The sequence below is a fragment of the Chanodichthys erythropterus genome, chromosome 8 (genome assembly GCF_024489055.1).
Source record: "Chanodichthys erythropterus isolate Z2021 chromosome 8, ASM2448905v1, whole genome shotgun sequence".
NCBI classification, from domain to species: Eukaryota; Metazoa; Chordata; class Actinopteri; order Cypriniformes; family Xenocyprididae; genus Chanodichthys; species Chanodichthys erythropterus.
The window spans coordinates 15,484,335-15,628,513 of NC_090228.1; the positions used below are offsets into that span (position 1 = coordinate 15,484,335).

General features: G+C 36.8%; 6 protein-coding genes across 12 annotated transcripts; 2 read left to right on the top strand and 4 right to left on the bottom strand.

Moving 5' to 3' along the window:
- Positions 1-15,047: 15,047 nt before the first annotated feature.
- Positions 15,048-32,673, bottom strand: cradd (CASP2 and RIPK1 domain containing adaptor with death domain). Its single transcript, XM_067392015.1, has 2 exons — positions 32,031-32,673; positions 15,048-16,129 (listed from the first exon to the last, which is right to left on the bottom strand). The coding sequence occupies exons 1-2, from the start codon at positions 32,338-32,340 to the stop codon at positions 15,834-15,836; spliced, it is 606 nt and encodes a 201-aa protein (XP_067248116.1). The 5' UTR covers positions 32,341-32,673; the 3' UTR covers positions 15,048-15,833.
- Positions 16,020-49,618, bottom strand: socs2 (suppressor of cytokine signaling 2). 4 transcript variants are annotated; one of them, XR_010895710.1, is made up of 4 exons: positions 49,005-49,618; positions 44,278-44,534; positions 41,340-42,923; positions 16,020-16,129 (listed from the first exon to the last, which is right to left on the bottom strand). XR_010895710.1 is itself a non-coding variant. In XM_067392016.1 (3 exons), exons 2-3 carry the CDS (start codon positions 44,402-44,404, stop codon positions 42,457-42,459), a joined length of 594 nt encoding a protein of 197 aa, XP_067248117.1. In that variant the 5' UTR covers positions 44,405-44,534; positions 49,005-49,618; the 3' UTR covers positions 39,259-42,456. The 4 variants fall into 4 exon arrangements, 3 of the variants coding, with proteins under 3 accessions (XP_067248119.1, XP_067248117.1, XP_067248118.1); XM_067392016.1 differs by lacking the exon at positions 16,020-16,129 and having other exon boundaries at positions 39,259-42,923; XM_067392017.1 differs by lacking the exons at positions 16,020-16,129; positions 49,005-49,618 and adding an exon at positions 48,462-48,946 and having other exon boundaries at positions 39,259-42,923.
- On the top strand, positions 16,034-60,268 carry ncaph2 (non-SMC condensin II complex, subunit H2). 4 transcript variants are annotated; one of them, XM_067392012.1, is made up of 21 exons: positions 16,034-16,167; positions 52,644-52,938; positions 53,585-54,409; positions 54,521-54,650; positions 54,741-54,842; positions 55,194-55,255; positions 55,341-55,416; positions 55,513-55,578; positions 55,794-55,873; positions 56,077-56,243; positions 56,743-56,861; positions 56,962-57,036; positions 57,180-57,249; positions 57,378-57,479; positions 57,564-57,608; positions 57,702-57,772; positions 58,278-58,374; positions 58,540-58,679; positions 58,774-58,875; positions 59,015-59,164; positions 59,638-60,267. In XM_067392012.1, exons 4-21 carry the CDS (start codon positions 54,537-54,539, stop codon positions 59,779-59,781), a joined length of 1,782 nt encoding a protein of 593 aa, XP_067248113.1. In that variant the 5' UTR covers positions 16,034-16,167; positions 52,644-52,938; positions 53,585-54,409; positions 54,521-54,536; the 3' UTR covers positions 59,782-60,267. The 4 variants fall into 4 exon arrangements, with proteins under 4 accessions (XP_067248113.1, XP_067248115.1, XP_067248112.1 ...); XM_067392014.1 differs by lacking the exon at positions 53,585-54,409 and having other exon boundaries at positions 56,746-56,861; positions 59,638-60,268; XM_067392011.1 differs by lacking the exon at positions 53,585-54,409.
- A 343-nt stretch (positions 60,269-60,611) lies between these two features.
- sco2 (synthesis of cytochrome C oxidase 2) lies at positions 60,612-62,209 on the bottom strand. Its single transcript, XM_067391067.1, has 2 exons — positions 62,119-62,209; positions 60,612-61,516 (listed from the first exon to the last, which is right to left on the bottom strand). Exon 2 carries the CDS (start codon positions 61,506-61,508, stop codon positions 60,660-60,662), a length of 849 nt encoding a protein of 282 aa, XP_067247168.1. The 5' UTR covers positions 61,509-61,516; positions 62,119-62,209; the 3' UTR covers positions 60,612-60,659.
- An 8,634-nt stretch (positions 62,210-70,843) lies between these two features.
- Positions 70,844-101,589, top strand: cfap54 (cilia and flagella associated protein 54). Its single transcript, XM_067391068.1, has 69 exons — positions 70,844-70,992; positions 71,120-71,225; positions 71,348-71,491; positions 71,586-71,754; positions 71,841-71,899; positions 72,628-72,771; positions 72,889-73,002; positions 73,110-73,211; positions 73,298-73,490; positions 73,736-73,831; positions 73,912-74,024; positions 74,100-74,226; positions 74,488-74,573; positions 74,656-74,793; positions 74,962-75,109; positions 76,638-76,699; positions 76,882-77,007; positions 77,116-77,263; positions 77,349-77,426; positions 77,496-77,617; positions 77,711-77,893; positions 78,014-78,106; positions 78,199-78,384; positions 79,326-79,468; positions 79,984-80,131; positions 80,263-80,418; positions 80,623-80,745; positions 80,963-81,091; positions 81,205-81,331; positions 82,702-82,794; positions 82,889-83,015; positions 83,108-83,204; positions 83,315-83,400; positions 83,646-83,831; positions 83,998-84,182; positions 85,775-85,953; positions 86,043-86,255; positions 86,410-86,603; positions 86,749-86,884; positions 87,043-87,148; positions 87,952-88,107; positions 89,487-89,690; positions 89,786-89,873; positions 90,393-90,563; positions 90,637-90,703; positions 90,809-90,994; positions 91,107-91,193; positions 91,311-91,433; positions 91,854-91,907; positions 92,008-92,158; positions 92,243-92,361; positions 92,598-92,749; positions 93,561-93,690; positions 95,401-95,563; positions 95,645-95,805; positions 95,900-96,046; positions 96,254-96,371; positions 97,101-97,265; positions 97,347-97,458; positions 97,836-97,956; positions 98,100-98,159; positions 98,246-98,372; positions 98,490-98,648; positions 98,896-99,065; positions 99,148-99,240; positions 100,068-100,174; positions 100,311-100,449; positions 100,556-100,642; positions 101,363-101,589. Exons 1-69 carry the CDS (start codon positions 70,844-70,846, stop codon positions 101,480-101,482), a joined length of 9,051 nt encoding a protein of 3,016 aa, XP_067247169.1. The 3' UTR covers positions 101,483-101,589.
- A 61-nt stretch (positions 101,590-101,650) lies between these two features.
- rint1 (RAD50 interactor 1) lies at positions 101,651-108,512 on the bottom strand. The gene is made up of 13 exons (XM_067391069.1): positions 108,284-108,512; positions 106,798-107,039; positions 106,518-106,691; positions 106,307-106,447; positions 105,611-105,767; positions 105,353-105,463; positions 104,199-104,424; positions 103,980-104,117; positions 103,700-103,899; positions 102,742-102,959; positions 102,381-102,561; positions 102,155-102,273; positions 101,651-102,080 (listed from the first exon to the last, which is right to left on the bottom strand). The coding sequence occupies exons 1-13, from the start codon at positions 108,506-108,508 to the stop codon at positions 101,870-101,872; spliced, it is 2,343 nt and encodes a 780-aa protein (XP_067247170.1). The 5' UTR covers positions 108,509-108,512; the 3' UTR covers positions 101,651-101,869.
- Positions 108,513-144,179: the final 35,667 nt, after the last annotated feature.

Consider the following 144,179-nt stretch of genomic DNA (forward strand, 5'->3'; position numbering starts at 1 on the left):
AACACAGATTTACACAGATTTGTGAACAATATTTGAGATAAATAGGCCTTTTGTGTACATATACAACTTAGACCTTTGAGTTCAGCTCATGAAAAATGCAGGCAAAAACAAAAGTGTTGCATTTATAATTTTGTTCAGTGTATATATATATATATATATATATATATATATATATATATATATATATATATATATATATATATATATATATATATATATCCAAATTTTTTTTTTAATAACTTTTAGACATGGATTTGTCAAGTCGTCATTCAGAGTTTGTCTAGATGAATTTTTTGTTTCTTTGTCTTGACAAGCTTAGTTTCAAATTCAAATAGAAATTCACACCCTGTTTGCTACTGTTATAGCTCTATTAGCTATAGTTACATAATGTTTTCTTATAAACTCTACAATCTTACTCTCTCATTTCAGCGGTTCCCAGCCCTGGTCCTGGAGCACACCTAACAGCTCACATTCTCTTTAAGGCTGGCCACATACTTGAAGATTTTAAGACCGATTTTGGTCCAGATTTACAACCCCCAATGATCTGGGGTGTGTGGCCCGATTTAAGGCTTCTCGCAACCGACTTTTTGTTCAAAAAATTGTGTGGTGTCATTATGATAATTTTATTGCTCCTGATTGCATCAGAGACCACACAATCCCAAATTATAAAACATGTCTGATATTTACAGTTTGAGATATATATGACTCTTGATCTGACATGATACCCGCGATAGCCAATGAGAGCGAGCAAGCTTCACCAATCGTGCTTCTATAGCTGAAACTTGGCAGCCACAAACATGCCATGAACGTAGAGTATTGAGAAAGAAGGTCATCCATATTATTTTATTCTCACGCCAGGAGAACCAGCTGACGAGTCACGTTTGATATCATGAGTTTTAGTGAGAACTCTTCTCACTATGAAAATGTTACTACAATCGATAGGGGTATGGTCTCACAGTCCAGCCGAATCTTCTAGTTTGTGCATTCAGAGGATTATAATGCTACACTCTAAAAAATGCTGGGTTAAAAACAACCCAAGTTGGGTTGAAAATGGACAAACCCAGCGGTTGGGTTAAATGTTTGCCCAACCTGCTGGGTAGTTTTACTTAAACCAACTATTATTTAAAAATTGCTATATGGCTAGCTTAAAATGAACCCAAAATAGTTGGGAAATTAAAAACCAGATGCAATTAGAGACAACAATAATAGACAAAAGTTGAATGTTTATTAATAAGCTTTAATATTAATAATATGTAATAGTTTAATAGTTTATTAATATACATTTATTAATAAAGCAATTTAATAAATGTTTATTGTTTAATAATTATTCATTGAACATTAATAAATATTCATTTCCAACATACTTTGGGTTAATTTTAATTAAGCAATACAGTAATTTTTAAACAATAATTGAGTTAAATAAAACTACCCAGCAGGTTGGGCAAACATTTAACCCTACCGCTGGGTTAAAACAACCCAATTGCTGGGTTTGTCCATTTTCAACCCAACTTGGGTTGTTTTTAACCCAGCATTTTTTAGAGTGTAAAAATTGGTTGAAACTAGCCTTATGTCTGTGGTCTCCCACAGTTTTAAAATTGGTTAAGATTTGAAAATCCCCTAGTGTTTGGCCAGCCTAATCTGAAAAAAACATTTCAGGCAGAGATGGTCTTATTACTGGGAGATACGAGGGTCCATGGGTCTACCATTGGAAAAAGCGTAACGACTAACTTGGATCACGTGTGCCTTGATAACCAATCAAATTACATTACACATCAATAATTTGATGATCAGAGTTTTAGAGTTGTGTGGCAATCAATCACTGTTTGCGGATACCATAGAAATGACAAGAAATAAGAAGTGCTGTAAACTGAATCATACATGTCATGCAATTGTCTGTGACTTCTCTTATAAAAGAGGATTTTTTCCAGTGTAAACTCTAAAAATAGATCAATCCAAAACTAATGTTTAAGAGCGAACATGTTGAAGATTAGCCAATGGGCTGTTGATTCATTAAATGATAAGCTATTTCCACACAAAAGCGGTTTATTCAGCATAGTGGAGCCTCTCTTCCATTGACATCCATAAAAAAAAAAATAAATAACTGCCTCTGGTGTACCTTGTGTACCACAGCGTTAGCAGGCGTTAAGCTTTTTTTTTTTTGCTAACCTTGCAGGCCTTCAAGTGGCTTTGCTTGAAGTCTCTACTAAGGAGCTGATGAGTTGAATCAGGTGTGCTTGATTAGCAAGACATGCAAAATGTGCAGAGTTGGGGGTACTTCAAGACTGGGGGGTCAGACTTTACAATTTTCAAATAAGTTATATTATTTATGTTATATTATATAACCCTACTGAACGTGCCATATCTTTAGCATTCAAATACCTGGATCAGCAAAATTGGAACTGCTATAGCGCATGATTTACTGGGTTGGATTACAGTACCCGACAACCATAAGACAACCACAATTGCAGGCCCCTCTAGAGAGACAAAGAAACAGGCAGGATAGGGAGAGACACCTCTCAGCTATGTCATTTGGGGGCAAGCTATGGTGCCAAACACACACATTCACACAAAATGTTGCGGTTTTGGGATACGGTCTCATGGGAATACACACCGTTCCCAACACACAAACACCCAGAGCTCACAGTGGCCACATTGACCCCTAGCGTAAATGTTAAGTGTCTCTCTCACATATACACACACACAAAACACACGCAAAGGATATGAACGCTGAGACCCCACCCGCTTATTACTGTGCAAGCAAAAACAACCACAGCTTAAGAATAACAGGACGTGAATTGAAGGGAGGAATCAGAAACTGTGAACACAACTGTAAGGAAACAAGGGAGGTACAGCAGTCTGGATCAACATGGAAAAAACGTTTACTGAAATGAAATGTGAAAAAATCAAGCAGCAGGATGAGGGAAAAAATATTTACAATGCAGCTGCCAAAATAATCTTTGTGTTTATGTTGGTTTCATATATTTTGGAAAATATTAATCAAAATTTTCTATGAAAATATCAAGAGTGTGACAAAGTGAAAATAATATTAATAATATATATATATATATATATACGTTTCATACGAGTCATGGATGTCATGATGTTTTGGATGTTATAGCCTACTACCCCTGGCCATGTCTTACAAATGCCGGATTATCTGATATTATAAAGACTTAAGGGGTCATCAGGGGTCCTCTTGGTGATGTAATTTCCTGTTTCATGATTTATAGTCACATAAGAACAAAACATCTTCTTGGATTTTGGTTGAACCACTCTGTCTATTCCAAAAATGTATAATATTTGAAAAACAAATGGCTTCACTGCTTACTCTTTAAAAGACATTATAAAATGAATAATAATTTTGCCAAAATTTCACTATTTAATAAATAAATTTCAGCCTTGTAATTGGGCTTTTTTTATTCTTTACAACAACCTTTATTTATACCACATTTTAGTCTTATTTGTTTAATAATTTTGCAAAAACATTAGTAATCAATAATTTTATTACTTAAAACTCATCATTGAGTCAAATGTAAATATTTACATTTTTCCTGTGAAAAAAATTCTTTATGCCTCAAAATAGCCTGAATGTAACAACACCCTTGCTTCATTTAATATATGCGGATCTATGAATATGCTAATTAGCCCTGTCTCCACTCACTCGCACAAGCTCAGAGATCAACTTGGTCAACTTACTGAGGTAAACGCTGCACAATGGTATCGCTTTTTACAATGTCGGACACACATAATTAATATGATTAGCCTTTTGCTTGAATACACTATCAAACAGCTGCTAATAATGTGTTGCAAATGTTACAAACCATGTTTCCGTTCATCACCAGACAAAATCAGTAAAAAATCAGTGTCCAGAAACGCTTTGAACAACTCAGTGGAGAAAGGCATATATTTCATCAACATCGTAAAATACCCGCTATATTGCTAAATCTACCCAATTTTTCATATCAACCAGGATAACCTTCTCTTGAAGCTCCCCTGCTTCAGAGCAGTCACTGTTAATGATATGCTAAAGCCCGCCGGCATGTTGACGTAATTGGTTACAGGATAGTTTGTGACATCACAAACACCAGCGATCTCATGAAACTGTTATTGGATCACTGCAGTTTTAAAGAGAAAATACTCAGCAATGGCGTTGACTTATGCACTTGCACATGGTTTATCTTAAAGGTGCCCTAGATTCAAAAATTGAATTTACCTCTGCATAGTTAAATAACAAGAGTTCAGTACATGGAAAAGACATACAGTGAGTCTCAAACTCCATTGCTTCCTCCTTCTTATATAAATGTCATTTGTTTAAAAGACGTCAGAAGAACAGGTGAATCTCAACATAACACAGACTGTTACATAACAGTCGGGGTGTACGCCCCCAATATTTGCATATGCCAGCCCATGTTCCCAACATTATGAAAGGCATTGCACAAGGGCAGGAAGTATTAAAATCTGGATGTGCAAAGCTAAATCAACAGACTAGGTAAGCAAGCAAGGACAATAGCAAAAAATGGCAGATGGAGCAATAATAACTGACATGATTCATGATAACATGATATTTTTAGTGATATTTGTAAATTGTCTTTCTAAATTTTTCGTTAGCATGTTGCTAATGTACTGTTAAATGTGGTTAAAGTTACCATTGTTTCTTACTGTATTCACGGAGACAAGAGCCGTTGTTATTTTCATTATTAAACACTTGCAGTCTGTATAATTCATAAACACAACTTCATTCTTTATAAATCTCTCCAACAGTGTAGCATTAGCCGTTAGCCGCAGAGCATAGCCTCAAACTCATTCAGAATCAAATGTAAACATCAAAATAAACACTGTACTTACGCGATTAGACATGCTGCATGACGAACATTTTGAGGGTTATATTAGCTGTTTTAATTTTTTTTATGTTGTTTAAGGCAAGCGCGAGCTCTTGGGGCGTGGAGCACCAGATTTAAAGGGCCACACACCCTGAATCGGCTCATTTCTAATTATGCCCCAAAATAGGCAGTTAAAAAAATGAATTAAAAAAAAATCTATGGGGTATTTTGAGCTGAAACTTCACTGACACATTCAGGGGACACCTTAGACTTATATTACATCTTTTAAAAAAAAGTTATAGGGCACCTTTAAAGCATATTAAAAACACCACAAAGACATTTAAACAACACTTGATTTTCACAACAGGGGTCTTTAAATAAACTTTTTAAAATACATTTTCAGCTGCGTAATTAGGCTTTTTTATTATTTATGACAACTTTTGAATGGTTATATCAGACAGCTTTATTTCTTTATTCATTGGTTTATTCAATGTACGCAATATTTGAATTTTATTAAATGTTTTATGTATTTTTAAATAAATGCATAGATAATTATATGTAAACTATATGTACACGTAATATATGAATAGTAATGCTTACACTATGGAGAGATTAATAACGTTCTTACAAAATACATAATTTTGCATAGCATTGTGTTTACTGTAGTATATAAGTAGCACGGTATGCATTTCTGAGCAACATTTCCATGTGTTTTATTCTCGAAACAATGCCTACAGCGCTCATGGCTTATGTACAAATCTCAAGAGGATTATTTTCCTTGTTTAACATCTCGCACATGGCATAACAGCTGATTGCATAATGCATTCAAGTCCCAGCAATTGTTTATCGCTTTATTTAGCATGCAGTGTATATGTACTGTATGTTAGAGACGTTCTGGTTTGTAGTATATAGGCCTGCTTTGTAATGACTGCTTTTGAAAGCCATTTCTTTTGGCTCTGATAAGGATTATCTATTTTTGTAAGTCAAGTCAAATCACAAAATAGATTACAACTAACCCTGCAAGAGAAACATAGCATTTTTCCTATTTTTTAAATACAAACATACACACATCCACTGTCTCCCCACATCTTCTAATCAGATTGCCTCCACACAGTCTCACACAGACACACAATCCCCCTTTACCAGAGCTTTATATGTCATTGAAACTGACATCTGTGTGCAAACACTGTGTGGCCTGAAACGTTACACTGCCAAACGCAGGGGTGAGCTCATTTCCACGGTAATGCACAGAGTCAGATGACTGGGGTATGCCAGGCTAAATCTAAAGCTCAGACACAATTCTTTGTTCTTGCATTTATTCACTGCAGCTGTTAGTCTGGCTTTAAGGCTATAGGACGTAATTGAGCAGCATAATGTTGGACAAGCTGGGGGCCAGAAAAGAATGTAGCACTGACAAACTTTCTGTTGTTCTGTACATTAAAAAAAATACAGTGGCAGTATCAGATATTAATTCCAGAGCTTTTTAATACAGTACAATGACAGGATATTTGATATATTTACTTCATACTATAAATTACTACAAAAGAATACCTACAAGGTACACTTACTTCTTAAACTTACCTTTAATAAGCATCACAATAAACTGAAAATTGCAGTACTTGTAATAATTTACTGCATTTTATTGAATCGACTCTTAAAGTCACCATGAAATGGAAGTGTTATAGTCTTTTCTTTCCTATTGTTACATATATCCAAGTGAAATGGCTTCTTGAACAAGAAAAAAAAAAGTTTGAGAAGCAGTTTCAAAGCACTTCCAATTCATGCTGACTTTAACTGATCATTGGGTAGTTTATAATAAGCAAAAAGTATATTTATTCTGCAGTCAAAGATATTCAACACAAATTTCAGATGAGGTAACATTGCATGTCTAACATTATCCATATGCTATTTTATGTTGCAGGCTACTCTTTAAAAGATTTTTGGCTTGGCAGGAGAGGCAATGTCACATTATTTATCTTCTCAACAAGCATGCATGCACAACAAATAGCAATATAATGTTTTAATAGGCTATTTCTTTTGGAGATGTTTTCAGGGCTCATCGCTAAGGATTTTTTCTACTGGCCCGGTTGGGCCAGTGGTTCAAATTTTTACTTGCCCCACCAAAATTTTCAATGGCCCCACAACAAAAAAATAATAAAAGTAAAAGACAAGAAAATGGGCCTATAAATCATTGTCTTTGTTACATTTAACCTCAATAAATAGGGTTATGACACCAAAAGCTACTAGATTAACTTAAATATTGTTAGACAAATAAACATTTGTAATAAATAAAATATTAACAAATAATCAAATTACGAGTAATAGCACACATAAATACAACAGAACAAACAATTAAATAAATATTGTTTTTCAAGTTTTTCATGTAGGTTTAAACAGGAGATTTTCAGGTACAGAAATTGTAATCTAATGTATAACTATATAACTATAGAATAGATTAAGATTATCAGTCAAGAGCAGTTACAGATGCATAAAAATGTTTTTAATGTTGAAAATATAAAACGTTAAATACTGTTATTTGAAATTATAAAAAAAAAAGGAAGACACTTTAAAGGTGAAATTAAACCCGCCAGTAGGTGGCAGCGAATCACTGTTAATGAGCGAATCAGATTCAACTGACTCATTCAAGCGGCTGATTCATTCACGAAGTGTTGCTCAGAGACGCAAAACAATTCTGTGGACTCTGGAACTATTTTCGTTGGCGAAATAGACTCGATATTAAAAAGTCACTTGATATTAAGTTCTTGTTCATTAAACTGTACGCTGAATGAAATCAATATCACATTTGTAATCATGCTAATATTTGGAGAAAAACGGCGCTCTTTGTGTAATATTGGTTAACTATTTTAAATTATATAAATATGAAATATGTACTGGGGTATTTTTGCCCCTTATCTTGAATTCTGGGGGCATTATAAAGGCATTTTAGTAGAGTCGACTAAATCATGCAGTGTGCACTCTAAAAATGCATGCGCACTAGTCTAACCTACTAGACTACGTCACGTAGTGTATGCGTGCACTCTGGTGTGTTTTTGTTTGCTTTTTGTAAAGGGAGGGACATACTCGATACTCGATTTCAGATCGTTAAATCAACAATTACGATATCATAGAAGATATATAACGCACACCCAACAGCACTGGCCCGATTAGGCAAGTGACCGTTCAGTCTACTGTCCCGAGCATCGTTCACACTGGCCCCGGGCCATCAGGCAGTCCTTATTGTCGAGCCCTGTTTTTATTTGAATGTATCTCACAAAAATGTGACTACTTTGTCAAAAGGACAGCTTTTAGCTTAGCTTTACTTATTCTCCAAAATAGGCTGTGTCCGAAAGCTTAGGCAGCTGACTTGTTGCTTTGCCGCTTTATTAGGCAATGACATCGCAGGCAGTTTTTGCTCACAAAGGCACCTCAAGAAACTGATTTAGGTTAGACTTCATAGGCGGTGTATCGGTTTAATGATCTACAACAAAATAAAGCAAGCTTCGGTGATAACTAAGAGAATATTCAATTACTTCAATACTAGTTTCTCTCAAGAAATAACATCAAAAGTGGAAAAAGTTACTCAACAACTGCAAACTTTCAGATTCCAATTTTTTTTTGTTTTTAGTCACGCATGTTTGTGCAGTATCAGGCAGCGAAGGATACAAAAATTAATCAGTTGAAGGTTATCTTGACAGGAAGTGAAGCTAACACTGGATTTGGATATACCTTGATCCCGTCTTTGAATGAATCCTCTGAAGGCAGCATTTTTCAGCTTTCGGACACAGACATAGTATCCTATATGTGGTTTTGCTATCCATTTTTTGAGTAGCAACATTTTTCAGACATTTCATGACCTTAAAAAAGTTCCAACATCCCAGCAATGACAGAAAAATTCACTTACATTCAGAAGAGTCCTGCTCCACCCAATCAACTTCTATTGAGATGAACAGAAATTATAACAGGTAGCCTTCTCCAGATAATTCCTCCAGATAAACCTGGGAAAAAATGCAAGGTGATTGGAACCAGTATTCTCTTAAAACAATTTAGTGGCATTTCTGAAAATTAAACATCAGCTAAACAGAACATTTTGCATTGATCCCAATAAGACAGTCTAAGCAAGACTTCTTCAGGAGGTCACCTGAGGATGCTATAGACTGTGATCCAGACAACAGATGAGAGACTGTAACCTTTATCACTAGTCTTTATGATTCATTCATGAATAGAACCATTAAGCCATACAAACACAGGATCAGGAAACGATAAGAGAGGTATCCGGATTTTAAGGTGTGGAGCTGTGATGGTTTGTTCAGATAAAGTCTCCCTTGTGAATTTACTGTACACAGTTGACTAGAGATGGATGATGCACAGGTTTAACTGCTCTTCCCGACCCCTTAATTTTACTATTGTACATTTATCTACATATAATTGACTGCTGAGCTCAAGTCTCTGACCTCTGGCACCTTCACTAGGAAGTGCTCAGACTGCTTCCTTTACAGCCTTCAGCACTTCCACATATTCAATTTCAAACATTCAAGTCGAAATTTATGTATTAATGTTTATTGAAACAGGATGTTTGGGTAAGGCACATGGAAGCTCCTTTTTTTAGGTAACCAATAGGCTTTAGTTTATTTGTATTTTCATTTCCAACCTGAGGCAATTGGTATTAGGGGGAGGGACGTTCTCATTCTGAATAGTATTTGATTGGACAAAGGTTTACTCAGTTGTACTTTATATATCACAACTGCAACTTTGTTTCTTTTAACTGGAACTCACAGCGACTTTACATTTTGAAAAATGCGACTTGTTTCACTTAACTGCAACTTCACAGTATATCCTACAAAGGGACTTTTATATCTCGCAAATGCAACTTTGTTTTTAGTAATACTGACTTCATATCTCACGATTGGGACAATCACAATTGTGACTTTGTTTCTCGTAATTGACCCTTCGCTGAGAGTTTGACTGACAGGCGATCTAACCAATCACATCAACGCCAAACCCACCGTTTTGTCCAACAAAGCAGTCAGGGGAGAACAAAACCTGCCCAATTGCTCCTCAAAACTAGCCCAATCGCATTTCAAGGGGGTCCCACGGTATAAATCAAGTTCCGAGGGGTAAAATTTGCATTTTTGGAGGGGCTCCCCTAGTAAAATTTGCATTCCAGGGACTAAACATCACGTTATTTTGGGTCGATTCAACCCGCGGACATGAAAAACCACATGCGGCAACAGTGTACAAGTGTAAAACCGCAGACTTGCCAACACTGCTGCATGAGAACACGACGTCATGTGTGGCATGAGAGCGGCATGGCTTGTCAGACGTAGTAACAGTAACAAAAGGGGGCGGGTCTTTGCAAACGGTCAATTGCGACTTTACAGCTTATGTGCCTTTTTGTGACTTTAAATTTCACAAATACAACTTTGTATCTTATAAATGTGAATTTAATCTCACAATTGTGACAATATATCACAATTAAGAGGTTGTTTCACGTCAAATTTGCAACTGCAGTTCTCATAAAGTGACTTTACATCTCACATCTTTGACTATGTATCACAATTGCAACTTTGTTTTTCATAACTGTGACTCTGTGGACTTTCAGACTGAAGGCAGAAGGTCTGGACTCTATCGCAGCTTTCATTGGCCAAGGTCAGCCCAAAGAGGACTTTTGACTGACATGTAACGCAACCAATCACAGTTCGTTTTGTTCAGCGTCATGTTTAAAGGTGTGAAATATAAAGTCGATGTCCCTACAAAAACTTACTATATAGTAGAGAAGTAGCTATTTGATTTCGGACGCAGCTTCAGGTTTTCATGAGATGGCACATTCGCCATTTCCTTACATGGAGCTACAATTTTGAGCTATCTTAAGGAAAACACCAGTGACAAGTAGAAATGATCAGTGTGCCAATTATCACGATGCCACAGCTTGCTAACATTTATTCGCATCTGAATGCATGAGAAAAATATTTGCATTTCATGTCATAACATAACTCAAGAACAGCATCAGAAAAACGCCATTCCTATGTCAGCCTTCCTGTACAGATATTCATTTACTGAAACCAAAAGAGGAGCAGATACTCAGACCAACCCATCAAGAGCCCACAGGGTATATATGCCACACCATACAAAACCTGTCTCCATGGTAACAAGAGCCGAGGAGCCCGCCACAGCATTTACAGCAACCCTCAAGTATATATTTCCTCTAGAGTTCAGGAGAAAGCGGGTGACCACCCCTATAATTCAATGAAGTAGCATACGACACATCATTTGTTGAAGAGCTCCTTTTAACGTTTTGCCTTCGGCCTCTTAAATCTAGCTCAAACATGCTGTAAGCCCATGGAGGCATTTTTATCTGTGGAGGAGATGCTTTTACGGGCACTCATGCGTTTTTTTGGCACCACACATGAATTTTCTGAGCCACTGGACCGCACACACATCATTTTATGAGTATGAATTCAACCGTCCCAACTGAAGGCTGCGATTACAATACCCTGCACATTTCTGAGAAACACCAGAACAAAAAAGTACACTAAGCTGAATTTCAAACGCTTCCCTGGAATTAGGGAACTCAGAGGACTGAGGGCCCGTGAGCGCGCGCACGCCTGTCAGATAGTTGTGTTTGTGCATGTTTAGTGAAAATAACGGCCAGTTATTGAGAAAAACACAACATTTGGGGTCGTAGTGGATGTTTATGGATGTTCCTCATTGGAAAAAGATGAATATTCATCATAGCCACAAAAAGGTCTTCTGTGATTTCATAAACATGACATTATTGGATCACCTCAGGGACAATGGGGTTGTTGATGGCCATTTATATTTAACCAGGGAAGTCAATAATACATCAATGTAAACTTTCACGCTCAAATTCTAGGAAAGCATTCAAAGTCTCATAACATGGCCGTAACACCTGGGAGACAAAGCAGAAAACAAAGGGAGAGGGAGCGGATGAGCGCGTAAACAGCAGAGAAACTTACACGCGCAAATGTTTACGAATGATGGCACACACAAACACTTTCTGATTAATAAGTGAGAGATTAGGAAATGACCTATGTCATATTACAGACACCTGCTCTGTAAATATTGATTACGCTTTGAGCAAACAGCACTTGAATAAAAACAGCAAGTGACAGATGGAAAGAAAAACAACGCAGACCAGATCTTGTAGAGTTTTAGATTGTTGCATTTCAAACATTGTTACATCAAATGCTATATTTTATATAAAATGTTTTTAAACTTTAATATTGTCTAGCCCTATGGCCTAATTATTAGGTATGCAGTTTTTATGGCCTCTTATTACCCGACTAACGTTACATGATTTAGTAGTTTTGTAAATTAATTTGTCGCACTACAAAAATATATGTGGAACTGAATAAAAATGGGTTTTAAAAATATGAAAAAGAAATGGTAGCAATTAATGTTATGCTATGTAACGTTAGGCTAGCTGTGCATTAGCCTAAGTAAGTTAAGGGATAATCCAAGGCTACCTGTGCATTTAACGATTTTAATGCACGACATGGAGGCATTAAAATCGTGTAATGTACAACTAGCCGTGGATTATCCCGCTTATATGGTTATTTGCCAGCACTGACAACTTAAAGCTGTTATTATATAATATCTGGCCGGAAATGGTAAAAATGGCGGTTATTCTCGTCAGTTATGGCTTGTTAGAGCCATGGCTTGTTCTTCCTGCTTTGAATCAGACAGAGATAAAGTAGTGTGTAAGGTAACATTTACTTGAATAAATTAATTAATTATAGCATTTATTTGAATTCATTATCGGTCGAGAGAGAGATGTGTGTGAATTACCTTTGTCTGTTCAGTGTTTCTCTATTAACAACGAAGCTCTGAGTTTAACTACTTCAAAACCAGCGATGTTATATCTTCGTTGCTAAGAAATATAATATAGCGATTAAGTAACAAAGCTATTTTATTAAAGTCGCGGGGCAGTTGATAAGTTTCTGTGCTCCAGAATGTTCTGCGTATATCTGATCTCCGTCGACGCAAGTACAGCGCGAGTGACCTATGTGTGTGTGCTTCAATGAAAGCAGTGCATTAAAGGCATAGTTCACCCAAAAATGAAAATGATCTCATAATTTACTCACCCTCAAGCCATTCATAGGTGTATATGACTTTCTTCTTTCAGACGAACACAATCGGAGATATATTTAATATTCTTGTTCTCCAAAGATTTATAATGATAGCGAACAGGGGTGGGGCCTGTTTTGAAGCCAAAAATAAATGCATCCATCCACCATAACTAATCCATAAGGCTCCAGGGGGTTAAAGGGTTAGTTCACCCAAAAATGAAAAATAATGTCATTAATTACTCTCCCTCATGTCGTAAAAAAAAACATGCACAGACAAATCCAAATTAAACCCTGCGGCTCGTGACGACACATTGATGTCCTAAGAAATGAAACGATCGGTTTGTGCGAGAAACTCAACAGTATTTATATCATTTTTTATCTATAAAACACCACTATGTCCAACTACCCTCCACATCCAGTTAGTAAGGTCTGATCACGCTCTGATTTTTGACCTCACTAACCGGATGCTGAAAGCAGTTGGACATAGTGGTGTATTAGAGGTAAAAAATAATATAAATACTGTTTGGTTTCTCGCACAAACCAATCGTTTCGTGTCTTAGGACATCAATGTGTTATCACGAGCCGCAGAGTTTAATTTGGATTTGTCTGTGCATGTTTTTTTTACTCTTATAGACGAAGTTCCCATTGACATGCATGGTTTTTTTACTCTTATAGATGGTGTTACCGTTTCAATGCATTATACGACTGACAGACCACAATGGTTGGAGTTAAAAATCATCATTTGTGATCTACTGAAGAAACAAAGTCACATACATCTTGGATGCCCTGGAGGTAAGCAGATAAACATAAAATTTTGGGGTGAACTATCCCTTTAAATCCGATGGCTCAGTGAGGCCTGCATAGCCATCAATGACATTTCCTCTCTCAAGATCCATAAAGGTACTAAAAACATATTTAAAACAGTTCATGTGAGTACAGTGGTTCAATATTATAAAGCGATAAGAATATTTTTTGTGCACCAAAAAAAAAAAAAAAATGAAGCAGTGTTTTGAAATCGGCCATCACTAGATATTGTTAAAAAGTCATTATTTTGTTTTTTTGGCGCACAAAAATATTCTCATCGCTTTATAATATTAAGGTAGAACCACTGTACTCACATTAAATATGTTTTTAATACCTTTATGGATCTTGAAAGAGGAAGTACCATTGCTGCCTATGCAGGCCTTGCTGAGCCATCGGATTTAATCAAAAATATCTTAATTTGTGTTCCGAAGATTAACAAAGGTCTTATGAGTGTGGAATGACATGAGGGTGAGTAATTAATGACAGAATTTTAATTTTTGGGTGAACTAACCCTTAAATAAAGGCCTTCTGAAGTGAGGCGATGGGTTTTTATAAGAAAAAATATCCATATTTGAAACTTTATAATCTCAAATAACTAGCTTTCACCAGACGACCGCACGCATACTGCGCAAGCCAACTTGCACTAAATGAGTAACCCTTCATGCGATGTATAACGCAATATGTAGGAGTAGCGTAAGCTTAGATTAAACAAATAGGGCTGGGCAACAAACTGAAGTTCCTCTTCTCTTATATTGAAATCCTCTGACATTTCCTCTTTAAATTTCTCATTTTAGACATCCAATTCGTGACCGGTGTTTTGTTTTGCTCTATCCTCTGCACTTCCGCATTTGTCATTGACCAGGGTCAAAGTTCATTGTTCCACCGCAAATCGATGCGTACAGCTACCTGCCGGAAGCTGTTATTTTACTTTATAAAGTTTTAAATATGGATATTTTTCTTAAAAAAAACCCATCGTTTCATTTCAGAAGGCCTTCTTCTGAAAGAAGATAGTCATATGCACCTAAGATGGCTTGATGCTGAGTAAATCATGGGATAATTTTCATTATTGTGTGAACCATCACTTGAATGTAGAACGCTGATTAAACTGTCTTGGTACCACCTGTGCATTACACTGTATAATATAAATTATAGATTAGAAAAATAGATTTAAAATTATATATATATATATATATATATATATATATATATATATATATATATATATATATATATATATATATATATATATCTTGAGAGGTATATATTATATATATACAAAAAGTCAACATAAACTACAATCTTTTATGCATTATGCATTTATTATTTCTACATCCAGTTTACATATATTTATTTATATTGAACCTTTTTAAAGGTTATTTCAGTTGTTCCTTTTATCATAATATATATTGTTAAATTGTTGGAGATGAATCAATGTTTAACTTATGAAAGTGTTTATCTGTTGCAATTGCATAAAGAACCAAAACAAAAAAACAGACATTCCCCTTCTTAAAAAAAAACACCAAAACATTCACCCCCACTTCCATGTGGGTGTTTAAAGTGTTATTACTGGGTGGAAGCAGTGGGCAGAGCAACCTGTTTCTGAATGAGAAACGAGAAGTACGTCATATGTACCAGCAAGCAGCTGGTAAATAGTTTGTACTAAAGATTGCATAAAGTTGCATAAACTCATCTCACCTCATCAAGGACAGATGTTATCTGGGACAGGAAACACTGTTTACCAAAACATTATAAAACAGTGTTTTTCTCATGAATAAATGTATGAAATTATTGTACAACTGCCGCAAAATGTTGACTTCTAGGTTGCCAGCAAAGCAAGACAATATTTGCATCCAAAAATACAATTCAAAAATTTCTGTACCATTTTGGAAGCATATTTTTAAAAGATGATAACTTTAATATTAATAGGCATACATATAAAAACAGTATGACATGATCAATTTCATAATTTTTGTAGAGACTGTCATATTAGATGTATGATGGATTTTCAGTGTATTCCTTAGCAAAATATAAATGTCACGCAAGGACACTGTCTCTCTATCTTCCTTTAGTGTCCACAGCTCAAGAGCAGTATGGTGAAGTCCAGGAAACAGGATTCATGATGTTACACAAACACCTGTTGGAGGACAGATGGCGGGATGTCTGCGGCCTGCAGGCTGTGGAGCAGCCGCCGCACTGTGGCTTCTCTTCCGTTCCTCTGCGTCCACATCACCAGCCCCGCGAGCACCTGACTCTGAACCGCGAGGGGGTTGTCCGCACAGCATCGGTACAGATCCGCAGAGGACAGGCCCAGGTCCAGCAGCACAGATTTCCACTCCGAACCCAGACGAGCAGCCAGTTGGTTCAGATGCAGCATGGTTGGAACAGTCGGAAGGATGTGGTCAGGTACACCACACTGAACTGAAAACAAAGAAACAACCTATGATTTTCGAAATACAGTAAGTCACACACTGGCACATCTCACTGCGTACATTACTGACATAATAACAGCACAAAAACAAATAATGTAAGGAAAATGTGCATTTGTTTGCATTTAGAAACGGTTTCTATTTTTTTGTAAGTGACTGATTTTCGTGAAGTTTGGTTCTGTTAATGGTTCTTTGACCTCTTGCCCTTTTTGGTTGCATGCAACAACTAACACAAGGCAATGACCAGTGTAATCCAATTCACAAACAAATGAACTGATTCTTTTTAAAGATTCAGTGAAAAAGACTGACAAATTAGTCTCAAACTTACTGTATGTTTGAGACTTAAGTGTAATTACTGACCTTTTGCTCATATGGCATGTTAAAGATCTGAAAAATAATTTTTAAAAATTAAAAAAAAAAAAAACATATTAAAATATTAAATATATTCAAATATTCAATTATAAAGTATAATTAATAAATATAAAATGTATTATTTGTTCATTTTTTTTATATGAAATTATATATATTATACAGTTTAACATTTCTTATACTTTTATATATATTTCTTATATATTTTAAACATTTTTTACAATAATTATTATTAATATTAATATGGCATTATTACGGACGAGGATTAGGGCCAAGCAATAATAAAAAAATAAAACCTAAAGTTGTTAAAGTTGTTAAATTTTGAGAAAAAAGTCGAGATAAAATGTTGAGAATAAAGTCACTAAATTACGAGAAAAAAGTCGTTAAATTACGAGAACCAATTCATTAAATTTCAAGAAAAAAGTTGAGATAAAATGTTGAGAAAAAACTACAATTAAATTACGAATTTGTTCTCATAATTTAACGACTTTTTTCTCATAATTTAATGAGTTTATTCTCAACATTTTATCTCGACTTTTCTCAAAATTGAACGACTTTTTTCCTCATAATTTAACGAATTTGTTCTTATAATTTAACGACTTTATTCTCAACATTTTATCTCGACTTTTTTTCTCGAAATTTAACGAGTTTTTTCTCGTAATTTAACGAGTTTAATCTCAACATTTTATCTTGACTTCTAACGAGATTTTTCTCGTAATTTAATGAGTTTATTCTCAACATTTTATCTCGACTTTTTTCTCGAAATTTAACAAATTTGTTCTTATAATTTAACGACTTTATTCTCAACATTTTATCTCGACTTTTTTCTCGAAATTTAACGAGTTTTTTCTCGTAATTTAACGAGTTAATTCTCAACATTTTATCTCGACTTTTTTCTCAAAATTTAACAAATTTGTTCTTATAATTTAATGGCTTTATTCTCAACATTTTATCTCGACTTTTTTCTCGAAATTTAACGAGTTTTTTCTCGTAATTTAACGAGTTTATTCTCAACATTTTCTCGACTTTTAACAAGTTTTTTCTTGTAATTTAACGAGTTTATTCTCAACATTTTATCTCGACTTTTTTCTCGAAATTTAACGAGTTTTTTCTCGTAATTTAACGAGTTTATTCTCAACATTTTATCGCAACTTTTTTCTCAAAATTTAACAACTTTAATCTCAAGATGGTTTTATTTTTTTATTATTGCTTGGCCCTAATCCTCTTCCGTACATTATAATTTAAAAATATCAATAATATATTAATATATTATTATATTAACTTTTTTCTTAGTTAAAACCAGTTACTTTTTGCATGTTTAATTCTCACCTCAGGGTGAGAAAACAGAAAATTTATATAATGAGAGCATATTTATTCAAATAACTCACACTGGAATTGTACCATAACCCTGAGTGGAACAGCTTATACTTCTGAATAAAACATGATATTGACAATAATCCAGCAGTGGTAAGTCTCAAAATCTATATGAAGCATCATTAAGCCAAAGCCGATTAATTTACATACAAGACATAAAAAGCATAGAAATATTGAAAGACAAGGACTAGGAAAACATGTTTAACCCATCAAAATCAATTTTAAGGTGGCAACATCAACATCCAATCTTTTCTTTCCATCCCTGCGCAATAAGGACACATTGTTTTTGTGCGAAGAGAATAGAGATGTGTTGTATTTGAACATTGGGGATGAATGGAGCAAAGGTCGGTTTGAGAGTTTGTTTTGAGTGTTCCCAAATTCTTCACAAAATCAAGGACGCCCATTGATTTCTGCCGTCAAATGACAGGAGTGGCCGCACCATGAGAATAACAACTCTCTATATCTAGGACAGGACATCCACATCTTTAGTATCTTCTGAGTGGAATCTAACACTTATACGATGGGCATTTCATCATTTTCTTCTATAATTTGTGTTTGCTTTGTTTGTCTCTCAGAATAATTTAAGGATCTAGATTGTTCAGAAAACATTATTTTTGCAATTCCTCTTTGTGACACTAACAGGAGCAAAAATGGTAAACTTCAGCTTTAAATTGAGGAGAAAACATTCACTGCAGGGCATATATCCAAGTGCAGTAATTCTGTCATGGATTTGGACACTTTGCGGTAGTTCTTCACGGTTTTAAAGCTTCTAGACCCCAGAGACAAAGAAGATTAGTGTGTTGAGGTGCCCCGACAATCAGCGATAAACACCACAAAGAGGATTTCATGCAGAGAGTGCTGGTTTAGCAAACGGGGGGTGAGCTGGGAAAGATCCATAAAATGTCTGTGGCAATACTTTATCTGATTAATGGCACATGGGGGTGGAGGTATAGAAAAGAAGGAAAAAATGAGGCCGCCAGACAAGAAGAAAGTGTAGAAAAGACATTGGGAGTTAACGTATAAATAGGCAGACAAAAGATATCAATATCATATTTTTTTTATTAAAATATAAATGTTTTACAATATTTTAAGATATTAACATTCATTTTTATTTAAATATATTCAAAATGTTTTAAAATTTTTTTTTTATATAATTACATTCATTTTTAATTGAATATATTCTAAAATATAATAAAAATAATACAAAAATTAAGTGCACCTTGTATATGTATGAGTAGTAAATTTATAATGATACTGATTTTACTTTCACAAAACATGCTTCATTTTGACAGTAATCACAGAAAATAATAATAACAGTTCGGTAAGTGAATCGGATGTTGATTTATAATCTACTAAGACAGATCTAATTGGTTAATTCAGAGAAGGATTTTTTTAATGGTTTCATTAAAAGACTTGAAAGATCTGTTTGTTCCTGAATCGTGGTCACATTTTGTTTATGTGTGCAGATTTGCCACGGTATACAATATGCTATTCACAGGCATATTTATCACCCTTGTTTATTTTATTCTGCTGGCAAAAACGTATGATAATATAGTGAGTTATCAAGAAAAAAAGTAGCATTTGAGTGGCCATGCATGGGACTAACAACATGGCAGTGCAAATGGATGTGGAAAAACTTAATGCATTTTTATTTTGCTTTATTTTGAGCGTCAGCCTCTGCAACTCACACTAAACATGATTTTAAAAGTGCAAAACAGTAAAAGTAATAAGTCACTCATATTTGCATGGAAAATGTATAGCACAAAATTAAAGCTGATTAAAACAAAGAAGAAGAAAGAACAATGGTAAACTAAACAGGTCATTTTTTTTCATTAAAATTAATAAATAATATCAATATCAAATGATTCAATTATTGTGAAAGAAAGAAAGAAAGAAAGAAAGAAAGAAAGAAAGAAAGAAAGAAAGAAAGAAAGAAAGAAAGAAAGAAAGAAAGAAAGAAAGAAAGAAAGAAAGAAAGAAAGAAAGAAAGGCTGCTCTGCAAAGAACATTGCCTGGGTTTTGGCGAAATGCTTAACTTTTCTGAGAATTGCTTCTTTTTTATAGGATGAAGCATTCCAGCTTCAATTTCCAAGCGTACATGTGGACGCTTAACTCCCGGCTGCTGGAGGGTATAGACTCTACACTTTATTGCCTTGATCTGAGGGGACAGTTACAGTATCTTTAGGCTGAAGAGAGCTTATGGAGACACACGTAGCTCTGATGTACAGTATATATAGCCTATCCATCAAGCTTTTGTTTTAAAAAGTGTCAGTGAGTGCGTGTTTAACAGCTGCGAGTGTTTACAAAATTAATCAAACATCCCTGTGAGAGAATGCTGTCAATTTAAAGGATTAGGAATCTTTTTTTTTTTTTTTTTTTTTTTTTAATGCATAAAAAACAGACTAGAGCTAGTATAAATGTGTGTGTGTGTGAGTGTGTTTGTTTGAATTTCCTAAAACAGGTCTCTCTCTCCCTCTCTCTCTAGGAAAAGTAAATTCGTTAATTTTGGGCAGTGTGATAGTAAACCGCCCACACATGGTGTCTAGGGAACAGCAAGCTGTGCCTTATCTCTGGAAAATTCCACGAAATCTCACAAAAAAGCCCTGCTTTTCAACAAGCTTGACGTCAAAGGACAAAATTTGTTTATCTTGAGTTAAAAAGAGAGCTTATAAATCTGTACAATTTACAATTTAAACTATTTATTAGTTTATATTGTCATATATTTTTAACATCTAACCTAACATAAACCTGCAGGATACCATCACAATGTGACAGTAATGTTCCTGTTTCCTCTTGAAGAGAGATGGGGACAGTAGAGGAGGGTTCACTGAGGACATATAGGCCACGTTTATTTTTATTTATTTTTTATATTGATGGTATTGATGCCGAATTCCGATATTTTGACTATATCAGGGTTTTTTTTTGTTTGTTTTTGAAGACCAGCTTACATCTTTTAAAGGATTAGTTCACTTTCAAATAAACTTTTCCTGATAATTTACTCACCCCCATGTCATCCAAGATGTTCATGTCTTTCTTTATTCATTCGAAAAGAAATAAAGGTTTTTGATGAAAACATTCCAGGATTATTCTCCTTATAGTGGACTTTAATGAACTCCAAACGGTTGAAGGTCAAAATTACAGTTTCAGTGCAGTTTCAAACGGCTTTAAATGTGCCTTAGAATCAAAATTTGAATTTATCTTGGCATAGTTGAATAACAAGAGTTCAGTACATGGAAAAGACATACAGTGAGTCTCAAACTCCATTGCTTCCTCCTTCTTATATAAATCTCATTTGTTTAAAAGACTTCCGGAAAACATGCGGATCTCAACATAACACCGACTGTTATGTAACAGTCGGGATCATTAATATGTATGACCCCAATATTTGCATATATGCCAGCCCATGTTCAAGGCATTACACAAGGAAAGGCAGTATTAACGTCTGGATCTGTGCACAGACAAGGTAAGCCAGCAAGAACAACAGCGAAAAGTGGCAGATGGAGAGATAATAACTGACATGATCCATGATAGCATGATATTTTTAGTGATATTTGTAAATTGTCTTTCTAAATGTTTCGTTAGCATGTTGCTAATGTACTGTTAAATGTGGTTAAAGTTACCATCGTTTCTTACTGTATTCACGGAGACAAGAGCCGTCGCTATTTTTATTTTTAAACACTTGCAGTCTATATAATTCATAAACACAACTTCATTCTTTATAAATCTCTCCAACAGTGTGTAATGTTAGCTTTAGCCACGGAGCATAGCCTCAAACTCATACAGAATCAAACGTAAACATCCAAATAAATACTATACTCACATGATCCGACGCATACATGCAGCATGCATGACGAACATCTTGTAAAGATCCATTTGAGAGTTATATTAGCTGTGTGAACTTTGTAAATGCGCTGTAATATAGTCGAGAGCTCCTGTGGCAGGGAGCAGGCGAATTAAAGGGGCGGCGCGCTGCCAAAATCACTGAAGATTTTGGCAGTTTTTTAACTGCCAAAATAGGCAGTTAAAAAAATTAATTAAAAAAATCTATGGGGTATTTTGAGCTGAAACTTCACAGACACATTCAGGGGATACCTTAGACTTATAGTACATTTTGTGAAAAAGCATTCTTGGGCACCTTTAAATGATACCAGACGAGGAATAAGAGGAATTTTTATTCTTCAGAAAGCTTACGCCATATGTCCTACGACCAGTGTTGGGGAGTAGTTAACTACATGTAGCGGCGCTACTAGTTTAACTACATTTTTCAGTAGCTTGTATGTAGTTAAGCTACTTTTCAGCTACTTTTTCCAGTAGTTAACTACATTTTCCAGCAAGTAGCGGTGTAGCGGGACCAAAAGCTACAAGCTACATTCCATTTTGCGTTCTGACGAGCCTAATTCATTCATAAAGCAGCACAGCGTCTTCAGATCACGAACTAAAACCGTGTATTAGCGCCATTTATTGTTATATAACGCATTTTGCGGCTTTATCAGTTCAGTTCAACAGCAGTTCATTGAGAAGAGATCGCCTGATGATTATGTAAAGGACAGGAGTGGGTTCACACTGCACAAATCGATTAGTAAAGGTTACGCTTAATCTATAAACATAATTAAATCACTGTCTGTGTTGAAGACTTCAAGCACATACAGGTGAATGATAGCCTTTTTAAATTGATTGTTCTGCTTTATTGCAGTCTATATCAAATGTATGCGAACTATTTTATTACAGTGGTGACCCGCCATAGTCTAATCTGTCCCGCCAAACTAGTTTTATAATGAACATAAGATCACTAAGTGGAGTTTTGATTCATTGCATTGGCGAAGCATTCGTCAATTGAACAGAAAAAAACAACATAGCTTAGTGCGTTGAACTAATAAAATCGGTTGCTCGGGTATAAGAATGTTCACGCGAGAAGCGCATGATTCACGTAGTGAGACATTTAAGATGTTAAATCATTTTACAAATAATTGGAATAGAATTTAAAAAATATTGATACAAAAATTCTAATATTTTTCTAGACTGCATTTTCATTGCTTATTATTTTTATTATTGCATATTTTTGTCCTGTGTTATGGTTATGGTAGCAATTTTGAGCATGAATCCTGCATTTCTATGTAGAAAGAGTGCAATTTGTTGTCGGTTATCTCATAGGATGAAAAACAAAACATAATACATTCAGAATTATATTATATATATAAAGTGTGCAAAGAGAGTCAGTGTGAGATATAGGAGTATTGACATTTGAGTATATACATTTAAGTATTTTATCTTTTGATATAGTTTACAAAATAAAACAGTATGCTTTGAAATCATAATTGTAGTGCATTGCTTTGTTTTAAACCCCAAACATCTTACTTAAACATTCTTCATTAACAGTTATCCAGTTATTTGTAATAAGCAATGTCATTAAAAAAAAAAAAAAGAAAAAAAAAAAAAAAAAGAAGTTTCAATGTAGCTAGCTACTTTTTGATAGTAACTTGTAGTGTAGCTAACTACTTTTTCAAAAGGGTAGCTTGGCTGTAGTTTAACTACTTTAATTTATGAGTAGCTTGTAGATTGTCAAACTACAGTTTCAGAGTAGCTTCCCCAACACTGCCTACGACTTCCCTATTCAACTTACGGAACGCCAGTTTTGTTTTTTGGAAGTTGAATAGGGAAGGTGTAGGACATACGGCGTAAGCTTTTTGAAGAATACGGAAAGCGGAAGCACGTGCAAGGTGATCATTTGTGTTTATAAAGCATATACAGTTGTATTTTTTTTTTTTAAATGACCGATCGTTCCGCTAGTTAAGACCCTTATTCCTCGTCTGGTATCGTTTAAAGCCCTTTGAAGCTGCACTGAAACTGTAATTTTGACCTTCAACCGTCTGGAGGCCATTGAAGTCCACTATAAGGAGAATAATCCTGGAATGTTTTCATCAAAAACCTTAATTTCTTTTCGACTGAAGAAAGAAAGACATGAACATCTTGAATGACATGATGGGGGTGAGTAAATTATCAGGAAAATTTTATTTGAAAGTTAACTAATACTTTAAGAGTGACCCATATCCGATATCTGCATTCCGTTACTTATGATCACAATTCTGCTTCTCAAGGAAGGAATTACAGTTAGATAACTGGATGTGCTCTGTGCAGACTAAAAGATAAGATTACACCTCTTTCCGATAGAAATTTCCAGTCTAAAATATGTGGCCTATGTGTACACTCAAAGAAAAATTAATACTTAAAGCGGAACTCGGTAAGATTTGCGAAGCTCCACCTACAGGTTCCTTCAGTGAATCACACTGTCGTAAATACTCCAAGCGCAGCTCTGGACTAAAGCGCTCACCAGCGCAGTAGTTTTGCAAATACAGTACAAGAAAGAGGAGGTGGGTAATTTGCAAATACAGTACACTCGATGGAGGTGGGTAATTTTCGAAATTGTCTTTTAAAAGTCATAATATATACATTGTTTTTGAATTACCGTAAAGCATTTTGTCACTCTCGCGTGAACATGAACATGAGGCGTCGATGCAGCTCAACTTGCAAGTGCTGTATTCTGGCGTTGACGTGCCAGAGGGGGTTTGTGCACGACTCAAACACACCACTACAAGTCAATTAACCATCGTAAGGACTTAGAAAACTATATATGAAGGTAAAAAAAGTTACTTAGTTCTGCTTTAAGTTAAAATGTGGAATGGATACTAAATACCAAACAACTATCAGACCAGAGCTAAATGTATTTCACTTTTTTTTTTTTTTCATTTTTGACAAAATAAAAATGCTGCAGAAAATAAAATGTATAATATTTTTTGGTGGGGTCAGTGAAAAGACTGGAAGGGTTACAAATCTGAAGTGACTGGGCCAGCACAAAAGTACATTGTGGTTGGTTATTCTTCAGATGACTGACACAATCAGTTGAAGTTATTAATCCAGCTCCATATAAATAAAGACAGGCTCAAAGTCTCTCTGTAAAAGATTTGCTCTTCAACTCAAGACAGATGGTTTCATGTTATGAAGTGGCTGAAAATGTTTTAACGGCGGACCATAAATCTAAGAACTATTAATTGTCCCTAATAGACCCCATCTGTAAGCCTTGGCTTTGGGTATATGAACAGTGAGATAAAGTGTCGCTCTTGTGTGGCTAAACTGGCTGTGTAAATCTGAGTATAGAGGCCAGCTGGAATGGCCTAGCACTGCAGCCAGCTTCCACATTCTGACAGGAAGACTCTCCACAAGCCAATGTTCCTGGAAATCAGACTGTATTAGAGATGGGTGGAGGGAGCGGAGGAGGAGAATCGATGTGATGTTCCAACAAAAACAAGTGAACAGCATTGTGCTGGCTTGTTTCAAAAGCAAATTATTAAAAGTGCCTTTCTCCATCCGTCCACCCGTGGACATCGGGGGCAGGTCGCACGAGGAGAAGAGTCCGGTTTAGTCGACACTAATGCGACAGTTACTAGGAATACAACAGTGGTATCTTGCATGCTATTATTGATTAACTTGCATAAATGCTTTCACCATTAACAGACTTCAAAAGTTTTCGGTTAAGCATGCGTTCCTAATATTATGACCCGTTCATAAAATCTAAGTCTGCACGGTTTTCATCTCCTCCTCATGATCAAGGTCTCATACAAGCCAGTTTGGACAGGAAAACGTACACAATGACTCTATAACTATGAACAATGAATTACACTAACAAGCCGTCACCGAGAATTCTGAATATGCTAACTTAAAAGGGACCTATTATGCCCCTTTTGACAAGATGTAATATAAGTCTCTGGTGTCCCCAGAATGTATCTGTGAAGTTTCAAGTCAAAACACCCCACAGATCATTTATTATAGTTTGTCAAATTTGCCCCTATTTGGATGTGAGCAAAAACACGTTGTTTTGTGTGTGTCCCTTTAAAGGTGCTAAATAGGATGTTTTGTTTTATATATTTTTGCAATATTACTTGAAACTGTCTTTACTAACTGATAAAAGACTATTTATTAGGTGCACTGAAAGTAATAATATTAATATACATCATCTGTGCACGAGATAGGGCCTTAAAAACATCAGCCAATCATTTGTGTGATCATCGCATAAACGATTGGCCCTCTGGCTTGTCAATCACTGCCATGACGTTCCTTGTAAGAGACGAGCGCGGCTGCGCGCTCCAGTAACTTTCCACACTCCACAGGCGCCGCATGCAATGTGTTTGTCCGGAGACAGGAGTAACAACTGCAGATTATGAGTTACCTGCGGTGAGTCCGACATAATGAATCCAAAAAACACGACACAGCGAATGCTGGTGGTAAACACTCTTGTTCCAATACTCGTGCATGAGTTTTGGGAGGCGTTCCCTTGAAATGAGCTGTGAAGGAGGGGGGTTGTTCTTACGCATGCGCTCATTTCAAAAACTCAGTAACAGTCTTTGGATTCTCAGTCGACGAAAAGATCCTATTTAGCACCATTAAATGCAAATGAGCTGCTGCTCCCGCCAGCTTTCCAGAAGAGGGCGGAGCTTTAACAGCTTGCGCAATGGTTGCTCAATAGAGTACCTCAGGGATGACGTGTTTTTATAGGCAAAACCTGGAAGCGAGTTAGCATTTTAGGATTTCCGGTTCCATCGCCCTGAAGTCTATGGGTTTTTTGAATGGGTTTTTTGCTAAATTGCCTGAAATAAGGTCTGTGGTTAACAAAGCCTCTAAATATTTTCATGTTTTGATCTATGAAATAAAACACACCAGTTATAACCAGTTTGTGATTTTTTAAACCTTTATTGTGTCTTAAAAACGGCGGTTGCTAACAAATTTGCTAAAAGGGACTACTTCCTTTGGCGGGGACTTTAGACGTAATCATGACAAACAGGACATTTGGACAGCATTTCTCATGTAAAAGTGGGTAAGTATTCATACACAGCGCAGATCATAATCAGCGAGCATGTTTTCAAAAAAAGTTGTTTTTTTTTTGTTTTTTTTTTAAGTTTGAGGAAGCTAGGTGGTGGTGACGACGTTGATCCGCAACCATGGTGTGCTGTAGTCCGTTTATAGCCTACTGATACCATTTTATATCTGACAACTTTATTTAGGCTTCAAAAAATGTTGTAAATGTCATAACCCTTTGTTAAACACAGAGCTTATTTTTTGCGATTTTCCAAAAGTCTATGGGAAAAATTAATAGGCTTTCGATCGAGGGAACCTGTGTGCCACTAACTTCCGGGTTGGCCTACAAAAACACGTTATCCCTGAGGTAGTCTCTAACAACAAAGCTGGAGAATCTCACGCAGCCAAAATGACGATTGTCAGTAACGGTGTTCAGCCTTACATTGTTCAAACCGGATTCGGACACTGATTGAGGGACTCAGGAAGAAGTTACAACTTTTAGAATGAAGCTGGACGTTTCTGAATGGTTAGTGGATACGTTTATGTAGTTGCTGTGCAGTTGATTCAACTCATCGACTAGCATGTGCCGTCATGTTAATCTTTTTGTGCAAATCCAGTGTTGAATTGACCCTCGTTCGTGAAGCAGTCCGGCGTAAAATGATGGCATGGCAACAACACTCTTCTACAACAACTCTTCCTCTTCTCTAAAGCAGTACAACATGGCCTCGACCCCTTTTTTTTGCATGTTCCCAGGGACAGGGTTCCCTCTTTTGCAACTCACTTTTAAATTGCTAACTCAAAAGTGAAAGTAAAATGTGCATGGCCGCACAGGCATTCATAACGGTGCAGAGCAGAGTGAGCGTTTTCAAAGTTGAGCTTCCATAGGAATGCACTGAAAATGGTCCGCGCCAGTAGACACAACATTATGAATGCCTGTGTGGCCGTGTGTATTTTAATTTTGCTTTTAAATTAGCGCCAATTCAGTTGCGGCAATTGGCTGCACAACAACTAGAAAAACACAACTCCAAAAAATCTTCCGCCATAATCATGTCAGTCAGCTCCACAGTCTCGTAATGAATGCAATCTGACTCCTGCTTCTGTGCTGCGACTCAATTTCATTGTCCGTTTTGTAACTGAACTAAATTATTTTTATTACTATAAAAAAATCAAAATGGCGGTGGGGAGTGGTGCTACAGTGGGCAAGTGACGTAACCGGTGTTGCCGCTGAACACTGGTAACACCGTCAACACTAGCCGCGTTTCCACTGCCGGGTCAAAGGCGGGCGTGCTAGTGCGTGCCAGGGCCGTTCGCGTTTACACTGTCACTTCCGGGGCTTGATCGTGCCTCTTTGGTGCTTCCTCGGTGCCAAAGGCACGGGTTTTCCGGCCCGCCGAAAACCTTGGTCCAAAGCGGGCCAGCTGGGGCTTGAGGCACAGTTGAGGTGAAAGGCGGAGCTAATCGAAGTCAGTTGATGGTTTACACACTGAAATGGGTTGGGTTGTGTGACGTTTGATCAAGGGAGGTGTGTTTAAGGGCGGTTTTTAGATCAGCGCTGTGAAGCTAGCGGACTGACAGTGGAAACTAGGGCTGACTGATATATCGAATGCTTTTGTCACGCGCATTTCGTCAGTAAAGCCGATTCCTTGATTACCGCTAAATCACCATCACCTGCTTTCAAATGGAGCGTTTTTAATAGACAGAGCCGTAGATCACTGATAAGCTACGCAATATCGCGTTCATTATCGAAGGCGATTCATCTGCGTTATGAACGCGATATTGCGTGGCTTATCAGTGATCTATCGTTCTGTCTATTAAATGCCGCTCCATTTGAAAGCAGGTGATGGCGATTTAGCGGTAATCAGGGAACCGGCTTTACTGACGAAATGCGCGTGACAATCGCATGCGATATATCGCCCAGCCCTAGTGGAAACGCAACTTGATTTTGGCCTCGGTGCCTAAGGTCTGTGGCCATAGGCCCAGCCTGGCACGCTGTTAGCCCTGGCTCGCACTGGCCCAACAGTGGAAAAGCGGCTACTGACTATCTCAGCAAGCTTAAAACCCAGGAACAAGCTTGTTGTAGTCCCTACCAGCCATTTGTTGTAGTCCTTAAAAAGCAATTACTGTAAGAAAATATCGCCCTTTGCATTGAACTTTGAGCATTGTAACTTTGCAGATGTTGTTTACGCTCAAACAGAAACATTATACAGTAACTAAAGTTAAAAAAGTGAAATCATAATCAAGGACCCCTTTAAGCTATAATGGACCTATAAAGTTGTCTAAAGGCCTGCCACAGAACAGTCTGCCTTGTAAACAACTTAAAATTCAGAACCTTACGGCTTCAGGTACGATAATTACCAGAACCCGTAAGTGAAGGCTTAAGCAACAATTTGCATAGTTTTCTTTAAAGCGAGCATCTCATAAATAAACATGCAAATACGCATGACCCGCAGGTGTGCAAATGGACTTGACAAATGAGGATATCATGTCCCCACTTGACTGATCTCCATTCAAAAGTAGGTAATAAGATGATAAGGACTGTGCATGTGTCTCCTTTATTAAAGTGTCCGTGACACTGCAGATTCAGCGCCCGTCATAACGATAGAGGATAAAAGCAAGTTGAATGAAAAACCCATGCCGTTCCCATGCCAACGGAATGACATCATTGCTGTCAAGATCCAAATTCATAGCGACATGAATATTAATAATTTGAGCAGCGGACGAAAATAAAAGCAGAAAAGCAAGAACAAAGCACCACAACTGTTTGTGTCCCTGAACGGCCTCCGACAGTTGAACTAAGAAAAGCTTTAAATTAAAGCGAGTACTTAAGTGTGAAGAATGTTTGCTCAGAGTAGCGCTTGTCCTCGATTTCCTAGAAATTTGCAAGCACACCTCTTTTTTTCCCCGTTTCTTTTATGCTTTCTTCCTAACCCCACCCCATCCCCCAATATATTACCATCTGAACCACAGAAAGTCAATAAAATCTTCAGCTCAGTAACTGGAGACGGGAGAGAGAGGGAGAGCAGCCAACAAACGGCTTTGATTATATTTTTCCTAGAAAGGAGGATGCTCAGCGAGAGTGCTGGGCCGCAGCGCTAGTGCCAGGAATTAATGCAGCTTTCATGGAAAACCAGGGCAGTGCACCAATCCGGCCTGGCCTTGAGAGACTCAAAACACAACTTCAGCTTTTTTTTTCTTTTTTTATACCTCGCTCTCCCTCTGTTTTTCTTTGTACGTCTTGTTTTTTTAGGAGGGAAGGGGTTGGGTTTTTTTTCTGGGGTTTGGTTGACTGTATGACTAAAAATGGGAGATGCGGAGTGTGAATGTGGGGTTGATACTTGGTGTTCTGTTCTCTCGTGGGAAAACAACAGAAAGCACATAATAAGCCATCTTTCAGCAAAACAGCAGCTGAAATATATATAGAGCACAGTGAGAGCTTTTGTTTACCCAAACATCTGTTCAGCTGAAACAAGATGGGTGGATGCAAATAGTGCATTTCACAGACTGTATATATGCATTGGCTTTCGAATCGTATGGACATTTTCTATGCTTTATGCATTTGTTATAGGTTCTTTGCTATAATTAGTAACAGTAACAGAGTGTTTGGTGTTAGGGATTAGAGGAAAGGCAGTTACACCACATGTTATTTAACCCTCTGGTCAGATACGGCAAATGTAACGGCTTGACCTACAGCTTCTCAATTAAAAGATGAATGGGTTCATTATGAGACAGAGAGTGAAATCAGGTGAAACAGGGAGGGAATATGAGGGAACAGAAACATAATAGCTGACAAAAAATGCTTTACATGTAGTGCAACTGGCCAAATGGGCTGAGTGCCTTGAAACAGCTTAGAATAATGTTATAAAATGCATGTTTTTTTTTTACTTTTTTTGAAATAGATTTTTACTATATATTTTATTTGCATTTTCATATTAGTAAAATAATAATACAGTTATAATGCATAATTAAATTACAATCTATAGAATACATATATATATATATATATATATATATATATATATATATATATATATATATATATATATATACTTTTAAATTGTAACATTTTTAGATACAAGTTTAGCATTTGCAGGATGATGATGCATCAATCAATATGTTATTATAGGAAATACATAGAAACATTTGGTAATTTAGTTGATATAGCACAACATGTCAAATAATAAAAGAGGAGCAGTACATTTTTTAAAGTGTGATTAATGTAAAATACTAAATTACTGTATTTAAAATGTTATTTTGACAAATTAATAATTGAATAACAAATGACAGACAAAGCAGAATCTCAGTAAAAAGAGATTCATCTGAGAAGTAAAATTAATCTGATTTATGTACAGGCATATTTACTTAATTGAAGAAATGTCATAATAGAAACACCATGAAATCAAATTGAATGATTTCGCTCAATTAACCTACATTTTAATGAAAGCAAAGATGTCTGAAATGAGACATTGCATTAAATATACATTTAATTCATTGAAATACTGAATAATAACACCATTAATTGTAATAAGAATTAAAAATAATAACACAAGTAACAACATGCCAATTGTACCAATTCCTTTGGGGTCGTCTTACCCCCAGGGGTCTAATTTTATCTTTTTACTTCAAAATAAAAAATATAACTTTTACTCCACAGATCTAAAAACATGAATGTGTCCACAAATCCCTCATTAACAAATAGGCACAAAAAACTACAAAATACAATGTCATAGATCACTATTTTCCAGAGACACAAAATTAGAGCAATTAACCTCAAAAATGTTTCGACTGACTAAATCTCACAAATGTTTATATTTAGATGAAATGATAAAATTAAAAATAGTATGTAATATGTAAGTGAGGATAGTAACTGTGACATATTACACCAAAAAATTCTTCATACAGTGGACTACCAGTAAAACTGATAAAAATTATTCAGACACTTTGACTTGACCATATTTTTTAAGTGTTTTTAAATTTTTTTTTTTTTCTGACACAGTTTAACTCTGAGATCTTGTCATTTTATTACCATTTTTTAAACTATAGTGAATAAACTGTATTAATGAATTAAATGTTCAAGGTGTCTGAATAAATTTTGGTTTGACTGTATACACACAAAAAAAATCTATTCTATTCAATATTATTCATGTATTACAGAATATAGCAGTGCTTTCACACACATGTGAGACATGTCACACGCGCGCTATTAATTTACACTTTATTTAAAAAATAATTTTTTGTCTCTGTGACAGGAAGTTGTTCCGACAGGTTTAGCTCAAATGATACTCATACACACACAGAGGACTCACCTGTGTACGGCGGAGGAGGACACTCGGTGTCTTCCGCACACAGTCGCAGTAATTTGTCTTTGATCCAGGGAAAATCTTTCTCTAATGACTGTGTAAAGTGACGGAAGGCGCTCGAGCCGCGAGTGGGGAGAATATCCAGCAGCTTTAACGTTTTTTTTCTATTAGACGACTCAGACTCAATCTCCTCTAAATGACTCTCCGTTAAAATCTCCTCCTGGTATAAATACTGTATGATCATGTCGTCCACTAAAAGCTCCTCGGCCAAAAAAAGCCGCTGAGATCGGAGCAGTTTTTTGTGTTTTGGGTCCATATTTGAACCCGATGACCGAGTTAAAATACTCTCCACAAAAACTGAAGATATAAGGCTACAGTACAGCAGCCAGGCAAATAGAGACGAATCCTCGTTAACATATCAGTAGTTGTTGCTAAATGCATATAAAGTATATTTGTGTATATATATCACAGCTTTGCGCTGTAGCGTAAAATGTTTTCTGCATTACACATGACTTTTCCGCGAATGTCGCATTTATTTCTACCGGCTGGAAACGAAGTGCAGGAGGAACTAATGTTAGGCGTATTTCTTGTTCCCACATTTGTGTAAACAAATCGGGTAACATAATACAGCTGTTTTCAACCTTTTCAAACAATAGACACAGACTCTGCCAACCAGACCTTCAATATAAATATAGATTTCGAAGGTAATACAACCCTGCTGAAAAATCCAGCTAAAACCAGCCTAAACTGGTTGGCTGGTCTTAGCTGGTTTAAACTGGAAGTAGCTGGTTTTAACTGGTCTCCCAGCCTGGGTTAGCTGGACTTAGCTGGTTTAAACTGGAAGGAGCTGGTTTAGCTGGTCTCCCAGCCTGGGTTAGCTGATCTTAGCTGGTTTAAACTGGAAGTAGCTGGTTTCAACTGGTCTCCCAGCCTGGGTTAGCTGGACTTAGCTGGTTTAAACTGGAAGGAGCTGGTTTAGCTGGTCTCCCAGCCTGGGTTAGCTGGTCTTAGCTGGTTTAAACTGGAAGCAGATGATTTAGCTGGTCTCCCAGCCTGGGTTAGCTGGTCTTAGCTGGTTTAAACTGGAAGGAGCTGGTTTAGCTGGTCTCCCAGCCTGGGTTAGCTGGTCTTAGCTAGTTTAAACTGGAAATAGCTGGTTTTAGCTGGTCTCCCAGCCTGAGTTAGCTGGTCTTAGCTGGTTTAAACTGGAAGGAGCTGGTTTTAGCTGGTCTCCCAGCCTGGGTTAACTGGTCTTAGCTGGTTTAAACTGGAAATAGCTGGTTTTAGCTGGTCTCCCAGCCTGGGTTAACTGGTCTTAGCTGATTTAAACTGGAAGTAGCTGGTTTTGGCTGGTCTCCCAGCCTGGGTTAGCTGGTCTTAGCTGGTTTAAACTGGAAATAGCTGGTTTTAGCTGGTCTCCCAGCCTGGGTTAGCTGGTCTTAGCTGGTTTAAACTGGAAGTAGCTGGTTTTAGCTGGTCTCCCAGCCTGGGTTAACTGGTCTTAGCTGGTTTAAACTGGAAATAGCTGGTTTTAGCTGGTCTCCCAGCCTGAGTTAGCTGGTCTTAGCTGGTTTAAACTGGAAGGAGCTGGTTTTAGCTGGTCTCCCAGCCTGGGTTAGCTGGTCTTAGCTGGTTTAAACTGGAAGTAGCTGGTTTTAGCTGGTCTCCCAGCCTGGGTTAACTGGTCTTAGCTGGTTTAAACTGGAAGTAGCTGATTTTAGCTGGTCTCCCAGCCTGGGTTAGCTGGTGTTCAGTTGGTTTAAACTGGAAGTAGCTGGTTTTAGCTGGTCTCCCAGCCTGGGTTAGCTGGTCTTAGCTGGTTTAAACTGGAAATAGCTGGTTTTAGCTGGTCTCCCGTCCTGGGTTAGCTGGTCTTAGCTGGTTTAAACTGGAAATAGCTGGTTTAAGCTGGTCTCCCAGCCTGGGTTAACTGGTCTTAGCTGGTTTAAACTGGAAGGAGCTGGTTTTAGCTGGTCTCCCAGCCTGGGTTAGCTGGTCTTAGCTTGTTTAAACTGGAAGTAGCTGGTTTTAGCTGGTCTCCCAGCCTGGGTTAACTGGTCTTAGCTGGTTTAAACTGGAAGGAGCTGGTTTTAGCTGGTCTCCCAGCCTGGGTTAGCTGGTCTTAGCTGGTTTAAACTGGAAGTAGCTGGTTTTAGCTGGTCTCCCAGCCTGGGTTAGCTGGTCTTAGCTGGTTTAAACTGGAAGTAGCTGGTTTTAGCTGGTCTCCCAGCCTGGGTTAACTGGTCTTAGCTGGTTTAAACTGGAAGGAGCTGGTTTTAGCTGGTCTCCCAGCCTGAGTTAGCTGGTCTTAGCTGGTTTAAACTGGAAGGAGCTGGTTTTAGCTGGTCTCCCAGCCTGGGTTAGCTGGTCTTAGCTGGTTTAAACTGGAAGTAGCTGGTTTTAGCTGGTCTCCCAGCCTGGGTTAACTGGTCTTAGCTGGTTTAAACTGGAAGTAGCTGATTTTAGCTGGTCTCCCAGCCTGGGTTAGCTGGTGTTCAGTTGGTTTAAACTGGAAGTAGCTGGTTTTAGCTGGTCTCCCAGCCTGGGTTAGCTGGTCTTAGCTGGTTTAAACTGGAAATAGCTGGTTTTAGCTGGTCTCCCGTCCTGGGTTAGCTGGTCTTAGCTGGTTTAAACTGGAAATAGCTGGTTTAAGCTGGTCTCCCAGCCTGGGTTAACTGGTCTTAGCTGGTTTAAACTGGAAGGAGCTGGTTTTAGCTGGTCAACCAGCCTGGGTTAGCTGGTCTTAGCTGGTTTAAACTGGAAGTAGCTGGTTTTAGCTGGTCTCCCAGCCTGGGTTAACTGGTCTTAGCTGGTTTAAACTGGAAGTAGCTGGTTTTAGCTGGTCTCCCAGCCTGGGTTAGCTGGTGTTCAGTTGGTTTTAGCTAGTCTCCCAGTCTCCTAACTAACCAAAACCCCTCTAAATCCAGCTATGACCAGGCTGGGAGACCAGCTAAAACCAGCCTGACCATCTTAGGCTGGTTTTAGCTGGATTTTTCAGCAAGCATTAAAACATAAACAAACATTATTAATGCACCACATTTATAATTTAGGCCTATTTTATTTTATTGAAAAAAATGTGTGTGTATATATATATATATATATGTATATATATTGTGGCGACCAGGGTGGGCGAGAGCCGTGAGGGAACGGCGCGAGTGTTAATGAGCTTCACCTGTGAGGCGCACCGGCCTTGAGTCCTTCACTGTAGTCGCTCCTCCTTTTATGCTCCCGGAGCTCCTCCGTGAGGGACTCGAGGCCGGTGCGCCTCGCAGGTGAAGCTCATTAACACTCGCGCCACCGGCCTCGCGCCGTTCCCTCATGGCTCTCGCCCACCCTGGTCGCCACAATATATATATATATATACTTTCTACTTTTTACTTTCACAGACAATCCATTGAAAATCCCAGCCTGAATAAATAGAGACCTTATATAAAGAATGTAAGTTTTATTTATTTAGCCTAAAGCCAAGTTAACACAATTTTATTGTCATAAAAATAACTCTTATAAAAACATTGCATATTAAGCTGCCTGTAAATGACATTGGTTAGGAAAGTTTTGTTGTGTAGATTTTTTTCTTGTCCTCGTGACCTTTTGTTGAAACCACTTTTTTGAAACGCTAAGCCTTTGTTTTGCCCATAAAGTGGCTTTAGTCTTTCAAACACTGGATCTGATTTTTCAGAGCAACAATTCTTCCAGGAAGAGAGGATTATTTGAATATCATGGCATTTGTGAGCTGCAAGAAGCTGGATGTAGGCTATCTATGAAAATCCCCCTTGGTATTATTTGCATGTCCAATCCTGAGAGTCCACCATCGTTGCCTTTTGCAACACGTCCTCACGCAAATAATGCCCTTTATTTTCATTTCAATTACATTTATGGTATGGCTTCTTATACAACAGTACATAAGGCCTGCCTTACCATCAAGCACTAAGCCTTTTAAAATCTGTTAGCAAGGATTTTCTCTTCAGAGAATCCATTATTTTTGAGGCTTATGGACTTCAAGCTAAATTGGAAGTATCTACAGTGTCGATTAAGGACATGGATATTTGTGGAAAAATGTCCTGTATAGTCATTGAATGTTTCAAACATATTAAATTTTTTGTTCAGTCTAGTTTAGAATCGATCTGATGAATCTAATCTAATGTTTTATTATTGCACGTCTATAATTTTTTTCATAAATATTGCCCTTAGCTCTGAATAATGTCCCATATGTTGTGCTTCAGCTCGTCACCTGTCTCAAATTTGAATGAACAGTTTAGATATTATCATGATACCATAATGATACAAAAGGTTTCACATGCTTTTGCATTGCTTTGCATTAGGCTATGTTTTTATCAGATGTACAGTACAACATGCCATGAAGACTTTGAGCTGAAGTAGTCCATTGAATTGTTTTCTGTGCATGTGTGAGAGTTCAATAGCACTTGCCCCAGAAGTGACCTTTTAAATCCTGTTTACTTGACCGCTTGAGCTGTAAAGACGTTCACCAAGCCATGCAGTGTCAGGTCCGGTCATGTAACAAGATATGAACTTCAGAATATTCTAGGTCAGTTCAGGTCCTCTTTCAACCACTGACAAGTTTTAGGTCAACATATACTGTAAAGTCTAAATTTTCCCTGTCGCTACATATTTTTTGGAAGATTTCTTCTGGAATTGCATCCAAACTACCTTTAATTTCATGTTGTGTCTTAAGAACATAAACTAATTATAAATATTAAAAACATATTCATCAAATAGAAATATTAAATGTATCATTGCCATTTAATTGGCTATACGTGTAAATAAATACATTTGAATTAAGTTAATCAGTGTACACAAATAGTGGTTACAAACAAAAAAGTCTTATAGTTATACTTTAAAAATATTGACATGATAATCAACACTTTGTCAAAATATCATAAAAATAAATTAAAGCTATAATTAAAGCTACATTTTCACTTTGTAATTATTGAAATTAAATCAGTAACATTAACATCAAAAGGGATGTCACCCTTTTTTCAAATTATTAAAAAAAAAATGTTTTGTAAATATATTGCACAGATGTGCTTGAAATATATTGTTTTATTTGTGATAACAGAATAAAACATGCCAAATTGTGAGGAAATAATTTATGGCCAGGCAGTCATATAAAGAAATGGTGAATTAGAGAAGCAACAAAATATTAAAAAAATATTATTTTGTAGTCAATGTATGCTTCTTTTTTTTTCTTTTTTTTATAAAACCTGTAGATGTAGATTAATGACTGATTTTTATAAATGACATGTCACCCTGTTTTTGCCAAATAATTTTGTCATATAAAGTTTAGCCAAGTTTAGTGTTTTGTTCTTCCCTCATATTTAAAATGTATAAAAATATAAAATAGTTCCTCATATTTTGATGGTTTAATCAAACTTGTGGGGTCATTTAAAAAAAAAAAAAAAAAAAATCCCCAAACCAATCCCATCCTGACATTACCTTTTGCCTCTACTGTGATTAATGTACCATGTTTAGAAATACATTTTTGAAAGAAAATACTGTAAATATGTATATATGGTCCCAGAATTAATGGGAATATTTATCTCATACAAAAAGTGTAAGGTTTTCTGATATTTTGTAAATGGGTCAATGACGTGACGGGTAATTTTTGTCCAAAGATATGACATCCAAAGTATGTAAGGTAGTACAACTAGTTCACTTTTATTAAATTCAAAAGGTTTTTAAATTAAATATTTTACTACATATAAAGGTATTTTAATTTTGAAATGTCAAAAGGCCATTTGGTTTAACCGTCCAAAGGCCAATACAGCCTTTTCATTTGTGATTAAAATATCTTAAAATGTGTATATATATATATATATATATATATATATCTATCTATATATATATATATATATTTATTCTAGCATGATTTCATAATCTCATATATCAACATAGTGCAAAATGGTATTAAAATTATATGTAGAAGTGGTTTGTTTTGTTATGAGAAAGAATGTCCAGAAAAATGTTATTTGGAGTAACCAATATAAAGGGACCATCTTGGATCAAGTTATGAGTTCAATATCATTTGACAGGATGTGACATCATTCAGACACCTGCAAAGGACCACATGGTTGTGAAGCAAAGTAATTAATGCTCTTTTAACTATATGAAAAATTCATGTTTTCACTTGCTCATATGCATGTATAGCGGTTTTATAGCGGTACAACCGCTATAAAACATGGGAAATGTTGTAATATTTAAAAAACTTGTACTAAATATACAATTTTTGATTGTCCTTTAGCTATCTAGATATCAGCCTGTTAGCATTGTTTGAAAATATCATATTGTTAAAATTGAAAAAAGTGTAATTTGGTAAAACCGAAATTTTGGTTAAACCGAATGACTTTTTTGGTGACAAATTTTGTCCGTCTTGTAAAAAATGACAAAAACAGTGTTGATTGATTATAAAAAACACAATCTCATTGTTAACAATTAATAAAAATTCTAAACGAATTATATCTCCATTTTTACACTTTTAAAAACCTTATTCGTCAATGATCCATTTACAATTTGAAGTTAACTCAACTTAAAACATTAGAGGTGTCTTTATTCCCTTGAGCACACCAGTGGTTTCTAAAGACTCAGATATGGTTTTCAGGTTATTCAACACATGAATGAATTCATGCTTTGGGGGGACGTGAAAATAAGAACGAGAACTTGGATAGGATTACGTTGATCTTCTTACACTCTGAAGCAAACAGTTAAATGTGTTTGTGACTGCAGAAACTGTGACGGTGCACTTGTGGGGTCAATTACATCCAATTTCCATGTAAAATCCAATGAAGTTTAGACTACCTGGAAAACAGTGATATCTTCACGTTATCTTTGACTAAACAACTCTTTTATGTTGTGACAAGGAGAACTCCAGCATTTAGCAGCTCTTTCTTGGGAATGGTGTCAATATTTAACAGAGAAACAGTCACTTTCTTGCGCTGATCAAGTAGCCAGTTGCCTCTCGAGGAAACGTCTGTGAATACGCAGCCTTTGTACACACAGTTTATTCAAAAAATCCCAGGAAAATATGGAGTGACTCAAATATGGATGTTACTCAGAATTTCCATGCTTTGGTGCAAGCTAAGAAAAAAATAGCATGGAGGGGACAAGAAAAGCTGTGAAAATGGAAAATGGACTGTGCAAATTGGGACTTAAACTTTCCAAATCAGGTGGCAAAACACCTTCGCAGACAAACACGTGAAAGTGCTCACAACAAAAATACTTATACATGAAATGTTAAGAAGTGCTAGCATGCATGAAATGTCATGTAAAAATAAACTGTTGGATTAACGAATCAGTGGTAAAAAAAAAGAGTGAATCTTCCCATTTCCTTAACAACTAAACAAACAATTTCCAAACAAACACCAGACACTGGACTTGGATTGTCTGTATGTTTTCAGTACATTAGAAACCAGAAGTCAATTTAGGATGTGGGTTTTCTGAATGCTTGAGAGGTTGCCAGGATGTGGGTGTGTGACCTTGATGACGAGTGTTATTATCAGTTCTGCACATGATTGGCTCATTCAGGGGCAGAAATAAAGGAGTGAATTTGTAGAGGAAAACAAACAAACATGGTGTTTATTTGAGGATGATTTTCTTCACTTTTTTGCACTGAAACAATATTATTACATCTCACAAGCATGTTCATTTCAGATAATACCAAAAAAGACAGTCACAGAGCAGGAATTAAAGCTATGATTGCTTTTATTTCTCACTTTTTGGGAGACAATCCATTCACTCCTGATGCAGCACAAAGCTGTAAAATGATATCAGTGGAATTTTGAAGTGGCAAAGAGATCATATCAGACTTATGCATGATTCCCATCCTAGATATACCATGTCCTCAAGGAAGACGACAAATAAAAATGACATAAGTATATTGGATCTGAAAGACGTTGGCAGAATGACCTTTCATGTTGATCTGAGGTTAGTTTCCTAATGATTTAGGTGGGTAAAATTGTCATGTACCTTGGTAGATTGATTTAATTTTCAGTCATATTAAATAAGGAATTTCTTAGTTTTAAAAAAAGGCAAAATCAAGCCACCAATCAGTAATCGTTTTCAGAGCAATGCTTTTTGGGATAATACTATCAGAATGGCTCCATACTAAGTATGGAGAAAAAATGCAGGAATTTAGCACTCGAGCACAATAGGACATTCAGCGCCCCATTCTTCAAGGAATAGAATTATGTATGTTTAGTTCTACCAAAATAGAAAGGCCAGATTAGTGTGGAACTTGAAAGGAAAATCAGATTTTTCTTACAATCTCTCCATAAATAGCAGTGAGGAGAAAAGAAAAAGCTTCTGACCTAGTGCATCTTTTTTTGGTCTGTGTCAAAAATTACGCTTAAGTATAGAATCAAATATTCTCCAAATACGACCAATCAGCATGCAGGTTTATTAAGACGCCCTCCTGAGGTAGGGTTTACACAGGCCAATACATGTTGACCATATGCAACAACAGCAGAAACAAACCATGCTGCTAAATTACCTCTTGGTTCAGAATGTGCAACAAAATACTAAGCCGGTGGTATATTTCATTCGTAAAAGTACACACCCTTAAAGCCTGGCGAATGGCAAGAACCTCTGTCTGCAAGTTTTTATATATATACACTACCTTTCAAAGGCTTGGGGTCAATCAGGTTTTTGGAAGAAGTCTCACATGTTCACCATGCAAGGCTGCATTTATTTGATCAAAAATACAGTAAAAACAGTGATATTGTGAAATATTATCACAATTTTAAATAACTGATTTAATATATTTTAAAATGTATTTTAAAATGTAGTGATAGCACTCCAGATACCCTTCAAAAATCATGTTCTATGCTGATTTGCTGAATACAATTGCTGCTTAATATTATTCTGGAAACTGCCATCCATTTTTTTCAGGATTTTTTGATGAGCAGAAATTCATCTTTTGTAACATTATAAAGGTCTTTACTGACACTTTTGATCAATTAAGTTTTATAATGTTTTATTGTTTAAAATTGAGGGCTATTTTTTTAAATGTACTTTTTCAGTAGGTATTACATTATCATGATGACACATCAGGATATACAGTATATCAAATCACAAGGTACTTGCCAATTCCCAGCAGTTCCTTGGGTAACCATGACATCAAATGATCATCTATGACTACAGTACAAAAATATAACATGGATAATGAGCAAATAAAACATACTCAAAAAGCATTCAGTTTCAAACTCCCATGTCTCAAACACAGGATGCAAAACATCTCAGACACCTGCCGCAATAAAGGAATAGTTCACCCAAAAAATGAAAATTCTGTAATCATCTACTCACCCTCATGCTGTTCCAAAATCAAATGGCTTTCTTTCTTCTGTGGAACACAAAAAAAAGTTAACTCAAATGTCAGTTAACATCCCAGTGAGGTTTGCGTCAGTTGATGTTCTTGTCACCTGTAGTTGATGTGGTCTGTGTATGCGTGCTTTTGATCAAAAAAAAAAACCTTCAATATCAGAACACTTAGAATATTCCGGTTGAGTTGTACGGGTTCTTTTCACACTAAGTTCTTTAAATGGTTCCATGAAGAACCTTTAACACATTCATGGAAATATAGTGGAAAAATGTTCTTCACACTATTGTTCTTCTCCGGCATCACTGCAAACCTTTTGGAACGTTTATTTTTTTAAGAGTGTACCTTAAGTTCTTGATAGTTTTGAGCTTGATAGGTTTGGACCCCATTGACTTTAATATATGGACAAAAACAGCTGCAACATTCCTCATTTGTGTTCCGCAGAAGAAAGATAACCAAATTTGGAACAACATAAGGGTTGAGCTATTCATTTTTTGGTGAACCGGTCCTTTAAAAGAGACGCACGGCCACACCTTGAGGCGTTCTGTACATCTGATGGGCATATAACTGGTAGGAACCCACAGATTTTGATGTAGGTCAGTGTGCCTCACACATACTGCTCACTCGCTCTTTAAAAATTGACGGTAGAATATCTACAGCTCAAAAACTTGTTAAGTGCTCAATAAAGGACACTTAACATTGTTATGATATTCTTCGTATTATCAGGATAGTTCTCTGAGAAATTAAAATTCGGTCATTGTTGACTCACACTCGTGACATTCCAAACCTGTAAGACTTTCTTTCTTCTGCGGAACATGGAAGATATTATGTCTCTGTTGAAACAATGAAAGTCAATTTGTCCAATTATATGGACAAAAACAGAATATCTTCTTTTGTGTTCCACAAGTCAAAGAGGTTTGGAACAACATGTGGGTGAGTAATTAATGACAGATTTTTGGGTGAACTATCCCTTTAAAGTAGTCCTTGGGCACAAGGAGAAGGATCCCAGGCAAATGATCCTAAACGGGACATTAGCACCCCATTATCACTGGGTCTATGATCCATAGAACCTCAGCACTTATGGTCATTGTCGTCCACGCTGTTCTATACATTATAGGTGTAGTCTGTCAGGTAATCCTTCAGCCGGTTAGGCAAAGGAAGTTCTTGCACACGCCGTGTGGTTTTATTGATGGCAATACGACACAGGTGCTGCAGAGACGGTGTGGCTGTGTACACCGGAGTCGTGAGCAGCAGCTGCACAGAGCCGTTGGACGGGGCGAGAGGGGTAGTCCTGCCCTTACAAGACGTCCGGGACAGCTGCACGTAATGCTCCACAAGATGGACGACGCTGTCGAACTGCTTGAGTTTGGGCTTGACCAGCACCACGGAGTCCAGCTTGAACTTGCCATCCTTGTATTCGATACGCAGGTTGGTTGGTCCCGCAGATGTCATGGCGGAGATGGTGAAGAGGTAGTCCCTCTGAGAGCTGTCCCGGACCAGAAACGTGCCCTCCGACGTGTCCTGCAGGATCTCCTTGGCTTCATTGGCTGTCAGGCTGCCCCAATACCAGCCTGCTTCCAAGAAAAGAAGACACACAGATGGTCATACGTATCCTCTTCCACAGTATTTGTTTCAGTCGTTTGCTTGTGTAATATGAGACCCATAACGTTTCCCTCAAAGGACACGCTCACAAAACCATGACTTACTGAGCTAATTAGCATCTGATAATGCAGAAAAAACCAAGCACTTCCGAAATGAGCTGTTAAATGAACGTTAATTGAAAACATTATGGCGACTGCGGAACAGCAAGTCTAAACAACACGGCAAAAATGTCAACAAAAGTGACGTGTCTTTCCTGAAATACTAGACCATCTGACTGGGAGTATTTGACATTTTTAAAAGACAGATGCTTGACAGATGTTCCCAAAAGCTACTCAAATTGTTTTTCTCAGCAGCAAACAAACATAAAAATGGATCGCTTTGCAGCATCTTAATTACTGTATGTTGCTTTTCTCTTATATACAGTGCCGTGCTGGGCTAAATTCGCTTGTGCGCTTGAAACCAGAAAGGGACGCAAGCAATTGAGGACAAATGTTCCAGCCAGGCCAGGAAACATAACAAAAGATGATAATGTCAATCTTTTGTTGCACAAAAGCCAACAGAAAATGTAAACAGTAAAGTCTTTTGTCAGGAAATTCCTACATGCATCCACTAACATACTTCATATCAGAAAAGGGGGGCTTGTGGGAAAAATGCCTTCTGAATTCAGTATGTGGGAGCAAAAAAAAATTTATTTGTAACATCTGATATAGTTTGTAATACTACTGTTCTACTTGGTGTTAAATTAATTTTACTTAGACTTCATATGTAATATCCCAATCCTGTTTGGATTAATGAATTTATGAAATTCAAGTATTGACTTAAACGGATAAAAAAACTCATAAATGTAAAAATAAATTGCCCCCAGAAATCCAAAGAGGGTAAAAAAAAAATCATTACTGGATTTACATTTTTTGTTGACATTCACCTCTCTTATATAACAACTCCAAAAAACACACCAGATGCAAATTATATCACAAAAAAATGTATAAATTAATAACAGTGCTCAATCAACATTTTAAACCACATGACATTCAAAAAATGAAATCATAGCTGCTCTGAATACATCAACAAACTCATGCCAAGAGCTTAGTGTCAGTTTATGAGATTAAAGTACACTTAAAACGTTTAAAACATTTTATTGAAATTGTATATATAGAGAGGGTTACTTTTTTGAAATCGCCTATTATCAATTTAACACCACATTTAACGCATTTAAAATAATGATTATTTTTTTATGTATATAAATCACTGCCTGTGGCTGTGTATCCAACATTAATCCAGTCACAAATGAATAGAACATGGAAAGGAGCAGTAAACGTTTACCGGTGTTTTTAAGGTCTCTCATGGCACTGGCAATGCGACTCTGTTCGGACTCCGTGACTTGTGTTTCAGTTTGCGATCTCCTTTCATTCTCGATGCTTTCCGTGGAGTCGGATGAGTGACAGGTCATTGGAGAACCGCGTTCTGCATCCAGTCAAAGTCTATAATTATCCCTCAAACTGACGACTGACTCTTACAATCAACCAAAACATGTGAGAAGTCTTCCAAAGCGTCCGTGGATTTTGTTTGGCTGCGCCGATCTGAAAATACAAACATGTTTCAGACGACATTATTAGGCTATATATACGAAGAGTGTTGTTGTCACAATCTTCCACCTGTTTTTAACACTTTATGTGGTGAATTTATTGTGGTATTCAAATTTACTTGTCATTATGTCATCCCACATCAACCTCACTTCATTTTAAACATTTAAAGGGGCCATGAACCTTTTTTTTTATCGTTTTATAATGTTTCCTGAGGTGCACTTATAATATTAGCATGATTTTTACATCAAAATTGTCAGCATTTAGAAATAAAAGTCAATTTTCTACTCTGATTTTAGCCCTCTGATGTTGGAATGGGCGTGTCTGCTTTGAGACATCCACTGCTATGATTGCTATAACAATTTTACTACATTTTTATTTATTTATGTATTACAGCTGTCAAGATAACCAATCGTGAAAAGTGTCGATTATAGCTTTAAATTCAGATCTTCAGATTGATGAGCGTTTGCCAATGACTGTTGAGCGCATCTCGTCATTTCAACTCGATCTCTGCACTCTCGCAAATCCTTTCATCGTTACTAAGAGTGCAAACATGATGTAAATAAGACATTCATTGTGCAGTGTAGACAGCGTTTTGGTGAGGGTCCAGAATTCAGTCACTGATAAACTCGCGCTGTGTGATTGACAGCTCCAGTGATTATAAAGGGAGCGTTCTTTGATCGCTTTCTGTGGTTTATGTAGTAACTGATTACATGTAATTTGAATTACGTAATCAGATTCCAAACATCTGTAATTAGATTATATTACATTTTAAAATACTCTTATGTTTTTATTATATGATGATTACATGTTATTCTCACAATGGCGTTAAATTATTCAGTTCATTGATTCTACTTTGTTATAGCTATTTTAATCTTCATTACTGCTTATATACGTTCAGAAAATATTCCAGGTTTGTGAAATTGCACATATAGACCAGCCACTATGAGCCTATCACTAAAAACTGAGACCCACACAGCAATTGATCAGAAATCATTTCACTTTTGAGAAGTGTTTTCTCAACATTACAACATTGCATATCTAATCAACTCCAGACGAACACAATTATTATTTGAATTGTAACTCAGTGAGTCATTTAACCACATATTACTGTCTCTGAAAGGCATTTGCCTTTCAAACACATTAAAATGTACAAATTCATGTAATTTCATATTTACATGTAATGCAGGGATTCCAAACTTTTTTGTCAGCTGGACCTCTTTGCCCTAATATATAAAGTAACCCCTTTGAATTTAAGTTAATAAGTTAATAATAAGGTCAATAATAAAATTAAGTCAATAATAAGTTCACAGTTCTCTGATGTCAGTTAATCATCATGAAGTTTATATATATATATATATATATATATATATATATATATATATATATATATATATATATATTAGTAAATATTTTTGTTTGTTTTATTTTTTATGATTTATTTATTTACCACAATAGCTTTTCATTGAACCCCTGCAGTTTCATCATGAACGCCAGTCTGTGAAACCCTGATGTAATGTAATATTAAATGCACTTCATGTTGTTGATGACAATTTCTTTTTTTATTTTTATATCAATATGGTTAAAAAATTATCCTTTTCAAATCAATGTGATAAATGAGTTGAGTAATCTAAAAAGTAATCAAAAAGTAGTCCAATACATGAATACATGACCAAAAATTTGTAATCTAGATTACATTATTACAATTTTTGTCATGTAATCATCTGGAATCAGTAACTCACTACAGTCTGTAAGTAATCTACCCAGCACTGCCTATATAATTTATCACAATCTAAATAACAGATTATTTTCAAGCTACTAAGAGAAACAATGTAAAGTTTAGTCAATGGCTTGATTTAATAAACGATTTTGAGACAAAGAACATCTGACTGTACATGAATCATAACATAACTCTAAAAAATGTTTGGTTAAAAACAACCCAAGTTGGGTTGAAAATGGACAAACCCAGCAATTGGGTTGTTTTAACCCAGTGGTTGGGTTAAATGTTTGCCCAACCTGCTGGGTAGTTTTATTTCACCCAACTACTGCTTAAAAATGACTATATGGCTGGATTAAAATGAATCCAAAATAGGTGAGAAATTAAAAATCAGACACATAATTACTAGAGGCAACAATAATAATCAAAAGGTGTACATTTATTAATAAGCAATTTAATAAATGTTTATTGTTTATTATTCATTATCTTATTAATAAATGCTCATTTATTAAACATATTAATAAATGTTCATTTCCAGCATATTTTGGGTTCATTTTAAGCAAGCAATACAGTCATTTTTATACAACAGTTGAGTTAAATAAAACTACCCAGCACGTTGGGCAAACATTTAACCCAACCACTGGGTTAAAACAACCCAATTGCTGGGTTTGTCCATTTTCAACCCAACTTGGGTTGTTTTTAACCCAGCATTTTCAGGCTATTGTAGGCTATTAGAAATGACTGATCACAGATTAGGCATGTTGGCATAGGCATGTTGTGACATTACTGTTGGTTTCGGCACAGGCTTTGCAAACAGACTCTTGCTGCAAGATATGGACCAAACATTAATATCCATATCTTATACTCTAAAAATGCTGGGTTAAAAACAACCCAAGTTGGGGTGAAAATGGACAAACCCAGCGATTGGGTTGTTTTAGCCCAGCGGTTGGGTTAAATGTTTGCCCAGCCTCCTGGGTAGTTTTATTTAACTCAACTATTGTTTAAAAATTACTGCATTGCTTGCTTATAATTAACTCAAACTATGTTTAATAATGAACATTAATAAATTTAATGAATAATAATTAAATAATAAACATATATTAAATTGCTTATTAATAAATGTTCACCTTTTGATTATTATTGTTGCCTCTAATAATGTCTGATTTTTAATTCCAACTTATTTTGGGTTCATTTTAAGCCAGCCATATAATAATTTTTAAACAATACTTGGGTTAAATAAAACAACCCAATTACTGGATTTGTCCATATTCAACCCATCTTGGGTTGTTTTTAACCCAGCATTATATAGTAAAAGTCTGTTTGCAAAGTGCCGAAATTGCGACTGATTTACCAAAGAATCCACAGTGAAATGTAAAGAACAATAAAAAATGCTGGGTTGTTTCAACCCAAGTTTGGGTCAAAAATGGACAAACCCAACCATTGGGTTAAATTTTTAAATGCATTTTTTAACCCAACGGTTGGGTTTGTCCATATTTGACCCAAATTTGGGTTAAAACAACCCAGCATTTTTTAGAGTGTACTGACATTCACATATAGCTGAAAATAAATAACCACTTTCCTAGCATTAGGATCCTTTGGAAGGTATGTTATTTTTAGTCCGGTGATCCTGTAGCTCTCTTCTCATCTCACTAACGTGCCAGTGGGCGCAGCCAAAGATGCGATTGAGAGGATTTGGCATTGATTTTCTTCTGCAGAGGCGATCTTTCGTCGCACTATTATGTCATAATGTGATAAAATCCGAAACAGTCGTCTTCAGAGCCTGGTTTCAATAAAAGCTGTTTATTGACTAACAATGATGTTTTGAGTTCTGAAACTTACAGTATGTTTTTACAATGACCTCTTACATGTCAAAAGATAGATTTCTCAATTCATGACCCCTTGTATTCAACCTAGTCCACTTGGTTCAGCTAAACACAGTACAGACAGTGTGTGTGTTAGTCACTCTCCATTATGGTAAGTGTAGCAACACTGTCCTATTTTGTTCATATTTGTGTGTCCAGCAGAATGGAAAATGTTACAACCCTTCCCGTCTATTTAGACATGATATTTATATAGTTTTAACACATAGATGAAAAGCTTGTGAGAGTGTTATTAGAGTAAAAAATTATAAAACCAGCCATTCAGCCATTTAACATGCATCGCAAAATAAGTTATAAGAAAGATATGAAATCACTCTTTCTTCTTACCTCCAAATTGTCCTGTAAATCCTTTATATTACAGTCCTACAGCTTCTACTGTCACCTCAGGAGGGTGGTGCTCACATATGATAGTGATTTCACCCCTGTAGCTCATTTCTAATTGGTTATTTGAAAAACACTCATCAAGTGATAAATGAAAGTTGCCATTTCGTTTAAATCTCAATTGAATAATCCAAAGGTCAGCCTTATTATTTTTAACTGGATAAAATAACGAAATGTCAATGGTCATGAGCTTCATAAACGTCCGTCTTCTGTGTGAATGTTTCATTGCGCACGTGCATGAGGAATAAAAACAAAGGCTTGCCTTTAAGAGACGGCAAATACGCAGAACTGACTTTACTAGGAAACTGCATTGACAGCTCCTGCTGATAAATGATAGTGTGACAAATAAGATAAACGACTGTATTTTACACAAAACCTGTAAACGAAGATACTTCTACATGATGTGGCTGCTATCTGAGACATAATGAATCAAAAGAGACAATTTTGACCAAAAACAGTTGACAGTCGGAGAAAGCGCACATCACTTACCTTTTGTCTAAGTGAAAGCGATAAGCAATTAAGTCCAGCGCGTTTCGCGTTACAGACGTTGAATGGCACCATGATTTAGACCCATCATTTATTAATGGGAAACACTGATCTGTTCACTGTCAAGCGACCAGCGCGTCCTGATGCTCAGCAGGTCGAGACTCGTTTTTCCTTGTATTTGCATTGATTCTTTCGGTAGCGACACTCCAAAAAAAAAACAAAAAAAAAAAAAAAAAGCGACACTGTCTGTCTCGCTCTGTCTACAAGCGCACCGCACGCGCCGTGCGTCCAAACGCGTTCACAGCGCGCGCCAAGCGAACAGGACACATATAATTACTTTCTCCAGCAGTTTAGCGATATTCCAACGAATATTTTTTTCCTGCTTTGTGTGTGTGTTTGTGTGTGTGTGTGTGCGCTCGTCGTTAACGACTTAATCCTCATTTAAAAAGACTCGTGTACAAAAGACTAATTTCCAGGAACTTTCCAGGAATTGTATCACGTGGTCAAAAGCGCGAGCGCTCTCTTAAGGTCGTGCCAAATAGCTATTTTGTTGTTTTTTTGTTTGTTTGTTTGTTTGTTTGTTTGTTTGTTTGTTTTGTTAAGAATATGCCAGACAGAGATTTTTTTATCACAATATACGCTACATGTAGATATCATTTTATTATTATTATTTGCTTTTTGATGTAAAGAATATGTTACTACCATACTTAGCAATTCGTAAGATAATTTCTTTATTCAAAAGCCTATCAGCAATGAAATGACAATTAGAAGTACTTAGGCTAGGCATGTTGTGACATTACTGTTGGTTTCGGCACAGGCTTTGCAAACCGACTCTTGCTGCAAGATATGGACCAAACATTAATATCCATATCTTACACTCTAAAAATGCTGGGTTAAAAACAACCCAAGTTGGGCTGAAAATCCAGCGAATGGGTTGTTTTAGCCCAGCAGTTGGGTTAAATGTTTGCCCAACCTCCTGGGTAGTTTTATTTAACTCAACTGTTGTTTAAAAATTACTGCATTGCTTGCTTAAAATGAACCCAAAATATGTTGGTAATTAACATTTTTTTAAATATTTTTAATAATGAACATTATTAAGAAGTTTAATGAATAATAATTAAACAATAAACATTAATTAAATTGCTTATTAATAAATGTTCACCTTTTGCTAAACTGCTGGAGAGAGTAATTATATGTGTCCTGTTTTTGATGTAAAGAATATTTTTTCCATTACTACCATACTTAACCATTTGTAAGCTTAATTTCTGTATTCAAAAGCCTATCAGCAACAAAATGACAATTAAACACACTGATGTACACCCCAAATCTATTTTTATTCTTTATTCTTTCTTTCCATATGCTACATTACATTTCTGCAATAAATCATGTTTATTTATTTATAAAACATCTGTAATGGGCATATTTTGGGGGGGGATTCACTAAAAAGGAATTTACAGTTTGCTTTTCGAGATCTGTGAGCCAGTGACAAGTGCCACCTTAAAGCAAGAATTTATTGCCTATGCGCAATAAAACAAAATATAAGAAGCTGTAATTTAACCTGTGTGAAAAGCAAAAATCACAATAAACCACCTAAAGTACAGTTTAAAATGCATTAGGACTACCTTAAAAATGTCTATAAATAAAATTGGCAGAACCTTCCCACATGTGTAGCAGGCATTACAATCCCTGTGTGAAGACAACAGTGGATTACAGCAGTCAGAGGTGACTGTAGGTCTGATGCCTCAGATGACCTTGCAGAAAGGCTACTTCTTTCATGAAGACCGTTTGTTTGCTTGTTAATTGTAAACATTTAAGAGGATTATTAATTGTAAAATTAAGAGGATCTGTGAGGAAGATCTTGGCAGACCAATCTCAGATGCTACATGCAGAATGTGTTCTTGCTTATTCAATTTAAAGGGTTAATTCACCTAAAAATTAAAATAACGTCATTTATTACTCACGCTCATGCCGTTCCACACCCGTAAGACCTTCGTTCATCTTCAGAACACAAATTGAGATATTTTTATTGAAATCCAATGGCTCAGTGGGATGACAATTCCTCTCTCAAGATCCATAAAGGTACTAAAAACATATTTAAATCAGTTCATGTGAGTACAGTGGTTCAACATTAATATTATAAAGCGACGAAAAAACAAAATAACGACTAATTTAGTGATGGCCGATTTCAAAACAATGCTTCAGGAAGCATCGGAGCGTGTCGAATCAGCGGTTCAGAGCGCCAGTCACGTGATTTCAGCCATTGGCAGTTTGACACATGATCTGAATCATGATTCGATACACTGATTCATTATGCTCTGAAGCTTCCTGAAGCAGTGTTTTGAAATCGGCCATCACTAAGTAAGTCGTTATTTTTTTATTTTTTTTTTGGCCGCACCAAAAATATTCTCACCGCTTTATAATATTAATATTGAACCACCGTACTCACATGAACTAATTTAAATATGTTTTTAGTACCTTTATGGATCTTGAGAGAGGAAATGTCATCCCTATGGAGGACTCACGGAGATGATATCAAAAATATCTTAATTTGTGTTCCGAAGATTAACGAAGGTCTTACAGGTGTGGAACGGCACCAGGGTGAGTAATAAATGACAGAATTTTCATTTTTGGGTGAACTAACCCTTTAAAGGAATTTAAAGTAGTGCATATGTCAAAAGTTAAATTAGCTCAGATACCTTGGAATATTCATAACAGATGTCAATGTTACATGTATTTAAGCCTCTATGCATTATTTGGAGTTTCCTCAGAAGAGTCATGGTTATCGCCACCAGTGGGTAAAGTCCTTGTTTTTTCTTCCTTGTTAGCACACAGATCAATACTACTAAAGTGGAAGGAGGCTGCTCCACCCACTTACATCAGTGGATCAGAAATATAATGTCTTGTCTCCACCTTGAGATGATCAGATACTTAAGAGGCTCTGAATAACATTCGTGACCCTGGCTGGACCACAAAAGCAGTCATAAGTCACACATTTGTGGCAATAGCCAACAATACATTGTATGGGTCAAAATTATCAAATGGGTCAAAATTATTTTTAGTGAGTGGATATGCATTGCTAACGACTTTATATGGACAACTTTAAAGGCGATTTTCTCAATAATTATTTTTTTGCAACCTCAGCTTTCAGATTTTCAAATAGTTGTTTCTCAGCCAAATATTGTCCTATCTAACAAACCATACATCAATGGAAAGCTTATTATATTTATTAATTTAAAACATTGACCCTTTTGACTGTTTTTGTGGTCCAGGGCCCATTATCTTGATTGTTCTAAATAATGTCATATTATTGACTGAAAAATCCCTTCCTATAAATGGAAGTCAAATCAGTGTATATTGTATTGTGTTTATTAATTGAGTTAGTTAGTTAATGTCCATGTATGTAGATGTGTCTATATATGCCTATACATACAATTTTGCAATTATCTTATGAAAATTACAGACCAGCATGGATGTAATCCCGGGAAATAGTTGGTGAGGGCTGTGCTGAATGTGATTTGTATTGTAAAATAAAAAACTTTGAGAATAAAATGAATGAAATTGCTATGAAACATTATGATTCAATAATTCCAAAATTATGTACTGTAATTTTTCACTTTTTTTTCTTTGGTTATACATCTCTAGGTTTAAAGATTTGAAAATTCTGGCTGCCTTATAGCCTCCTCTTCTGGTCATCGAAGGAAGCCTAGAGGAGACAGACGCTTCGCCTCCAGGCCGGCAGGGGGCAGAGCGCTTCAGGAGCCATCCGGTTTGACGTCACGCACGCGGCAAAAACAAACATGACGTACGCGCGGCTTTTCTCAAAAGTGTAGATTTTATTTTTTTGCATACTTTAGTGGCACAAACGCTATTATTTTCAGAAATACACAAACAAGAGGATATTTCAGTTTAGCAGTCGTTGAATATTCGCATACTAAAGGTGAGCATTTTGATATTTAAGGTTATGGTTTCGCTTATGGTTACTAATGTTTCAACGGTTCAAAATTAAATATAACTTACAGTTTAACAGTGATTCTGAGCGGTTATAATCAACTTCAAGTGTAATATTAATGTTAATAATATCATTTATAACTTGATCTATTTATTGTGCATGTATATAGTTATTAGACAGCTAGCAAATCTCCTGTTCATGAGTCTTTCCACGAAACTGGTACGATTTGAGTTCATCTGACCTTTTTCAGTGTATTTTATCTATTGGGTCACCGTTTTTAAACGCTTTTTGTATTAATTGAAATGTCTCCTTTAATAATGTTTAAAACATGACATACATTTTATATTCATATTAGAAATTATTTAGTTTTTTTTTTTTTAGTTGACACCTCCTATTTTGTCCCTCAAGGCCTTCTATGAAAGTGTACTTGGGATATGAATAATAAAATGAGAAAAAAGTCCATTCATTTTCCCATTCCTATAAATATCCATCCGTGCTTTTTTGCTGGTAATGTTTTTTCATGATTATTCATTAAAATCACATTATTTAGTTCCGTTCCTCAGTAAACTCGTTACACAAATCATTCTCCCCCTATAAAAATAATGAACCAATACCTATGTGACATCTTTAATAGGAAGTGACATCATAGAAGTCTTCTGAACAACATTGTGAGCAGACACGGGCAAGTTACCACTTTCTTTAATAATTATAACTAAATTACATCAATTAAAGACAGAAAACTATTACTTCTGAAAATTATCTTTGTAATTTCAACATTATTCATGATTTCTTAATATCATGCATGTCATGCGCTCTCCATTAATTCACTAGATTTAGAGCAGTGGCCAATTTGGGCAAAAAAATCACACCTACATTTTTATTATTATTTTTTGCTGTGTTTATGAAAAAGTAATTTAAAGTTAGTTGAATTCTGTCTGAAATGTTCATAAGAATACTGATTTTAGTTCAGATTCTGAAGTTAAGCCTTTGATCAAAAATGATGAGGTTACTTTCACAAAAAGTGCCCATTTCTGGCTTTAGTATAGCAAAAGTGTGAGATTTTATGTAACTTTTATATTTGCAATTACTGAATTAGTGTGAGGGTCATCTGATTAATAGGAAAATGTTGATTTTATCACAAATGCATTTTATAGTAATACTCAGAGAGCTTCCATAGTGTCCATAACTTAAAACAATGACCAATAATAATAGGGATTTGATGCCTGAGATGGGACAATATGTTTTTTCTGGAAGTTAAATATGTCATTAATGTTGTGGGGTGTTCACAAGTAATACATTTTGGTAAAAAGTCTAAAAATGTGTAAGTCCAAATCGTACCGGTTTCGTGGAATGATTCTTATACTTTACTGTGTTTCATATGTAAAGTGTTTTTGTCTGTAACTGTACAGTACAGAACCATAGTGAAACAGAGCTTTGCTAATCAAAGACAACATGCCATGTATGTTACTTTTCAAAATGTAATAACTTTAAATCATTCTTAATATTTTTGGTGGATGGAAATTATTTCTTATTATGAATGATAAAAAAGATGAATTATAATGATTTGCAGGTAATTTTGGAAGTACATGGTCATGGATTCTGCAGAGACGAGATATGCTCATCTGCTGCAACCCCTGCGGGACCTCACCAAGAACTGGGACATTGACCTGGCCAGCCAGCTCGGAGAGTATCTCGAGGAGGTGAGAAAACACGCTGAGATCAAGCATCACCTTAATGGTTTAAATGTACCTTTTCTTCCCAGACTCTCATTTTCTTGCTGTTGTTGACAGCTGGACCAGATGACCATTTCATTCGATGGTGGGAAAACCATGATGAACTTTGCAGAGGCTGCACTTTTAATTCAAGGATCAACATGCATCTATGGCAGAAAGGTAAATGTGTGAAATATAGTGATTAATTTTACTGAAATATAAGTTTAGTGATTTTCAATAAAATAAGTAATATTAAACAAGACATCTAGCATCATACATCTTAATAGTTCAAAGAAATGTTTTAGGTATTATCACTTATTATTTATTTAGTTAGATTTAATGATTACAATATATGGGAAATTTGGCAGTTTTGTATGTTGATTGGCATCAACTTTAATTTTAGTTAATGCGTTAAGTAATGGAACCTTACTGTAAAGTGTAACCAAAATAAGATTTTTTTATTTTTTTATTTTTTTTATCAAATTAACACAAAGATTCTTTTTTCTTTACAAAATTATTCTGAATATCTAGGTGGAGCTCCTTCACACTCTGGTGTTTCAAACATTGGACTACATCTCTAACAAAAACAAGAAGTAGGTGTTATTGTCTTGGACCTTAAATTTCTGTTTATTCTGTTAAATGGGTTTGTTGACATGCTATTTGTGCTTATCTCAACAGACGTGATAAACAAGGTTCTTCTTCAGATGGAAACCAAGAAAAAGCCCCTTCAGGCAATGAAGGTGACGATTGTGAGGTGTGTAAATGAGCGTTAACACTTGTTACCTTAAACAAAATGTAACATATTTATCAATCTGTAAGTGAATGAGGGTTTTTTTTATTTTTTATGCAGTTTGATGAGATTGAACAGGATGAGAATGGCAACTCTCAGAATATAACAATGAAAGATCCAACAGAGGTGAGTTGGGTTTCACCCCAGAAAGTTTGTTTTTTGTTTTTACAGTTTAATGTGTAAATTAGATATCCACATTATTCTTAGTTTGCGTCTCTTTACTGGGTAAGATTGAAATATAATAATATATGTTTTTGATATTAAGTAATTTTACTAAATATGTAAATGTTCTGCAGATGTCCTGGTTTTTCTGGGTCTAATTCTTCCTTATTCTTCTTTAGCCAGTGAAGATTATCCGTCTCCCTCCTGAATCTCTCATACCTGCAGAATCGCATGAGAAGCAGAAATACCCCCTTCTCAGGTAAAGACACTCTGACTCACACAGACAAATAAAAAGTTTGCACACAAGTTCCATCTGTAATATGACTGGTCATTCAGCCCAGTAGTACCAATTCAGGGAAATATCTGTATTTATATATGTCTGGTTCAGTTGGAGAAAAGGAAGTTTATACGTAAACAAAGTAAAACGCTTTGCCAAAATGTTTGTTAATCGTTATTCTCTAGTCTTAAAGGGGAGCTTCTTGGCAGCTGTAAGGATTTCCGAATTAATAATTTCACCATGGATGAAGCTGGATTAATGCGTCTGGGCTCTTCCCATGCTCACTTCCTCAAGGAGGTTGCAGAAATCCAGCACAACTTCTCTGTACATGCACCTGTGCCCTTACAGACAGGTGAGGACACAGACTTCTTGCGTGTGGCAATCTGTACCAATGTGGGTTTTTTTTTTTTAATGGAAAAATATAACAAATTTCAAAAATATTAAGCAGCACAACTGTTGTCAACATTGATAATAATAAGAAATGTTTCTTGAGCAGCAAATCAGCATGATTTCTGAAGGATCATGTGACACTGAAGACTGGAGTAATGATGCTGAAAATTCAGCTTTGACATCATAGGAATAGATTACATTTAAAATATATTAAAATAGAAAGCAGTTATTTTAAATTGCAATAATATTTCACAATATTACTGGTTTTACTGTATTTATATAAAATAAATCAGCCTTACAGGGTGAGCATATGAGACTTCTTTCAAAAACATTTTAAAAGATCTTACTGACCCCAAACTTATGAATGATAGTTTACCTAAACCTTATTCCTAGTTCAAGACTAACAAATTACCAGACTGGTCTATTTTGTTTTTATCTAATTCTTGTCATCTGGTGTTCAGAAGGTGTTGCTGAGGTTGATGGTGGTTACGATGAAGAGGACGGTGGTGCTGAGGTTCTTCCTCCACTGGAAGATCATGGGATGGAGGTGGAGTCCGTGGAGTGGGTGGAAAGGCATCAGGTATTCGAACACTTTGTGATTTAAATGTTGACATTAGTAATGTTTCGCTTTTGTGAAACTGTCTGTTCAATGTAAAGTTTTCCCCTTTTATTTGTTTTAGGCTCCCAGTGAGGGGAGGATGCTGAGACCGAGACCTGCAGAACAGCCAATTTCAGAGGAATCTAAGCAGCCCAAGGTATAGAGTGGTGCACTGACATAAAATGCCCTCTTTTCTTCACACTTAAACTTAATCCAGTAACCATGTTCACATGTTAAATTATCCTTTCATGATGTTGCATAATCATAGCCTCACAATACAATTGCATGTGCATTTTCCAGGAAATTGAGGACCCTTGGAAATGGCATGACCCATATGCTGTTTTTGGGGAGGACAAACCTCTCAAAACAGGTGTGTCCTCCATCTGATGTCCTTTAGGACATGTATATTGACATTTCCTCTTAAAATAACTCGGTTAATTAATCTTTTTCAATGTGACTTTTTGCTGTTGGAGTTATATTTTCATCTTTGCTCTCTAGGCAAGTGTTATAAAGTGCCAGCAGGTCTTGAAGAGTCTGGAAAAAGGAAGAGGAAGAGTCCTTCAAAACTGCAGGACTTTGGCAGCTGGTACTCTAAAGCCTGTAAGTTATTTTTATCAGGTTGTTGAAAATGAACAAACTTTATATTTTTCTTGTGAATCTAAGAGAGGTTATTTTCTTTTGCAGTTGAGACTGCAGATCGCAAGCTTAAGAATGGACCTACTTTTCCTGGTAATAATCTGAGGCGTTGTGCTATATAAATAAAGTTTTACATATTGTTTTAATATATACGAATAATAACGTTTTTTTTTTTTTTTATTGCAGACCTTAATTACATGTTTGTGAGTAAAATGGATCAGCGTCTGAAAGTACAGAAGCAGATTCTCAGGAAAAGGGTAAGTATAATTTTGAGTTTGTGTGTGTGTTTTTTTTTTTTTTCCAGATTTTTTTTTAATGAAATTAATTTTTATTCAGCAAGAATGCATCAAATTTAAAAATGTGACCATAAAGACATTTATAATGTTACAAAAGATTACTATTTCAAATAAATGCTGTTCTTATGATCTTTCTTTTCATCAAAGAATCCTGAAGAAAAATATATCACGGTTTCTGCAAAAATATTAACCAGCAGAACTGTTTTCAACATTGATAAGAATATTAATGTTTCTTGAGCACCAAATCAGCATTTTAGATTGACTTCTGAAGGGTCATGTGACACTAGAGTAATGGCTGCTGAAAATTCAATAAATAAATTACACTTTAAAATGTATTAGAATAGATAATAGCTCATTTAAATAATATTTCACAATATTATGTTTTTTACTGTATTTTATATATCAAATAAATTAAGACTCATTAAAAAAATAATGTGTCATGTAACCCAAGGTATTTTCTATTCAGGGTGTTTTCGTCTCCGATGAGGAGTTAAAGAAAACTTACTTGGAACCAGAGAATCTTGAGGACCAGGTCGAGATGGTCCGACATCCAGATGTAGAGGGTGAGATGCACACACTAACATGGATTCGCTCAAAATCATCCAAGATTTTCCTAGATTCTAGATTTTTATTCCCTTTCACTGTTAATTAATTGAAATGGATCTTAAAACTATTGTTTAAAATGCACCAAACATAAACATTTCTGGTATTCCTTCAATTTTATTCAGGCGAGGACTTTTCAGATCAGGAACATGACAACTTGGTTGATGAAATAGAACCTGCAGATCGCCTTGGAGAACAGGAGCAGATTTTCCAAGACTTGCATATGAGCCGGATGAGTTATGAAGATCTGGTCAAGAAGAGTGTGGTATGAAAGCTAAGCTTACGATTGATTTCCATTAGAATAATATTCAATAAATGGGACCATGGTAGTTTATTCATTCTGATTTCTCTCTATGTAGGATCTGTTTCTGGTGAACTCTCAGAAATATGCACAGGAGACGGCGTTATCTCGAAGAGTCAAGGAATGGGAGGATGGAATCAACCCTCATCTTGCTGCCCAGGTAATGTGGCATGATGTAACAGATTATAATATTTCCAATTAAATTCACTGCATAAAGAATAAATATAGGGAATTACTGGTTGCAGTTTAACTCCATTACGTATCTAAAATTTTGGTGCATTTTTTATTTTTTTGTACAGGAGACCTGTCCTGCTTTCGATATTCATGAGTATGGAGGCAGAATTGTCCAGGCACTCTCTAGCGTGGGGGTGAAAAAATCGTTTGCCTTTGTTGTCAAAGGCAAGGAGAACACAGAAGCCTGCAGATACATGCTGGCCGCGCTACAGCTGGTGGGTACACAGAGAAGTGACTGCTGGTACTACTAACCCAAGTCTGAGTTTAGTTATGCATTACCAGGTTATCTGTGCCATCTTGAACAACTTTAATTTCTTAGATTAACATTTTTGCAGGGACTTGAGTCATTTATATGGAGCCCACGATTTACTGATGTTGGCACGTTTTACTAATTCCTTCCCTTGTTTTAAGTAAATTGTGTGCAAAATATAGTAATTTGTTCCCTTGATTCACTAAATCATGGCCACGTTGTAATAATTTGTTCCTTTGTTTTAGTTAAATCAAAACATGAGGACCTAGTAGTTCAACCTAGCCACGATTTCCTAAAAATTGTTTGAACGAATGCTTAATCCGTAGCCAAGATTTACTATGGCATAAATATTTTTGTCCGTATGTAATGTGCAGGGCTCTGTTCATCTTTTAAAACAAAAATTGCAGTTTATGACCTGACGCTACTTTTCCGTTACAGGCCAATGATTACACAGTGGAGATTGACAAGGAGGAGGGACTTGAAGACAGCGTAGATACAATGGAGCTCACATTACTGACTACACAGAGGGCTCATGAACGTCTCAAAACCTACAACGCACCTTCTGCTACAGATATTCCCTGACCTTTTACCTCTTTTTATTGCTTATCATCTCTTACATTTGGCCTCAAACAGAAGCTGTTTATCACAGAAAACATCCAAGAGATAAACACCACAGAAAGACTTTCTATGCTTTTCTGTTCTGTTTTTAGTCGGGTAATTCAAACATGTATTCTGATATTGAGCACTGCACTTACATTTGAATTTGGTCTGTAAACACGCATGGATGAATTTGAGTCCTGAGATGAAGAAATAACAGGTGTTTTGATAAACTGCAATGCAAATGAGACCTGCTTTTCATTTTAAAAAGCCTAAATGTCTAAAATTATGATAAAAGTCTGTTCAAATGCATTTTTGGACACTTTTCAAACTGCATGTCTGTACAGTATCTAAACCATTTTTATATAATTATCGAAGAATTACACATAAAAAATAAATAGTGCTACAAAGAAGTCATTTTTGTGTTTGATGTAAGTAAATATCAGATGTCACTAGCATTTAGTAGCAATGAGAAGTATGAAATCTGTGTTATAGTTTGGATAAATAACAGTCCTCAGTTAGTGCTATTATATGTAGTTTTAATTGACTGCACAACCTGCTAAAGAAAACAAATTTACCCTACAAATCTGTACTATTATAGTATTTATGAATGTTTTGAATTGGCTTTTAATTTTAATATTTTCCAGTTTTCATTTTAATTTTAGTTAAACTTATTTCAGTTAGTTGCAAATGTTTCTCATTTTTAAAGTTTCCATGGAATATTTGATTTCAATTACAAAAAAATATTTTTAATAGTTTTATTTTTACTTAACACTGTTAATTATGCAAATAAGGTACTAGGATGCGGTTGATCATCCTTGTGAAATAGAGCTTTATTGTGCAAACACGTATTTCTCCTCAGATTAATCTGGAAATAATTTAACATAATGTTTCATGTGATTGCGTATACTCTCAGCAATCTGGGTGTCATTTTTCATTCTATTGTAGTAGTCCAGGAAGAGTCCGTCTGGGTTAACCAGGTAGATGATGATGGTGTGGTCCACAATATAATCCCCATCCTCATCTTTAGGACCAGCGCTGGCATAAACCCTATAATCCCGTCCTGCCTGCTTCACTTCTTCCGCAGTACCTGTCAATCCAACCAGCCGTGGATGGAAATCTTTCACGTATTTGGCCATAGCAGCCACGTCATCTCTCTCAGGGTCAACAGTGACAAAAAGTGGCTGGACAGGGGGTAGGCTAGGGTCTTTATCCAGAATACGCACCACGTCGGTCATTTTATCCAGTTCGTCAGGGCAGATATCTGGGCAGTGGGTGAAGCCAAAGTACAAGAGCACCCAATGGCCCAGGAAGTCACGTTTGGTCCTGCGCTGTCCTGTGTGATCCAACAGATGGAAGTCTCCCTGTCCGACAGCCACTTTCCTCAACTGCTCCAGTCTCTGCATCCGGATCCTCTGTTGTTTCTCATGGTACACATACCACCATGTACCAATAATACCACCTCCGAAAAGCAGCGACACCACCAAACGTGTACGCAGTTTGATCCCTGGCGACGAGTTTGGAGTTTTAGAGGAGCCTTGAGAGTAAAAAGCTCTTTGTTCTCCAAATAAATGTGGTAGAGGAAAACATCGAGCTGATGTTCTAAAGTGGGACTGATGTGAAAGGTTAGTTGTTTCTCTCGTTGTTGACTCCAGGATGCTCCATGACTTCACATGCCATTTGAGTCCTCTGAGGCAGCCGAATCTCAACATCCTCAGAACTGATGGAGACAAAGAGAAAAGAGTGGAGTGAGCTGAGCAATGGAGTACAAATGTGCTTGACAATCTTCAATTTTAATCAAGGTTCTGAATCCTGGAGATCTGCCTTCATACAGACCGACATGCTTTAATTTTTAATAAAAAAGACCTTGATTATCTGGTTCATCAGGTTCAAACAGGACTAAAACACCCCTGGCCTGTACCTGTGTATATGAGATTGTACAAAACTTTTATAACATTTTTTTTCTTATTTTTCTAATACTGTTAATTGCAGTTTATCTGGATTGTTTTGATTGTGTTTCACTGAAAACTAATAAATCGACATATATATATATATATATATATATATATATATATATATATATATATATATATATATATATATATATATATATATATATATAATTAAAACTGACGGTGAAATACCCGTATTCCATAACGTACTGTAAACACTAGCCTTCTGTGATATGTCAATGATAATGTTAGCAAGCTAGCTCTACGGAAAATAATTAGACTTTAAACCACTATGTTTGGTCGGCGCAAATACAGGACTCGTGTTATATAAGCAAAATAACAGTCAAAATACGTTTAAATGTTACTAAACCTTCGGTTACGGTCGTCTGTCCTCACTACAAGATCCCCATGTGACATGTACATTGTACAACATTCAAGCGGCGTGTGACTTGCGTTTCGAGGTCGCAGATTCATTTACAGCATAAACCGTTGATCGTGTAGATTAGCTGTGATTTGAAAAAAAAATATTATTTTAAATAATTATATATATATATATATATATATATATATATATATATATATATATATATATATATATATATATATATATAAAATGTTCTTATGTAATATAAAAAATATTGGTAGATTCGTCATTAAAAGTGTTTCTGAAAAGCCACTAGATGGCAGGTTGACAAAGATGAATAGTCGAGTGGAAATGTGTAAAATTGAAAAGGTTTATTCATTTATCATGGTTTAGAAACTGTAGAGCATATACACTGTTTTACATCCAACACACAAGAAAAACAAGCAAAACAGGAATACATATTTTTCCTTGTGAATCTAAAAGTTATTTTCTTTTACAGATGAGACTACGGATCATTTTACCCCACAGGCAACAGTGTATAGTTGTCCTTTTCCTTTCCCAAGTATTTTTCTAGATGTTATCCATGTTTTATGTCTCAATGACATGCAAGAAAACAACCTAATAAAGGATTTCAAGGACAAACAAAAAAAGGTATTCACTTCCTTCCTGTCACATGAGGCTGTCAACTTCCTACCCCTACTTCCAGGAAGCATGGCGAAGGCAAACCCTCCCATAGAAACATAATTTCATGTTACTAATAAATATATTTTGCTGACATATATATATATATATATATCTACATAATCATGAAGGTCTCTATAAACATCCAAACAAAACAAGTCTTACAAGAGATCTATAGTTTTTTGTATACTCAGTCAAAAGTCCAAGCGGCAGCTATAGTTGCCGTTGGGAAAATGACTAGTAGGCTACATATATCATGGGGAAATGGGGTATACTGTGGATAGATTAATAAATCATGGTTATTATCGGTCTTGTTTAGTGCTTTTTGCTTTCATAATATCCCACCTAAAACATACACTCTAATAATGTGTTATTAAAGTTGGGTTAAGTGTTTGCCCAGTGTGCTGGGCAGTTTTATTAAACTCAACTATTGTTTAAAAATTATTATATGGCTGACTTAAAATTAACCCAAAATATGTTGGAAATTAAAAATTAGACATAATTACTAGTGGCAACAATAATAATCAAAAGGTGAACATTTATTAATAAGCAATTTAATATATGTCTGTTTAATTATTATTCATTTAACTTATTAATAAATGCTAATTTATTAAACATAGTAATAAATGTTAATTTCCAACATACTTTGGGTTAATTTTAAGCAAGCAATGCAGTAATTTTTAAACAATTGTTGAGTTAAATAAAACTACACAGCACATTGGGCAAACATTTAACCCAACTGCTGGGTTTGTCCATTTTCAACCCAACTTAAAGTAACTTGACCCTTTAACTGACATCTCTATAAATAGAATAAAATGAATAAATCTGTCAAAAGGAAATGAGAGAGCAATCTTTCCACAGCTCTACTGTCCCACCCCCATGTCCCATGTAATTTTTTCTTCATTCTATTTATTTTCCTTTAACTTCTTGATACACTCTGCCCTGTTGGGGCAACTTAATAGCTGCACTTTGTTCAACTACTTTAAGACAGGATTTGTTGTTTGTTCATATTCAAGAGATTATAAGATAGATGCAGCCTTTTTGGGTTCATATTGAATGTTCTTTGACTTTTATACATAATGAATCTGTTTATGATTAAAGATTGATCTGTTGAAAGCAGTTATTTTGAGTTAGATGCCAAATGTTCTCCTCGTAGTTAAATTTTACATTGAGGGGTGCATACAACACATTTGCTTAACAAGCAACTATAGCTGCTGCACATTCAAATAAGATTTTCAAGAAGAAAAAAAAAAAAAAACTGGGGAAAATAAATGCAGAACATCTTCTCATATGACAATATTAACACGACTATATGCATGAAACCATTCAGAAAAAATTTGGGCACAAATGGGGTAAGACTGGACCTACTTATACTGGTAATACTATGAGACCTTTCTTGTAATTTCATTGTCTGAAAGTACAGAAGCAGATTCTCAGGAGAGCTCTACATGAGAGGGCCTTCGGCATATGATGTGAAAGGTTAGTTGTTTCTCGCAGGATGCTCCAAGACATCACATGCCATTTGAGTCCTCTTTAGTCTCAACATCCTCAGAACAACTGATGGAGACAAAGAGAAATGAGTGGAGTGAGCTGAGCACATGAGTAAAAATGTGCTTGACAATCTATTTTAATCAAGGTTCTGAATCCTGGAGATCTGCATCCTACGCTTTCATTTTTCAAGTGAAAACCCTGCTGAAAAAAAACAGCATATGCTGGTAAGGTAGATTTTAGAGCTAGTATGCTAGTTTGAGCTGGTTTATGCTGGTCCATGCTGGGGTGCGTTTCCCACAGCGAACTATGGTTCCAAGTTCCATCGTTACCAATAGAGTTCAATGGCACTTACGACCACAGTTGGCTAACAATGCTTTTGGGAACGCACCCCTGGTCCATGCTGGTCCTATGCTGGTCCATGCTGGGGTGTGATTGCCATAGCGAAATATGGTCGCAAGTTCCATCATTACCAATAGAGTTCAACGGGACTTACGACCATTGTTATCTAACAATGCTTTTGGGAATGCACCCCTGGTCCAATGCTGGTCCAATGCTAGTCCAATGTTGGTCCAATGCTGGTCCTATGCTGGTCCAATGCTGGTCGTATGCTGGTCCATGCTGGGGTGCGTTTCCCAAAGCGAACTATGGTCACAAGTTCCATCATTACCAATAGAGTTCAATGGGACTTATGACCATTGTTATCTAACGATGCTTTTGGGAATGCACCCCTGGTCCGATGCTGGTCTATGCTGGTCCAAAGCTGGTCCTATGCTGGTCCATGCTGGGGTGAGTTTCCCAAAGCTAACTATGGTCGCAAGTTCCATCATTACCAATAGAGTTCAGTGGGACTTATGACCATTGTTGGCTAATGATGCTTTCAGGAAATGCACCCCTGGTCCAATGCTGGTCCATGCTGGTCCTAAGCTGGTCCAGGACCAGCTCAAACCAGCATACCAGCTTCAAAACCTACCTTAACCAGCATATGCTGTTTTTTTCAGCAGAGAAGACCTTGATTACCTGGTTCATCAGCTGTTTATTCAGGGTTTGAGCTAAACTCTGAAGGCAAATCTCCAGAAACAGGACTATAACACCCCTATTACCAGTATGTATCATGAATATAAAAAGAGTGTGCAAAACCTCATAACAATCTCTTTATTCACTGGAATAATTATCTATCGGTGCAATAATGCTGGAATAATGCTTAGTTATCTATCTTTGCAAGAACCAATAAATAAACAAATACATAATTATACCCATCTTCTGTTGGTCCTTCGCATGCTTCCAAAGCAGATCCTTCTAGTAATGTAGGTTGCGCGCTGGAGGCGCAGCGGATCGACCTACGCAGCCCCATACGCAGCAGAGTGCGATGCACTGTGTATTGAGACACTTTCTTCACATTACCATCATTAAAATTTTGCGTGACTTGTGCCACAGTAGGCTTTCTGTTGTCTCGGATCAGATGGGTTAGTCTTAGTTGCCCTCTTAAATCGATGAGCCTCGGACGCCCAACACCCTGTCGCCGGTTTGTGGGTTGTCCCTCCTCGGACCACTGTTGGTAAATTTTCACCACTGCTGACCGGGAGCAATCCACAAGCTTTGCCGTTTCAGAAAGACTCTGACCCAGTCGCCTTGCCATAACAATTTGTCCCTTGTCAAAGTCGCTCAGATCTTTATTCTTGCCCATTTCTCCTGCATCCAACGCGTTGATTATAATAACAATGACCAGCTGCGATTTTTTAACCACTATCTTGGTCGGTGCAAATACAGGACTCGTGTTATATTAGCAAAATCAAATTTAAAGTGCGTTTAAATGTTAATAACCCGGCGTTGCCAGTCGTCTATCCTCACAAGATACAAAACTTGAGCTCTTTTTCTTTCTTTGTGTGTTATGGTAGTTGGCATCCAAAATGTTGCATTACTGCCACCTGCTGTCATTTGTTTAACTTAGCACTTGTATTAGATTCGTCCTTCCTTAGGAAATCAAACAAATATCCTTTCTTGGTCATTATTCTCACATTTTACTATAATTTTTACATTATACTCTCCTGTATCCATTTCCTGTAGCTATGCGATGTTATCTACATTCAAGAGGCGCAAGTCTTGTGTTTCGAGCTCGCAGATTCATTGACAGCATGAACTGTTGATCGTGTAAAATTGCAGCAATTTGAAAAATATTATTTAAAAATAATATATAAATATTGTTCATGTTATATTACTAAGTATTAATATTTGTCATTAAATGCGTCGCCGAAAAGCCACTAGGTTGATAAAGATGAATAGTTGAGTGGAAATGTTGGAAAGGTTTATTCATTTTTTTATGGTATAGAAATTGTATCGCATATAACATAGTTTTACATCCAACACACAAGGAAAGCAAACAAAATGGATCTAGAAACTGTGTTTATGTTCATCACAGAAAATGCGTCTCAATGTCAATTATATATAAATTGCACTTTAATGATTTGAGTCAGACTTGTACAGATTTGGTTTTGTGTATTTATGTTTTATATTATTTTATTGATGTGTAAGTATAATTAATGTACTTTGTGAACTCACAGGTCCATAAAACTGGTATAAATCTCGCCTTCCTCCCTCTTATTTCGAAGAGCGCCTGTTGCAAACTGCAGCTTTCCTCCTTGACACCAAGGTAAGGACACTGAATTTTTACCTCTTGTTTTTTACGCCACAGGTACTTCAAAATGTATTTTGCTAATGAGTCATTCCATGAAACCGGTATGATTTGGACTTACACATTTTTATATATATATTTTTTTTTTACCAAAATGTATTACTTTTCTGAACACCCCACAACATTAATGTCATATTTAACTTCCAGAAAAACATATTGTCCCATCTCAGGCATCAAATCCCTATTATTATTGGTCATTGTTTTAAGTTATGGACACTATGGAAGCTCTCTGAGTATTATTATAAAATGCATTTGTGATAAAATCAACATTTTCCAATTAATCAGATGACCCTCACACTAATTCAGTAATTGCAAATATAAAAGTTACATAAACTCTCACACTTTTGCTATACTAAAGCCATAAATGGGCACTTTTTGTGAAAGTAACCTCATCATTTTTTATCAAAGGCTTAACTTCAGTATTCTTATGAACATTTCAGACAGAATTCAATTAAATTACTTTTTCATAAACACAGCAAAAAATAATAATAAAAATGTAGGTGTGATTTTTTTGCCCAAATTGGCCACTGCTCTAAATCTAGTGAATTAATGGAGAGCGCATGACATGCATGATATTAAGAAATCATGAATAATGTTGAAATTACAAAGATAATTTTCAGAAGTAATAGTTTTCTGTCTTTAATTGATGTAATTTAGTTATAATTATTAAAGAAAGTGGTAACTTGCCCGTGTCTGCTCACAATGTTGTTCAGAAGACTTCTATGATGTCACTTCCTATTAAAGATGTCACATAGGTATCGGTTCATTATTTTTATAGGGGGAGAATGATTTGTGTAACGAGTTTACTGAGGAACGGAACTAAATAATGTGATTTTAATGAATAATCATGAAAAAACATTACCAGCAAAAAAGCACAGATGGATATTTATGGGAATGGGAAAATGAATGGTCTTTTTTCTCATTTTATTATTCATATCCCAAGTACACTTTCATAGAAGGCCTTGAGGGACAAAATAGGTGGTGCCAACTGAAAAAAACTAAATAATTTCTAATATAAAGATAAAATGTATGTCATGTCTTTAAACATTATTAAAGGAGACATTTCAATTAATACAAAAAGCTTTTAAAAATATATGTTGGTGATAAAATACACTGAAAAAGGCCAGAGGGACTCAAATCGTACCCGTTTCGTGGAATGACTCTAATGCATTTCGTTTTCATTTAATTATTGATATCATGTTTCCTTTATATAAATATTCTTTATCATTTCTTATAAGCTATACAGGCTTGCTCTCTGGCAGGGGTACAGACTCTATCTGCAGCAGTTTTGTACACAAAACCTGGAAAGCATACGAGATGTGGAGCAGTGCTTCTTCTCAGAAGGCTTTGATTCAAAGAGAGCCCGACTTACGGTTAGAGAAGTACATTTACTCGCTTTTAGTTTCTTTAATAAATTGTGTGGCTTGATTCATAATGAATGACCTTTGATCTCTGTGTGTCTTTTAGTTTCGTGCTCTTCAGGGAAAATGCCAGTATTTTGAGAGAAGGAAAAGTGCACTGCCAGATCAGAGAGGGGTTCAAACGTTGCTGAGCATCCTTGGATTAATGAAAGTACAGAAGCAGATTCTCAGGAAAAAAAGTAAGTACAATTTTGCATTTGTGGGGGCAGTAAGATTGTTTTATTATTATTCAGCATCAAATTGATGTGACAGTAAAAACTTTTAAAATGTAACAAAAGATTGCCATTTCAATCCTCCATGACAGGATTCTCCATAACATCACTTGTCTTTTGAGTCCTCTCCTCATCCTCACAACTGTTAGAGACAAAGAGAAAAGAGTGGAGTGAGCTGAGCACTTAATTGCAAATGTGCTTGACAACCTACAATTTTAATCAAGGTTCTGAATCCTGCAGATCTGCATCCTACGCTTACATTTTCAAATGAAAAGACCTTGATTACCTGCTTCATCAGCTGTTTATTCAGGGTTTGAGCTAAACTCTGCAGGCAAATCTCCAGAAAAAGGACTGTAACACCCCTATACCAGTATGTATCATCAATATAACAACATAATAGTGTGCAAAACGTCATCACAATCTGTTTATTCACTGGAATAATGCTTAGTTATCTATCTGTGCAGGAACCCATAAATAAACAAATACATAATGATACCTATCTTTTGTTGGTCCTTCGCATTCTTCCAAAGCAGATCCTTCTAGTAATGTAGGTTCCGAGGAGGAGGCGCCGCGGATCGACCTACGCAGCCCCCTGTTTTGTGACACTTTCTTCACATTACCATCATTGACATTTTGTGTGACTTGTGCCACAGTAGTCTTTCTGTTGTCTCGGATCAGATGGGTTAGTCTTAGTTTTCCTCGTGCATTAATGAGTCTTGGGCGAGCGCGCTGTGGCAGGTTTGTGGTTTGTTCCTCCTCGGACCACTGTTGGTAAATTTTCACCACTGCTGACCGGGAGCAGTCCATAAGCTTTGCCGCTTCTGAGACACTCTGACCCAGTCGCCTTGCCATATAAATTTGGCCCTTGTCAAAGTCGCTCAGATCTTTATTCTTGCCCATTTCTCCTGCTTCCAACGCAATGACAAGCTGCGACTATCTTGGTCGGTGCAAACTCGTGTTATATTAGCAAAATTACATTAAAAAACGTTTAAATTTTAATAACCCAGGGTTGACAGTCGTCTGTCTTCACTGAAAGATACGAATTTGAGCTCTTCTTCCTTTGTTTTACGGTTGTTAGCATCAAAAATGTTGCATTACTGCCACCTGCTGTCGTTTGTTTTTGTTAGCACTTGTTAACCTTCCAGTCCCCCTTAGGAAATTAAACAAATATTTTCTTTCTTGGTCATTATTGCCACATTCTAATATACTTTTTACATTATACCTTCCTGTAGCTTTTTCCTTTAGCTGATTCTTCATCAAACTTGAGCTCCGCATGCGATATGTTATGTACATTTTCCATTCAAGAGGCGCAAGTCTTGTGTTTCGAGCTCGCAGATTCATTGACAGCATAAACTGTCGATCCTGTAGATTTGAAAAATATTCTTTTTAATAATATATAACTATTATACATGTTATATTACTTAGTAAAAATAATTAATATTTGTTATTAGAGTTAGAGTATACTTTATTGTCCTTATCGGGAAATTTGTTTTGGACTTAAAGCTGCAATAATACACAATCATATACACACAACACACAATAAACAATAAAGAAAAGAAAGAAATAATAATAATAATTACATCTAACTATTTAAAATATCAATAGATACAGGTATCTATTGTTTTTTGTAACGGTTACTTTTACAGAGTGATGGCAAAAGTTATACACATATTGGTAGATTCGTCATTAAAAGTGTTTCCAAAAAGCCACTAGAACTAGATGATAAAGATAAATAATGTAAAAAAAAAAAAAAAAAAAAAAAATATATATATATATATATATATATATATATATATATATATGAATTAACCTTTACAATTTTACATTATATATATATATATATATATATATATATATATATATATATATATATATATATATATATATATATATATATATATATATATATATATTTTTTTTTTTTTTTTTTTTTTTGAAATTGTATCGCGCATAAATAGTTTTACATCCAACACACAGGGAAAGCAAACAAAAACAAACAAAATTAATGTAGAAATTGTGTTTATCATAGAAGATGCGTGTTTACGTCAATTTTATATCAACTGCATTTTAATGTATTTCTGAATAACTTACAGTCAGAAGATTGGCATCAATTTCTTGACATTACATGGTGCACACATGCACGCGCATGGTTGTGCCCAGAGCAGACTGGAGCGCGCGTCATAACCATAACAACGGATTCAAACACAGTAGCTCGCCTCGCACGCGCAGTTGGAAACATGGACCCTTCACCAGCATCCTACTACGGACCCCTGGATAAAAGCAACCCTGTACTGTACGCTTTTCAAAGTGACTTAAAAGAGTTTAAAGCGCATATAAAGAAACTTTCATGCTCGCCGAACGACGACTACCGATCCTACTCCAGAGGGTAGGAGGAAAACAAGAGAAAAAGAACTAAAATCTTCAACAAACTCCAGTTTATTGGTGTTTTGTATTATGTTTTATATTATTTTATTGATGTGTAAGTATAATTAATGTACTTTGTTAACTGACAGGTCCATAAAACTGTTTGAAACATGGAACAAGTATAAATCTCGCCTTCCTCCCTCTTATTTCGAAGAGCGCCTGTTGCAAACTGCAGATTTTCTCCTTGACACCAAGGTAAGGACACTGAATTTTTACCTCTTTTTTTTGTCACAGGTACTTCAAAATGTATTTTGCTAATGCATTTCGTTTTCATTCAATTATTGATATAATGTTTCCTTTATATCATTTATTATAAGCTATACAGGCTTGCTCTGTGGCAGGGATACAGACTCTATCTGCAGCAGTTTGGCACACAAAGCCTGGAAAGCATACGAGATGTGGAGCACTTCAAGCAGTACTTCTTCTCAGACGGCTTTGATTCAAAGAGAGCCCGACTTACGGTTAGAGAAGTACATTTACTCGCTTTTAGTTTCTTTAATAAATTGTGTGGTTTGATTCATAATGAATGACCTTTGATCTCTGTGTGTCTTTTAGTTTCGTGCTCTTCAGGGAGAATGCCAGTGCATCTTCCATTTGGAGAGAGAGAAAAGTGCACTGCCAGACCAGAGAGGGGTTCAAAAGTTGCTGAGCATCCTGGGATTTGTGCGCATTCTGATGCAGGCCGTTCTGCCTGATGAAAGTTTATGCTGGATCCTGTACAATGGTACCTTCAGAAGCAATACATCTGGGTGCTGTTCATATCACACCGACAATAATTGGTGATGTGACTTGTTTTCTATATTTCCTCAGGCTCGTTACACATGTATAACATATGCAGGTTCCTGATGTCAGCAGGCCATTCTTCACAGGTTCTCAAAAATATGCCTTTATCGATGAGTTTACATGTTTTGTAACACTTTTAAGAATATACACTACTGTTTAAAAGTTTGGGTCTGTACAACTTTTTTTTTCAAAAGAACAGAACATTTATTTGAAATAGAATTTTAAATGTTTACATTGTTAAAAAAAAAAATCTATTTCAAATAAATGCTGTTTTTTTTAACTTTCCATTCATCAGAGAATCCTGAAAAAAACATTTCCACAAAAATATTAAGCAGCACTACTGTTTTCAACACTGATAATAATAACAAATGTTTCCTGAACAGCAAATATTAGAATGATTTCTGAAGGATCATGATTATTGATGCATAAAAGTCAGCTTTAATATAAAAAATTAAAACATTTAAAATATATTAAAATTTTAAGTTGTAATAACATTTCACAATATTACGGTTTTTACTATTTTTTTTGATCACATAAATGCAGCCTATTTGAGCATTAGAGATTTAAAAAAAAAAAATCTTATTGACCCCAAATTTTTGAATGATAATGTATCTAAACCTTATGCATATTTCAAGATTACCATGCTGGTCTAATTTTGTTTACCTCAGGTTGTTATACAATAAAAAAGAAAAAGGGGAAAAGAGTAAAAAAATGAAATAATAATATTGGTGGATATGAATAAAACAGCAACATACAAATTAAGTTATGTTTGGAGCAAGTACTTTTTGTAAAAAAAAAATTGTTCTTCGTTTAGGTTTTAGAGTACTTACTTTGGGCATGCACATGTCTAGAGACCTCTGTTACTCTGCTGACTGCCAACTTCCTGCCATGGAGGGCCACACTTTACTGTGCTGTGTGTGAATGTTACTTTCATGACTCTGCTTCAGTTCAGGCAGAGGTAGGTTTCACACAAAAACAATGTCTAAAGTTGCTCGGGAAATCATCGTATTGCTTTATGACTGATATCAGGGACCGCATTCTGTCCTTCTTGCCTCTTGTTGTTACCTGGCGTTAGGTGTTTGCGCGCCGAGCCCTTAGCAAGATCAGCGAACTGGCCAAGCTGGAGGAGATGACTGGCTCCCAAGTGTCATCTGAGACCCAGCAAGCTTATAAGGAGGCGACAATAAAAGTGAGAATTGTAGCCTAAATGAAGCATGCTGTTGTTTTCATAGTTTACTTGACACATATTTTCATGCCTGTCTTGAATCATGTTCTTGCTCCATTAACGGAGAGAAGCTTGCAGTGATGGTGTTTAAGCGGTCAGTGTTCGAACCCCGCAGGAAACCAAAAGGCCTCTTCAAACCCAAACAGAAGGGCACTTTGAAAGAGCTACAGCTAGTGAGTACTCACTTTTTAATAAGTGCCTCTTTTACCTAGTTCTTCTCTAATATCTCTTCTATCTGTTTCTTTATTTCTCTCCATAGACTCCATGGCCTCGCACACCAACCGAGCGTATCCTGATGGAGATGTTTGAGGGAAATGCTGCTCGGTTTCTGGCTGTGCTGGAAGCTCTACAGGACAGCTCTGTCAGGCCTCTGCAGACCGGCATGCCTGAAGAATTCGAGGTCCAGGATGTGATACTGGAGCTCATTTCGGCTGGCACTAGCTTGTTGTCCGGTAAACTTTTTTGTCCTCTCTGCCCATATGAATTGTAGAGTGTAATTTAGTGCTGTCAAATAGATAAATCGCAATTAATCGCATCTAAGACAAAAGTTTGTGTTTACATAATACAGTATATTATGTAAACACAAACTATTATGCAAGATGCAATTAATTGCAATTAATTGATTAATTGCACTAGACTAGTATAAATCACTAAGTACAAAAGCACTAGACTAGTATAAATCTCTCTTTTTTTGCAGGATTTGGTGATTCTGAACACACTTTTGATGAGAGCATGCCTCCCTCTGTGAATGCAGTCACTCCTACTTCCTCTCTCTTTGACACGGCTGTCGCTGGTGAGTCCTTGCATTCATTCTCCATCACTCTATTCACTTTAATTTGTGTTTGCTCAGGGTCTCTATTTTGTGTCTCTCAGGAAATAGTAAGATTGCAGTAGATGCTGCAGTGAAGTTTGTGAAGCAGCTGTTCAGATATGAACAGTGGAGCACGTTCAGCTCGCTGTCTTCTGCACTTATGTCAGCGTTAGCTGTAAGTACATCTGTGATACAGCTTAAAAAGCCAGCCAGACTGCTGTCTTAGTTCTCTTTCTTGGCCTGTTCACAGAACATGGATGGCCGCCCGTTTAGGAAGTATGAGCAGGAACTGAGGCTTTTGGAAGCTGTGGAGCGTTTGTTTTCCACTCAAAGAGTAAAATTCACCATGAAAGATGCTGCTTTTGATGGTCAAGCTGGTACTAATCATTCTTTATGTAGAATTTGATGAATTCACTCATAGAAAAAGACAAGCAAATAATCATTTTAAACAAAGTAGACTCAAGATTTAATTAATTAATTAATTTTTTCAATTGTTTTTCATGTATTTTTTATATAAATAAAAACAATAAAAATATTTTTAAACATAAAAAGTATTTTTAACATACTTTTTTTTTTAACTTATATAAAAATCTTTATTTAAACCAAAAATAAACAATCCTTTTTTTTTTTTATTACAGACAAGAATATTGGTCCAGCAATCATGACAGAAGAATTTTTCAATCTTATTCAGACACTTCATACTTGTGTCTGCAGGACAGACAAGGTCAGATCTTTCTCTCACACTCTCTGAAGAGGTCATGGAGCTGTCGTTGGTAAGTTGATGTTGTGTATTTGTGTGCAAATAGGATATCCAGCCAGATGCAGACTTAGTGTTGGACATCGTGCTCTTCTTTTGGGCTAAATGCAAAACAGTTTTTCAAAGAGCGCAGATGAGACACTATGACCCTGTGCACTACCGGGGAAGGATGGCAAACCAAGACCAGGTTATTATTCAAACATAAATCTAAAATGCTTTATGAGCGACTTGATTGCTTTGACATGAATGCTCTGTACATTTTAAAAAAGCAATCATGGAGCTGCTGCTTTGTAACATAAGTTGCTGAAACCAAAATATGAGAGTGTGTGTTTTTGTGTATTGTTTTGTTCTGTAGTGGGTGGAGACCCTGCTCTTGCTGTGTGAAGTGGCCCATGAGCACCAGCTGGCTGTAGTAGACTTCTTATTAGTGGCTGAAATGACTCTCAGAATTGCCATGGTGTTGGAAAGCAGCATGGATGCCCCACAGTCCGGGAGAAAAACAGGTACTATCCGCTTGTTAAGTCGTGACGTAAAGAACGCCGTTTCCAGGTCCCAGCCTCGACTCGTTTCACTTGAGAATGCCATCGACGGCCGCTTATGAGCGCTATTTATTCATATTAAACATCAATCATTTTAAAAAGTTAAACATTTTAAATACTTGCAGTCTACAAAACAGTCTCTGTGCTCACAGCGTCACAGACATTACTATTTTAATGATTTAAAAAAGATGAATCATTGTCTGGCCATCTGGAATTTTGGTATGGAGATAAAGGTTATGATTATTTATTTTTTTTGTAGTATTAAACCACATCGTGTGTGTATATTAGCACCATTTGTTGTTTTCTTGTGGTATGAGATGAGAGCGTTAGGACCCGGAAGCGCTGCCACGTGACATCAGACTTAACAACCAAATTGCTGTGTTCCATTTACCTCAGAAGAGGGATGTTGGGGCTGGGAATGTCATCACATCTGAGTTGACCACGTTTTAGTACACAGGTTGGAAAGTAAGATGGACGCATCCAGACCAACATTTGTTGTGCTTGCTCTTTCTGAATACAAACACATAAAAAAAGAGGTATTTTGCACAGATAATGCCGACGTATATATTTGGGATCAGTAAGGTTTTTTTAAAGAAATTAATACTTCAGCAAGGATGCATTAAATTGGTCAATAATACTGAACAGCACAACTGTTTTTAACATTGATAATGATTAGAAATGTTTCTTGAACACCAAATCAACATATTAAATCAATTTCTGAAAGGGTTAGTTCACCCAAAAATGAAAATTCTGTCATTAATTACTCACCCTCATGTCATTCCAAACCCGTAAGACATTCGTTCATCTGCTGCACACAAATGAAGATCTTTTTTTATGAAATCTGAGAGCTTTCTGTCCCTCCATTGACAGCCTACGTAACTGACACTTTGCAAGGGCTTTGTTTGTGGAAAAAAAAACATAATTTACCACTTTATTTACAAAATATTAATCTCACAATGCGTGTTTATGCAACAACGTCTGCTCTCGCATTAGCACAACACACACGTGGTGCTCACGTGAACAGATGCTGAAGATTAATATTTTGTAAATAAAGTGGTAAATTATGTTTTTTTTGCACAAACAAAGCACTTGCATCGCTTCATAAAATAGCATTTAAACCTCTGGAGTCACATTGATTACTTTAATGATGTTTTTTCTACCTTTCTGGGGCTTGAAAGTGGTTGTTGTGTGATAGGCTGTCAATGGAGGGACAGAAAGCTCTCAGATTTCATTAAAAAGATTTTCATTTGTGCCCTGAAGAAGAACGAAAGTCTTGCAGATTTGGAGCGACATGAGGCTAAAGTAATTAAAGACAGAATTTTCAAAATTGGGCGAACTAACCCTTGACTGGAGTAATGACTGGTGAAAGCTTTGACATCACAGGAATAAATTAAATAAAATAATTTTTAAAATATATTAAAATAGAAAATGGTTTTTTGAATGGTTATGTGTATTTAAGTATTTTTCTTTGTGTTTTTTTTTGTTGTTGTAGCCACCACTGTAGATAGTGAAGAGTCTATCCCTGTTAGAAAATCTCCAAGCTCCCTGTTCATGGTATGTTGTGCTACAAAGTAGAAATAGAAGATAAAATCCTACTGAAAGTGTATAAGCAATTCAGCATCATCAGATTCAACATTTTGAATAATTTAAACAAGTAAAATTACCATAGAATCTGAGAACGCAGGATTGTGTCAGGATTTAACCATAATAAAACTATATTTTTAACATGTCTTCAGAGGTCCCGAACGGAACAGCTGCAGACTGCATTGGATTTAGTGGAACGAGGTATGGATTGTGTGTCCAGAGGCAGGGCCAGGTCACTTTATGGGGATTATGCTGTCTTTGACAAGTTATTCATGCAGGCAAGAACATACCAAGTTTTACATCCTACAACAGAAGCTCTTTTACTTCCTGTTACTATAGATATAGTAGGCATGCTTTATAAGATGTGACTGCTGTCTTAACCACAGAAGTTTGGTAACTACAAGAGTTCCAAGAGCAGCAGAATCCCAGAGAACAGCAGTACCACTGACCTTACTGCCCTTTCCATGGATTTACACCTAGAACTACTGGTCGTCCAGCACAGACTCGCTCTCAAACTATCGGACTCCTGGCCAGGTCAGAGATATGTGCAACCTTTCAACATCTGGGTGAAAGACATTTTTAAGCATGTCACTGAATGCATCATATTTGTTCTCTTCAGAAGAGATGAGTCTGATGGAGAATAAGAAGTCACACACTAATCGAATGAAGACCTCAGAAACAAATAGACCTGAAGAAGGTGAGTTTCAAAACAATGTAACATGAACAAAACAGTATGTCAGTTTTACCCAGATTTACTCCTTAACAGACTCTGCTGTACTTGAAAAAATCAAGAAGAACAAGATCTCTAAGAGTGTTTTCCTGGCGCAGAAGGCCTTATTGACATTCAAGAAGGATCAGACTAGCCGAGAGACCAAGAAAATACTTGAGGTTAGTATTTGATGTCAACTCTAAACATTTGGTGCCATATCACATCGTGCTGCTGGTTTTGATTTTCAGATAACTCTTTCTTCTTCTCTCCAGGAGACCATAACGCTGATGGAGAAAGCTGAGCTGGAAGAGAGGAGGCTGGCTATTTGCACATTTCCTTCAGAGAGCAGCTTAGGACTGGCAGAGAAGAGACAGCCACCACCAACCCCAATACTCCTGACACGATCCAACCGCTCCATGATCTTCACACCTGCACCATATGCACTGGAGGAGGAGGTTGTCACATTTTCTCTATAAGCATAATTTTGAAATCAGTCAATGCCTTTTCGGATTTATTCACTTTGATATTCAGGTATAAAAGCTGAAAAACATCGATTCACTTTTATCTTGATCTAGGTTAGCTGGTATTGTATTTATGCAAGAGATGCAGAGGGTGTCAACCTAAAAGTACGACTTAAAGACTGCTACCTATGTGGGACTGGAGAAATGGTAGGGATAATGGCACTTTGACATATCAGATAATTAATTCATCTTACTTAATGTCTGTATTGTAAATTCATGTAACTTTGTGTTTCAATCAGATACCTGCCAAAGGTGAATGTTTACTTCACGTAAGCGGGTTGAAACCTGATAAGAAGTACATTTTTGCAGTGGCTGCTTTTGATGCTCAGGGCAAAATGGTGGGCGGAGCCATTGGAGAGACCACCAGGCCTCTACTGGCCTCCTTGCCTCTACCACTGCTAACAGCCTGGGCCCACATAGCTCAGGTACATGGATCAGAATTTTTTGTGTGTCTCCCGAAATATCCATCCACATACCTTAAAGGATTAGTTCACTTCAGAATTAAAATTCCCTGGTAATTTACTCACCCCCATGTCATCCAAGATGTTCATATCTTTCTTTCTTCAGTTGAAAAGAAATTTAGGTTTTTGAGGCAAACATACCAGGATTTTTCTCCGTATAATGGACTTCAACGGTTACCAATGGTTTGAAGGTCCAAACTGCAGCTTCAAAGGGTTCTACACAATCCAGCCAAGGAATAAGGGTCTTATCTAGTGAAACGACTGGTCATTTTCTAAAGAAAAATTAAAATGTATGTACTTTTTTAACTACAAATGCTCGTCTTGCACTAGCTCTGCGATGCGCGTCCAGGTCTTTACGCATTACGAAATCAAGTTGGAAAGGTCACACCCAGTGTTCAAAAAGCAAACATGCAAAGACCAAGTCAAATGGCCTTTACATAAAAGGTTAAACAACAATGTCGGACAATTTTGAAGTTGGAGGAGAAAATGAGGTTTTCCGCCTTTTCTGTGTGACCTTTCCAACGTGATTACATAATGCGTGAAGTCGTGGACGCGCATTGCAGAGCTAGTGCAAGATGGGCGTGTGGTTAAAAAGTATATACATTTTTATTTTTTTTTAGAAAATGACCAATCGTTTCACTAGATAAGACCCTTATTTCTCATCTGGGATCACGTAGAGCCCTTTGAAGCTGCACTGAAACTGCAATTTGGACCTTCAAACCATTGATAACCATTGAAGTCCACTATGTGGAGAAAAATCCTGCAATGTTTTCCTCAAAAACCTTTTTTTCGACTGAAGAAAGAAAGACACAAACATCTTGGATGACATGGGGGTGAGTAAATTATCAGGGAATTTTAATTCTGAAGTGAACTAATCCTTTAATACCAGATTTTATGTTGTTTAGGTGGCTTATCAAACAGGACTTCACAGTCTTGCCAAAAGAGCTTGTAATGAGCTATGGAGCCACTTTACCCTTCCTTCAAGCTCAAATCCTGAGGTTCCAGAGCTGGAACAAGAAGCCAGTCTTGAAAGGCTGGCTCAAACAAGGTAAAAAGGAGCCTGTTTCTCTTGCGTTTTGTCAAATTTAGGGTCATAAAAAGTCCAATATCAGTTGACCTCTAATTCGTATATATTGATATATTCATACAAAAAACAATTTCAATACATATGTATGGTAATTTAGTAAAAGAATCTGAAATATACAATTTATTTTGAGTATAAATTAGTATTAAATATATAATATAGAGGATAAAGTATAAAGTCTTATTTTTATATTGTATTTGTATAATATAGACTATAGAGTATAAAGTCTTAAATTAGATTTTTCTGCAGATACACTGAATATAATATAATATAATATAATATAATATAATATAATATAATATAATATAATATAATATAATATAATATAATATAATATAAAATAATATAATATAATATAATATAATATAATATAATATAATATAATATAATATAATATAATATAATATAATATAATATAATATTAGTTCATGTGTTTTATTATATCTGTTCCATTTGTGTTCTATTTTTACTTCATGCAGACTACGCCCAGAGACCCTACAGCTTTCTTCTCCTCTCCTACAGCAGCTGTTTTTCTCCACTATTTTCATCCAGACAGATATTCACATCCAAGAGGGGGCATTATTCTGTGACAGTCTCTGTGATAGAGGGCCTTTGATCTGGGGCCAGGTTAGTGCCAACAAAGGGCAATTTGCCTTGAAATGGTTTACAAATCATCATAATTGATAATGCAGCCTAGTTTTCCTCAAGTAATTCACTCTTGTCCTTATAATTTTGCTCTCTCGGCACATCCATCACAGGAGGCCAGACTTGCAGAGTGTGAACGGATGCTGGTGGCCATTGATCTTGCTCTGCACCTCAATGACAGCGCTGGCACCCTGCAGGCTGTAGTAAACTGTTACGGCCTTCTCGCTCCATTAATCTTCAATCAGATCCCTTCAGAGCCTGTCATAGAGGTCACTACTTGTAGAAATGTGCTTGATAATACTTAGATGTCAGTGTAAGCTTATCTGTCTATTTGATTTGAATGTTTGTTTAGATTTGGTTTGGCTTTAGGGAGAACATTTTATCAGGAGCTCCATAATTTCATTATTAAATCAGCTGTTTATATGATAGCTTTGCATAGCAAAGGTGAATTTAGATGTTTCTGTGTGTTTCAGGTGCTGTTGAAGTGCTTTTCAGTACTGCTGGAGATTCCAGAAGTCCTCAAGCAGAAACGCCCTGCTGCCACCACAGAGTCCCTGCAGCACATGGTTGCCTGTATGACATATTATTTAACCAAGGTAGTAATTACATATAACAAACTGCTCACCTACTAAGAAAAATTTATGTGGAAGAAGCTAATTTCAAACATTTAAACTTCTTTAAATCAAAGTGTTTTTAAGATTGTGAGAAACAAATTTATTTGTGTCAAAACTATTTAATCTAGCATCCTGCTGTCACTTTTGAAATGATTATGTTTGTGTTATATGTATATAATGCATTTGTGTGTGTTTTTAGAGCTTGCGCTCCACTCAGGAGAGTGGCATGGCATCATCTGTGTTTGAGTCAGGAAAGAAGCTGCTTCAGGAGCTCATTGAGCCTCCTCTGCAACCCGCCAAACAAACATCATCAATGGAGCAGGATGGGGTATGTGATGTGTCTTGTTTATCATAGACCCTTTGAGGTAGTATACCACATATTCTGTCTGTGCTGCATTCATAACTATTGTGTGTGTGTGTGTGTGTGTGATTGATTTCCAGAAGAAGACAGCTCCCACATATGATGAGGAGCCCAGTGATCAGCTAAAGTTTTTAGAGGCAATTGTCATGAAAAACATGCAAGCAGAAACATTAGGAAACTATGGTGTCACTTCCTGTAACAAAACAGGTACACATCTTTTTATATATCTGATCATAATGACAATATATATTTTTTTGCCATTCTAAACTTTGGATCACAATTAGTTAATAATTCACTATAGGCTTGGTAATTTAATTTATTTGTTTATTATTCATGCAACAATACTTATTATTGTAATAGTTTTCATTAATAAGCTTTGCTATATGGATAATAAGTAATATGAACATTGTCTGTGCTTTTATGAATGTTTTAGCACGATTTTATGAAAGGTTAACTAGTAAACTGAATGAAATAGCATAGCCTCCTTCATGGCCTGCATTTGCATATTTGGCATATTTCATTCTGTAACCTACTTGTTCTACAGATCTGTGTACTAGTGTTATTATGCTACTGTTTTTGATACTGCACCGTTTCTTACACATGATGATCTTTACGTTTGTTACCGAATGTGGTATCCTGTCTGTCAGCAATAACCTGTCAGCACTGTTTATGGACCTTTTTTGATTACTGTAAGTTTAAGTTCTGCCGATGCAGTGTTGCCAGATATTGCTATGAAAAATGAACAAAAACAAGCTCCCCCTCCCAAAATTTAACTGAAATAAGTTCAAATGTTGTGTTTTGGAAATAAGATAGAGATATTGCTAACCATAATTTGCAACTTCCCACTTTACTGATTCCAAAGTGTCACATTAAAAAGAAAAAACAAGTCCAAAGATGCTTAAAATCTGGCAACATGGCAAGTAAAGAGGCTGCACCCACACCCTCACTCACAACTCTTTCTCAAGCCCCATATACTCCACAAGCGTCTTGAAGCGACATAAATCGCTCTCCATCATTTTCACACCACAGACACTAAACAATCTATCAAACTAAATTATACAAGTAGACACTAGGAGGAGTTTTAAACAGCTAATTAGTCATTCAGAAAACTTCACATTTTATTTTTGAAATTGAAAAATTACAGAGGTCCTCATAGCTGGCTATTTTTACAGTTTTAAATAATGGTTTTCTACTGTAATATATTATAAAATGTCATTTATTTCTGTGATGGCAAAGCTGTATTTTCAGCATCATTACTCCAGTCTTCAGTGTCATGATCCTTGATAAATCATTCTAATATGCTGATTTGGTGCCCAAGAAATATTTCTTATTATTAATGTTTTTCATGATTATTTGATACAATGAAAGTTCATAATAATAGCATTTTTTTTATATATAGAAATCTTTTGTAACTGATTTTACTGATACTTTTTTCAATTTAAAGCATCCAGGCTGAATAAAAATATACATTTCTTTAAATAAAATGTACTGCCCCCATATTTTTTAATTGTAGTGTACACTTTGAAAATATGAAGAATTTCTTTTGTAATTTGAGTTTGTTGTGGCCTTTGTTGCAGACTTTCATGGATGTGAGCTCACTGGACAGGAAGACCCTGTCGTACTCTACATGGTGATTGAAAACAGCCCCCTCCAGCATGCCTTTAAAGAGGGTATAACGCAAACAACACATACTAAAGAAAATCTGATTCATTGAATGAGCTATCATACACTCATTTTCTGTATTTGTGTGCGTGTTTGATCCAGTGATGAAGTTGAAGCAGAAGTCTTGTTTTCTGGAGTTTGTTGTGCACTTGCTTCAGAAAGCCCTGCTGGAAGATGAGCTAGATCTGGTGTTGCGGTGGGAGCAGAACATTTTGAACTGGCTCAGCAGGTGTGTGTGTGTGTGTGTCTGTTTAGGCCCATGTTTGCAAAGTGTGTAGGTGTTTTGTGTTATATTTTCTTTGCTGTCTATAATATTGCTAGACGTGACGAGGTTCTATTCGGGCTAAAGAAACACTCAGGTCTACCAGGAGAGGAGTTGAAAGATTTCACAATATCTGTTATAGAGTACACCACCGAGGTAAGCTTCTGTTAATTAAAACGTTTTAACATACTCAAATGCCTGCATTTGCACACATTAGTACTTATTTGTCTCTTTCAGTCTGTAAATGCCATTAAACTATGTTTCAGAAAAAAAAAGGTGGCACCTTTTGGGGTGACAGGAAGTTGCTACAAAAAAGACTACTGATTGCATTCAAGAGCCAGAACTCTGAAAGGTAAAGCATTTATTTGATTAAAAATACAGTAAAAATATGTAAAACATTTTTGATCAATTTTTATTTGAAAAAGAAATCTTTAAAACAATGTAAATGTCTTTACTGTCACTTTTGATCTATGTAATGCATCCTTCCTAATTAAATGTTTTATTTTCTTTAAAAAAATCTTATTGACCTCAAACTTCCGAACAGTAGAGTACATGATTACATCTTTTAAACTTTGTATTTGCTATTGTGTCTCTCAGAGAGGTCAAAGCTGTGGACACCCTGCTAAACCAACTGGCTGCTCTTATCAGAAGACACCAGCACCTCTGGAAGCTGAGGCAGATGCGCTCTGAGGATTCGCTGTGGCGTTGCCATGTCAATCTGAGCCTAGCTCGTGCCCACCTAGGCATACTGAGGAGGAACATGGGACCGCCTCCCCAGCTCTGGTACTCAGATCCAACAGCAAAACTGTGAATAATACCAGTGTCTGGGTCCTCATTTTTATATCAAGAATATCAAGTCTGTTTTTATATGTCCTGTTAATAGCCCTTATATTACTGCATTTTCTGGACATACTTGATTGAAACTTGATATTTTTTCTATCTGTTCCAGTTTTAGTCATCTATCGCAGTCTTTCTTCTCTCTCGCTTACTGTGGAATGCTGATTATGTGGAAGAACATTCCACAGCAAATCACGCCACCTGAATTGACTCTTCCACGTCCCAAATCTGTACCCCGTCCTGGACGCACTGCTTACAAAATAAAACTGAAACGCAAAGTTATACACACTAATCAAGGTGGGTTAAAGTCTCTTTAGATTGACAGGAAAATGTACCGGTCAAAGCCGGTTTGGACTCAGTAAGATTTTTTTGAAAGAAAGAAGTTTTATTCTTACTGCATTTAATTGACCAAAAATACAGTAAAACGGTAACATTGTGAAATATTATTACAAATTAAAATAACTTTTTAAAGTTTATATACAGTGTTTTTATATATATATATATATATATATATATATATATATATATATATATATATATATATATATATACACTACCGTTCAAAAGTTTGGGATCGGTAAGATTTTTAATATTTATAAAAGAAGTTTTGTCTGCTCACCAAGATAGCATTTATTTAATTAAAAATACAGTAAAAACAGTAACATGGTGAAATATTTTTACAATTTAAAATAACTGTTTTCTATTGGAATATAATATAAAATTTAATTTATTCCTGTGATCAAAGCTGAATTTTCAGCATAATTTCTCCAGTCTTCAGTGTCACATGATCCTTCAGAAATCATTTTAATATGATGATTTGCTGCTCAAGAAACATTTATTATTATTATCAATGTTAAAACAGTTGTATACTTTTTTTCAGGATTCCTTGATGAATAGAAAGTTCAAAAGAACAGCATTTATCTGAAATATAAAGCTTTTGTAACATTTTACACTACAGTTCAAAAGTTTGGGGTTTTATTTTTATTTATTTTTTTTGAGAAGAATTTAAAGAAATTAATATTTTTTTCAGCAAGGATGCATTAAATCAATCAAAAGTGACAGTAAAGACTTAAAAATGTAAACAAAAGATTATATTTCAAATAAATGCTGTTATTTTGAACTTTCTATTTATCAAACAATCCTGAAAAAAAAATATTGTACACAAATATTTTGTACAATTGTACACAATAAATGTTTCTTGAGCAGCAGATCAGCATAGTAGAATGATTTCTGAAGGATCATGTGACACTGAAGACTGGAGTAATGATGCTGAAAATTCAGCTTTGCCAACACAAGAATAAATTATATTTTCAAATATTTTCAAATAGAAAACAATTATTTTAAATTGTAATAATATTTCGCAATATTACTGATTTTACTGTATTTTTAATTAAATAAATGCAGCCTTGGTGAGCAGACGAAACTTCTTTTAAAAACATTAAATATCTTACCGATCCCAAACTTTTGAATGGTAGTGTATATATATATATTTTATTATTATTATTTTTTTAATTCAATTTATTCCTGTGATTTCAAAGCTGAATTTTCAGCATCATTACTCTTTACTCTTTAGTCACATGATCCTTCAGAAATCATTCTAATATGCTTATGCTCAATAAACAATTCTTATAATTATTATCAGTGTTAAAGAGAGTTGTGCTGCTTAATATTTTTGTGGTAACTGATATTTTTTTGTTTTTTGATATATAGAATGTTCAAAAGACCAGTATTTGAAATAGAAATCTTTTATAACATTATAAATGTCTTTAAGGTCACTTGTATTAATTTCCTTAAAAAAAATCTTACTGACCCCAAACTTTTGAATGGTAGTGTAAATCATTACATGTAGATGCAGTATTTTATTGTTATACTTTTCTCTACATTCTCAGGAGCATCAAACACCAGTGATGAGGAGTTGAACTCTGCAGACAGTGAAGTGGAAGGTGAAGTGGACTCTACGTTTCGGCACACCCGCAGCCCTAAAGCTGACGACGCTTCTGCTGATCAAAACACCTTTCAGTTACTGGACACACTTGAAAAAGCCTCAATATACATGCGCAGAGCTATGGTAAATGCAGTTTCATTTTAATAGGCCTAATTTGATATACCTTATATCTTGTGATTCTATCAATGGCATCTCCCATTTTTTAACATCAGGTGCTAGCACATCGCTGGAGCCACTGGACAACTTTACAGTGGGCATGTCGGATTCTGTGGGACCAAACCAGCACACTAGCCCTGATGATAGAGAGAGCCCAAGGCCCTGATGCCCGTGCCAGACAGCTGACGATAGAGCAGCTGTATACAGTGATCACTCCTCTACTGTTGCTTGCCTCAGATCTTCTCATGGACATGATGGAGAAGCTTAAGGTAAATCCACATCAACTCTACAACAGTGGCTCTTAACTTTTTGGATTGAAGGCCAAATTGGTCATTTGCCTCATCCTTCAGTCATATTTTTTTGTATAATGACCACTAAACTGTAGGATAAAGTTAGCTGACATAACTGTTTTTTATTCTCTAGCTGTGGAATGTTTATGATGATGAAGATGGGGAGCTTGAGGCCAGCTTATACTTCTCTGCTCCAGTGGATGATGGGACAGTGATCGATCTGCGCTGGCTGAGGACTCTGGTTCTGCACACATTAGAGCTTCTGTACTACCAGGCCAAGTGGGAGAGTCTCGCCCACCTTGCCCTACTTTTCAACACATACACTAGGTACATTTATAACTCACTGATGCTGGTGGCATTGGTTTGTATACTAGCTCAAAATTATACAAGTAACTGAAAAGTTTATGAATATAATTCCTCTCACAAAAGAGTAACTATTGAAATGTAAGGTGCAATGCGTCATGGGTTTCAGGGAGCGCTACTCACACATGGTAACACCTGTTCTGGTGCATGCACAGAGGAGGCTGTTGGACAGGATCAGCTGTTTCGGTGGTCCTCCAGCCCCTCAACCTCACTTCACCTACACTGAGATGATCTCTGGAGAGAAGGTAGACAAAAATGATCACATATGCATGATTCTGATTAACTTGGGCAGAACTGTTAAAATTTTTGAGTTAATAGCCTGTTCAGCACAAAACTTCACAATGGATATTCCAGATGTGCATCGATTAGATTTGGTAAAATGCTTTGTGACTGATGTCCATAGGTGACCTGCAGGAATTATGCAAGCAGACAGTTGCTGTTTCCCTGTGGAGAGGGTCAGATTATGATTACTGCAAATGATACTAACCCAGAGTCCAAGGAACTTGCAGGTACATACTACAGAAAACAGCTGCCAGGTTCAATTTATTTTCTGATTAATTTATGTTTTTTCATGTCACCTGTTTTGGAAAAGACCATATTTAAAGGATTAGTCCACTTTTAAATAAACTTTTCCTGATCATTTACTCACCCCCATGTCATCTAAGATGTCCATGTCCTTCTTTGTTCAGTCGAAAAGAAATTAAGATTTTTAGTGAAAACATTCCAGGATTTTTTTTCCATATAGTGGACTTCAATGGAGCCCAAACAGTTAAATTAGTCTCATTGCAGCTTCAAAGTGTTCTACACGATCCCAGACGTGAAATAAGGGTCTTATCTAGAGAAATAATAGTATATAACAATTAGTTCATACTTTGACCTGAGGAGGGCAGTAATACACTTAGTAGTGTCTACACTGCTGGAATTCAAATAGAGAAGAAGAAGAGAGCTAGTTCAAGATGAGCATTTATGGTTAAAATGTATAAAATTAAAAAAAAAAAATAGAAAATGAGTGATGGTTTCTCTAGATAAGACCCTTATTTCTCGTCTGGGATCGTGTAGAATGCTTTGAAGCTGCAATTAAACTAATTTTGACCTTCAACTGTTTGGTGCCCATTGAAGTCCACTATATGGAAAAAAATCCTGGAATGTTTTCATTAAAAATGTTAATTTCTTTTCGACTGAAGAAAGAAAGACATGGACATCTTGGATGACATGGCGGTGAGTAAATTTATCAGGAAAATTTTATTTAAAAGTGAACTAATCCTTTAAGTCTTACCTGTGTGTTTTATAATTATTTTCATCTTTATTGCAGATGTGAAGAGAGCCATGTGTCTGGTGTGTGTACCATTGGATGTGGAGGACACACTGCAGTGTTTCAGAGAGACTCTGGAGAGAAGACATCACGCACTGCTGACCTTTCAGCACAGCCGAACTCTACTCCTGCTGCTTCTGGCTGACACACAGCACTGTAAGTCTAAACCACAGCTCTAAGTTTGGGGTCAGTGAGATTTTATTTTTCCTTGAAAGAAATTAATGCATTTATTCAGCAAGGATGGATTAAAATGTTCAAAAGTGACAGCAAAGACATTTATAATTTCTATTCCTCAAAGAATTATGAAAAAATGTATCATAGGTTCCAAAAAATATTAAGTAGAAAATTGATTTCAACATTAATAGTAATAAGAAATGTTTCTTGAGCACCAAATCAGCATATTAGAATGATTTCTGAAGGATCATGTGACACTGAAAAATGGAGTAATGATGCTGAAAATTCAGCTTTGCCATCACAGGAATAAATTACATTTTTCAATATATTAAAGGTGCCCTAGAATTAAAAATTGAATTTACCTTGGAATAGTTGAAAAACAAGAGTTCAGTACATGGAAATGACATACAGTGAGTCTCAAACACCATTGTTTCCTCCTTCTTATATAAATCTCATTTGTTTAAAAGACACCGACTGTTACGTAACAGTCGGGATCATTAATATGTATGACCCCAATATTTGCATATGCCAGCTCATGTTCAAGCATTAGACAAGGGCAGCCAGTATTAACGTCTGGATGTGCACAGCTGAATCATCAGACCAGGTAAGCAAGCAAGGACAATAGTGAAAAATGGCAGATGGAGCGATAATAACTGACATGATCATTGATATCATGATATTTTTAGTGATATTTGTAAATTGTCTTTCTAAATGTTTCGTTAGCATGTTGCTAATGTACTGTTAAATGTGGTTAAAGTTACCATTGTTTCTTACTGTATTCATGAAGACAAGAGAGCCATCGCTATTTTCATTTTTAAACACTTGCAGTCTGTATAATGCATAAACACAACTTCATTCTTTATAAATCTCTCCAACAGTGTAGCATTAGCCGTTAGCCACAGAGCATAGCCTCAAACTCATTCAGAATCAAATGTAAACATCCAAATAAACACTGTACTTACGCGATTAGACATGCTGCATCATTAACACTTTGTAAAGATCCATTTTGAGGGTAATATTAGCTGTGCAAACTTTTTTTATGCTGTTTAAGGCAAGCGCAAGCTCCGGGGGCGGGGAGCACGAGAATTTAAAGGGGCCGCAGCCTGAATTGGCGCATATTTAATGATGCCCCAAAATAGGCAGTTAAAAAATGAATTTAAAAAAAATCTATGGGGTATTTTGAGCTGAAACTTCACAGACACATTCAGGGGACAACTTTACACGTTCTACGGCACCTTTAAAACAAAAAAAAACACTATTTTAAAAATCCATGGTATTCTAACTTCTATGTTTTAGGACTTCAAACTAAGCAACTCTATTATGTTTACACTTTTAATCTCACCCTTTATATGTGGCCTCAGTGTATGTTGAAGTGCCATTCTCTAAAGAGACCAGCGGCGTTCTGCAGGAGAAAGTGAAATTCAACATGGCAGCCAGCATCCTGCCAGGTGTCAGTCCTCCAGACCTGTCCACAGAAGACTTCAGCTCTCTGGGCTCCATCTACAGCACCACCCTGTCTCCATCACAGCTCCAGACTGTTTTCTCCTCCTACAACAATTCAATAAGTGAGAACCGATCTAAACTATGACATATTATCATCTGAATTTGTACATTAGCAAGCTTTTCCAGTACAGATATGTTGTTTTGTTGTTTCATGCAGAACATCTTCAATCAAACAAGTACAACTCCCTCCAGGTGCAAGCACTCCATGACCTTGGAAACCTGCATTTCTACAATGGAAATCGAAGGTATGAAAGTATTAGTTTGATCAGGTGATCAAAGTTTCACTTTTTTTTTTTATGTTTTTGAAAAACGTCTCTAATGTTCACCAAGGCTGCATATATTTAAAAATGTAATTTATTCCTGTGATGTCAAAGCTGAATTTTCAGCATCATTACTCCAGTCTTCAGTGTCACTTGGTCCTTCAGAAGTCATTCTAATATGCTGATTTGGTGTTCAAGAAACATTTCTTATTATTATCAACCTTGAAAACAGTTGTCCAATATTTTTTGGAACCGTGATACTTTTTTAAATTTCAGGATCCTTTGATGAATGGAAATTTCTAAATCATTTATTTGAAATTGATTTTTTTAACATGATAAGTGTCTTTATTTTCACTTTTGACTAATTACTGGATAAAAGTATTAATTTCTTAAAAAAAAAAATCATAATGACCCCAAATTATTGAACGTTAGTCTATGGTAGTTGAATGTTTTGCATTCATACCGTAAGAGGAGGTATTAGTGTGTTTGTTTGTTTGTGTATAGATCTGCACACTATTTCTGGAGTAAGGCTCTGGACTGTGTTCTGCAAAGCTCTGGAGTTCTGGAATCTTGGGATGGTGACTCTTGGGGCTGCAGCTCCTCTCAGGAAACTCTGCAGCATGCTGGGATATGGGGTTGTCTCCAGGGAGCTTTGCTTTCTGCCAAGATTGCACAGTGAGTGAGAAACCATAAAGAGTTTTTGCGACTGTGCTCCATTACAGCAGTAAAATTTCTCCTCTATCGACAGGCACATCCTGACTTCTAACATCAATCAGCGCACAAAATGCTGCCTTCTCTCTGCCAAACTCTTCAAGGTCAGAATTGAGTCACTGAAATGTTCTTACAGTTGAAAGAAAGGACCTCCATTTTTTTGTAGCTAAGCCAACACAAAAAGTTTGCTAAAGTCATGTGCTTTGCAGTGCCTACTGATGGCCTCTATGCCCCATCCGATGGCAGACCTGTCATACTCCACATACTGTGTGGAGATGGATCTGATCCCAGGCATCGACCTCTTCTCTGAGCCGGATCGAGGGAATCTCGGCACCACTGTTGCCTGTTTGTCTTTTCTCTGCCACTGGCTGTATACCTCAGGACACTTTCTCAAGGTACTAGAGCCACACTCTTTAAAACTCATTTTTAGAGCAGTGTTTGTGCATTTTACAATCAATGTCTGATCTTTATCTTAATATTCAAAATCTGTCATACTGCTTATTTCAGTCTCTCCCTGTGCTGACTCTGTACCTGTATATTGCCAAAACCGTGTGTCGGGATCCACATCTTACTGTCAGATGCAGAATCCTAAAGGTTTAAAAGACTTTGTTGTGTCTTTCTGTTATTCTTGGATGTATTGAAGATCTTTATTGCAGTGAATGTATTTGTCTATTTTGTGAGTTTTAATCAAGTGCTTTTGTGTGTATACAGATAAAGGTATTGACAGAATTAGGGGCCTTCTCTCAAGCAGTTAAAGAACTCAGTAGTCTCACATTTGGCGAGGAAATCCCTGTGCCTCATGGATGCCACCACAGAGTGGAGAAGCCATCTTGGGTAAAACACCATAAACAAAATTGAATATATTTAGTTGACAAAAACAATACATGCAGTTATTTTCTGTATAGTGAAGTGTTCAGTTGCCTTGTCTTTATAAATTAACTGATCTGAAGCAAAACACTTTAGAGGCTTCTTGGATATCTTTAAAACATATTCAATTTTTTTAGATTAAAAAATGTAATTGAATTTTATCACTTTCTGCTCTTTACATAACACTCTAGCATTAAAATTTTTCACAATCAATGTTTTTACTGCATTTTTCATCAAATAAATGCAGCTTTGGGGAGAATGAGAGACTTTTTACAAAAACATTAAAAAGTCTTACTGACCCCAACTTTTGAATGGTTGCGAATATAGTATAGTAATTGCTACATTATCATTTTTTATGTCTTGTAATTAACACATTAAACCCCACAGGCAAATGAAACATTTATTGAAGGGAAACCCCTGTTGGATCCTTCCAATCTTCAAGTAAGTTTACCTGTTTTCACAGCTGTATATCAAATCATTTACAAAATACTGTACTGTTGAATATGTTGAATATAATGCTTTATGTGATCCTTATTCTTAGGCTCTGGAAGAAGTGGTCAATAGGAGGCCCAGTAAAGACATCATGGCTCTTTATGGCTCAAGATTGACCAGGTGGATCCTGATGGCCAGAGTTCATCTCATCTTGGCTATATGTAGTACTATACAAGACCTGCCTAAACCACCACCACAGGGTATCATCTTATTACTAGTTTATGGACAATTATAGATTATAAATCTACATAATATCTTACTGCATTATTTAATTTAACCCACAGAGTTATCCGAATCTCAGGAGAAAAGCTCTAGCACTCCCTGTTTGCCTGATGCCTCCAGCAGTGATGAGTCCAAGGGTCTCCAGCTCAGTGCCAGGAAACTCACATTAGGAGAAGTCAAGGTGCTCCATTTTACCTTCATTTTATGGTGTTAAAGCTGTCCAACTATCCTTTCTGTTAAATTGTTCTTCCAGATCTAGGCCTATAAAAGTATTTTAACATGATTTGACCTATAGCAATAATGGCTATGAAGTATGATGGTATAAACACAAAAAAAACCCCAGAGTAAATGCATCTACCAAATGCCAAGAACATTAACGACAAAGTGAACATAATGTCTCTCTATTGCTCTGTTCAGGCCATACTCCTAAAAGAAGCACATGCTCTGGTTAGTCCTGAGCTCTCCCCCTCACATCCACTGAGCGTCGATTCTGAAGAAATGGAGCTGGCAGTGGAGATCAGACTGTTAATGTCCAATATCAACATGCAGCAGGGCAGAATGGCTGCCAGGTAGTGCAGAAACTTAAATCATGAGGAATAGTGCACATTTGTAGTTGTGTTGTATGTCTATATGTACACACTACTGTTACAAAATTTGCAGTCAGTATGATTGACAGACATAAAGACATATATAATGTTTAAAAAGCTTTCTATTTCAAATAAATGCTGTTCTTTTGAACTTTATATTCCCTAAAGAATTCTAAAAAAGTCTGAAAGTGACATGTGAAGGCCAAGTATGGTAGCCCATGTCATCTGCATTTAACCCATCCAAGTTGTACACACACATTAAGAGTAGTGAGTAGTGAACACACACACCCGGAGCAGTGGGCAGCCATTTTGCTGTGGCGCCCGGGGAGTGATTGGGGGTTAGGTGCCTTGCTCAAGGACACCTCAGTCTTTTCCTGCTAGTCTTGAGAATCGAACCTGAACCCTCAGGCACCTTGATTCAACATTGATAATAATAAGCAATGTTTCTTGAGCTCGAAATCAGCATATTAGAATGATTTCTCAAGGATCATGTGACACTGATGATTGGAGTAATTATCCTGAAAATTCAGCTTTGCCATCCCAGGAATAAACTATATTTTAAAATATATCACAATAGAAAAAAGTTATTTTAAATTGTAATATTTCACAATATTACTGTATTTTTGATCAAATAAATGCAGCCTTCTTATTAGCATTAGAGACTTCTTTCAAAAACATTTACAAAAACCTAACCAAACCCCAAACTTTTGAATAGTAGTGTATTGTTCCTAGGAATGCATGTCTGGATGTTTGAATCCACAAAAATCTAAACATTTTTAATTTTTTATTGTAGTGCAGATATGTCAGTGTCTGCTTTGAGGCTCCTCCAGAGTTCTCCTGTGTTTCAAAGTGATTTCCGCCCGCTGCCTCCTCCTAAACCACCCTCCTCTGCTCTCAGACGATCCAGAGCCAAACCATATCAGGTAATGATTAACCTCTGATGTACAAACCCTATTCCAAAAAAGTTGGGACACTGTACAAATTGTGAATAAAAAAGGAATGCAATAATTTACAAATGTCATAAACTTATGTTTTATTCACAATAGAATATAGATAACATATCAAATGTTGAAAGTGAGACATTTTGAAATGTCATGCCAAATATTAGCTCATTTTGGATTTCATGAGAGCTACACATTTCAAAAAAGTTGGGACAGGCAGCAATAAGAGGCCGGAAAAGTTAAATGTACATATAAGGAACAGCTGAAGGACCAATTTGCAACTTATTAGGTCAATTGGCAACATGATTGGGTATAAAAAGAGCCTCTCAGAGTGGCAGTGTCTCTCAGAAGTCAAGACGGGCAGAGGATCACCAATTCCCCCAATGCTGCGGCGAAAAATAGTGGAGCAATATCAGAAAGGAGTTTATCAGAGAAAATTTGCAAAGAGTTTGAAGTTATCATCATCTACAGTGCATAATATCATCCAAAGATTCAGAGAATCTGGAACAATCTCTGTGCGTAAGGGTCAAGGCTGGAAAACCATACGGGATGCCCGTGATCTTCGGGCCCTTAGACGGCACTGCATCACATAAAGGAATGCTACTGTAATGAAAATCACAACATGGGCTCAGGAATATTTCTAGAAAACATTGTCGGTGAACACAATCCTCCGTGCCATTCGCCGTTGCCGGCTAAAACTCTATAGGTCAAAAAAGAAGCCATATCTAAACATGATCCAGAAGCACAGGCGTTTTCTCTGGGCCTAGGCTAATTTAAAATGGAAAGTGGAAAGTGGAAAACTGTTCTGTGGTCAGACAAATCAAAATTTGAAGTTCTTTTTGGAAAACTGGGACGCCATGTCATCCGGACTAAAGAGGACAAGGACAACCCAAGTTGTTATCAGCGCTCAGTTCAGAAGCCTGCATCTCTGATGGTATGGGGTTGCATGAGTGCGTGTGGCATGGGCAGCTTACACATCTGGAAAGGCACCATCAATGCTGAAAGGTATATCCAAGTTCAAGAACAACATCTGCTCCCATCCAGACATCATCTCTTTCAGGGAAGACCTTGCATTTTCCAACATGACAATGCCAGACCACATACTGCATCAATTACAACATCATGGCTGCGTAGAAGAAGTATCCGGGTACTGAAATGGCCAGCCTGCAGTCCAGATCTTTCACCCATAGAAAACATTTGGCGCATCATAAAGAGGAAGATGCGACAAAGAAGACCTAAGACAGTTGAGCAACTAGAAGCCTGTAGAAGAATGGGACAACTAGAACTAGAAGAATGGGACAACATTCCTATTCCTAAACTTGAGCAACTTGTCTCCTCAGTCCCCAGACGTTTGCAGACTGTTATAAAAAGAAGAGGGGATGCCACACAGTGGTAAACATGCCCTTGTCCCAACTTTTTTGAGATGTGTTGATGTCATGAAATTTAAAATCAACTTATTTTTCCCTTAAAATGATACATTTTCTCAGTTTAAACAGTTGATATGTCATCTATGTTGTATTCTGAATTTGAAATTTGAAACTTCCACATCATTGCATTCTGTTTTTATTCACAATTTGTACAGTGTCCCAAATTTTTTGGAATCGAGTTTGTACTTACATTCAGTACTTAATTCAGATCACGGGTTTCATTTAAAAAGACATTTAAGAAGATCTATCTGTCTTTTCTCTACAGTCAAGTTCCGGGGATGCAAAGTCTGTTCTCGATATCCATACTGGAGATCTTCCAGAAGAGGTGGAAGCGAGAGAACGCATGGATATCATTTTCTGGCTGCGCTGTAGACTGGCAGTAGTTCGCTCTCTCGTAGGCCATATCCCTGGAACTGCAATCTACTCTGGTTAGCTACTCTGCAAAGCTTAATGTGGTGAAAATAACATTGGATGGTGTTTATTGATGTTTCTTGCACGTGTTTGTGCAGGTGCAGACAGTAGTGCAGAGGCGCTCCGGCTGCTGAAAGAGGGTCTGGCGGAGTCCGAGGCCTGGGGAGACCCTGACACTAAAGCCCTCCTGCTCCTCCAAGGCGTCCAACTCAACACATACCGTGGCAGACCCAGAGAAGACAGTACGGCCATGCTACAGGTCAGTAGGTAATTATGACAGTTGATTGTGACTTAGTGCTATTTGACCTGAAATTGACTGTTTCTGTTGGCCGATCACATGTGTGTCTGTTTAGGAGATTGTGAGCTTGTTGTCTGGGCGTAGTGCTCTATCTCTGCGCTCTCAAATGACTTTAGCTGAGGCTGCGTTACTACTTAGTGAACTGAGAGGAACAGGAAGCCAGACTCTCCACCTGCTCACACAGAAACTACTGCAGCAACAGGTTTTGTACAATTGAATGCTCAAAATGGTTGTTAAAAGTAGATGCAAGAGAAAATATTTATGTAAAATTCATATTTGTTGTTATCTAAAATGTGTTAGGACAGTAAAGATCTGGTAAAGATGTACAGCTCCCACATCACATGTACATTCAAGAGCAAAAATATATGTGTTTTACATATTTTGTAGTGGTAATATTGTTTGTTTTCAGCTCTGTGCTACTGGAGAGTCTATAGGTCTCAAAAAAGGAGGTGAGGTGGAACTACGAGGCCTTAGGAATATTTATCTTCCACAGCTCGCCCTTCTGGCCAAGACAACCATGCGGATTGGTATGACAACAATAAGACAGCTCTGTATTGATATTCCTCTAACATTCTGGTTAGGTGTTTGTTCTAAACCAATAATCCTAAGTATTAAACTCATGCAGTTAAATCAGCCAGAATGAATAGAAATTTTGTTTTGTAAATAGCATTTGATGTGCTATTATTATTGTTATTGGGTTTTTCTTCCTTGCGTCTATTTAAGCATTTCTTCTACACTTCTACATCATATCTTACATCTCAAACCTACACCTAACTTAAAACTTAAAAATAATTATTTTGCTATTAAGCTTGGGTGTTTCCTTTTAAAAATACAAACTTAGTTTATGCTGCAATTTTGAAGGCTCAAAAATGTTGTTCTGCTGTGTATTGATTCTTGGTCACCTTGGTTTTGCCATGTAAGACATGTTCCTGGATCAACATCTTTGTTGATCCTGAAACAACATTCCAATCAATCAATCAATCAATCAATCAATTAATCAATTAAATTAGATTTGAGGGACAAGTTTTCTGTTTATGTCAACTTTAGGCTTGCAACCAGGGTTAGGTGCTTCTACATCAATGTTACTCACCCATCTTTCCCCTCTGATTTTAGGGATGAGTTATAGGTAGGATTAGGTTTAGAGGTAGGAATAGACTAAATTTTCAGACTGGAATGTTGTTCCAGGATCAACAAAATATGTTGATCCAGGAACATGTCTTACTTGGCATGGTGACCATTGAGGCTTTGTTTTCCAGGTCGCTCTTTGGCATTGCAGGCCTTGTCAGGTTCCTCTGAGGGAGGTGAGGAGCCCTGGAGGCCCTTAATATTTGCTCAAGAAGTTCTGCATTCTGCACTCAGCATCTCTCAGGCCTCTGCCAACAGAGATTGCCAGCTCGAGGCTGATATCCTCTACTACACAGGTGATCAATAGGGAGTATTCTTTATATCTGGCCTATTATCTTGTGAAACAGTTTTGAATGGTTGATCATTTGTGTTTGCAGGAGTGGTGGGAAGACATCTCATTTCCATGCAAAAATCTGGACCCCAGGAAGTCCTAGAGGCCCTGTTTGGGTGTTTAACCACATTTAAGCACACTCATTGCCAAAGCTTACGGTAAGTTGTTACACTAAAGCCCAAAGTATACTTCAGCCATCCGCATTCTGTGCTGGTCCATACACTGTCTGCGTGAAGTAATTTTCACCATCAGGAGGGTCAGGGACTTTCACGCACACCATCCGCATGCATTCTGTGCCCACGCAGATGTACAACAGCGCATGTGTGAGGGACTTGAGCGATTGAAGAAAAAAAAAATCCACTAGATGCGTGTGCTGAAGCCGTCTTTCCACGCTCATGGCTAAAGGAGTATACTTTAAACGTCTCACGCACTCAACTGTGTGTGAGACGTGCAAAATGAAGTATACCCGGGTCTTAATATCCTCCTCTAATTCTATTCAAACAGGATCAGATTTTTGTGTATGCGTGTATTTCAGATTGGCACATAGGTGCTACCTGGAAATGGCATTGATATACTTAAAAGAGATCGAGCAGATTACCACTCCTCCTGGACATCTGACTCCTCCCCCATCACCAACACCTGACGAGACCAGCAAGGTGCTGTGAAACGTGACAGAGTTTGAGTAGACAGCAGTCTATAAATACATAAATATTATTAACAGCAGAGTTCATAATATTTATGTATATAAATATTTCATATTGTAATATTTATGTATATGTGTGTGTGTGATTTTTCTCAGGAAACAGTCAGAGAGACCTGCCAACTGCTCTACTGGATTTGTTTGAGAATAGCTTTAAAGGTTTGAATGGACATCATCCACACATCTGTATGGAGTGTGTTCAACACAAATTATTCATTCTTCTTTTGCTTCCGTTTGCTTCGTAGATCTCAGAAGTTATTGGCAAGTATGGCCTTTTGCATGGATTCACTGGAGTAACTGAAGGCCCCGTCCCCCTTTCTTCAATAAAAGCCCTGCCTGACTTTGCATTGAATGATCTCTTCCACCCCTGTGGTAACCTATAACCCATTACTAGTCAAAAAGAACAGCATTTATTTGAATACTAAATCTTTTTGTTAAAACTTACTGGCCACCAAACTTTTAAACAGTAGTGTTGAATCTTATTGTCAGGGGGGCTAGAAAACCCTGAGAATTGTATCCCCAGTCCTGAAGCATTCATGGATGCTGAGCGTCAGAAAAACAGCAGGAAATGCCCTCAGCTGACCTGGGTTCATATGTCCCGCTACTATATGCACTTAATGAACCTTCTACAGGTCTCCTCACAGCCAGGTACAGCACAAGTAACTCTAGTAACTCTAGTAACTCTAGTAACTCTAGTAACTCTAGTAACTCTAGTAACTCTAGTAACTCTAGTAACTCTAGTAACTCTAGTAACTCTAGTAACTCTAGTAACTCTATATTGTTATTCAATTCATTAATCAATCAATCAATAAATCTACCCTTTGAAAGCATTTGTACTGTGTTTTGTTTATGTAATCTGGGCTTATACGATGGTGTAATTGGCTGTGTTATTCAGGTACAATGCATGGTGTTGATGGACTACTGTCCACGTCCGGTGACACCAAACTTGCTCTCAGACTCTCACAGTTGCACACCTTCTTCAGCTGTCACCAACCATCTTACAGGGAGGAGTGGACCATTCCTGATGCCCCTGCAGTTCTAATACTGAAGCCTCAGCAAATACAGGTTCATATTCGCACATTTATCTTAAAATTAAAAGAGAAAAAAATGAAAGCATTGTTTCTCTTTCTTGACTTTGTGCCAGCAGGATCAGCCCTTGTCAAATCTGTTCCCCTGGGCCAACACGGACATCCAGGAACTGATCATCCAGTGGTACAGACCCTCCTCAGAGGACAACATGGTAGTCAGACCCTCGTCCATTTCTGCTTGTCGTGTTTTCACAAATTATTTAAAGGTGCCGTCAAACGTTTTTTTACAAGATGTAATATAAGTCTAAGGTGTCCCCTGAATGTGTCTGTGAAGTTTCAGCTCAAAATACCCCATAGATTTTTTTAAATTATTTTTTTTAACTGCCTATTTTGGGGCATCATTAAATATGAGCCGATTTATGCTGTGCGGCCCTTTTTTTAATCTCGTGCTCTCCGCCCACGCTTACCTAGTCTGATGATTCACCTGTGCAGATCCAGATGTTCTGCCCTTGTCTAATGCCTTTCATAATGTTGGGAACATGGGCTGGCATATGCAAATACTGGGGGCGTACATATTAATGATCCCGACTGTTACGTAACAGTCGGTGTTATGTTGAGATTCACCTGTTCTTTGGAGGTCTTTTAAACAAATGAGATTTATATAAGGAGGAAACAATGGAGTTTGAGACTCAGTGTATGTCATTTCCATGTACTGAACTCTTGTTATTTAACTATGCCAAGATAAATTCAATTTTTAATTCGAGGGCACCTTTAAACAGTTTTTCATTTAGTCTACAGTACTTTTAGTCTACTTTTTATCTACAGTAACTATCCTTGTTTATGGTTTAATTGGTTCTCTCTGTCAATGAACATCAGTTAAAAACACACTATATTTTTCAATTTTGGAAATGGAAATTGGACCAAAAGAGCTGTATAGTGTGTTCATATGATTATATAGTTCTTTATATAAGAACTATATAACTATATATCTTTATATTACCTAGTTCTTAAGCAGCAGATTTGTGTTTGACCTCTTCAGATTCTGCTTCTGTTTACTGTGAATAAAGCTCCTATATCAGCAACGAACTCTACTGCAGACACAATGGCTGCACTACAGGCTGGACAGAGAATAATCTGTTTGGACAGGTAGGCTTTATGTTCATTTATATTAAGAAAAACATAATACAGAAAAATTATTGTCTGACATTTATGTTTCTGTTTATTTCATTTAAATGGTAGTTATTACAAATAAATTTTCTCTTCTGTCTTAACACACTGGCAGGCTGAAGGCTGTTCATGCCCTACTGAGCTCAACATGTGTAGAGGCTGATGGCCGCCATGTTTCATCCTCCACCAGCTCAGCCTCCTCCTTCAGCTCAGAAGAGCAGAACAGAAAGGCTACCTCCACCCCACATCATCAGGTCTCTCTGAGCCCTAAATTGCCATGATGTAACTTTAGTCAAACCCTAAATGTTGAATACACTGTATTAACCTCTTTTCTCATTCTCTTGCAATGGTTTCTTATAGGACATGCTTTTGGAGAAGGCCAAACATGTCTGCACTGAGATCAGGAATTTGTTGAAGCCTGATTTGAATTCAGCACCCGTCACAGAGGTGAAGTATTAGACATTTTTACTGTACTTTTAGAATAATTTATATACTATTATAGTATTTAATTTTTATATTTTCAGATTTCATTATAATTTAATTTTAGTTGTTCGTTTGTCATTTTAATAAGATTTTGTTTTTTAGATTTCTATTTAGCTTTATTAGTTTGTCATTTTAGTACTTACATTTTTTTCAGTTAGTTACCAAGGTGTTTCTTAATTTTAGAATTAAGCTTTTCATCTAATATTTTTACTTACTTAAGCTATATTTCAATTAAAGGGATATTTTACCTAAAAATTAAAATTGTTATCATTTTCTCACCCTCAAGTAGTTCCAAACCTGTATGAATTTCTTTCTTCTGCTGAACAAAAAACAAGATATTTTTAAAAAATATGGGTAACTAAACAGTTGATGTTCCTCATTGACTTCCATAGCATGAAGAAAAAAAAATACTATGGAAGTCAATAGGGACCATCCACTGTTTGGTTACCGACATTCTTCAAAATATTGTTTTATGTTAAGCAGAAGATAGAAATTTATACAGGTTTGGAACAACCGGAGAGTGAGTAAATGATGACAGAATTTTCATTTTTAGGTGAAATATCTCTTTAAGTTTTAGGTCAACAACAACACTGATTCTAAACATGTATTTTTATTATTGGAGAACCTCCTGATAGACACATGTGTTTGTGACTCTGTCTCTTATGTTTGATTATACCAATGCAGAAGCCCTTTGACTCAAGCATGCAGACGCTTCAGAACCTGGAACGCTGCTTTAATCCTGCAACAGGTGGCATGCTGCAAGATAAAGTCCTCATCACATGGCTCCTCTCTCTTCTGAGTTAAAACCTGCTACCTTGATCTGCCCTGGATCGGCAAGATAAAACAAAATACCCAAACTACACATTTAATATGCTATAAAAATATTTTAATGTTTTATTTAACTACAAATAAAGAGGAAAGCACTAAAATATTTATTAATTTATTCATTTTTGTTGAAAGACAGATGTGAATGTCAGCAAAAGCTTTTTTTTTTTTTTCCTTTTTACATTTTTCTACACCAGTATCTGCATACTCTTCATATTTCCCTTCTGAGGTTCAGTTCACTTTAAATACTGTAGCTCATCTGCTGTAGGATATTTTATTCATTCATATCTGGAGTATGAGAAGTGTTTTAGTGCTTGGTAAGCATCCTTAATGTTGCTTTGGGTGAATTAGGGATTGGTGTGATTATCATTGGTTGAGCCAGGCTGAGCGGAGGTTGAGAAGGATCTGCGCATCACTGGGAGCCAGCTTGTAGACTCCCAGCTCATTGAGAGCTGACTCTGGACTGGGCTGCTGATGGGTCAGAAGGTAATCGTCTTCCTCTGACTGCTTCAGCACATCACACAACAACAACGCTGGGCCGACCTTAAGGGTCAGGATGATGCAGGCCTCCTTCACACTGAGATGAGGAAAGAGAGAAATGAAAATGGGGTTTTTCTATATACAGTATTAGCTCTGGATAAACAGACATACTGTTTGAAGAAGTTTTCAGGTCTCTTGCAGTAGTGTCCAAACAGAGGGAAGAGGTTTCTGGTCATATCGTATTGAAGCTGTGCAGCTCCGCCTTCATTGAAATGATTATACAGGATCAACTGTGAGTGAAAGCAAAAAACAGATAAATACACTAAAACAAACTACTTGAATGGTAGTGTAAACATTAGCTTGTGGTAAATTAGGGTTTAACAAGCAAGAGACTGACCTCTTCGTAGATGAAGCAGTCGAGCCTCTCTGCGAGGCCCTGCCAGAACATCTGAAAAAGAGGAAGACACAACATCTGCTGCAGCTGGAGAAGGTGATCCCGCAGGCAAAGCATCATGGGACATGCAGAGCTGGATAGTGACATAGTGGCTTGGTCGCTCTGTGATGGCAAGGAGATCCACCTGAAACAGACCAGTTTCATTTCAAAACCTAATACAAAAAGATCCCTGAAACAATGCCACCTGGACTTCCTCCAGCTACCCAGATGCTTAGATTGAAATTTTAGTCAAAGAGCAAAATTAAACTAAAATAATGTATTATAAACACAGCAGTGGGCTTGTTTAGGTTATTTCCACCCATACCTGTCCTTGCAGTATGACTGTGCCTTCTCCTTGACGTCTCTCATGACTGCATCCAGTAATCGTCCCAGCATGTCTCCTCGTAGCCTCTCGAGCAGGGCCAATAGGGCCTCAAACAAAGATCCCTCCAGAGAGGCCAATCGCCCCGTCTCCGTGGCCCCTAGAGGACCTAGGATCTCCTCTCCCACTGAAACCGCCGCCTGCTGCAACTGCAAGAAAAACTGAGAAAACAAAATGAAAGTGTATCTATAAATATATGTATTTCTGTTCTCAATCAAGACTAACTATATATATATATATATATATTATATTTCAAAAGTCAAGTGTACACAACAAAAAATAAGGAAGAATCTTTTTAAAAAAATCTTAAATGTAGCCTGCATTTATTTTGCTTTCATATGTTTTTTTTTTAAAAAAACCTTTTACAATTTTTAAGAAATTATTTAATATAATAACTAAAATTGTCATGTGGTTTAACCATGAATTAAAAGCAATAACACATTTTCTCTCACCTTGAATACATGTGAGTGTACACATAAGTCATTATTTTTGAAAAAGTTTTAAAATATTTGTTTTTAAATTTAATATCACAAATTATTACATTTTATAAATAAACAATTACATTCACAAAGACATTTTACAACCTGAACTAACTTTGCCTTGTCATAAAAAGGGTTAAATATCTGATATTTTAAGAGGCTTGTTGATCTGGAGTCATAGTCATGAGGTCCTCAGGGGTCCTTCTCTGATTTAATTTTATCCTTTTCCTTGGTTGTACCACATGACTTTGATTTGGTAGACACAATTTCTTCTAATATTAATAAGTAGTTTTGTTAAGTAGTTTTTTTTTTAACAAAAAAATTATCATAAAAGATGGCAAATGACTACTACAAAAAAAAGAGCATCATCCGTCATAAAGAATAAACTCCTGTTAGCCTCAGTGTGACTCAAAAACACTTACAATATTGTCCCCCCAGTCACTGAGAACAGTGGAGATGTAGTTGGCAGCGTTGAGGATGGCGCAGTAGCGGGGGCTCAGCGGCTGTCGAGACTCTTCTTTCATGACCTGCGTGAGGCGGATACGGAAATCATCCACCAGCTCCTTCTGCAAAGCCAGGAAGTTGAGTTGAGCCCGCGGGCATGGCAGAGAGCGGTACCGTTCTGAGAGAAGAATGGCGGAGAAGATCAGAAACAAGTTTTAACTTGAAGAATCAAATCTGAGGATGAATTTATATCACTACCTGTGATGACCAGAAGAAGGGTCATGAAGGTCTCTGCACAATCTGGTGCTTTGAGCTCGTCCACATCTGTGATGTCCTTGTACTGAGAGCTCCAGGCTCCCTCTGCAGACAGCATGGCGTCCACTTTTTCCACAGCCACTAGAGGGCAACATACACAATTTAATTCATCATAAAAACTGAAATCGAGACGTGACCCAAGTACACAGCATTTAGACTCACTTTTTCTCTCCACACTGAGCCACTTCTGGAACACGGTCTCCTCCAGTAGTATGTGCAAGACGCCGGGGTAGGCTCGCGGGTAACTGTGGGTGCTGCGGAGCTCTTTTTCAAACTGCAGCACCTCATCCACTAGGTGGCAGAAGAGAGCATCGTCGTAGAGCAATCGAGGAGCGTCGTGAGCTAACTTCTCCTGTGCCAGAGTCAGGAGTCCTCTGCACAACTCCACCTGGTGGACAGATTGATACGATTTTTTTAAGTCTAGTGATGGCTTTGTCTGCATTTTTAAAGTCATGATCAAGCGGAAGAAGCGACAGATTTTTTCTTTTGTATTTTCTATCAGCGGATTAATCTAATAGACACCTTTAAATGTGTGTATCTGTGTAAGCGATCGGTGAAGGGCGTCACAGATGTCTATTTACAACATGTTTTTGAAACTTTGATCATTGTAGCCAATCACAGACATATCTGTTGAGCGCGTGAACACAATGAGCCAATCAGAATCTGCTCAACAGCGCTCAAAATGCTAGAGGGAAATGCTAGTATCATCACATTTTTAGAATTTCAGTACCGACTTGCTACTGAAGTCGGTACTTTTGACAACCCTAGTTCTGAGAAGAATCCATTTCATCGTGATGCACAAACCAGGTTTTTTAATTTCAAAACTAAACTATATTTTTTCTCAGATAATGGTTTCTGGTGGCAAAAGGTGTGAATGTGCTCTGGCAACAAATGGCCTTTGCACGGAATAATAACAAGAGTAACATCCGAATTGGTCTAATTTCGGCAGTATATGGACCCATGGCATTTCCCATATCTCCCATATATTCCCATATCTAATATTCCCGGATACATCAGAAATTCTGCACTGTATCCAGGAGTATACTTGTCCATATACACCTCTTTTCATGCTGTTTCAGTTGCTGATTGGATGGAGGCAGATCTGAACATAAGCTTGCAGTTGATTGTAGGAAAGGGGCGGGATTTAAGCAATGATTTGAGAAATCCAGCAAACATCACCAGAGAGAAGTCTGATGTTTCATCGGACGATCCGAGTTATGACACTTTGATTAAAAATCATTATATATTTTTTTAGAATGGAAAATAGGTACATTTTAATTTTGTGCCAACGTTAACCAACGCAATGGTGAACATACCTTAGCATTAACTTTGGCACCAGCACGATCCAATATAGGCTGAATCTTCTCGTCCATAAAGTTTGAGCTGTTTCCCATCCAAATGAGGACTTGGGTCAAATGCCACTCTGGCTGTAAAGTTGACAGAAGATTTATGTTATTATCAGATCTTATTGTTTACTTATGGGTAGCTTGCATATTCACACTATTTTTGTTTTGTTTTTAGTCTGGATGACATGAAATAAAGAGTACATGAGCAGTAAATGTGTAATCTCTGACCTTGCTTAAATTGTTGGTCTGGCGGTTTCCAGTGAAGTGATACCTGAACCTCTTACTGAGGGGAAGCAGCATGATCTGAATGGGCAACGAGAGTGGAGGAGTCTGGGACTGTCCGGGATGAGATGGTGTTTCTTTCTTCTCTGATATAAGGTCATCGCTTCAACACCTGTTAAGGAAAATTACCAGCTTGGCATCTTAAAAAAAAAAAAATTAAATAAATCCAAACTAAATACAAACTCTAAACAATTTAGTGGAGTGTATTGAGAAAATGAATCTGTATTTAAAGGGATAGTTCACCCAAAAATGAAAATTTGATGTTTATCTGCTTACCCCCAGGGCATCCAAGATGTAGGTGACTTCGTTTCTTCAAAATCCTTCTAAATACTGTTCGGTTTCTCACACAAACCGATCGTTTCGTGTCTTAGGACATAAATGTGTCGTCACAAGCCGCAGGGTTTAATTTGGATTTGTCTGTGCATGTTTTTTTCTACTCTTATAGACGAAGTTCCCATTGACACGCATTACATGACTAACAGACGACAACGGTTGGAGTTAAAAATCATCATTTGTGTTCTACTGAAGAAACAAAGTCACCTGCATCTTGGATGCCCTGGGGGCAAGCAGATAAACATCAAATATTCATTTTTGGGTGAACTAGCCCTTTAAGTGGATTTGATAGCAGAACATTAAGGATACGAGGTCTGAAGAGAGAGAAGTTGGGAGACCAGTAGCTCCAGCTGGCTGTTGATCTCCTGTGCGTTGGCTGGGGGTGAGAGGGTCTGCGTTGGGGGTGAAATGAACGGCCAGTGGAACTGCGTCAGGACTTCCTCAAAATCACTGAAACAGACCCAAACATTTAGCACGAACTTAGACTTTTAAATAGTACAACTTGAAATAGGTCTAATACCTGGCCAGTTTGTCTTTAAGGATCTTGTGCCAAAAGCGAAGTGTGTCTCTGAGGAAATCCTGCAGGTGGCTACAGCCTGACTCCCGCAAACCCATATCCAGAGAGGCCATACGGTCTACTGACCCCACCGCATCCCACACGCTATTGGTCATCAGATACTGCTGGATACTGTCACTAACGCAACATAAAAGAAGAGAAGTGTAAATGTTGATGGATACCAGTATAAACCTTCATGGCCCTCCAAAACATTTAGACACACAATTTAGGGTTTAACCCTTACCTGAGCTCCTCAATACGAGCCAGACACTGCAGGTATTTCATATGCCTTTCTAATGTGTCAAGCTGACCCAAGACCTGCCCGATGCTGTCAGCCCAGACCTGTGAGCCCTGCAGATGCTGCTGCAAAGTGTTTGACAAAAGTCTCTCCTTCTCAAGTAAAGACTCCAGCTTCACTCGAGATTCCTCTGCTGTGGATAGAGCAGCGGACACACGCAACGGCACTGAAGAGGACACAGTCAGCACCTGCATGCATGGACAAATGGATTGTTTTGAATTTGCATAAGGATGAATGCTAAATTCTGTGCTAAAATCTATCTTATTTATCTATCTTATATATATATATATATATATATATATATATACTGCCCTCCAAAAGTTTGGAAACACCCTAGAAAAGTGGGGTTTTGGACAATATTCCCCCTATTTTGTCACCTTTCTCCCAGGGGTTAAATGAGAAGGCTATGCTCATCAACGGTCCCGGGACAATGTTTTTGTTTGCGCCCTCCCCTGAATATAACCGCACATAGCTATAGTACATTTGACTTGACTCATTTTTAATTTCCATCTGAAAGTTTGAAAATGCAGGTATGTTACAAATGCCTTTAAGTTGGTGATTCGATTGGTCATCATGAACTAGCAAGAAAACATGAATATTTTAAAAAATGCACACACATATGAATATACTGTATATACAGTGCCCTCCAAAAGTTTGGAAACATCCTAGAAAAGTGGGGTTTTGGAAAATATTGGCATGAATCCTTTTTAATTTGTGATAATTCTGCACTGATAAGGGAGAACACAAACTACGAAAACAGATTTTATTACATAAACAGTTTATACATAGAAAAAACAAATTTTCAATTCATCAAAATATCCACCATTAGCAGCTATCTGACCTAAACTGGGTTTTAATTGGCTCATTGTATACTAAACTTAATTGGCAATCAATTGTTGAAGCTATTAAGGTGTGCTGACCCAAAAATCTTTTACAAACCTGGGCCAAGTTTAAACCAGGCATCACCGCTGGCAAAGGGGCATGTCTGACTTTGACATGTATATAATGCCATTATTATGTAATCAAAATGAAAATTATTATTGCTGGTCTTCAATGATAATGTCAAGTTACTTTAATTTATTTGCACCAAAAAATGATAAGGATTTATGCTGATATCGTCCAAAACCACACTTTGCCAGGGGTGTTTCCAAACTTTTGGAGGACAGTGTATTTATATTTATATTTATATATATATGTGTGTGTGTGTGTGTGTGTGTGTGTGTGTGTGTATTACACAAACAAACAAATAAAACAAATACTACATAAATAAATATAATATATAAATAAATAGTCGGTCTTAGTAGCATCTAGTGTAGTTTCTCTCATACTTTGAGCAAATCGTAATAAATAAATAGATATGAAAATAATACACATGTCTTTTTTCTCTACAACACTTAAATGATATTAACAGAGTCTCTGTATCTGTATTTACCTGCTCCTCCAGCTGCTTGTTCTCTAATGTCAATTTCTCCAAAAGCCCTGACACCTTCTTTAGCGACTTAAGATCTCCACCTATCTCTTTCTGTACAAGTTCGAATACATCATCTGTCAGGTTTCCATCCTCTGATGGAGATTCGGATTTACTGCTATCTGTACGTTTTAGATGACAAAAATCATTGCTGCTGTGGTTGTTATGCTCCATCATAGGCGCTGCCATGTTGCTCGACACGTCATCTGTGGATTTTGTCTCACCGGCTCCCTCTAGTGGCAGGGAAATGCTACTATATGATTATTAGTACTAACTACTTCTGTCCTTTATGATCGATGTTATGATTTTAAAGGGTTAGTTCACCCAAAAATGAATAAAAATGAAAAATAAAAAATAAATGAACGCTGATTCATTTATGATCCGATGCTTCCTGAAGCAGTGTTTTGGAATCGGCCATCACTAAATAAGTCGTTTTTTTTTTTTTTTTTGTTTTTTTTTTTTTTTGGCGCACCAAAAATATTCTTGTCGCTTTATAAGTTTATAATATTAATATTGAACCACTATACTCACATGAACTGATTTAAATATGTTTTTAGTACATTAATGGGTCTTGAGCATAGACTGTAAAAAAAGAGATGAAATGTCATTGCTGGCTATGGAGGCCTCTCTGAGCCATCGGATTTTAACAAAAATATCTTAATTTGTGTTCCGAAGAATAACGAAGGTCTTACGGGTGTGGAACGAAATGAGGGTTAGTAATAAATGACAGAATTTTCATTTTTGGGTGAACTAACCCTTTAACACCTGAGCACAGGTTATATATTTTTCTCTTTTACTTCAGCTAAAATAGTAACAAAAATGCTTGTTCAGACCTTTTCATTTACACAAACTAGGGCTGTCAATGCATATTAATTCATTAAATGATATGATAAATGATAATAATCATGATAAAATAATAACAAATCATGATTTTAAGACATTGTACAGTTTTTGGATTAAAAAAAAACTAACAAAGCTTCTTATGCAGCATTTGACAGAAGTTGACCTTGAGATACCTATATTTTATTATTATGTTTTATTTAAATATAATTTCAAATATTCAAATGTATTTGAAACTAATGTTTAAACGTGAAATATTTTTAATTGTGATATTTGGACCGCACGTTCTGGCTTATGAATATTAATATACGTAATCACGTAACTCAACACGTAATGAAAACCGTTGGCGACGTAATCTAATTAACATTCATGAGCTCAACTTTCGACGTTGTTTATGGCGTCTCTGATTTCTCTAAGTGGCACTAGCAGCATTTATTTCACAACAAATCGCCATTTATGTGTTTAGAAACCTGTATTTGCTAAATTATCACCATATGGATGGAACAAAAGTCTAAACAACGTAGAGACGACAGCTTTAAGACAGCAGTCTCAAGCAACAACGGCGTGAATAATGGCTATGAGATTGATGCGTCTATTTTTATTAAGCTAGTAGCATAAAATAAAAACATCGCTGCAGAGGTGCCTCTATATTTACATTTCATTAGCTGCCAAACATATGCTTTGTGCGTTACTACATTGATAACATTAGCTTGCGTGCAAGCAACGTAGACACTACTGTCACCAAGTTTAGTGCTGTAAAAGCATTTATACAGTATTTCATGTCATTTCCTAGTATTGTGGTCGTGCAAAAGACATAAATCGCCCAAACTGTTATTTCTTGGCTCATTTAGTCGCAGGAGGCGCTGGCATAAGTGCCTGCAGGCCTCTTTGATACACTGTGCTGGTTTGAGGTTTCCTGACATGACTCTGACAGGGCTCTGCTTGCCTTGGATGGCAGAAAGGACATAAGTTGTTAAGGATCTTGAGGTTTCAGAGGGTTTGCCAAAGTCAATTCTGGTCTGAGCAGCAGCTGTATGTAGTTTTTTAAACTGGCACTTATACCAGTCCAGCTTAGCATGGCAGTCAGCATCACACAGTGCCTTCAAGTTTATGTATAGCACCCTAAAATACCCCTGGACCCCTTTCTTCTGTAACAGTGCCCAGATGAATACTGGTGAGTTTGTTGTTTTTGGGATATTAAAGTAAAAATACATAGACATGCACACTCGCACAGTTATAATTTTTAAGAATAATATTTTGTTTTACTAGGTTTTAAAATAATGACTAGTAGTAGTATAAATGTGTGTATTTTAAAAATATTAATTGTATAATTTAATATTTTTTTTTTCAAATAATGTGAATGTATGCTTTCAAATATTGTGTATTATTATTATTAATAAAATATATGTCTATATATGTGTTTATTTTTAAAATGTTAATAAATAATAATAGATATTATATACACTGTCCTCCAAAAGTTTGGAAACACCCCTGGCAAAGTGTGGTTTTGGACGATATCAGCATAAATCCTTATCATTTTTTGGTGCAAATACATTAAAGTAACTTGACATTATCATTGAAGACCAGCAATAATAATTTTCATTTTGATTACATAATAATGGCATTATATACATGTCAAAGTCAGACATGTCCCTTTGCCAGCGGTGATGCCTGGTTTAAACTTGGCCCAGGTTTGTAAAAGATTTTTGGGTCAGCACACCTTAATAGCTTCAACAATTGATTGCCAATTAAGTTTAGAATACAATGAGCCAATTAAAACCCAGTTTAGGTCAGATAGCTGCTAATGGTGGATATTTTAATGAATTGAAAATTTGTTTTTTCTATGTATAAACTGTTTATGTAATAAAATCTGTTTTCGTAGTTTGTGTTCTCCCTTATCAGTGCAGAATTATCACAAATTAAAAAGGATTCATGCCAATATTTTCCAAAACCCCACTTTTCTAGGATGTTTCCAAACTTTTGGAGGGCACTGTATATACAGTATATTCATATGTGTGTGCATTTTTTAAAATATTCATGTTTTCTTGCTAGTTCATGATGACCAATCGAATCACCAACTTAAAGGCATTTGTAACACATCTGCATTTTCAAACTTTCAGATGGAAAATAAAAATGAGTCAAGTCAAATGTACTATAGCTATGTGCGGTTATATTCAGGGGAGGGCGCAAACAAGAACATTGTCCCGGGACCGTGGATGAGTATAGCCTTCTCATTTAACCCCTGGGGGAAAGGCGGCTCACACATGAAAGTTTGGTCCCGGGCCCTGAGTATTCTAGTGACAAACTTGGTCTCAAAGTGTGACCCTCCCAGCCTGAGTCAGGGAGTGAAGCTGAGCAGTACTGGCAGCCCAGGAAAATATGAATCGACCAGGAAGAAGGGACCATTTTTGCACCATCCATTCCAAACCAAATCAGCCCCTTTTGTAATCTCAAGCTGCTATTAGATGCTATCAGGTGTATTTATTTAGTAAAGAATGTGGGTGGCCAGTGTTAGTCAGGACTACCATCCTTGTTGTTGAAACAGGTTTTTTGATCCAACTGTGAGATAAAGGTCAAACAGTCTTTTATTGTTATGTTTTTGTCATGTGCAAATCTCATGTTTTTTGTTTTGTTTTGTTTTTTAAACAGGAACCATATGCATGTTATGGAGCCAAATGCACCATGGTAAGGTACAGTAATCTCTTTCACTATAGGACAAAGGTCATAGCAATACAAACATCCAGCAGCACTCCATAATCCCGCATTACGGTCTGTCTGTGGAGTATCAAAAGTGCCTCTGAATGCTTCAAAGTGGCAGTGGGTGACCAGCAAAGTTAGCACTATTCAGAACAGATCTGGGAGCATGTTTTTCCCACATTCCTCACCCAGCTGTTTGCGTGTGAATAGAGAGGCTGCACAAGTTTGCGTGAGAGAGTGTGTGTGTGTGTGTCAGTGTCCTTGTGTGTCTGTTTTCCTGTGTCATAGCTTGGCATGCAAATATCACTGATTTAAGTACTTTTTAAGTTCTGTAACAATCCCTTATGTGTATGCATCAATGTTTAACCCTCAGAGACACATTGAAGCATAACTTAGCAATTAAATAATGCCTATTTACAGTAAATGTGCACTGTAAAAAAAAAAAATAAATAAATAAAAAATCCATAAAAAAAAAACAAAAAACAGGCCATTATTCCAGTAATTTTATGGACATTTCTGTTAACCCTAAAAAACAACGCAGTGAAGTTCAATATTCAAATACAGGTAAAACACATGTAATAAATATGGAAAAATCCTGTTAAATTAATATAGTACATTGTGCCCTATTTTTAAGTTTTTTTTCAGAGTGTGGGTTAAAATTACAACAGCAGCTCACGTGTCTGAAATACAATATAGCGACAAGGAAAAAAAATCCTTAAATATAAAAAAATCGCATTTTAATAAATATTAAAAAATGATCTAAATTATTATTATTATTCGATTTGCACTTTGCAATTACATAATAGCCATATTTTAACCCATATTTAGTGCAATTACAACAGCAGCTCACACTCTTACATATATTAAAGCAACAAGCATAAAATGTTTAAATATAGAAATATTGTCTCACATTTATTCTTTTTTTGGGAGTAATAATAATAATAATTATTATTATACAGTCAAACCGAAATTTATTCAGACACCTTGAACATTTCATTCATTAATACAGCTTATTCACTATAGTTTTAAAAAAATTGTAATAAAATATGACAAGATTTCGGAGTTAAACTGTGTCAGAAAACATTAATCTTAATTATGTCAGATAACACTTAAGCAAAACATGGTCAGGTCAAAGTGTCTGAATAATTTTTGGTCCCAAATTTTTAGCAGTTTTACTGGTAGTCCACTGTATTAAGAATTTTTGGGTATAATATGTCACAGTTTACTTTATTTTGCTATCCTCACTTACATAAATGAACTATAGTGTCCTGCAACCACAAGAAAAAATGATATCTAGTGTCTGATATCATTTTGGTTTGACTGTATGTGCGCTATGCAATGAAATATTACCCATATTATTTAATTATTAATTCTAAAAAAAAAAAAACATTTAAGCAATATTTATTGCAATTAATTTTCTCTAAATTTGGGTGAAAATTACATACATCAGTTACCTCAAGTAAATTATGAATAATATCCATATACACATTTTATGTGTTTCAAATATTTTAGGTCAGTTTACAGGGCAAGTGAGGTGTAGATGTCATGAAGCTTCTCAAGAAATTCAAGGAAAATCTACTTGTACACTTAATTATAACTGCTGATATTTTGCAACGTTGAAGACTTTTTTTCTAAAATTCAGTGCAACAAAATCTGCAGTAATACCGATTCATAAAACCCCCATAAATCTCAATGCTCTGGTCTGTGAGCATCAAGAAGTGATGGGGTTATTATTCTTGGTGTGTTTGTGTATGTGCAGGGGCAACTTGTGGAATGTGTGTACGTGTGTGTGAGAGAGACTGTGGATAATTCGTTTTTGGGGGCAACGGTCGCACAGGACAGTGTTATGAGTTAGAGGCTCTCCTGTGGACGGGGCAAAAGAAGACAGTAAAGATTCTTAATAGTGTGGCCTTTTGATCTAGTTCTGCTTTGACATTCCAGTTTAGTTAATAAACAGTCCAACAAGTCATCATGAAAGCCAAAACATCACTAAAGTCAATAGAGTACCGGTTCTTGAAAAATAATGCCTTTATTGCTTTTTTTACTGGCTTGAATCACAGAGTTGATGATGGCAACATAGCTGTTTTAATGAATGTATCAATGGGAAGAGTTTCTGTATACAAAAAATCAATTAGCCCTTAGATGGTGACGAGGGATTCTGTATGTATATGTGTGTGAAGCCTGGCCCGTTTCTGCTCCCGGGAGCTTGTTTTCCCAGATTTGGGAGTTGCAGGTGCAGGGTCCAGCTGCAGCTCCGCTGTGCACGCCAACGGCATGAATCATTTTCCCTCCTTTCAGAGCAGTGAAATCAAAGCATATGGAGGACGTAAAAGAAGGGGGGCATGTTTTATCTGGATCTTTACCATGGTTCCATTAAGCTACGTTACCGAACCGAGTGTGGAAGAAAAAGAGAAGATCCTGTGTGTATGTGCATGTTTGTGGGACGCTTTCAGAGAGGGAGTGGAGGGCAGTTAAAATCCAGCTCTCACAGGCGAGTTCACAGCCCTTGATTGTTTTTCTTGTCTTGGTCCGTCAGTGTTGTCATATTGTCCATGTGCATGGAGGCACACAGCCCTGAGAGAAACAGAGAGGGACCACACATGGAGAGCGAAGCCCCAGGGAGTATCAGGCCTGTGAGGAGTGCTTTGCCAGGGCCCAAGCTGCCTCGCTCCACTGCTTGTCATTGGATCTCAGATCTGCTGATAAAATTTGCCCCCTCTCCTCTTTTAAAGTGATGAAATGTCTCACCTTACCCAGCCCACCTGGGTATAGGTGAAGAGGTCCAGTAAGTCCCTCTGAGTAAGTGTGGTCTGCAGCTGAAAGCATGCTCATAAATGTGAGGTCGGTGTGGTCTGAAGATGTCAGATGAGATGCATCCACCACCTCTTTTGAATGTGACGCTAACAAGCATTTTCAATGCTGTTTTTTGTGCACGCTAAAATGGTAAAAGTGTATTTTCTGTATAGTCATGTGATATTTGTGGCCCCCAGCTCCATGTTAAATAAAACTGATAATACTGTAAGTGTACTTTATTTTTAACTAGACTACTAGAAAAGCACAAAATATCAATACCATAGGCTACATGTTACTAGCTGAAGTTGGAGGAGTTGTTTTTTTGTTTTGTTTTTTATTGTTAGCGGCCAATATTTTTGGTACTATTATTTTATTATATATTATTATAGTATGTTCTAATATTTTGAAATGCCTTTTATTTTTATATTTTCAGTTTTCATTCAAATTTTAGTTTAAATATTAGCAGTTTTTAGGAGTTTAGTAATTGTTTATGTATCTTTTGTTATTTGTATTTTTGTGTTTTATATTTGTTTAGCTTTAATTCATTTTTATTTCAGTTCTAGTTTTAGTCATTTTAATATTTCAACTTGTTTTATTTCATTTAGTTGTCAAGTTAACATTCTTGTTTTTCATACACTGTAATATGTTAACTAATATTTACTATATTAACTAATATTTAATAGATAATTAGAACGACACTGAATATTGCATTTTTAATTGTGCATGCTCATTTGCTCTATTTTCACATTTAGAATACCTTTGCTTTCGTTTAACACTCACTTAAAAGGGTTAGTTCTCCCAAAAATGAAATTTCTGTCATTAATTACTCACCCTCATGTTGTTCCAAACCTGTAAGACTTTCATTCATCTTTAGGACACAAATTAAGATATTTTTGATGAAATCTGAGAGGTTTTTTTTTTTATATCTCTAGTAGAAAGCAACGTAATTACCACATTCAAGGTCCAGAAAGGTGTTAAAGACATTGTTAAAATAGTCAATGTGACTACAGTGGTTCAACCTTAATGTTATGAAGCGACGAGAATACTTTTTGTGTGCAAAAACAAAACAAAACGACGAACAATTTCTTCTCTGTCGTGTCAGTCTTGTACGCAGTTGATGCTCTGCAGCACTTCTGTGTTTACGTCCGGACGCCGGCTCAGTATTGGCCGACACTGTTCACGTGAACACCATGAAGCATGCGTGTGATGCTGACGCAGGAGCCAGCCAATACAGAGTTGGCGTTCTTCTGACGTAGAACACAGAAGTAAGAGAATGACAGGGTAGAGAGGAAATTGTTGAATAAAGTTGTTATTTTTGTTTTGTTTTTGCACATAAAAAGTATTCTCGTCACTTCATAACATTAAGGTTGAACCACTGTAGTCACACTGACTATTTTAACGATGTCTTTACTACTTTTCTGGACCTTGAATGTGGTTATTTCATTGCTTTCTATTGGAGATATAAAAAAAACCCTCAGATTTCATCAAAAATATCTTAATTTGTGTTCTGAAGAACAACATGAGGGTGAGTAATTAATGACAGAAATTACATTTTTGGATGAACTTAACACAAGTTACTCTTTAAAAGCACTAATAATTGTAACACTGTTAGATGTAATCTTTAGCTAATCTCAAGAAGAATATCCATTGTGTGTACTGCACCTTTTTATTAACTTTTCGATTTTTATTGTGATTTATTATGAACTTAATTTTTGTCATATTTACACTAGCTTTAATTTGTAGCTGTAAAGCTTTATTTTATTTGTATCATTCATTGTACTTCATGGAAGTCTTCTAGGCTTATTTATAGACTTGTGAATAAGACGGACCTGTAAAACCCAGCCTCTCTGATTGCTTTACAATGCCTGAAAAATTATAACGCTCCATGAGTGACAATTGCAGTCTCTTATAATTCCCATATGCTTCTCTCATCGCCTCAATAATAAAAAACAATTGACCAAAATGGTTTGTGACCCACAGTGCAGCACTTTTACCATTAGACAGGTTGACTGCAGTAATGTCTGGCACCCGGAGAGATTGATCCCATCGAGTTATTTCAGCAATGCACTAGATTCAACAAAAGGGTGACCAAATGAATCAGAGAAGTATTTGTGACACACCACCAGACTACATGGCACCTGATGATGGCTGATAAGCCATTTTAACATGTTTTTCCCACATTTGTTTGTCATTGCTGTGGTGGTTAGGGATGATTTTTGGCTTAGCGGGTAAAAGCCATACCAGTAATGTAACTATGACCAAATCGAATTTAAAGCAGCACTTTATCAGCTTCAATAGTCACTCATTACCTTTTAAATCTAAGTTTAACAGCCCTTATCCAGGCTTATTAACTTTTGTGTTTACGTTTGCTCTTTACTTCTCTTCAAGTGCTGCTCTAGACATCCTGGGACATCGGTACTAAAGAGCGTGAGGCTGTCTGTCATCACCAGGCGTCGCTTGGCTCTGTCTGGCTCTTTCAGACCTGCCACGTCTCTCAGCATGCTTTTTGTCTTCCCTCTAATAACCCGTCGCACATGTTGGGGTAAGACCTGCTTACCTTGAGTCTGCTGTGTGTTGTGTCTGCTGGCATCCCACATCCATGAGCCAATCAGATGTGTTTTTCAAAACTGATAAAACAGTAATTATTCACTATAACCGTTTTCAGTGATTTTTATAGCCAGTGGACCTTTGGCACAGCCAACGCTTGCTTCCTTTAAAGGTGCCATCAAATGTTTTTTTTTTTTTTTACGTAATATAAGTCTAAGGTGTCCCCTGAATGTGTCTGTGAAGTTTCAGCTCAAAATACCCCATAGATTTTGTTTTTATTAATTTTTTTAACTGCCTATTTTGGGGCATCATTAACTATGCACCGATTCAGGCTGCGGCCCATTTAAATGCTCACACTCTCCGCCCACGGAGCTCGCGCTTGCCTTGAACAGCATAAACACAGTTCACACAGCTAATATAACCCTCAAAATGGATCTTTACAATGTGTTCGTCATGCAGCATGTCTAATCGCAGTGTTTATTTGGATGTTTACATTTGATTCTGAATGAGTTTGAGGCTATGCTCCGTGGCTAATGGCTAATGCTACACTGTTGGAGAGATTTATAAAGAATGAAGTTGTGTTTATGAATTATACAGACTGCAAGTGTTTAATAATGAAAATAGCGATGGCTCCGTGAATACAGTAAGAAACAATGTTAACTTTAACCACATTTAACAGTACATTAGCAACATGCTAATGAAACATTTAGAAAGACAATTTACAAATATCACTAAAAATATCATGTTATCATGGATCATGTGAGTTATTATCGCTCCATATGCCATTTTTCGCTATTGTCCTTGCTTGCTTACCTAGTCTGATGATTCAGCTGTGCAGATCCAGACATTCTGCCCTTGTCTAATGCCTTGAACATGAGCTTGCATATGCAAATATTGGGGGCGTACATATTAATGATCCTGACTGTTACGTAACAGTCGGTGTTATGTTGAGATTCACCTGTTCTTCGGAGGTCTTTTAAACAAATGCGATTTATATAAGAAGGAGGAAGCAATGGAGTTTGAGACTCACTGTATGTCTTTTCCATGTACTGAACTCTTGTTATTCAACTATGCCAAGGTAAATTCAATTTTTGATTCTAGGGCACCTTTAAAGATTTATTTTTGGCGTTTTTGCCTTTATTATGATAGGACAGTGATTAGACAGGAAGCGAAGTGGGAGAGAGAGGGGGGGAGGGGATCAAGAAAGGACCACGAGCCGGGACTCGAACTCGGGTCGCAAGCGCATTGGCGCTACATGTCGGCACGCTACCCATGAGGCCATCGGCAACGACTGCTCTCACTTTAATACACAGAATATACACACGCAAATTCTTTACTTGCTGTTTACGTTCACATACAACTTTGTTTATGTGAACTTTGTGTTGTTGACATAATCTTGTGTTTATTTGACAGTTTAAGCACAATAAGAAGTGAAAGAGAACTTATTTTAATACTCACGAGACATGCCATTCTGGCTGCCAGCTTTCTGTGCGCGTGCTTCAGATGTGTGCATTCAGAAAAGCCTATATCATAAGTTTAAACTGACATGGCTTTAAAATGCATGCAGATAATAAAACTTTCAAGCTGATGAAGAACTGCAATGTCACGTGAGCGTGACCACGATAGAGATGATAATCAAAACCAAACAGATGTTTTAGTTTTTGGAAGAGAATCCGAAGCATGAATTGTAGAGCCTCCGCCCTCTTCTGGATGAGGGGTGGGCAGCAGCTCATTTGCATTTTAAAGTTACATGCATGAAAACAGCATGTTTTTCCTTCTACTAAAAACAGGGATTTACAGTACAACATGGTATAATAAATGATCTGTGTATTTTGAGCTGAAACATTCTGAGGACAACTGAGGCTTATATTATGTCTTGTAAAAAGGGACCTAATAGGTCCCCTTTAAAATTAAATAAATCCTTTTTGCATAAATAATTCACTTGTACCAAATGTATTTTTATGATGTCTGAAGGTATAACAGCTCTTATAACAGCTCATAATTTCTTTTGGTTTCTAGAACTCCAAATGAGGCCACAGCAACATCTCTAATTTACGTCATCTGTGAATTCTGTGGCTGGTGAAAGAAGTTCTGGAAGAGAGTCTGGTAGGCATTTGCCTTGATTATTCTCTTTGTAAGCATGTTTTCAATGTAGCCTCATTCACATTGGGGTCAGTGTAAGGCTGTCAACTATTGAGATGCAACACTTCTAAAGCCACCTTTTGTAAAGTTTAATTATTTCTCACACACTATGTGAATATTGATGTAAATATTGACGTTGAGGCATGGACTTCACAAGACCTCATAATGTGACCTGTAGTATCAGGCATCAAGACATTAGCAGCAGATTCTTTAAGTCCTGCAAGTTGCCTCCATGGATTGGATTTGTTGGTCCAGCACAACCAATAGATGTTCTCAATAGGATTGAGATCTGGGGAAAATTGGAGGCCAAGGCAACATCTTGAACGCTGTGTCATGTTCCTCAAACCATTCCTGAACAATTTTTGCAGTGTGGAAAGGGTGCATTATCCTGCTGAAAGAGGCCACTGCCATGAAGAGCTGTACATGGTCTGCAACAATATTTAGGTAGGTGGTACTGTCAAGTAACATCCAAATGAGTTTCCCAGCATAACACTGCCTGCTCCGGCCTGCCATCTTCCCATAGTGGATCCTGCTGTCATCTCTTCCCAAGATAAATGACACATGCGCACCCTGCCATCCACCTAACCTAACAGAAAACATGATTCATCAGGCCAGGCAGCGTTCTTCCATTGCTCCATGGTCCAGTTCTGATGCTCACATGCCCATTGTTGGTGTTTTCTATGGTGAACAGGGGTCATCATGGGCACTCTGACCGGTCTTCGGCTATGCAGCCCCATACGCAGTAAACTGGGATGCACTGTGTGTTCGATAATGAGCAAGCTTTTCAGCAATTTGAGCTACAGTAGCTCTTCTGTGTGATTGGACCAGATGGGCTAGCCTTCTCTCCGCACGTGCATCAATGAGCTTTGGGCGCCCATGACTCTGACGTCAGTTTACCACTTGTCCTTTCTTGCACTACTTTAGATATGTACTAACTACAGCATGCCAAGAACACCCAACAAGACTTGATGTTTTTGGAGATGCACTGACCCAGTCATCTTGCCATCACTATTTGGCCCTTATCAAAGTCACTCTTTTCGCTTGTCTTTTTTTCCTGCTTCTCATACATGAAATTCATGAACTGACTATTCACTTGCTGCCTAATATATCCCAGCCTTTGAGTGTTCCTACACCTTTCTATCATGAGCAGCCTTAAGTTTTTCAGCAAAAGCAGCACTCGAGCTGCACAAACTCTTCATGAACTGCCATTGTAATGATATAATCGGTGTTTTTCACTTCACCTGTCAATGTTGTGGCTGATCAGTATATAATATTGTTCAGAAGTTTGGGGTCAGTGACCGACTGCGACCCGAGTTCGGTTCCCGTCGAGGTCCTTTGCTGATCCTGCCCCCCTCTCTCTGCCCAATGATTTCCTTTGTGCTCTCTACTGTCCTCTCCAAATAATAAAAAAAGCCCATCATCATTTATTCCTGTGATGGCAAAATTGAATTTTAAGCAGCCATTGATCCTGTCTTTAGTGTCACATGATTCTTCAGAAATCATTGTAATATGCTAATTTGGTGCTAAAGAAACATTATCATTGTTGAAAGTAGTTATGCTACTTAATATTTTTGTGAAAACCATGATTACATTTTTCAGGATTCTTTGGTAAAAAAATTATTTTAAAAAGAACATTTATTTGTAACAATTTAATGCATCCTTATTAAATAATAATTAAAAAATCTGACTGACCCCATACTTTTGAATGGTAATGTATCTGCAGTGTTAACTGCTCAAATAATAGCTCAAATAGTGTAAAGTTAATGCAGTTTACTCAGTAGAGTTTAACCATTCGAGAGAGATATGTGACATGTAGAATTTGATGACCATGCACTGCAGTTCTGTCAAGGTCAGCATCCTGGAATCTCATCCTCCACAGTGTTTTGTAATCACAGTTCGTTATGAGGCAGTTAATTAAATGCATGCCATTGTGACAAATAAGGATGGGGGTTTTGCTCCTGTAGTAATAACCAGCTAAACTAAAGAGAAAGGAGACGTCCGAGGAACATTTTCCAAAGTGAATTATGGAGGTAATGAAAGTGTTTCTCTCCTCAGTACAGTATCTGGTGAAATAATGCAGTTAAAACCCAGGGGTGATGTCATGCAGACAAATGTTTCGGAGATTGAAAATCCATCAGTCCCGTGAAAAACGGGGTCGTGGGTGGGGGGAGTAAGAAAGAAAATAGTGTATGTTCAATATGTTTTCGCTTATAGGATTTGACAGGTTTGAGGCGAGGAGAAAGAGAGGAGGAGGAACGCACACAAAAAAAAGTTGGCAGGGAAAAACCGCGAGCGCGTGGCAAAAAGATTCAAGTGCAACCGAGGTGGGTGGAGGGCTGATAATAGGGGAGCTTGAACAAGAGCTGCTTTTTCATTTAACCCTTGCCTACCTCTTTACTTTGATCAAAGGAAATGCTTGGTTTTGGAACAAAGACTTTAAATATCAAACATTAAATATGGTAAATGCTGGATGTCACACTCAGGACATAGTTTTATGTTTGACTTGCAGTTGATTGGAGGGTCTGTATTTAATCTCTTAGTATTTGGTTTGCCCCACTTTTGCTTTAATGACAGCAGCAATCGAGCTGCATGAACACCATGAGTTTTTGAAAAGTCCTGATGATCATGATTCAAGATGTTCCAAAGAGCATCTTGAGCTACACTGTTAGCAAGAAAATCTGACCAGCTGTTAATGTGGTTTTCATTCATTTCATGTCATGACATTTATTTGTTTTGAATTTTTCAATCTTTCAAAACTTTCTATTTATTTCCAGATTTAAATTAAATTTTGAATCCCAGACTTTTAATATTGCCTCAGGCTTTTTGGAGGCATGTTTGTAAGTTTTTAAATTTTTGTGATCTTTCAGATCATCTTTGATTTCATTTATCTGCTTTTGTAACTGCTGCCAACTGTACTGTATGACTGAAGAAAATGTTTCAGACAGCTGTTTTGCAAACTGCCACTCTGGTTTGCTGATATTTTGAATGGAGACCACAGGTGTTGTCTGCTAACTGGATCATGATGAGCTGTTGTTAGATGGGAAGTGACACCAAGATGAACTGCAAATCGACGAATCGTAGTCAGTCCAAAAAGAGTGTTATTGTCCTTTCTTTTTCATTCCCTCAAAGGGAAACGGACCATACATCCATCAAAATCACATATTCCTACCATGAGAATTCCAGTTTTTAATTGGAAATCCAGCTCATCGGGCCAAGCCATGTAAAGTCTAGGTCAGGAAGACAAGTTCATAATGACCGACTCTGGCATGGATCCATTTTTCTGCGTTTACTATGGATCGGCTCCCGAGAGTGAGAGTGAAAGGGCTTATACTGATAAGCCATATTTGTGGAACTGTGAAGGACGCTTTGACTGTTAAGTCAAACATATGAAGTTTCAGATAATGGAATTGAAGGGCAGGCCTTGAACTTAGCTAGTTAAACACTTCGTCTTAGGCCATGTTTACACCTGGTATTAAGATGTGTTTTGGTCACGCAATTTACATATGAATGCACCTGAAGACGATAGAAAAACAGAGAGCAGCAGCTTTCATTTATGCTCTGATAGGCGAAAGACGATGGCTGCGTCTGAAAACTGGAAAATGCTGCCTTTCGAGGACACATTTCAAGGTAGTAAGGCATCAAGGCACGTCCGAATCCAATGTTAGCTTCACTTCCTCTCTCATGAGATACCTTCCTCAGATCGATTTTTGAAGGAAGCATAGATGTATCCTTAGCTGCTTTTGATATCCCACAATCCTGTGCTTTCCATTCTGTGACAGTTGAGCTAGAAAAATAAAGATGGCGTCCGAAAGTTGCGTTTGCTGCTCAGTTTGTGTATAAATGTACAATTTTGATCAACATGTTTCAATTTTGATATCATTTCTATCGAGAAATTACTACTGTAGTAATTAAATATTTGTTTAGTTCTCACCAAAGCTCGCGCTATATTGCTGTAGATCATTAAACTGTTACGCTGCCTCAGAAGTCTGTCCGAAATCAGTTTCGTGAGGTGCCTTCATGCACAAATGCTGCCGTATAAGTCATTCTCTTATAAGATAGCGAGGCAGCAAGACAGCTACCTAGGTTTTCGGACGCAGCCCATGCTGAACACAGTGAGTGCATGTTAGAAATCAGGAATGGTGAGAGAACATTGTGCTTGATGCATTTTTCATCTTCAAACCAAACTTAGGTTTCCAGCCAACAAAGTTTAAATCCCGTTTAGCTAGCGCGCTCCACATAATGTTTACTTATTAGCTCAGTAGAGCGTGATGGCTGTTTGATCACATTCGACCACATGAACACAATCCGGTCGAATGCGTTTTCGACTACCTCTAGAAGTGGTCGAAAGTGGACAAGCTAAAAATGTTTTAGACCCCGTTCACACACATTTAGCATCATCAGTTGTGATCCGAAATGCATCTTAATACCAGGTGTAAACAGGGCATTAAAGTAACTGTTGATAGATGTTCATCTTCCCTGATGCAATTAATGTAGAGCATAACATATTTTAATATTTGGGTCAGTGATTTAAATGAGCATTACATCTAGATCTATTTAAGTACAACCTTATTACAATCATTTTATTGTAATCATTTTTTACAAAAGCAGAGAAAGCAGAGAAAAGCAGTGAAGCAGTTTGAAAATATATAATATATATTTTTTGTGCCAAATGAACATCATTTGGTGCAACCAACAACAACAAAAACAAAGGATTTCATAGAAAGGACACATACAGGACCCCACTTATGTGTTTAAGATCAATCTTAATGTCTCTTAAAATATCAGACAATTTGGCATATGTCACAGCAAGGTGAAGCACAGGACATAAAATGTCATATGGTATAACCGCCCCCAAAAAAGTAATATTTATGGAAAATTTATGGTATTTGTAAAAAAGTTGTACATAGAAAATAAATAAAAAGATTAAGATGTAATTTCTTATTACTTTTTTTACTTAAGGGTTACATCACATGACAGTTATTAAATTGAAACTTTTTCATTTTTCAGAACCACATGAAACCAACATGAATCCAAATTACATCGCTATGATATGTATTTTAAACTAGAATTTTGAATTTCTTTATCTTGGACTCCCTTATTTGTCATTGACCAATGTTTTGAGAATACCCCTTCAAATTAAACTAGATTGTATATTTAAGTTCCCTTTTCTATCAGAACATTGCAAGTTGGCATTAGTTGTTTACTAGGCTGTAGGGAGCACAAAGGCTTTTGCAAAGTTTCCTTTTTTATTGCACTTCTTTTATTTAACACATTTCATAATATTTTGCACTCACCGTAAAATCTTTGAAAGGCTCATTGGGACACAGTTTCATACTTGGAAGCAGGATACATATCTTTTATTTATTCAGTATGTAATTCATGATGTAACAGTGAAAAAGCATTCCCCCATTGCATATATATATCTCCATGCCTCTCTCGACTGTCCATTTATATAATCTCAAGTGGCTCGCTAAGGAATAACAAATTGGAAACGCGAAGGAGAGCGTTTACCGTACTACATAACACCAATGATGAACATTAGATTTGTTTTTCTTAGTGTTTGGAGGGAAAGACTGAAATCGAGAGGACTGCATTTCATCCTGCTGTGCTCTTCATCTTACGTTACATAGATTCAGACAAAAAACCCAGGCTTTTTTTGGCCGAATCAAAGAGGGCCGCAGGATTCAAAACATCACTATGAAAATGCATGACAGAGGATGAAACCTAATCCCGTTCTAGGCCCTCAGTCTAAATCAGCTTTAGTTATGGAGAGGGCTGGCAGGGAGCTTTGGTTCCACAGTTCACGCCAGGCCTCTCGACACGCAAGCTCCTGAGGAGCGTTTGCCAGTGTCCTCGTCTGAACTAGCCTGCTGATTGATTTGCACCGAGGTTCCAGCCGCCCCTCTCCCCAGCCTCAGCAGGTGGTGAGTGTTTGTGACTTAAACCAGGGAGCTATCAAGTTACGTCCATTTCTTTAAAATATCATTGATAAATATGGTGGAATAGCTCGGAAGCATCCAGCCTCATTTGTTTTAGACATACAGTCAAAATCTGATTCTGGAAAATAGTATGTAGCTGTGAAAACAGATGTAGAAAATTGTTCTGTTTATTACCCCAGACTCTTTCTTTCACTCAAACATTTAAATAATAGTTCACCCAAAATTAAAAATTGTCATTATTTTCTCACTGTTATGTCATTCCAAATCTGTTTGACTTTTACTGTGGAGCATAAAAGAAGGTATTTTGAAAATGTCAGTTTTTTTTTTCTTTTCATACATTGAAAATCAATGTTGAGACATTTGTCAGAGTATCTTTTGTGGTGTTCTGTTTTGGAATCTACAGATGGCAGATTTACAGATGGCAGTTGTTTGCCAGAAAATCACCCAAAAAATACTGTAACAATGTTTCCAGTTTTACAGGATGCCTGTATATTTTACAACTTCTGACTATATATTTAATTAAATTATATAATGTTAATATATCTACTTTAAAGGTGGGTTATGTATTTTTTCAACAACGCTGTTGGACCCAAACAAACCCATCCCTATCCCTGTCTGTTTTCAGGCCTTCCCGCTTAGCTCTTTCCAGCGCTGGAAAACTTTACTAAGTGCTGGTCACTGATCCTAAAGTGCTTGCCCAGTCATAAACCTTCATTCCAGTGATATTCTTTTGAGCTGTATTGTTGTTGTCTCATCATCTCTTTTTCTGCATTTTTTAAAAAAAAAATTCAAATCTCCCACTTCCTCATTCTGTCTCCTCGACTGTCATACACCGCCTAATGCTGATTGGTTAGATGTTGTTGAAAAAACAGTGTTGTTGAAAAAATACATACCCCACCTTTAACTACCAAAATCAGCCTTTTTACCTTAAAATGTACTGATAACCACCACAATAATACAGGTGGCACAGTAGAAAGCCACATGATGAATGAGTTCATAAAACTTGGCCAATACTCGTATATAAACGGTGTACAAGGTCATACGGACAAAGACAAAACACCATCAGTGTAATACACAACACTAAAATAATGCAATAAACATTAACATAAAATGTAATACAAAACACACTGACAGCAAAAATGAGAAGAAATATTTTTTTTTTATTTACCATAAATTATATGGTAATTCATAGTTTTTATTTGCCAAAAACCATACGTTTGACAGTATTTTACAGTAAAATAACCATTCACTGAAAGGTTTTTAAGGGAACCCAGAATGTTTTTTCCATGGCATCGCTGTGAACGGCAAAATATCATTCTTTGGCACCAATGAATGACAACGTCAATGTCAACAATAGTTTACATACCGCTTTTATATTTGCGTCAAGGTAATTAAGGCTGATTTATGCATTAGCACTAGATTGTTCTTGTCTTAGGGATTTATTATCCGAAGTTGGGGAACACTATGCCAAAAAAAAAAAAAAAAATATTTCCACCGCTCTGGAACGCTAATAGTCTTATGACTTTGTAACGATCAAGAGTGAAATCATTTATTTGCGAACTTCAGAGCAGATGCACCTGCACAGTGTATGTTTTGGAGGGATTCCTACAGGGTGAAGCATCAGGCTATTGGAACGTTTCACATTTTCGGGAAGCTACACATCGGAGGCCTGTGGAGGGAGGTGCGATTTTTAAAAGTCGCCTCTTTCATTCAGAAAAATGTCCGGCGGCCAGCCAGGTCCAAACACTTGTACAAACATGCCATCTCCTTCACTCGTTTCCAGCTCTGTCAGTCCTTCCCGCTGGGTTCAGTTTCCACTGAGGAAGCCCAGTCACATCCAGAGCGTCTTTTGACACTGGTATTTGTCTAGTAGTCTATTTGTTTAGTCTACAGTCTAAAGGAGCTGCTTGTTGCCAGCTGCAGAGATCGTGATTGTGCCGTAACTAAGCTGCAATCTCAGAGGCATGCATGTGCACCTTGGTGTGAGGTTGCGACTTTATTGGCTGGGTGTGTTTTGTGTGACTGACTTGGAAGCAGCCCTCAACAGCCCCAACACCTGTTGCTGCTGTTTTACTGCCATTTAAATCCAGCTGTGCATTTTAAGGGTAATTACAACTAACAGGTACCCTCTCCAAACCGTGACTTGAACCTCAGGACATTAGCACAGAACCTCACACAGCCTGACGGGCGTCCAATTAAAGTAAGCCGTTTTCCACAGAAACTGCTTCTGTGTAATATCAGCGAAACAAATTATGTCTGGCTCTTAACAAAAAGAAAGTAAACCCAAAAGTGCAGATTTGATGAAATGAAAAAGCACTGGGCCAAGTTCATCAGTTTTGCTAGTTTTGCGATTGCCACAAGGGAGCGCTTATGCTACACAAGAATGCTTCACTAAAATACGTGCACAATTTCATTCACTGAGTCTCAGAACTCTGTGTGTCTGTGTGTCATAATCCCAGGAATTTTTATTTGGCACAAATAACAACTAAAGATGCATTTTGCCAATAACAGAGGTAATTATTGTTGAAATGTTTTAGAAAGAGTTGGCATGGACCATTTTATTCTGTGTGTGTGAGATATGAAGATATTATATAAAAAGGTCTGTGTGGAATGGTTTTTAGTTTTGCTTTTATTTACTTGTAAATTAATATTCTGCAGGGTGTGAATGGAAGGGAGGCGTCAACTGGAGTGAAGGGGTGTAGCATGTTTCTCTCGTGCAAATGTGTGCTGCTGTTGGACATCTGTGAGCAGTCTACTATCTTGTCTTTTAATGGGCCTGCCATATCTGACCTTTGACCTGTAGACAACATACACAGCTGTGGAGGACACACACACAATACAGAATCCATACCTCTTAAAACAAATTTCTCATCACACCCATGAAAATACAATATGCGGCAAAAATCTTTTTTTTTTTCTTTTTCGTTTTTCATTTAAACCAGAAAATAAACAGTTTTCAGGTCCATACGTCTGTGTACTACACTCTAAAAAATGCTGGGTTAAAAACAACCCAAGTTGGGTTGAAAATGGACAAACCCAGCGATTGGGTTGTTTTAACCCAACTGTTGGGTTAAATGTTTGCCCAACCTGCTGGGTAGTTTTATTTAACCCAACTATTGTTTTGAAAATGACTATATGGCTGACTTAAAATGAATCTAAAATGAAATTAAAATTAAAATGTTCATTTATTAAACGTATTAATAAATGTTAATTTTCAAGATATTTTGGGTTCATTTTAAGTAAGCAATACTGTAACTTTTAAACAATAGTTGAGTTAAGTAAAACTACCCAGCAGGTTGGGCAGACATTTAACCCAACAGTTGGGTTAAAACAACCCAATCGCTGGGTTTGTCCATTTTCAACCCAACTTGGGTTGTTTTTAACCCAGCATTTTTTTAGAGTGTAGTAAAATTACCCAAAGCAATTAATTTTAGATGTGTTGAAAATATAGAAGTTTTAAAAGTTTAATTTTTTTATAGAAGTTATTTAAAAGTTTTATAGAAGTTTTTAGCATTAGCTGTGGTTTTGCCACGTGAGGAAAACTTTTTGATAATATGCTTGTATTTCACAGCAGTTATTCCACATTTGTCTTTCACACTATAAATAAAAAAGACAGAACTCTAATTTGAAATCTTATGATGTCTAAATCTGTGTTATCTGCTAAACGCATTTCACTGGGCATGTATAATGGGCCCTTATTGGCTGGTGAAGCGGGACAGACTTAGTCATAGTTACTAAAGGAATCCCTTAACTCGAAAACACCCCTCCCCCAACAGACGAACCTTACCACAGTGTCTGCGCAGAATCAGGGCTCTTTAATCGGTCTAATTATTCAGTTTTCTCATAGAATGGCTCTCGGCCTGCTTGGAACAGATTCTGTCTGGGTTTTCAATTGAATTGGCTACGCTGGACTGAATTGCCTTTGAGCAAGAGGTGCAGGAAACATAAAGGGCCTATCCTCTGAATATTCTTGCAACTCACTGAGCCGCTCTGTGCAGACAGAGAGCTCTCAAAGTGCTGTCTAAAACATCCCACCCCTGTTATGACATTTACACTAATGAAAGGAGATAAAGCTATGAGTTACGCCCCCTCCAATTCTTTTGTAGGATGTTAAATGAAAAAAGGAAGAAAGAAAATTGGCCAAAGTAAGCATGAAATTGAATTTGAAAAAAAAATGAGAATGGCACAGATTAAAAATGACCTCTGAATATATTTAAAATAAGATCTTAAGGATTGTTACATACTGTAACAAGTGTAATAGCTGAAATACTTAGCTCAAAAAAGAGGTGTGTTGTTTTGTATATATATTGATAATTACAACTAATTGTTGTATAAGCGCAAAGAAACCATCTCTCAAAGAGCTCCCAAGTACGTTACAAACGAATGATAAAATCGCTTGGATGTTTAAATTGGCAAGGTTTACGTGGGCAAGTGATTTCCGTCAGTTGTCCGAAACGCACACGAGAGTGTTGTAGGGCGCATATGTACTTAAAGTGCTCTATTTTCGTTCACTAATTTTGTACTTAATATACTAAAGATACCTTCTTTAGTACTTCTTAAAATAATCTTAATAACATCTCAACCATTTTGAAACACCATGAAATATGAACTAAAATGTGCTTTTAATATACCATTTCTATATTTAAAAAATGTATTTAGTTAACACTTGTAATATACCATGGGTTCAAGTGTGCTATAAGTAGTAACCAATTACCGATTTGATGTGATCATCTGTGTTGATTAATTTACTAATAAACATTTGCGTTAATTTCCCGCTTTGTAAACACGAAATCTGCGAGAATGAGTAAAATTATGCGCAATACCCGTGCCAAAATTTAGACCCTGTATGGTATCGATTTAATACTGATATACCGGTATTAGATTGTGGTACTGTACTGAAGCCAAAATTGTGGTATTGACCCATCCCTAATGCCGTCGTTCATCTTTGCGTCCTTACGTCACGTCTGTTTACATAAAGAACGAGTCCCAGCTAGTAGGCTATATCACGTGAGGATGCTGCAGGTGACGGATCATTTATAGCCTTTTCTCACAGCAGCTGGAATAATTAAACTTATAATTTTGATGGCGGATTGTATGGTATGACAAATTAACGTTAGCGATTAGACTGCACAGAAATTGAAATCTACAGGTAACGCTAATACACACTAAATACACGTAGTCACGCAATGCTAATGTTGTTAACATCAACAATTTGAGGACAAAGTATAACAATCAGTGTTGCCAGACGTACGATAATTATCGTATTTGTACGATAATTTTGACCTCTGTACGATGTACGATCAATAATGAAAAAAGTCCTATAATGTACGATAATTTCAGTATTTTGTGACACTTCAAATGATGGTCGTTATAAATTGGCTCATTGATCTAGCTGTGTGCATCCTCTGTGTCATGATTGTAATGAGAACGTGAACTTGCACGTCATCCATCTCATCTCATATTATGTCTTCTCGGCCAATCATCGTGGAGAATGACTCTCTCTCTCTCTCTCTCTCTCTCTCACGAGAAGTTTGTTAAACCTGGATGGGCTTCAGGACTTATTATTAAAAGATGTAAATGGAAAAGTGATTTACAAATGTTTTGTTAAGATATTGTACAAGTCCACACTGTGTGATAAAAGTGATAATGTCTGGAGGGAGAAATTTGACATTGGGAATGAAGTTAAACCATTTTGGAGGGTTTTATACAAACCACCATTGATGAAAAAATCAGGAGACCTACAATGGAGGATCCTGAAGGGGGCTGTTGCTGTTAATGCTTTTGTTTCAATTATTAACTGCATTGTTAATGAGGTTGTGTTTTTTGTGGGTTAAGAGAAACCATTTTTCATTGTTTTCTTGAATGAATTAGGCTTAAGCCTCTTTTTGTATTGTTAAAACAATTGTTTTTAGGCTTTAAGGAAAGTTTTACCCCTAAGGCTTTCAATTATGGGGCAGGATATACCCGCAATCAAAGATTTAAATGGCAGTTGATTAATTTTATGGTCGGCCAGGCAAAAATGGCCATATATATTTCAAGGAAAAACAGGATTAAAGGAAAAATGGCCAAGATTGTGTATTGTTGTTTAAGGCATTTATTAGGTCTAGGATCTCATTTGAGTTTAAATATTATAAAGAGATGCAGGATTTGGATACTTTTGTATTGCAGTGGTGTTTTAATGAGGTTTTTTGTACTGTGTTTGAGGGGGGGTTAATTTTTAGTCTTTTGTTGTGCTGATTGTTTTTGTGATAATGGTTTGATGTTTCTTTGTTATTGATGTAATAAAAGTATGGGTTAAAAATCAATCTCTCACGAGCACAAGTTAACGTTTCTGCCGCGGCACTTAGGTCAGATCAGAGCCATTGAAAAACAAAGATTAGGACTTAAACCACTGTTTCTAAATCTAACCCATGAGCTGTGAGTATCAAGTCATTGAACGATCTCTGAAGTTTGTTTCTTGCGACCATATTTAACGGCTCTGGGTCAGATGTTTGTTTCCCACTTAGGTAATAACTAAGCCTAATTATTTATGCATTGTGGTAATTTGCTCATGTCAAAAAGTTGTTGGTCTTCAGATAAATAGCTGTATTCTGTACGTTTGACTCGTCTTGTCACCTTAATTTATACAGTGCTTTTTACAATGCAGATTGTGTCAAAGTATAGCTTTACAGAGATAGAGGGAACATAATTTTTGGTTGTACAGCAGCTAAAATAGTGATTGTCCAGCTTAAATTAGTTCAGTATTGATACTTTACATTGTAAAAATCATTAGTTATTCATTTACCTATACTAAAAAGCTGTGTACGATAATTTTTATTCCAAATACAATAATTTTGAGCTTCTGGTATGATAATCGGACATTCCCAATCTGGCAACACTGATAACAATTATAATAATTTGCATGGTTCTATGTGATATGAGCTAAGTGATCGTTAGATTTAATCACAATTGGTAGCGTGATTAATTGTAATGCTTTTTTCCCCACAGTTGGTCAGAACAAAAGTGTCATATTTGTTACTTTTTCAGATGACATTTTCTGGTGAAAATTCTTATTTTGGTCATACTTCCAAGACTGCAATCTGTGATTCCGAAGTACATGTAGAGTCAAAACAGATTCATCCACACTGAGGAGCCGTGCCGATGCACAACCCACGTAAAGATGATAATTCCTCAAATAACTGCAATTGCAGGTTTTAAACAGAGATGGCGACAAAGAGGCAAAATGTACACACTGTAGCTTTAACTATGCATTAAGGTATGCTTATAAAAGCAAGTAACATGGAAAATAAAAGCAGAACCTTTTTTAAAAAAAAATATAATGTCCTGGAACAACATTATTTAAAGCCTCCTATTCAATTTCTATTAACACAGCACAGAACATTTCACCCCACTAATGCAGCACAGCAGGTGGTTACGCGACAGAAATCATAGGTGTAACGGGTGATGAGATTTAAGATAAAGTTTTTTTCTTCTGCCAGTGGAGCATTTAGCATGTGCACACTAGCTAAAATTTAAACAGGAATGTATATGAGTCTGCCATTTATGGTGCTTTGATCTTCAAAGAAAAGTACGGGATGTACGTGCATTGAACCTAACTGCGTTAAGACGGCTATTGTTTCAGACCGACTCTTATTATTGGCATTTATTAAATGGGGCTGTGACATCCGCTCTCTGTGGCCACGTTCATTAACAGTGTTTTGGTGTCTGGTTTCACGCGTCTCTCTGCGAGTGGGCAAAACAGGAAATGAACTCTGTGAAATAGGTCAAATTGAAGTTCCTGTTTCACCTCACTCAGCTCTGTCTGGTTGTGTTTGCTGCTCAGGGGCCAATGAAATGCTCGAGTGAAGCTTTACTGTTCTGCATGGAAATTAAATTATATCTGCTATACCATTAAATAAACACAGAGCATCCTTCATCAGCTTTGTTAAAATGAAAATTCTTTCTGTCATTTCAAACCAGTTTACATTTCTTTTTTTGATGATAATGTTGCAGTCCATACGCCATAAAATGAAAGTCCATTCATCTTTTCTGTTCCACAGATGAAAGATATTTATACAGGTTTGGAATGACATGAGATTGAGTAAATAATGATAGAATTTGATTTTGGTTGAACTACCAATTTAAAAGCACATATTTAGACATATATACAATATAATATATAGGGTTTTTTTGGGTTGTTTTTTTTTTTTTTAGCACTCTGGACTTGCGGTTAGAGTAAGAGCATGACTGACAGCTCATATTGAAAAAGTGTGTAATGACCTTGTAACCTCTCCCCAGATAAACAGAAGATGATGACTTCTTTGTACACATGCCAATCTTCTTTAAGACTTACATAGCGTTAAGGTAAAATCTGCAAGACGACACTGCAAGTTGCCTAATCCGACAACCATTTGCGTGTGATCTCATGAAAAGGCTCTAAATGCAGCACATGCCGCACACGCACACAACAGACACGTGTACCATAAAAAGTAAACATACCGGCTCGGAGCGAGACACACCCATGCACACTTGTGGCCTAATGTGCAGCAGACACAAAGTACATGGAGAACAGTAGAATTCATGTGCTTTGCTATAGAAGGGGTGTTTCCTGAGCGATCGTGTTTGTTTGGGGAAGTGTGGTTGGTGCAGTATTGTTGACCTAGATATATTTTTGAGCATGCAACCATGTCTATTCCTCCCCCCAGCTGAGTTTTGCAGGTGCTGTGAGTCAAAAAGTCTTTGCTTGGAAATGCTCCAACTCAGTGACTAGGAAAGAGACTCTTAGGTCTCCGTGTAGGGCATTATATGTTTGAACACGGTGCTAACAGCTTGCTCAAGTATCCGAGCGGTCTCTGTGGTTATTCAAATGTTTCCATGGTTACTTATCACCCAATAGGATGGCTTCAAATCCACTCTGACCCTCTGAGCTGTGGGCTGAAGGTTCCTGTTTGCAAAGCAGGTTTGATTTCTACCCCCCTGGGGCAAAAGTTTTGTGCTGTAGAGGTTGGCCCTGGATTGGTTATTTAGTGCAGTTTTAACCTTCCTTCTGCACCCTTTTTAATTAAAGCATTTGTCAACAGAACAATAAAACTTGTTCTCTATTGTTTGTTAGGCAGCTGAAGATCCAGCATGGGGAGATTATGAGGTCTGTTTAAGTTCATGCCAGCGCCTATAACATTTTATTTGGAGATAAAATAAGCTAGTCTAATGTTCCTGTAAACATTTTTCTGAACTTTCTCTCTGAAGTTCTGTGCCCCATATCACCTATTGATTCGATATCTGTAGTCGTCAAAACGTCTGAGTCATAACCAAAACGTAACACTCCCACGGTCATCTGACTTCACATCTGTTGTGTCTGATTAAAAAGCAACGCCTTTGATCAGTTGTTTACGACAGACTTGAAAGAGACTGCAGAGCAAATTCAGTCTGAAACTGATTCAAAGTACATACAGATCAGAGAACCAAAAAAGCAGTACAGCAGCTCCCAATTTAATAAACACTGTTAGGTCTGAATTGAGGCTTCTCTGACAAATATTGTCTTTGGAAGAGCTCCAACTTTTTTCCTCGGATGAATCCGTGCCAAATGAAAACTCCTCCAGCTCAGAGTATTCTCTAGAGCCCTGAGTGTTGTTATGGAAAGTGGTGCGGGGAAGAATGCCCTCGCCATACTCTGTCGAGGTGGATACTATAATTAATTTTCTGCAAAACCAGCATTAAAAGACAGAAAAAAAGAACACTTTGTTTGACAGGGATTTAAACTTCTCAAGCCAACTTGTAAACAGAAACAGAGCCTGCTGCCTGGATTTCTCTGTCATGGAAACTCAACCTGCTTGTCAACCCTGTAGTGTCACTAAATAGTTATTGGAATAAATGTGCGTGTTATTGCAGCGATAATATCGCCAGTGGTTTACCTTCTTTATTTTTTAAGGCCTTTTGTCCTTCAATCCAGCCAAGTAATATTGTTATGATATTAGGAGCGATTTGAAAAATCTGTTTTTGATCAGAAAGGCATGTAATGACTTTGCCTTTGTGATTAGATTTATGGTACGTTTTCCTATAATCCATTGTTTTGTTTTCCTCTCTTTGACCTCTGCCCTTTGATAAGGGTGAAGAAGTAAATGTGCTTTCTACCAGGGCAAAGTAGCATGTGCAATGCCATCATATTGGGGCGCTGTCATTTAGCATCGCAAAACACATCATTTACTAACTCAAGCATAGCATGTATTTCTGCATGCTCCATGTTTGTGCAGCTGCCTGCAAGACAAAAGAAAAAGCCGGAGTAAGTGTATCCGTTTCAGTGTTCCTGTCTGTGCCATCTGGTAGCTGAGGTGAGATTCTGGTTTATGGGAAGCCTCATGCACCATTTAGGGGCTGTTTGGAGGAGAAGAGGAGGAAGAGAGCATGCATCAGTGAAAGGACCATGTCCACCCTGCCTTTAACTCGGTCATTACCAACATATGGCCAGTGGCTGTTTTCACCATGCTGAGTCCACATGCTCTCTGCCATCTATTATGAATGCAGCTATTATGAGTGATTGGGAAGACCAGGCAACCCAGCTGGAGTTGGACTTCACCAGTCCAGAACTGTCGTTCAAGATCTGTAATTTATTGGCTTGAAAATCCTTTAGTTAATTCCACTGGATGAAAATTCTGGAATTTTTGGATGGGGAAGCAGATATCTCCTTGGTGGGAATGAAGAGCATTTTTAGTTCAGTGGACCCGATGATCCACTTGCAAATTACATCTCAAGTTTATCCTGGCATAGGATGCAAACCACCAGTCATCAAATTGAATCCCTGCTGCAGAGTCAAGCTAAGCACATTGATTAAACTTTAAGACATCCTGCTGCCGAATGCTGGCATTTAAAATTCTGATAAGAGGATAGACACCACTGTGAAATCTGATCTTGTTCTACATTATTGCATTGTAGATGAACCATACATTCAGAAACAGGCCTCACTGATCCAGCTTCATTCATGCATCAATCACAGCAGGATGTGAGGGACAACCTGAGCTTGTTCACCACATCTTCATTCTACCAGGTAATCCTAGAAGAAAGGAGCTTTTGGTGGACCTAGCAGGCCACACAGACTAGACCTTATGACCAGATCACCAGACCAGTGGATTACAAGACTACAAGACTGTGGAGGACAAACTTGCAATAGAAAAAGGAGAATACAAAGGTTTTCAATGCAAAAACTGTCAGTGAAAACAGTATTAATATGCACAGAACTCACATTTATTCAGTTCCTCACTGCAGGAACATTGGACTCAAACATTCCTACAATATGAATGTCAGCTGTAGGATTGGAGAAAGAAAAGTTAACAGTAATTGTGAAAGCATCCCTCATGTTCTCAGTCTCAGCACTCAAAGAAGTAATGAATTTGAGGTTTTGCTTGGAACATAGCAATTAAGAGAGACGGTTGGATGAAGTTAGGGGAGAAATTGTGAGTGCTAAAGCATCTGTCCTGAAGCCTTGCGGTAAACCATTCCACACCAACACTCCGCAGTGCTCTCGGGCTGCTGGGCTGGACAATAGGAGATCATGTTACAAGCTACACTTGATGCTTATGAAATCTTTAGCAAAGGCTGTGGTAGTGCACGTCAGCTGCGTGTTTCTGAGTTTATGAGTAAATAATTTTTTTGCTGAGATGGGTGTCTTGGCAGAGTTTGCTAGTGAGAGTAAACCACAGTATCATTCACAAGCACGTCTGGTTGAGTAAGGTGTTAAAAGCTAGGCGGAATTTTCAGTTTTCCTTTACTTTGTCATCTGGACTCCCCACCCACAATGTCTCACAATGCCTCAATATCTCTTGAGTCAAGTCTTCCATTGTATAGAAAACTGGATTTGGGATTGAACTAGTGGAATGAAAATGGACTGTACTCATTAAAAGGAACTGTAGGTATCTGACCCTGCTGAACCGTAGACCAAGTCCCTGCCCTCCACACCTCTTCCACTGTCCGTTTGAGGCACTTTGATTGGCCTCAGTTGGAACAATAACACCCTGCATTACAGGTCTGCATTGGGTGGAGGACAAGGGAGAAATCCAGCGAAACAGTAGCACAAGGGAGGGTCTCTCTTGGTCCCTCCACACCAAACAGAGGGTTTTCAGAACAGTGCTGACTCAATGCAGTGCTCTAGAGGAAAGTTGAGATGTGCTTCCACCGTGTTTCTCTTTCAGAAAATGGCAGCTTATAGTGCAGCATGAAAATCATCTACTGTTCTTGCGGTCTTATTTTCATATTTCTGCTATAATGGCCTGGTGTCTCTCTCTTAAACTCAGCTGAAGTGCGTTTGTGAGGAGTCTAAAGGGTTAAGGCCTCTGAATTTAAAAACACACATGGCTTCCATCGAGACATTTTCAGATTTGTAGAGGTGGTGAGATTAAATCTGAAACTTGTGATATTCCTTGCTGAAAAAAATCTCTCTGCCTGTTGTGGTTTGTCACGCAGATACACTTTGAAGTCTAGAAGTAATATTGCTACCCTGCCTTGGTAATACCTGATCTGCTGTCTGAAAAAGTTTTTAAAGACCTTAATCAAACATGTCATTGGAAGGGAAAGACGCAGCCGGCTTTCTGAGGAAACAAGAGTTCCCAGAATTTTTTTTTCTTTTTGCATCTTTATTATCACATATACTATGTGTAATGTTCCCTCCTTCTTTAGCTCCCATCCAGTTTTTGTGTAGATGCATTTCCTTATGTGCTGCAGAGTCTGAAGGACGCAAAGGGAATGACGCAGCCGGCTTTCTAAGGCAAAAATACTTCCCAGAATTTTTTTTTTCTTTTTGCATCTTCATTATCACATGTACTATGTGTAATGCTCCCTCCTTCTTTAGCTCCCATCCAGTTTTTGTGTAGATGCATTTCCTTATGTGCTGCAGAGTCTGAAGGACGCAAAGGGAATGACGCAGCCGGCTTTCTAAGGCAAAAATACTTCCCAGAATTTTTTTTTTCTTTTTGCATCTTCATTATCACATGTACTATGTGTAATGCTCCCTCCTTCTTTAGCTCCCATCCAGTTTTTGTGTAGATGCATTTCCTTATGTGCTGCAGAGTCTAAAAGATGCAAAGGGAATGACGCAGCCGGCTTTCTGAGGAAACAAGAGTTCCCAGAATTTTTTTTTTTCTTTTTGCATCTTCATTATCACATGTACTATGTGTAATGCTCCCTCCTTCTTTAGCTCCCATCCAGTTTTTGTGTAGATGCATTTCCTTATGTGCTGCGGAATGACGCAGCCGGCTTTCTGAGGCAACAAGACTTCTATTTGTAATGCTCCCTCCTTCTTTAGCTCCCAGCCAGTTTTTGTGTAGATGCATCTCTTATGTGCTGTAGAGTCTGGATAGGTTGAGCAATCATGTCTGTTTACTCAACTGCAATTACGTCAAATGAGCTTATAGGTAAAAATGCAAATCTGAAATCTTGAAGAGATTTTTATGTTGCACAATGCCACACAACAACAACATCTCTATGTTAATATTTATTTGTAATATTTATATACAAGTATATACATTATGAGATCACACTTTTTGAACATTTTTACATTCTGCTTATCATCAGGTTCAGTCGATAACATTGCTATAAGTTTGGCAATGCCACGCTAAAAGCAACAAAAATTAGAAAAGTAACCACAGTCCAGCACAGCGCTCTTCCACCTATGCTCTGAACAATGTCTTTCTACTTGGTAACACAATTAAAATTAGTGAATAGGGTAGATTATAATGTTCAATTAGGGGTGTGCTCGTTTGGACCAGGGTAAGGATTTACCATTCTTCTTATGTTTGTGAAAAAAGTTCTCAGGTGCTTGTTGACAGATGGCTGAAGGTGAAGGATATGCTTTCTCTCTCCATTACACTTGCTTGGCATGTTGCCTGCAGTTTCCTGTTATTTTTATTTTTTTTACTTTTTACTTTGCAGTGAGTTAGTTATCTCAGTTAAGTCTATTTGAGGGGGCTCTGTTTAAGATTTTAGCGTGTATTAACATTTTTACATGCAAGCACAACAAATTAAGGTAATTATTCATTAACAAAAATCATCCAGGCTCAATTCCAAATGATAGGCACACAATACTTATTTTTGTTTTGTTACCCACCATGGGTTTGCCTTGCTCTGAAAACATGCACGCCCACAAAGGGCATGTCTGAACTTGTTGTGATACTAGTTTCATCCAGGCAGGCAGAAGGGGGCAGTGTTGACTCTCTGGCCCTCCGACCGAGCTCAGTCAGGGGAGCCGGAGTTGGCCGGGGGGTGGAGTTACATCTCAAGACATGCATTCCCCATCGAGCTTTGCATGTCTGGTCAGTCTATGAGATGAAAAACAAAACATGCTCTGTCCCTTACAGATTTTTTTTTATCATAATTTATCACCATCAACAAGGGCCAACAGTGTGTTTGTTGCACTCGGCTCTTATTTAAACCAAAGATTGCACTGACACCTGGTTCTCTGTCATAAGCTGTTCTCTGCCATGAGCCCTTATCCCTGTGTGTGTCTTTCTTTGTGTTCATGCAGAGAGATAAAGTAGTGTGTTTTGTTCAGCTTAGTTTGAAATGAGGGATGAATCTAAGTCATCCACAGCAGCACTTGTAGCTTGATTGGCATGCTAAGAGCCCTGTAATGGAAATGATCATTTTTAGTAACATGGGGGCTCCACTTAAGGTATCACATGGTTTTTGGTTTGAATCCGAATAATAAAATATTTGGCTCTTAGGCAGTGCAGCTGCAGGTTCTAGTCTGTGTGCTTTGAGAAATAGCTATAGATGTTTGTATGTATTTATTTTTTTTCATTGAAAAAGCGGCAATGCGAGCCGCATCAAGCCGTACCATGCAGTGGAAAAGCGCCAATGCGAGCCGTACCATGCAGTACCATGCAGTGGAAAAGCGCTAATGCGAGCCGTACCGTGCAGTGGAAAAGCGCCAGTGCGAGCCGTACCGAGCCGTTCCATGCCATGGAAAAGTGTCATATGTGGTTGCTATTGTGTAAAATTCGGAATTCTGACAACGGAGTTGTTAAATTACTGAATTTTAATTGGCTTGGTCACAATCAATATAAGTCAATTTCATTAAGTATGTCAAAATATATTAACTAAATACAAGTTTCTATAATTATATAGCTTTATCTTTTGATTTATTGTTTTCCTTGTCCATAATGCCTATACATTTTTAAACCTCAAAGTTTTTTTTGTTTTTGTTTTTAAATCAAGGCTTTAAGCCAACATTAAAAATTTGACTTGACAATTTTTTGCTTTTCTAGTTAAAAGAGCAGTTATATTAATATAATTCTGTTCAGTTTGCCCTAGTTCAAATTATAGAACAGAATTTATTCTTAAAAGACATTCTCAGTTACATTCTGAATGATGCACAACCCTGGTGGTTATTTTTTTATTATTTAATTAAATTTTTAAGTTTTTACTGGCTTCTCCTCAAGCCGCATGATTTGAGATAACATTTGTGTCTATTTTTGACTGAGGTTTATTAAAATTCCAGGCCATTAGTATGAAAAATAGTAGATGTTTGCCTTATTAAGCATAACTAAGTATGCAGACATGCACAAAAGCTAAAGGTTAATTAAATTTTTAGGGAAAAATACAAAGCCTGTATACAAAGTCACTGTTTATTTGTAATCTCTATTTTTTTTTTTATTCCACGTAGGATTATCTCATGGGGAAGTGGTTAGCGGTTCATAATCAGACACAAAAAAATTCCAAGGACAAGACAGAAAAAGAGGAACATATTGGAAAGAGAGAGACAAGTGGCCCACCCATGAAAAGATGTCCCCAGAGCCTAGTATAGGAAAATTACAGTGTGTAGGAGTGGCACTGTGGGGCCCAAGAGGTGGGCAGATGTAGTGTTTTGTGGGTGAGATGGTCCCATAGTCCCTTAACCACTGTTAAACTGTCAGACCAGAGCCGTCTAGCAGCCTCTGTGGCCTCTCGCCAGACTCTGACACACGTAGGATTAAAGAATGGATTCATTTAATGTGTCACTGGTCATGCTTTTCCATGCCCTCCTAGCATGTACTGAGCATGTACCAAAAGGGAAAAATGTGTGTTTACAAGCCTGAATGTGTGAGTCACGGACTGGGTTGCATCAGGCCGGGTCTCCATGCAAACTGTGGCACCAGTGTTTCGTCTCACAGGGATTTTAGATCCCCATCCCAGAATCCTTTCACCTAGTCATCTCATGGAGTTTTGCGCTCTCGTTTGTATTTCACACAGATGGAGTGCATTTATGGGATGCATATTTATGAATCAGATGCGATACAATATTATCCATGGCTTAGTTTAATGTTGAAGCATAATTTTTCAACTGAGGGAGGGAGAGACAACCCAGAGCTCTCTCTGCTTGGCTTCCTTCATATTAATACCGAAGGGGTAATCCAAGAGGTCTCAGAAAATAAAGAGGTGGAAAAGGCTTTAACGTGCCATGTAAACTTTGAAGAGAAGGAATTGAGTAATTATGTCTGTTCTCCTGCCGTTTTTCTGTTTATAACTGAGAGGAAACCAAAGGCTTAGCCCTAATTGTGTGGTTAGTTTATTTTATTTGTGTTACTATGCTGCTCTTTCATGTTTCCGATTAGCTTCACTCTCTCTTTCTCCGTCTCTCTCTCAACATGCCACTTTTCTTAATATTTGCACATTTTGCCTGCAGCAAAAAGAGACACTTCTTGGCTTCCATTAGGGTATTTTGATGTTTAAAAGTAATAATGAACAGCACTAGAAGGGCCTCTCCCTCCATAAATTCAGCATAGTATCTGTATGTTATGTCAGCATCACGCTCTCTGCTCTATATTGTTTTTGACCGCACTCCAGAGTGCTTCAGCGCCGGCGGCTCAGGGCTCCTGCGGTGTTCTTGACGAATGAGACAGAAATGGGGCGTGCTGCAGCTCAAGGCCTGCACCGATCTGACACACTCACCTGCACGGGATCAGTTTCACACTACCGAGGCATCAGGTAGCTGATGGATGCTGGGTGGATCCTATTTTTTTATATGGAGGGATTTTGGTGAAGCCAAAATGAGGACTTGATGAGAGACTCAATTTGGGCATGGATTAGTTGATGCATACCTTAAAAATTTGCTCCCATGTTGATATGTATTTTAACAGAAATTGTCCAAAAATATGGTAAAATGCTGTTGCGTTACAAGATTCTTTTTATGTATATCATTAAGAACACCTACATTTACTCCAAAGTTCAAATTAAATTAAAAATAATGTATTGACTCATAGTTGAGACAATAGTGAGAGTTCACAGTATCATTTTGAGTTTCTACAGTAATGTTAGCATGGATATCTCTTTTCAAACTGTAACAGGCATTTGCCTCGATTCAGGTTCACATTTCCTGTTTTTAATCACATTACATGTAATTTCTTTAAAGAAAGCTGCAGATAAAAATTCTTTGCAATATCACACTTTGTTCCAAGAATAATATTCATTCGGTCCAGTTTTCACCAATTTACGAGCACATAAAATCACATTGTTCACAGAAATCTCCAGTTTCTTCCTATGGGACATTCTGTCAGGCATGTGGAAGAGAGTATGTGTGTGTGCTGAGAGCCAGGACAGAACAGCAATGGTATCCCACAATTCAGTGTGATGGCCGCTGTGATTTTTTTTTTTTTTTTTTTTTTTTGGTACAGTCTAGCCTTCAGATGGTGGTTACCCTCCCTATATAAGTGTGTGCTTCTGTATCTAATTCTGCAGATTCTCTAGCTACAGATGCTGTTTATCCTTATCTGAAGTGTCTGCTGACGCATTAACACACATCAAGATAAATGCTGAGTCTGCAAACTTAATGGTCATCACGAATATTATATAAAATATAAGCTCAAATAATGTGTAAATCGTTCTCAGAGATGCAACTGATGTGCATGTATTAGTTAATGTGGTGGAGTCTGGGATGGGTTTTGGTTGAACATGCACTGATTTTCGTGAGCACTCAGCTCCAGTGGAGCGTGAATCACTCACACTGAGTCAGCAGTGGACTTGTCTGCTGAGGAAAGTAAGCAGCTCATGTTTCTCACCATCTCTGACTTCTATGTCTTGCGTCTTTCTTTCACACTGTCTGTCTCTTTCTCACATATGTATCCCAAAGTGTCAGAGTAGATGTGTGAAATGTTGGTGTTACATTTATGCATTTAGCAAACTCTTTTATCTATATTATTGACTTTCAAACAAGGAGCAAAAGCGATTTCTCAAAGAGCCAACAATATTCGTAATATATAATACCAGGTTTATTACGCAACTAGATTAGGAAACAAGGTAAAGAGGCGAAATGCTTTTTTTTTTTCAAGTCAAATCATATAAATATAAATTATAAAATGAAGGACCCAAGTCAATCACCCATGAAACTATATGTAAAATAATATACAATATATGTTAATAATATTAATATTATGAAATTCTAATGATTGTTTATTTCTTGAATATGTGACATTGCAGCCACATACACAAGCTAGCCTCAGTCTCTTACAAAACTGCACTTCACACAAAGGCCTTGTGATTTTGTTTCTTGTATTTTTGTTTTGGCGGTTTAATGAGAGCAATATTCCACACACGTGTCGCCACATGGAGAAAAAAACACTTTAGGCATTCAAGATACATTTCTAAAAATGTTCCACTCGGGGGGAAAAAAAGCTGTTACAAAGTCACTTACATCAGCGAGAAGCAGATAATCATTTTTATAAATTCGATTTAATCCTTGTATGTTTTAGTTTCTTATAAATTTACACTATATGAAGCCAACTGGAAGGTAGTTCTGTTTGGTTTATTCACCATATTCAATTTTTACTCAAGTCTTGCACTTGGCGAGTATTGGACCCTGTGTAGGTGAGAAAATGAGTCATAGCTTGTTTTCATCATATTTTTTATGCGTTTCATTGTTTGTTGGTTTGTCCGACAATAGGTGTAGAAACACAAATACTCTA

Coding starts and splice junctions, on each gene's coding strand:
- cradd (XM_067392015.1), bottom strand. CDS start 32,340: ATGGACCCAAAACACAAAAAACTGCTCCGATCTCAGCGGCTTTTTTTG. Junction 16,130..32,030: donor TCCTCCTCCGCCGTACACAG/GTGAGTCCTCTG, acceptor CTTTGTTTTCAG/TTCAGTGTGGTGTACCTGAC.
- socs2 (XM_067392018.1), bottom strand. CDS start 44,404: ATGACCTGTCACTCATCCGACTCCACGGAAAGCATCGAGAATGAAAGG. Junction 42,924..44,277: donor GAGAGACCTTAAAAACACCG/GTAAACGTTTAC, acceptor TCTTGGAAGCAG/GCTGGTATTGGGGCAGCCTG.
- ncaph2 (XM_067392012.1), top strand. CDS start 54,537: ATGGTCATGGATTCTGCAGAGACGAGATATGCTCATCTGCTGCAACCC. Junction 54,843..55,193: donor CATGCATCTATGGCAGAAAG/GTAAATGTGTGA, acceptor CTGAATATCTAG/GTGGAGCTCCTTCACACTCT. Junction 57,037..57,179: donor AGGAATCTAAGCAGCCCAAG/GTATAGAGTGGT, acceptor TGCATTTTCCAG/GAAATTGAGGACCCTTGGAA.
- sco2 (XM_067391067.1), bottom strand. CDS start 61,508: ATGTTGAGATTCGGCTGCCTCAGAGGACTCAAATGGCATGTGAAGTCA.
- cfap54 (XM_067391068.1), top strand. CDS start 70,844: ATGGACCCTTCACCAGCATCCTACTACGGACCCCTGGATAAAAGCAAC. Junction 74,227..74,487: donor TGCTTTTGATGGTCAAGCTG/GTACTAATCATT, acceptor TTTTTATTACAG/ACAAGAATATTGGTCCAGCA. Junction 80,132..80,262: donor GGCCTTTGATCTGGGGCCAG/GTTAGTGCCAAC, acceptor CATCCATCACAG/GAGGCCAGACTTGCAGAGTG.
- rint1 (XM_067391069.1), bottom strand. CDS start 108,508: ATGGCAGCGCCTATGATGGAGCATAACAACCACAGCAGCAATGATTTT. Junction 106,692..106,797: donor GCTCGTATTGAGGAGCTCAG/GTAAGGGTTAAA, acceptor ATGTTGCGTTAG/TGACAGTATCCAGCAGTATC. Junction 102,274..102,380: donor ACTGCTTCATCTACGAAGAG/GTCAGTCTCTTG, acceptor TTTCACTCACAG/TTGATCCTGTATAATCATTT.